We start from the raw sequence: 121896 nt of genomic DNA, 5'->3' as shown, positions 1-121896 counted from the left end.
TGTTTGTACCGTTAGCTAACTACTGTAAAGTGCTTTGAATAAAAGCGCTATATAAAAAACAATAATAATTAACTTTTTTTGCTCTACAAATAAAAGCACACAACTCAAATTTTCATATCAGTAGTCTTACCTTTCTAATGTGATGGATGTGCCCCCTCTCCCCTGCTGCAGCATCCCCCAAGCTGAGGCTGGGAAGGAGGGCGGGGTCTCTCCCCGGCAGCCGCAGCCCTGGAGCTGGGGAAAGTTGCCTCTTTCTCTGGCCGCTGCAGCCCTGCACATTCCAAATTCCTCCCTCCCTCTCTTCTCACCCCACTGCCCCCTCCCACCTACCCCCTTCTTCCTCCCAAGGCCACCACCTCACCTTACATGAGCGTCTTCTCCAGGGTCCAGGCACCTAATTAATGGAGCCACGCCTGCACGGCTCCACTAATTAGGTGGGTGGCCCTTCATTCTCTTGTGTGCGGCCACCTAGGTGCACACCTTAGAGGGAACTATCCGCGGACCACCTGAATGGAGCTAGTGGACCACTAGTGTCCACGGACCACAGTTTGAGAACCTCTGGTTTAGCCTATCTGGCATGTAAATATCTTGCATTGCTGGCTACAAAAGTGCCCTGCAAACACCTGTTCCCACTTTCAGGTGACATTGTAAATAAGAAGTGGGCAGCATTATCTCCTGTAAATGTAAATAAACCTGTTTGTCTTAGTGATTGGCTGAACAAGTAGTAGGACTGAGTGGACCTATAGGCTCTACAGCAGTGGTCCCCAACCTTTTTGTGGCCAGTAGCGCATTCGTGTTTTCAGAAGAGTGTGGCGGGCGCCAACAATTTTTCAAGGCTTATTTTGTATTTGTACATTAAATAATACGAAAAACATCATATTTAATATTACATAATATATGAATCCAGAGAGAAGCCAGAAAGAAGCCACGAGGACAGAGAACACCAGTGCCCGGCTTCTCTCCCCTGCTGGGCACTAGGCGGGCCCTGCGCCTGCCGGGGACAGAGAACACCAGCGCCTGCAGCCCCGGAGTTCTCTGTCCCCGGCAGGCGCGGGGCCACGGCTTCTCTCCGGCTTAAGCCGCGGCCCTGCGCCTGCCTGGGACCGAGAACACTGGCGCCCGCAGCCTGCAGCCCCAGAGTTCTCTGTCCCCGTCAGGCGCAGGGCCGCGGCTTCTCTCCCCTGCTGGGCACTAGGCGGGCGCACATAAATGCCCGGTGGGCGCCATGGCCCGCGTTGGGGACCACTGCTCTACAGTTTACATTGTTTTGTTTTTGAGTGCAGTTATGTAACAACAACAAAAAATCTACATTTGAAAGTTGCAATTCCATGATACAGAGATTGCACTACAGTACTTGCATGAGGTGAATTGAAAAATACTATTTATTTTGTTTCTTTTTTACAGTGCAAATATTTGTAATCAAAATAATAATCTAAAGTGAGAACTGTCCACTTTGTATTGTTGTAATTGAAATCAATATATTTGAAAATATAGAAAAATATCCAAAAATATTTATAATACATTTCAATTTGTATTCTATTATTTTTTAATAGTGCAATTAATTTTTTTAATCAAGTTAATTAGTTTTGAGTTAATCGCTTGAGTTAACTGCGATTAATTGACACCCTTAGTTCCTAGTCTTAAAATTCCTTATCAGCATCACTCTGGAAGAAATCTAGATGGCTTTATTGTGCTTGGAGGAAGGGAGCAGCTAACTTTCACAACTATCCTGCTGCCCAAAATCTTGAAGTTGAGCACAGGAGATTGATTGGATGCACAGTGGGAAGGGATGAACCTTTTCAGGGGAGATGAGCAGTCTTTTCAGTCTAGGATTGGTCCCGCTGAACTTTTATTGCTATACTCTCTATACTAACCAACTAGGGGTCTAAAAAGAAAAAAAAAGACCTTAATCAAGGTTCAAACTGAGCTAGGGTGACCAGATGTCCAGATTTTATAGGGACAGTCCCGATTTTTGGGTCTTTTTCTTATATAGGCTCCCATTACTCCCCCCCCCATCCCTGTCCCGATTTTTCACACTTGCTGTCTGGTCACTCTAAACTGAGCTGCTATATACCATTACTTTTCACTGGAATAAGGTACTGTCACTATGCTCTAGGTATTATATTTCTTGCAATAACTCCCTGTCTCTTGCACTGTTCGGATTCCCCTGGGCTTCCTGCCTTTTCTACTCTCTTACTGAACCAATGCCTCAGCATGATGTTACGTGGCATATTTTTCTCCAGGAGGTGCCAATTGTCATGTGAGACATAATACAGCTGACTTGATTACTTATCTAATTACAACGAGGTAAGCTGCTGTGCCAAAGTGCAGATCTGGTGGTTGCAATTGCAGGAGTGAATAAATCTTACAAAAGGAGAGAAATGGGGAAAAGAAACTGCAGTAATTACAGCATGACAGGAAGAGCTGATAATTCCCCTGGGGGAGGAGAGAAGAAAGTGAGGGTCTACACACTGAGGCATCACAGTGATGTAGTGGCAGTCTTTCCCTTGAAGACATGGCCTTGTCAGTCTACATGTAGAAACAATAGATAGCAGACTTTGTCTACCATAAGGAATTTTAGAGAGAAGAAAAACCCCATCATTGTGCTACCACTGAATTTAGCTGGCAGCCTGAGTCTGGTTTTACAACACTCAATTCAATCTGTAGAGGAGCAGGTTTACTTAAATTCATATTAGAAATAGATCTTCCCCCTGTCCACAAGAGCTTTGTTTACCATTGGGCTCCTTTGGAAGCCAATGGTAGCACCGGTGCTGTCTTCTCCCTCACCCACCTAAAACTGCCTAGTTTGGAGGAAGCCTGAAAGCTCTTGTGACAGCGTTAAGCTCTAATCCTGCCAACGCTCTGTGGGTGCTTGAGGGTGTCAACAAGGGTGTGGACCAAGGGGATCCAGTCGATATAGTGTACTTAGATTTTCAGAAAGTCTTTGACAAGGTCCCTCACCAAAGGCTCTTACGCAAAGTAAGCTGCCATGGGATAAGAGGGAAGGTGCTCTCATGGATTGGTAACTGGTTAAAAGATAGGAAACAAAGGGTAGGTATAAATGGTCAGTTTTCAGAATGGAGAGAGGTAAATAGTGGTGTCCCCCAGGGGTCTGTTCTGGGACCAGTCCTATTCAATATATTCATAAATGATCTGGAAAAAGGGGTAAACAGTGAGGTGGCAAAATTTGCAGATGCTACAAAATTACTAAAGATAGTTAAGACCCAGGCAGACCATGAAGAGCTACAAAAGGATCTCTCAAAACTGGGTGACTGGGCAACAAAAAGGCAGATGAAATTTAATGTTGAATTAGAAAGCATAATCCCAGCTGTACATATAAAATGATGGGGTCTAAATTAGCTGTTACCACTCAAGAAAGAGATCTTGGAGTCAGTGTGGATAGTTCTCTGAAAACATCCATTCAATATGCAGCGGCAGTCAAAAAAGCAAACAGAAAGCTGGGAATAATTAAGAAAGGGATCGATAATAGGACAGAAAATATCATGTTGCCTCTATATAAATCCATGGTACACCCACATCTTGAATACTGTGTGCAGATGTGGTCGCTCCATCTCAAAAAAGATATATTGGAATTGGAAAAAGTTCAGAAAAGGGCAGCAAAAATGATTAGGGGTATGGAACGGCTTCCATATGAGGAGAGATTAATAAGACTGTGACTTTTCAGCTTGGAAAAGAGAAGACTAAGGGGAGATATGATTGAGGTCTACAAAATCATGACCAGTGTAGAGAAAGTAGATAAGGAAGTGTTGTTTATTACTTCTCATAACACAAGAACTAGGGGGTCACCAAATGAAATTAATAAGCAGCAGGTTTAAAACAAATAAAACGAAGTATTTCTTCACACAATGCACAACCTGTGGAACTCCTTGCTAGAGAATGTTGTGAAGGCCAAGACCATAATAGGGTCCAAAAAAGAACTAGATAAATTCATGGAGGATAGGTCCATCAATGGTTATTAGCCAGGATGGGCAGGAATGGTGTCCCTAGCCTCTGTTTGCCAAAAGTTGGGAATGAGCGACGGGATGGATCACTTGATGATTACCTGTTCTGTTCATTCCCTCTGGGGCACCTGGAATTGGCCACTGTCGGAAGACAGGATACTGGGCTAGATGGACCTTTGGTCTGACCCAGTAGGGCCATGTGTATGTTCTTATGCTTAACTTTGGGAGCACAAGCCCCGTGGTCATAAAGCTCAGTTCAGGTGTGTTTCCAGGATGCCACCCCTGCAGCCCTCGCCTTGGCGCCGGGGGAGGTTTTCTCTGCAATCCGGAAAGCTCGCACAGCTTTTGCAGAAGGTGGGTGCTGGGTAACACCTGGCTCGGAGCGAGCAACTCCACTGCAGGACCCGGGTCCGTCCAGCCTATGAGCCGCAAGGGAGCTTGCCCCTCCCAGGAGAAGGAACCAGCAGAAAATGCCCCTCTTGGAGACGGGCTGCAGTAGGCTGCGTTTTGTCCGTAGGGTTCAACGCGTGGGTCCCCTACAGCCTTGGGACAGGCAACGCGAAGCAATTACAGGCTCCGGCCGCCGCTCCCTGCCCCGGAGCTTGCACGCAGGGGGCCGGGCCAGCCCCGCGCGGGGGCGCTGGAGGAGGAGGAGCCGGGCCGGAGCAGGGAAGTATCGCGGTGCTGCCGCCGCCAGTCGCTCTCCGAGCGCGGAGGGAGGGAGCCGGGCTCCCGAGCGGTGCGCGGGGCGATGGGGTCGCGGGCCCGCCCCACTCCTCCCTGGGCAGCCGGCAGCTGGTGAAGCCCGCAGGGCGCAGACCCGGAGCCCGGGACATGGCAACCGAGCCCCCGCGCCGAGCGCTGCCTCCGGGGCGTCCGGACAGCGGGCAGCGCCGCGCTGGGGACGGGGAGGAGGCCGAGCCGCTGCGGGGCTCCGCGCTCGAACCGTCCAGCCCCTCAGTCGCGGTAGGCGGGGGCAGGCAGGGGCTGCTGAACGGCTGCGTCCCGCTCTCCCACCAAGTGGCCGGGCACATGTACGGCAAGGATAAAGGGGGTGAGTGCGGCCGAGGGCAGCGAGCAGGGCGTGGAGCCCGCCCCTACCTAGTCGGGGAGCTGACCCTGGGGTGAGGGGAACACACCGGGCCCTGGCTGGCTTCCTTCTTCTCCTTGGAAGGTGGGGTCTGGTTTCCTCTCCTGCGCCATCCCCTGGTGTGCTTTGAACCTGGGTCCGGTGCCCGTCCCTCCCTCGCCCCATTACGTTTAATCCTCCTTTTAATTTCCTTTGGGAGTGGATGCGCTGATCTTTACTTTGCTATGATTTGAGCCTCCCCGTATGGTGTCTTTGTGTTCCCCTTTTGCTTGTTGGGCTGTGTGAACCCTATGTGGGGTATGGATCTGTTTCCTAGCCATATATAGGGATTCCTACTAAGGAAGAAGTTGTGTGAAAGGGGTGAAACCTGCATTACCACCCAAGGGGCCAATCTACCCAAGGGGCCAACAAATGTCAGTTTCTCAGTAGAGATTGTTTTTAACTAGAAGTTGTACAAAATTACAGGAGTGATTGCATTGGGATTCTCTAGAGCTTGAGGCTTGAGTGTTGGAGATTGTTTCCCAGTGCAGGTTTCACTGGGACAGCTGAGTAAGAGTTATAAGGAAAACATCAGAGTGAGGTGTAGCTGAATATAATGATGGTATTCATTATGAACGACTAAAGAGAGGTTTTGTTACCATGTAAAAAGTATCTTTGTCATTTGGAAAAATCTGTGGGGGGAGGAGGAGAAGCACCCATACTCTGAGTAAAAGAGGAAACAGTCAAATCTCAACAACCAAGGCTTTAATCACATTCATCACCCTACTTTAAACAAGTGTCTTTAAACAAGTCACCCTTTTGGTGATATGTTGGGAAAAGTTCTGGGCTAGGCAATACAACTGAGGTAATATTAACAGACCCAGCTCAGTAGGTACAAAAGGGTCTGTGGGAAATGTCAGTTGTACATGATTATATAAATGGAAATACAAGTGACTGCAGAGCCTTCCAGATATTAATTCTTTTAGCTATTAACTGAGAGGAAATTCCCATTTTTTTGCCTGGATGTGCATTTTAATGGATCCCTAATGTTCTGATATCCTCTTTTTAATTCTCCTCCTCCTTCTGGTTTCTGAGATACTTTTGGTGAATACTTTCCTCCCACAGTATGTGTAGTACTACAGCACTGAAGTTTTAGGTTGCTGGTTAGAAAAAGATATTAGTTGAACCAAAAAAAAAAAAAGTTTCAGTTAACTGTCTCATAAACTAGATATTAATCTATTCAGGGAAATTGCTAGTTCAACTGAAGATGTTTTGACTGTCCACTTAAAAGTAGGTTTCATTTAAATAAAATCTGTTTCTCTGCATTGAGCCTCTCTGTAATACAGTTAAATACCTTATCCATCATAGAAAGGTTTAGTTTGCTGGTGTGTTTTTGCAGGGTCCCTCCCCCAAAATATGCAAGCATATAAAAACAGTAGCTACTAGAGAAAAATTTGATAACTATTAAAAAGTTTTTTCCCCTCATATCTACATATACAAGCAGCCCACAAATTTGTTTGATTAATAAACATACATCTGGACCACAAATCTTACCCATTAGACACACTAATACAGAAAGTCCATGTCTAATATCTTGACCACGGTCTTTCTAAATAACATTGCATAAGCAACTGCAACATTATGTGGTATGGTTATACTCCAGTTTAAAATACTCATAATTTCTTCTTGTGCTCTGAATACCTGTCCTTCCTCTTTCAGAGGAAACACTTAGCCCAAGTCCACAAAAGTATTGAGGAACCTAGCTTTTATTAGTGTCAAGTATTAATAATGTCCATCCTTGTAAAGAACACAGAGAATATTTTATAACTGTTTTCTGACTTGTGTGTGTATGTTTAAAGGGTAAATTAGGGGCGTGATCTTTTTTTATTGAACACTTTCTGTATGATAGATGGGAGTGGTTGGCAAGTCTTATCTGGTAGTGGGCACAAAGTTATGAACAAACTGTAATGGCATTATGACTGTAAATATAAAATTTAATTTATATATTAATTTTGCAGCTTCTCAGCGTGAGTCTTTCTTTTCCATGGATGCAGTGAGCATTAGACTCACAAGGTCAATATATCTAAAATTGTCCCTACTAAAAATGTTTTATATGGTAAGAAAAAGTATGTTCCACGATCCAGCACATATGATGATTGTTTTCTGTAACATCTGGCAATAAAAACATGTGGCATTTGTTTGAGTGTAAGGGGATGAGTGATTACTTGATATCAGAGGGAACTGGTAGTGATCTACCAGTCAGGATGAAAATGTAGTCCTCAAGCTTCCTTGTTGGAGTCCAGGGAGATTGCAGTTTGAAGAATGTTTGTAAACATCTGTTTGTCTTCCTTATGCGTGGCAGATTGATGGGACTAATCTGTTGACAAGTTTCAAAGTGGGAAAAGAATTTGTCACCCTATTTCCAGAAGTGATAGTGGGCCATGTTCTTGGCTCATATTTGTAAAGTACTTTTGAGATTCTTTCAAAGGATCATGTCTTTGTTTTTCTACTTAAGAAATAAGCAAAAGGGGGTGTCTTCTAAAATAAATGTTCAGACTATTTATGTGAAAAATTGGTTTATTTATAATCCCATCAAGGGTATGTATTGGATGTAAAGTGAGAATATTTGTGCAATAACCAAATAAAGTAACTTTCTTGTTTTGGTCATCTGAGCATGCGTAAAGGTGCACACACACAGAGAAAGTTCCATTGTGTTTTCTATTGGTGGAAGTCAGCTGTTTGACTGCCAACCTGCTTTACTAATTGTTTATAAATGCATTGAGATGTAGATCTTTATTGTGCATGAAACTAAACTAAACCAAACCAAACCCACTGTGATGTTCCCCTCTGGTGTTATCTGGGCTGGTGATCTGCTAGGTCATTTCAATCCTTGACTCGGGGAGCCAACTTTACCCTCCTCTGCTGTGTGAACCCCCATTCCTGGGCTATTCACGCACAGCCTCTGGCATGTAATTTGCTCCTTGGATTGTGCAACCGAATGACACTAGCCAACATCTCTGGTCCCAGACACAACCCTAGGAACCTCCGTCTTGCAGTGTCCAGTTATGCCCGCTGGACAGTGCAAGCTTATATGAGTTTGTCAATTTAACAAAGAAATTGATATGTACCAGGCTTGTTATCCCAAGGGGAGTCTCAGACATGCTTCAAACCAAACGCATTGCTTCAGGTAGAATAAACAAACATATTTATTAACTACAAAGCTAAATTTTAAGTGATTATAAGTCAAAGCATAACAAGTCAGATTTGGTCACATGAAATAAAAGCAAAACACATTCTAAGCTGATCTTAACACTTTCCGTGCCCTTACAAACTTAGATGCTTCTCACCATAGGCTGGCTGATTGCTCTTCAAATCACCAATTTTAGTAGCCATAAGAATTCTACCATCCCCTGAGATGTCAGGGGCCACCCAGCTTTGTTTGTTTGTTTACCATGTCTCATAAAATTTGAAAGGCTAAACGTCAGAGTCAGAACTTATTCTAGGTACACTTTTTTAAACCAACAGCATATTGGTATGTCTGATAACTGCCACTCTATATTTTCTTCTGTTTTGTATAGAAGAATTTATCTGAAAAGTTAGGAATGAATAAATCCTAGAAAGAAACTTGTCAGCCCAAAGTGGAATTTTTCTTTTTGATCAGAATGACACTCTTCAGTTTCTGTTCTCTATTAACAAAAATTTAGTAGTGGAGAGGTAAAAATTTCCTTAAAGGCACAATGTTGTCCTGCCCTGTCCTTGTGATGAGGACAGTTTAATGCAGGCAGTGCAAGCTCTTGGTGAGCTGTAGTCACTTTGAATCTCTCCCTTTTTTCCCCATCTTCTGCCCAACCCGTATCTCTTGACTATGTGCCAAAACAATTAATTTAAGTAAATATAAGACGACTGAGCTGAGAGATTCAGTTAATTTCTTACACTGTTACTTTGCAACATTGCTATCAGCTAAGCCATAAGGCTGATCTTAGCAAAATAACGCATATGCAGGAAAAAGTGACTAAGCCTTTTAAAACCTACATTGCCTATTAATTTTTGTTATGGGCATTTGTTGGCTCTTGTTATAGTTAAGTTAAATAGCATGGAAACGTTTTCAAGCATAACCCCTATCCTCCATTTGTGTGTTCATAACTTGCTGAAACCTGAACGTACTCTCCACTAACTGAAAATAGAATTATTTTTGTCTGGCTTAACTCTTAGCAGGAATTGACTAGCTTTGAAAAATAACATATTATCAGTAACCCTATAAAAAGGAGAGTAGCTTTGTTCTTGTTTATATGCTATTCTATTCTATATAGGTTTTTACACCATGCTGTTCACCATTGTATCTGAGTGTGGTGTTCTTTCGCTCATCCTCTCCTCAGAGGGAGAAGTGAGTGGATGTTATGTTTTGCTAGCTGTTTTGTTAAATATACCTCTTGCTATGTTCATGTTAGAGAAGCGAGGTCAAAGAAATGCACCTTGACCTTAGAATGGAAAGTGGTGAGGTTTATGATAGTTCTTAGTTCCTGGGGGAGTTCATGCCACAGTCTTGGTCCACCCCTCGAGAAGGTTGTCTCTTACGCTGATGAGATTTACTTTTGTTGTTCAAGAGTTCCATTGCGCTAAAGGAGTGAATGCTGCTCGTAGAAGCAATGTTATTTAATGAACAAGTAGGTTTCTGACCAGGCCACAGCTGAACCGACCAAGTATGAGTCTTAAACAACACACACTGAGGTGAGAGTCCAGCGAAAACTCAAAGATTCGGGCAGCTTTCTTAGACTGATCTGTTGCCTGTGACACCATATGGGTGAAAAGTCTTCTGAAAGCCAGCAAAATTATCCCATGCAATACAATGATAAACTTCTTCCGAGACGTTCTGACCAATCGCAGGTTTTTCATTTTCCTTGGTGACTAGGTCAGCAGGGTATGCACTCTCAACAATTGCCTATCACAGGATTCAGTCCTAGCACCGATCTCGTTTAATATGTATACCAGTGACCTTCCCCAAACATCATAATGGAAATCTGTCTTTGCTCTGACTACACAGGCACAGGATTTACCTATTGTAGAACAAGTCCTAACCAAGGACCTTAAAAGCATTGAAGAATATTTCTTATATTGGCAGCTAAAACCAAAACCCATTAAGAGTGTCGTGTCAGTGTTTAATCTAAACAGTCAAGAGGCTAGGATGAAATTGCATGTGGACTTCTGTGGCCAGCAGATAAGACATGATCCCACCCTGAATTATCTTGGAGTGACATTTGACTGAATTATCACATACCACCAGTACCTGAAAAATACCCACGACAAAGTAAAGGTGCATGTAAATCTCATTTAGAAACTCAGGAATGATCGGGGAAGTGGATGCAAAAACTCTATGGGCCTCTTCACTAGCCCTTGTCTGCTCTACTGCAGAATACTGCTCGTCTGTCCGGATTGATGGCTCTCTCACATCACTTGTCAACACTCAACATCACCATGTGGATCACTATGGACACAGTATAATCAATTCCATAACCATGGCTTCCTGTACTGGTACACATCAACCCAACCCAAATTTGTCACAACATGGGAATCCTTCTGGAGTCCCATCATGATTGAGGGAACAAGGATCTTCCACTATATGAAGACTTAAATAACATACTGAGATTTCCAGTTCAATCCCAATTCAAGCCACTGGATTCCCCAGTTGGATCCTAGATGAGATGTTTGTTCGGGAGATTGGTGTCCTTCCACCTTGCTCATCATTAATCTTTGACAGCAAAATGCTGAGTCTTCAAGCTCTTGCACTCCAACTTTTGGCTTGGAGTGCAAGAGTTTGAAGACTCAGCATTTTGCTGTCAAAGATTAATGATGAGCAAGGTGGAAGGACACCAATCTCCCGAACAAACATCTCCTCTAGGATCCAACTGGGGAAACCAGTGGCTTTTCACTCCATGGAAAATATGGTCCACTTTGAACTGCATATGTATATCATGTGGCAGATGTCTACTTCCTCTGTACATGGAGACTGAGCCATGATCCTACTTGTGACTGTGGAAACGGACGTCAGACTATGGCACGTTTGAACCAGTGTCCCACATGATCTTATCCTGGTACTATCTCTGCCATCTACTCCACATCACCTGAGGCAATCAATTGGATTGCCAACCTAAACTTTGATATTTATGTTTTTAAGCCATATGAAAGAAGAGGAGGTGCAAAATTGTTGGCCAGTCTCTTTCCTGGAGCTTTAAACAGTCTTTTAGGTATCCTGGGCCCAGGATATGGAGCGCTTTGAAGATAAGGACCAAGACCTTAAACTTGATCCATAATTCTATGAGAAGGTAGTGTAGAGAGCATAGGACAGGTATGTAGCCTGTGTTGCTGAGGGGAGACACTGCATTGTTTTGTACTAGTTGGAGTTTGCTAAGTGCTGAAGGTTTTATACCCAGCTATATTGCATTGCTGTAGTCCAGCTGAGTGATGACTAAGGCGTGAATAAGTGAGGCCAGGTCTTCGTCTGCCAGGATGGGATGGAGACTCCTAGCCAACCTGAAATGGTAGAAAGTATTACTCGTGGCTGTTGTGATGTGAGAGCGGGGCATCAGTAATGAATCTAAGGGTACTCCTAGATGGAATTGAGCAATTTTGGATGTGAACCTTGAATCGCTGGAGACTGCACCCAGGCTGTGAACTCCTCAAAATACTTTCCTCTTCCCCACCAGAATCACTTCTGTTTTGCTTGGGTTCAGCTTTAGCTAGTTGATCTCATCCAGGCACCCGGGCCTGGTGGTGGTGGCATGGTCATATGTGGTGAAGGATAGGTAGAGCTGTGTGTCATCTGCATATCACTAGCATGTGAGTCCACGTTATCTGACCAGCTTGCCTAGTTTGTGGTTGCATGTAGATGTTGAAAAGGATCCTTGTGGAACTGCATAATTGAGGGGTGGAGATGGAATTTCCCATCACTATTGTTTGGGTATATCCATCCAGGCGTTACTCAAACCATTAAACAATATTACCTCATCCACCTTGTCTCTCAAACCAGTATACTGCATTAACACTGGACTCCTTCCTCCTCTCTCAGATGAGACCACAGTATCTCATGATCAACAGGGTCAAATGCCGCTCAGAGGTCAGGAGGATAAGAATGGATGTCTGTATTCTATCCATTGACAGCAGGAGAACATCCGTCAGTGTCACTAAAGCAGTTTTAGGCCGAGTCTACACTACAAACTTATACTGGTATATAAATATTCCTCAGTGGTATGAAAATTAACCATCCTAGAGCAACATAGTTTTACTGACCTAATTCCGCCGTGTAGACAATGCTATATCGATGGGAGAGCTGCTTCTTCCTTTTGAGGTGGATTAACTACACCGATGGGAGAAGCCCGTAGTTTTGTGTCCTGACTTACAACCCAGTTGTGCTGGGTCTAGAATGTTGGCTTGTAGTTGGCCTTTGGTTAGCTTGCTCAGGAATGACAGGTTTGACAGTGGGTGATAGTTGGCTAGGACTGAAGTATCTAGGGTGGGTTTCTTTATTGTTCGTTGGACAATTACATGTTTGAAAGAAAAAGGGAAGCTTCCTTTTTTGAATGGGGCACAGGCTATTTTGGTCAGGAGTAGTGCTTGTTATTTATTTCTCTCTTTCATAAGCCAAGAAAGGCCTGGGTTGGATTTATGTCTTGGGTTGGGTCTTCTTTAAGGTGTCTGGAACCACTTGATGAGTGAATACATTGAACTCAGGGAATGCAAGTGGGCTGTTGGTTGGGGGATGCAGGCATAGTGGATCCATGTTGTTTGAGAAGGCATCCTGAATGTGCATGATCTTTTCAGTAAAATAGGATGATAGCTCTTTGATGCAGTTGTAGACACTCAGGCCATGTCTACACTACCAGCTAAATCGGCACCATTGCGATCAATGCAGCAATGTCGATTTAGCAGGTCTGGTGAAGACACGCTAAGTCAGTGGCAGAGTGCTCTCCCATTGACGTCTGTACTCCACCTTCCTGAGAGGTGGAAGCTATGTCGATGGGAGAGCGTCTCCTGTCAACAGTGCGGTGTAGACACCGCTGTAAGTCAACTTAAGTTATGTCAACTTCAGTTACTAGCGTGACTTAGAGTGTTAGTATAGACCAGCCCACAGAATTAAATGATTTATCACTTTGGATAGCTTCTTGGGGTGGGATTTGGCAACCTCAATGGAGGCTGATAGGAAGGTTCTCTTGGCCTGTAATACAGGCTCAGCATAGGCTTTGAGGAATTTTTGTTTCACTCTGTCTGAATCAGCCTTTGTTTTCTGCCCTCTGCACTTAAGTTTCTGCTCATCTCTCTCCATCCAACAGAGGGTGTCAGAAAACCAAGGAGATCTGTATGGGCAATGGGAAGGAAGGAGCCATTTTTTGGAGTAGCATGAAAATGGCTGAGGCCCGTATAAAATGGTAATGATTCACCAGGTCCTCGACTTCTTGTCCTGTGGGTAGGGTACTGTTATCCTTTAGCAGGTTTTGGAATTTGTTTGGAACACAAAATTCAAGAGAGAGACGTACACTGCTGATGTAGGGTTTTTTTTTTTTTTTTTTTTTTTTTTTTTTTTTTACACCAGTATTTTAACTAACTTGTCAAGCCACAGTCCTGTAATGCTCCTTGGCAAAATATAACCAAAAAACCCCCTAAATTGCTAAAAATAGGTAGAAATTACGGAAAAATTTAAGGCTTTTGAGAGGAAAATATTTGATTTATAAAGTTTTAGAGGGAGCTGGGATAAACAATTATATTTGTGAATATGTCATTCCAGCATGATGCATCAATATGTATTGCTGTAACAAATCTCTTTGATCTAAAGTGTGCTCTTGTTTTCTTGTGTTCGTGACAAAGTAGGTGTTTGGGATTTAGCTCAGAAATCATAGGGTCAGAAATTTGAGAACTGTTAACTTGTTAAAGACCTATTCAGATAATGGAAAAAATGAAGTTCGATTTCTTTTGATTAGTAAAGGTGAGAGGGTTAATATAGAACTTATCAGATTGTCTGTTTTCAACATTATGCCTATTGCAGGATTTGTATCTTTTAGCGTGGCTGCCAGTTGCATAACAATAATTAGTACAAAATGTTGATGTCTTATTTGTCATAAAACAAAAATCCATTTATAAATTTGAAAACTATTTTGATTAGCAAATATATAACAATTCATTCTTATTAGTCCTATATGGTTATCAAAATGTCCCATAATTGAATGTAATTTCTGCTTTGGTTTTTTTTAAAGCTGTTTAGCTGATATGCTTACAAGTATCAGGGTATGGCAAAATATATTGTACAAGCTAGAATGCCTTTAGTGAAAACTTGATAGATAGTGGAACAAACATGTTCTTGAAACTCTCATTACAGTGAGCAAATACTTCTTGTACTGCCATAAAGGGCCCAATCTGGTCGCATTCCACATGGTCGCACAATAATCATTGTCTTCCGATTTTCCTGTGCAGAACAGCTATGGGATCAGTAGATTCCTGTAAAAGTGACAGGAACAATAAAACTATTTGGTTTCAGAAATATTTTGTCTACAAAAGGACCAGTACTCCTGGCATACTATTAAAATAGTCACTTTGTAAAGAATCATTTTTTTATGATTAATGCCCGAACACTACATAGTGTATTAGTTAAAGTTTCTACACACACAATATACCTAACAAAACTTCATAAGAAAGGAAATGGAAAAAAAATAAGACATTACTACCCTCAGCACATCAGCACTAGTGCAATTTAGTGCAGTACAACCTCAACTTTTCCCTCGTCTTCCAGACCCTTTTTCTCAAGCTTCTTCTCACTGGACCTTTCTTCTGACCAGACCTTTCTGCGTCTTTCCTTCCAGCACAGTACTATAAAATCACTTGCACTGGGAGTTGTGGAAGGAAAGAGGCAGAAAGGTCTTCCATCCCTACTTGTGTAGAGTTAAGATTTCAGTTTTTTTCCTATAAAAATAATTTTGTAACTTAACATACTTTCTACAAGAACTCTTCTCCTCTCCTTTTCCCTAATCCCTGCTAAGGGCTTGATGTTTGGGGCTATGTTTGCTAGTTTCCGCTGTTCTTTGTAAAGAACAGTAGGAGTAGTTTACACTGAGCAGTTGGGCTACCTCTTGTTTAATATTTACTAGCTTTAAATGATTGCATTCTTTAGAATTAAACTATAAATGAACTGTTTGTTTTTCTAGGTATACTGCAGCATCCAGATGGCACAGTCTTGAAGCAATTGCAGCCACCGCCTCGGGGTCCCAGAGAACAAGAGTTCTACAACAAGGTAAGAGTTCTTCAGTAAGGAAGTGGCCTGTCTTCTTGAAGGGGGAATGTTGTCTGATTCACTTAACGTTCCCTACCGATCACTGCCTGAAAAAGTTACAGTGCAGTGTCCAGGTTAAAGTGGTAAGTAATGCACCATCCATGTACAATGTAGAGACTTAGATTCAAATCCTGCTTTCCCAGTGTTGCAGGTTTGAGTGATGTTGCATTGGCAGAGTTGTCAGGACATTTGTGTGTTGCCTGGATCTTGCTGTTAGTAGAGTTTCTGCTCTTTGAGTCCCAGATGCACTGTCCAGATAGGGCTTTGGGATCATGTACCTGTTCCATGGGCAACCATTCCACATATAACACTTGAAAAACAAACAAACAAAAAAACCTACCACCACAAACACTTATTTTCTCTCATTGCAAAACCACTATGTGTACTTCAGCTTCTTATTCCATCCCAGTTTCTATATAATGTCTCAAAATCCTATGTTTAGAAATGTAGTGTATATGGCCCATCCCTCCAGTTTTGGTTCATTGTTGAGAGAATAATTCCATTCTCCACTGTATTAACAAACAAACAAACAAAACTTCCCTTCTAACTGGGTGAAATTCCCAGTCTATTCTGAATGGACTATGATGAAATTTATATACAGTCCAAATTTATTGCTTTCTTGGGTTTGCTTTATTGGCACCTCAGATAAGTGTAACAAACATAGGCCGATGTTTAAGTCTCCTGGCCAAGGTTTTGCTATGTCTAGGGCTTTCCCTGGAGGACTTCCTTTTTACCTTCTTCTCTCTACCTCAGTTAGTTGCTCCAACATGCATAGGTTGGAGCAAATTGGACAAGAGAACATGGAAATCTTCATATGGGATCAAACCAGTAGTCCATCTAGTCCAGTATCCTGTTTTTCAAAGTGGCCAATACCATAAATTTCAGGAGAAGGTTCAAGAAACCCTGTAGTGCACACCTTGCTATTAACCTTTTCCATGTTGAAATAAACCATTTATTCCTAGTGTGACAGGTTGGACCCCCCTTTCTGGGGTACCACCTGATGTGCTGGGGTCCCACTGAGCCCACCTGTCCCACCACCTGGATTTCGCGCCCCCCCTCTCCCCCCGTGCTGCTATGTCAGGCTCTCGAGCCCCTGTCCAGCACACACAGAGGTAGCAACACACCCAGCTGCGGAATCACACAGAGTCTGCGATTAGCTCTCTGTGGGAGGGCTGAGCTAGGGGAATGCCCAGCTCTCCTGAGCACACACCCTCTGGAGCGTAAACCCAAAATTATATTGTCTTGCGCTGTATAGAGAGAGCTGTACAGCATAAGCTCATAAAAATTGCCCCCTCCCTGAATGTGGAGGGATATATGCACAGCTTTTTGCCCCCAAGATATGGGTTTTGAAATAAAACTGCGTTTTGAAATAAAAAATAAGTTTATTGACTACAAAAGATAAATTTTAAGTGATTATAAGGGATAGCAAACAGAACAAAGCAGATTACTGAGCAAATAAAACAAAACACGCAACCTAAGCTTAATTTACTAAAGAAACACGTTACAAATAGTAATTTCTCACCCTAAATGTTGTTTTAGGCAGGTTACAGAGTTTCTGCAGCTTAGAGTTTCAGTTATTTCTCTTCACAGGCTAGACCCCTGTCTCAGCCTGGACTCAGCCCTTGCTTTTCCCCAGCTTAGTTCCTTTGTTTCTTCAGGTGCTTTCAGCAGTCTTCCTTCTTGGGCAGGGAGGCAATAGAGAAGAGCCTTGATTGACTCACTTCCTAGCCTTAAGTAGGATTTACGTAAGGCGGGAATCCTTTGTTTCCAGTGGGAAAATACCAGCAGTGTCCAAGGTGGTACTCCATACCAGCTGACATCCTCACATGACCCTGCAGTGTCAAAGCAACAACCCAGGAATCTTCTCAGGAAGGTGGGCGATTTAGTATCTTCAAATTCTATTGTCCTTCTTAAATGGCCCATTCAGGCTGATTGCCTACTGTCTGGTGGGCATTCCCCCAAGTACACGCACAGTTGTACAGTAACTCCTCACTTAATGTTGTAGTTATGTTCCTGAAAAATGCGACTTTAAGTGAAACGATGTTAAGCTAATCCAATTTCCCCATACGAATTAATGTAAATGGGGGGGGGGGGGGTTAGGTTCCAGGGAAGCTTCCCCTACTCTGCAAGCACCAGTGGCAGGGGGCTCAACCGTCACCCTGCCCACCCCATCCCTTCCCCCAAGCCCCCACCCTTGATCCGCCTCTTCTCCCTACCCCACCTCCTCCCCCTTTACTTCCCACGCTGCATCCTGGCTTCTCCTCCTCTCTTTCCCCCCCCCTTCTAAATGCTGCAAGCCAGCTGATTGCTGCTGGCAGGAGGGAGGCGCGCCAAGTCCTCGCTCCTCCCCCTTCCCTCCTGCCCGGGGCAATCAGCTGGCTTGTGGCATTTAACTCTTTCTATGTTTTGGACTTTAAAGTTAAAGATTTTTCTAAACTAGTGAGGTCTCCAGAATATTTTCTGTTTTGGGATTGTGTGTGTTGATACAAAATTGACTGCAATAAACAACACACTGCAAGTGAAAACAATATTTACATATTAGTGTAACTTGATAATTGACATTATGAGACTATGTTAAACAAAATCACAACTCCTCTTGAGTTACAAGAGGCTCAGCAGGAGCCATCTAAACCTAAATGTAAATATTTCCCTCAAGTTTCACAAAGGCTATGAAGGACGTAATCCAGGCTAAGTAGTAATTCCCCAGCAAGAATAGGAGGCTGAATCCAGGTGTCTTGAAGAATGATAAAATACCAAAGGATAATCTCTGCTGGGCAAGTTCCTAGACCCTGATATGAGATGTGCCATCACCACCCAAACCCTCAATTCTTCCTTGAAAATCCAGGGGATGGAAACATTCAGATATCTGAGGAAAAACTTTAAAGTATTAATTTCCATCATGCAGGATTTGTTTGTCTGTCTATTTTCATAAACCCACATGAAAGAAGCTTGAGGACAAAACTAAGGACAAAAAGAGATCCTGAGTAGCATCACTTCTTTGTGATGCCACCATGGATGGAGTTGTTCTTTCAGGGCATTCCATGGCTACTAGTGTGGTTTTAATTAAGAACCCCAGGAAGAGGATTCACCTGCTTAACAAATCCTGGTATTGACCAAGATTTGGGGGAGCAAGCTATTTGGGAGAAACCCTGGAAGAAGCACTAATTGAAAAGGAAAAGCATGTGTTACTAGTCTCCAACTACTCAAGCTAAAAGTAGAGAGTGGATGGTGTTCTAGATAGAATACATTCTTTTGTTTGTGTGGGCAGAGTCACTATAAGAGAGAGCAAGAATAGAGCAAGAACAGATAATGGAGAGGGAGGAAGTAGGGGAGGCATGTCCAGATACAGTGACTTGAATGCCACCTTCATCTTAATTTGTCCATTAATATACCACCTGGTGTGTTCTGTTCCCTGTTTCTCCAAATCAAATTGTCTGGCTTTCCTGAAATCGAAGGACTTCATTTCTGTTGGCAGTTGTCTGAAAATGACCGATAATATAGCAGCTGTTCAGTGTTTTCCCCAGGAATTGAAATGGGGGTGGTGGTGTTCGAATTTACAGGGGGCGGGGTCATGGCTGATGAGGGGTGCGACCGTCAGGTGGGCTGTATGGCACCATAGTAAAAACTGAAAAATGTTTCATGACCATTTTATTAGATTTAACTCATGTTTTAAAATCATCACAAATTAAAGTTGGCTACTCAAGCCTTCTATGAAGCACTACATCTACATCCTTCTTGGTTTCTTGTTATAATTTTGCACAACTCTGTTAATGAACTTCTTGAATGCAATGCGTTCATCTTTGATGGCTTCTCTTGTGTCCATTCCTTCAATTGATATGCTCAATAGTTCATTCACATTATCAGGCAGAAGGTGACTTCTTTCGGAACACAAAATTCTATTCAATGATGAAAAAGAACGCTCAACTGTAGCTGTTGTGATTTGGAGTAGCAAGAGTTGAATTCCTACTACTTTCATCCCAGGAAACATAGCACAAAGATCGGGTTGAGCCACTAGTGATGATTAAAAAAAAGAAGTTGAAGTCAAATCTTCATTCATTCATTCATCCTATGATATTCCACTCTGTGTTCAAATTCTCTATTCTATCCTGAGCACATGGCAGCCCCATTGCTGGTAGTGCCTCACTCCACTCACCTGTCGGTGTTTTATAGGACAGGGATCTGTAAAAGCTACGTAGAGGTTGAGTAGAATCTAGAAGTTGCTGTTGTAGATTTTTAAGAATCAAGTCTGTGTACTTTTTCAGTTGTCTTAACAAACACTTCTTGTCCTCTTCACTTATGAAGGCATTTATATTGAATCTTTTAGTCAACTTCTGGACTGAAGTCTTTGCTTCTTCCAGTACTTTTTAAATGGATAGTTCTCTGATTGATTCAAATGTAGCTTCTATTGCTGGACAAAGATCTACTACTGTTGTAGCAGATGCCTGGATGGCATTGTTTAATGACCCAAGTGGTTTCAACAGTAGACTTACAAGAGAGAGAATGGCAATAGTCTTCTCTGAACGTAGTAGCAAAAGTAATCCACCAGCCTCACTACTTAGATCCATCCCATCTTGGTAGATGCTTTCCAAAGCCAGTAATAATGGCTGGAGTAATTTTAAGACAACAGCCAAGGATCGCTTATGAGAGAGCCAGCGGGTTTTCCCAGGTTGGACTAATTTGAACTTCAGTCCCAGTATATCTTCTATATTTTCCAAGATATTCAGTCTTTTTGGACTCTTGCTGAAAAAAGAATATAATGAAGACATTAAATTTATAGCTTTTTTTAATGTCTTTTGAAGAGTCTGGAGATGGCCTCTGCAGTGTGTGTATAGGAGAGATTAGAGTTACACTTTTCTCCGAGCAAAGCTTGTACTCCACCATGTCTTCCAGAAAAGTTTGCAGCTCCATCAAACGCACAAGCAGCCATCTGGGGTCCAATTGACAAGCATTTAACTCTTCTAAGATGTGGGTTGTCACAGATGCAGCCGATGTGTCTTCTATAACTTGAACATCTAGAAATGCATCTACTGGCCTGCCACTGACATAAAGATAACGTACATAATGACTTGATGCCCATTTGCACTGGTACATTCATCAGCCATGTATGCAAATTTTTTGAATCTGGTGAGAGAGTTCTTCACTTTTTTTCAACTTTTGAGTCTTTCACTGTTGCATCACATGCTTCTAGCCAGTCAGTTGAGTTTCTTGCAGAAAGATAGTGAGCATTTGCCAGTCTTGTTCGGAAACAGTGTTCAACTTCAGGATGAATAAGTGAAAATGCACTTAATATTGGCCTCCAGTTTGTAGTGTGTGGTATCTCTTGCTTAAATAGAAAGTATGATGCCACAGCCATGTTTGTTCGCATGAACTGTGTTGTGTCTCCAGCATTCTTAACAGCCTCATTAAGTACTTCTAAAATTGGCTGTGAAAGTGGGCTTATAAGGTTTTCTGCATGTTGATGCACTCCAGAGGCATGATGTTTTGCAGCCTTTTCACATAGTTTGTCAACATTGGCTTTGCTGATTGGTCTGACAAACCAAGCTCCTCCACTTTTACTAATTATAGCATTGGAAATCTTTCCTTCTTCGTAAGCTTTTTTGCAAGAGGTGCACCAGTAGCCAGCTTTTGTAACTTCAGTAAATGGGAACACTTTGACAAACATTGGGAACTGCCTTTAGGTTTTGGAGACACTGTTTCTTCAGTAGGTAGCTGTATTTGTGCTTTGGGATGGTTGGATGTAGATACACCACTTGAACTTTCAAATGACATGTTCTTGATGTGTTCTTCACCTTGGTTTTTGAGGTCTTTGAGTGGAAAAATTGTTGCATTGTGTTTTCTCTTTCACTTTGACCTGCAACGTATAAAAGAGAGATGAATAAATTAAATGTTTTGTTAGGATAATGCACATTTAACATAAGGATAATGCAAATTACACCAAAACACATAACAGTTCTAGATTTCTAAAACAAATATAATTTTTTTTAAAAAATATTTAATTTAAATTGACTTTTTTGAAAAGTAAGCCATCATGGGATAAGAGGGAAAGTTCTCTCATCAATCAGTAACTGGTTAAAAGATGGGGAAACAAAGGGTAGGAATAAATTATCAGTTTTCAGAATGGAGAGAGATAAATAGTGGTATCCCTGAGCGGTCGGTACTGGGACCATTACTGTTCAACATATTCATAAATGATCTGGAAAAATGGGTAAACAGTGAGGTGGCAAAATTTGCAGATGATACAAAACTATTCAAGATAGTTAAGTCCAAAGCAGACTGCGAAGAGTTACAAAGGGATGTCACAAAACTGGGTGACTGGGCAACAAAATGGCAGATGAAATTCAATGTTGATAAATGCAAAGTAATGCACATTGGAAAACATAATCTCAACTATACATACAAAATGATGGGGTCTAAATTAGCTGTTAATGCTCAAGAAAGAGATGTTGGAGTCGTGGATGGTTCTCTGAAAATATCCACTTAATGTGCAGCGGCAGTCAAAAAAGCAAACAGAATGTTGAGAATCATTAAGAAAGGAATAGATAATAAGACAGAAGATATCATATTGTCTCTATAAATCCATGGTACGTGCACACCTTGAATACTGTGTGCAGATCTGGTCACCCCATCCCAAAAAAGATATATTGGAATTGGAAAAGGTACAGAGATGGGCAACTAAAATTATTAGGGGTATGAAGCAAGAGGAGAGATTAAAATGACTGGAAATTTTCAGCTTAGAAAAGAGACTAAGAGGGGATATGATAGAGGTCTATAAAATCTTGACTGGTGTGAAGAAATTTAATAAGGAAATGTTATTTAATCGTTCACAAAACACAAGAACTAGCAGTCACCTAATGAAATTAATAGGCAACAGGTTTAAAAAGGGGAAAAAAAAAAAAAAAAAAAAGGAAGTACTTCTTCACACAACATAAAGTCAACCCGTGGAACTCTTTGCCAGGGGATGCTGTGAAGACCAAAACTATAACAGGATTAAAAAAAAAACTAGATAAATTCCTGGAGAATAGGTCCATTAGTGGCTATTAGCCAGGATGGGGAGGGATGCAACACCATGCTCTGAGTGTCCCTAGCCTGTTTGTCAGAAGCTGGGAATGGGCAACGGGATGGATCACTTGATGATTACCTGTTCTGTTCATTCCCTCTGAAGCACCTGGCCTTGACCACTATTGGAAGACAGGATACTGGGCTATATAGACCATTGGTCTGACCCAGTATGGCCATTCTAATGTAAAAATTAATTATAATAATAAAAATGTTTAGTACAGAAACTCCCCAACATAATGACCTCTCAAGATAGCAACGATGTGAGTTAACCTTGGCAAATAATGCATTTTAAAAATCTTGGCCTACTAGGAAACGTATTTATATAAGTTTCCGTTCCCAGTAACAAATCTAGCATTCAGGAGCAAAGTCACTAAAATGTAGTCCAACAAACAAATGTTTATTTAACGTGCCCCTCACTTTTCCCTCTACCGCACCCCACTCCCCAATGTTGTCATTGGTCAGTGGAGACTCAGAGTTTAGAGGCTCTTTCACATGAGTTCACCTCCTAGGTGGGGGGCAAGAAGGCATCTTGCTCGTTCCTCCAGCTGCTCACTGTTTGTTCTGGCCACTGTTGTTCGTTGTCACACAGTTCACTCCATCGCTCTGTTGCCAATGGCCCTGTGCCGTCACCTTCTGCTGCCACCTGCCACTGTGACCTTTACGAGTTGGTCTCTTGAGGTTCCACCCAGCTCTCAGTGATTTCAGCTGAGCTCTCAGTGGGGGAACCTCGCTGCTAGTGCAGACTGGGCTGTCTCTTCCACAGAAACACTGTCCCACAGCAGGTCTAAGCACTTAGACCTGATTATCAGTGTTTCAGCTGTAGTGGTTACTTAAACAAAACAAAAGACTATCTATGGAGCCTAATCAGCTCTGTCTTTAAACAGTGGAGAGGGGCAGGTCAAATAGTACTTGTGACTTAGGCAGACCATCAAGCAAAACACCTGTCCCCACCCTCTCTCCATGCCCTTAATCAGCACAGGCTAAGTACAGTTCTTCTACCCTTTACTCATACAATAAGAATAACAACATTTCATTACCCCCCACATTCAAGTGATTTGTAACCCAACCCCAGCCAAAATCTATCACTTGGGCAACACAGCTCTATTTGCTGGATATCTAGGTAGATTAGGTGTGAATGTAAATACAATCGGGTCCTGAAGCCTTTTCCCCTAGCTCATCACTAGCTGTCAGGGAGAGCTCATTTAGACTTTGCTTATAAATCATAATTTGAAATTATTAGGTTGGCCAACATCACCGAAATTAATGCACTGACATTGTCATAAAAAGCAACAGCTGTATAAGGAAGCTAGTCTATGTTCATATTTTTCAAATCTATTATACTTTTTCAGATACACGTATTTTATCATATACTGTATATTCTTTTAAAGTGTGGAAATTTAAAATGAAATTGAGACATTAATACAAACAATCACTAAATTGGCAACACTGCATGTAATTAGTTCACAAAACTGGGAGGGGGGATGTTGGGGAAATTCAGGGGGGGGTGTAAGGAAATCCCTGCAACTGTTGTCTGTTTCAGTAGGACAGCAGAAGCTCCCTGCCCCTGGGTGGTAATGGCTAATCTCCATTGAGCAAAGAGCCAAGTGCCACTGATACAGAGTAATCACAAAATAGGAGTCTTACAGTAAACAGCAAGGCAGACTTGCTTAGTGGGACAATATTGGATCAATTAAAGTGGAACCTGCACCAAACAACAAATTTAATAGCAATAATGGCCCAGAAGAGGAAACCACAGTTGAATCTCTTCAGAAGCAGATGATAAATCCAAAGTGCCAAGATAATTTTCAGGAATCCGTGAAAATGTAAGACCTCTTTAGTCATCTTTATTCAACTTCTGCCTAAACATGGATAACTAGGTTGATTTTTTTTCTTTGATTGTTTTCCTGGAAGACCTAAATTTGGCCAGCAAGAGAGACCTTATCAGTCCAACAATCCTCTAGTTAACAAAGTAAAACTTGGCTTGCTTGATTATTTGTCTTCTATGAGATTATTTCATTGGGTAAATCATATTTTACTTCACTCTCTACAAGAACGTGTGTCAATCTACAAATAGTGATTATCTCTGTTACTAGGGAGGGGAAAAAATAAACTGTAACAGGAAACTGCAAGACAAATACTGAAACTGTCCCCTATAAAAGGCAATTTACTAACAGATTATCAGTAATTTTAGTTAATGGCTTACTAGACTGTGACGTTGTGCAGTCTATATGGTTTTATAAAAACTTGATAATAAGCCAATATAATGTAACTGGGATAGTTTTAGAGAAAATATGGTAATAAGTGACTATAACGTAACTGGGATATGCTTCATGCAAAAGGTCTCTTGTAAGGTATCATTACAAAGCTTATAATCTACTGAGTATGATCATCTGATTTGTATAAATGTACCACTCTTGTATCTAAAACTAGAAATACAAAATGTAACTCTGAGGGCCTATTGTAATTATGTAAAGTGTGGGCCATTAATGATGGTTTGAAATCTTGATGACTCCCATTAACCAGAACCATTGTCTGCAGATGGTTGTGTTTGCCTGTTAATCTTCCTGTATGTGTGTGTGCTGGCAAGTGGGCAATGAAGTCTTGCAGTGACATGTGATCATGTCACCTGAACTGGAATCCATCTTTAACCTGGTGCTTTTCCAGTGAGGGGGGTGGAAACCCAGAGGGACAAAGGGTTCCCGCCTTATGCAAAAGATATATAAAGGGGTGGAAGAGAACAGAGAGAGAGAGGAGCCATCATGAAGAATCCCCTAGCTACCACCTGAGCTGGAACAAGAGCTGTACCAGGGGAAAGAATTGTGCCCAGGCCTGGAAGGTGTCCAGTCTGAGAAAAAACTTACCGAAGCATCTCTGAGGGTGAGATTATCTGTATTCAGTTTGATTAGGCATAGATTTGCGCATTTTATTTTATTTTGCTTGGTGACTTACTTTGTTCTGTCTGTTACTACTTGGAACCACTTAAATCCTACTGTCTGTATTTAATAAAATCACTTTTTATTTAGTAATTTACTCAGAGTATGTATTAATACCTGGGGGAGCAAACAACTGTGCATATCTCTCTATCAGTGTTATAGAGGGCGAACAATTTATGAGTTTGCCCTGCATAAACTTTATGCAGGGTAAAACGGATTTATTTGGGTTTAGACCCCATTGGGAGTTGGGCATCTGAGTGCTAAAGACAAGCACACCTCTGTGAGCTGTTTTCAGGTAAACTTGCAGCTTTGGGACAAGTGATTCAGACCCTGGGTCTTCGTTGGAGCAGACGGGAGTGTCTGGCTCAGCAAGACAGGGTGCTGGAGTCCTGAGCTGGCAGGGAAAATAGGAGCAGAGGTAGTCTTTTGCATATCGGGTGGCAGCTCCCAAGGGGGTTTCTGTGATCCAACCTGTCACATAGACATTGCTTAAATTGATAGCTTTAAAGAATGCGTATACCAATTTTAAAATAGTAGTGTTAACTTTGTCGTGTGCTGTTAATATGTGGCTAGTATCTGCTGTAAAAACTGCAGAGAACCTCTTCCTCTTTCAAATAAATTATTTTCCCTCAGGCTCTTGTCCCCATTTTCAGACACATACTCTGGAGGCTGCATACAGAAGTGGCCCATATCTTACTGCATATGGGTGCAGAACTATCCAGAAAGTGGTACCACTTTATTTCTAATGGCTCTACTTAGTTAAAAAGCTGAGGATTCTCTTGCAGTTCATTGGTTGCAACTCATTTCAGCAGACTTCCAAATCATGAGCAGGGAGAAGAGAAAACATGTCCTTAGTGGGGTTTTCCTTTTTGAGAATTTCTTACACTGCAACAGATTGTGACAACTCACTTGCGCATTGCAGCCTAATGGAAACGTGTAGTTGGAGCCAGTGGGAAACTACAGAGAAATTGCAAGACAAGAGGGAGATTAGTTTTTTTTGGGGTGTGTGATTATAACTCTAATATGGCAGCTTTTCTGTCTTTCCCACTTGTGATATTTTTTTCTTTTGTTTCTGGGAAAACCGCTTTCTCCTGCTGCCAGCTAATGTTAATCTTGTAGCTCAAATAGTAGCAGTCAGTACTGCAGGTTTATGCTTCAAACCCTGTTGATTGATGATGTGGCTGGGAGGAAGCTATTTGTTTCTCATACTAGAAGTTGGCTTTTACATTTTTCTTTAAAATTAAAACTCATAAACTAAGACAGTGCTTACATGCTATCCCATTTAAAAACATTAGTTAGGCTGCCAAGTCAAGCACTTGTGCACTAGGAAATAAGATTTATAGTTTATCATGCAACCTTAGGGTTAGGTTGAATGTAGCCGCATTAGGTCGATTTTTATAATGAATGTATCTACACAAGCAACCCTGTTCCGTCGACATAAAGGGCTCTTAAAATCGACTTCTGTACTCCTCCCCAGCGAGGGAGTAGCGCTAAAATCGACCTTCCTGGGTCGAATTTGGGGTAGTGCGGACGCAAATTGACTTTATTGGCCTCTGGGAGCTATCCCAGAGTGCTCCAATATGACCGCTCTGGTCAGCACTTTCAACTCGGATGCACTAGCCAGGTACGCAGGAACTTTTGAATTTCATTTCCTGTTTGGTCAGTATGGCAAGCTCATCAGCACAGCTGACCATGCAGTCCCCCCAGAATTGCAAATGAGCTCCAGCATGGAGCGATCGGGAGACACTGGATCTGATTGCTGTATGGGGAGAAGAATCTGTGCAGGCAGAACTCTAATCAAAAAGAAGAAATGCTAATATATATGCCAAAATCGCACAGGGCATGATGGACAGAGGCTACAACAGGGGGACACAGCAGTGCTGCGTGAAAGTCAAGGAGCTCAGGCAAGCCTACCAAAAGACAAAGGAGGCAAACGGTCGCTCCGGGTCAGAGCCCCAGACATGCCACTTCTGTGATCAGTTGCATGGCATTCTAGGGGGGGACCCTACCACTACCCAACCACTGTCCGTGGACACCTGCAAGGGGGGAGTCTCACGCAACACGGAGGAGGATTTTGTGGATGAGGAGGAGGAGAATGTGCAGCAGGCAAGTGGTGAATCCGTTCTCCCCGGCACCCAGGACTTTTTCATCACTCTGGAGCCAATACCCTCCCAAGGCAGGATCCCCGACCCTGAAGGCAGAGAAGGTCCCTCTGGTGAGTGCACGTTTGTAACTACAGTACAGGGTTTAAAAGAAATAGTGTTTAATGTTTGATTTGCCCTGAAGACTTGGGATGCATTCGCGGCCAGTACAGCTACTGGAAAAGTCTGTTAACGTGTCTGGGTTGGAGCGGGAATCCTCCAGGGACATCTCCATGAAGCTCTGCTGGAGGTACTCTGAAAGCCTTTGCACAACGTTTCTGGGGAAGGCTGCCTTATTTCATCCTCCATGGTAGGACACTTTACCACGCCAAGCCAATAGCAAGTAGTCTGAAATCATTGCAGCACAAAGCATGGCAGCGAATGGTCCTGGGTTTTGGTCGCATTCAAGCAACATTCGGTCTATATCTTTTTCTGTGTTAGCCTCAGGAGAGTAATATCATTCATGGTCACCTGGTTGAAATAGGGAATTTTTTGTAAGGAAACAGTAAAAGGACCCCGTTCATGCTGGGCTGTTTGCGCTTGGCTAAAAGGGATCATCCCTGAGAATAGCCACGCGGAGGGGTGGGGGGAGGTGTGTGCTGCACATCCACCCGAAAACCGCAGCCCCTCCTTTTAAATGGCAAACCCAACCAGCATTGCTTGATATGGGAAAGGAGGGAGCTGCAGTTTGAAAACATTCCCACATGTTATGAAGGCGTTAGAAGCCAAACCCGCTTACCATGGCTGCCTGGAAACCGAATTCTGTTGCCCAACCGTGTGTGATGTCACCATACCGGCAGGCGCTCAATATAAAAGGCAAAATGCGACCTTGCACCTAAAGCACATGTGCTGTCTGCTGTGAATTGCTTGATTCACTGTGTAAGAGTCTCATGTTTCTGAGAACGAAAGGATCATCTTAAATTGTACTCTCCCTTTTTATCCCCCTGCAGGTGCAAATGTTTCTATGCTCCCCCTACAATCTCCATCCCTGAGGTTATCACAGATTAGAAGGCGAAAAAAACACACTCGCAGTTACATGTTTTCTGAGCTCATGCAGTCCTCCCGCACTGTTAGGGCACAGCTGAATGTATGGAGGCATTCAGTGGCAGAGTCCAGGAAAGCATTAAGTGAACACGATGAGAAGAGGCAGGCAATGCTGAGGCTAATGGGGGAGCAAACGGACATGCTCGGGCGTCTGGTGGAGCTGCAGGAAAGCCAACAAGAGCACAGACCGCCGCTGCATCCACTGTACAACTGCCTGCCCTCCTCCCCAAGTTCCATATCCTCCTCACCCAGATGCCCAAGAACGCGGGGGGAGGCTCCAGGCACCCAGCCACTCCACTCCAGAGGATGGCCCAAGCAACAGAAGGCTGTCATTCAAACAGTTTTTTGATTTGTAGTGTGGCTACAATAAGCAATGTGACCTTGTCCTTCCCTCCTCCCCCACCCCCACCCTACCCCACCTGGGCTACCTTATCAGTTATCAGTTTTTAAAATTAATAAAGAAAGAATGCATGGTTTCGAAACAATAGTGACTTTATTTCCTTTGCCAGCTGTGATCGAAGGGGGGAGGGTGGTTGGCTTACAGGGAATTAAAATCAACAAAGGAGGTGGGTTTGCATCAAGGAGAAACACACACAACTGTCACACCATAGCCTGGCCAGTCGTGAAACTGGTTTTCAAAGTCTCTCTGATGCCTAGCGTGCCTACCTGTGCTCTTCTAATCACCCTAGTGTCTGGCTGTTCAAAATTGGCAGCCAGGTGATTTGCCTCAACCTCCCACCCTGCCATAAACGTCTCCCCCTTACTCTCACAGATATTATGGAACACACAGCAAGCAGTAATAACAATGGGAATATTGGTTGTGCTGAGGTCTAACCTAGTCAGCAAACAGCGCCAGCGAGCTTTTAAACGTCCAAAGGCACATTCTACCACCATTCTGCAATTGCTCAGCCTATAGTTGAACTGCTCCTTACTACTGTCCAGGCTGCCTGTGTAAGGCTTCATGAGCCATGGGAGCAAGGGGTAGGCTGGGTCTCCAAGGATAACTATTGGCATTTCAACATCCCTAATGGTAATTTCCTGGTCTGGGAAATAAGTCCCTTCTTGCAGCTGCTCAAACAGCCCTGAGTTTCTAAAGATGCAAGCGTCATGCACCTTTCCCGGTCATCCCACGTTGATGTCAGTGAAACGTCCCTTGTGATCCACCAGTGCTTGCAGCACCATTGAGAAGTACCCCTTGTGGTTTATGTACTGGTTGGCAAGGTGGTCCAGTGCCAAGATAGGGATATGCATTCCATCTATTGCCCCACCACAGTTAGGAAAACCCATTGCAGCAAAGCCATCCACTATGACATGCACATTTCCCAGAGTCACTATCCTTGATAGCAGAACATCAGTGATTGCATTGGGTACTTGAGTCACGCCAAATTGATTCCCGACTGACCGGTAGCAGTCAGGCATTGCAAGTTTCCACAGGGCTATCGCTACTCGCTTCTCAACTGTCAGGGCAGCTCTCATCTTGGTATTCCTGCGCTTCAGGGCAGGGGAAAGCAACTCAGAGTTCCAGGAAAGTGGCCTTACACATGCGAAAGTTTTGCAGCCACTGGGAATCGTCACATACCCGCAACACTATGCGGTCCCACCAGTCTGTGCTTGTTTGCCAGGCCCAGAATTGGCGTTCCACTGTATCAACCAGCCCCACTGCCACCATGATGTCCCAATTCCCATATCCCGTGCTTTCAGGAACGTCTGTGTCCATGTCCTCATCACAATCGTCTTAGCCAGGTTCTGCACATACTGCAGTATAATGCGCGAGGTGTTTACAATGCTCGCAACAGCAGCAGTGAGTTGAGTGGGCTCCATGCTTGCTGTACTATGGCGTCTGCACGGGTAACCCAGGAAAAAAGGCGCGAAATGATTGTTTGCAGTTGCTTTCACGGAGGGAGGAAGGGTACATGATGACATGTACCCAAAACCACCCGCGCCAATGTTTTTGCCCCATCAGGCATTGGGAGCTTAGTCCAGAATTCCAATGGGCAGTGGAGACTGCGGGAACTGGGATAGCTTCCCACAGTGCATCGCTCCGTGAGTCAATGCTAGCCACGGTCGTGAGGACATACTCCACCGACTTAATGCGCTTAGTGGAGACCTTCACAATCGACTGTATAAAATTGATTTCTAAAAATCAACTGCTATAAAATTGACCTAATTTTGTTGTGTAGACATACCATTAAAGATGTAACTTGGTGTTTTTTCCCCAGAGGACACTTGTTTCATTCACTATACAGGCTGGCTGCACAAGAAAGCAGAATTGACTGTTGTCCAGGCAACCCTAATATGCCATTCTTTTCTTTAGAGTGCTTATATTTGAAATTAAATAACATTCATTTAATGTATTTTTTGTGTGCAATATATATATATATTAGTAGAGGTGCAACAGATACATTTTTCACCTGAAGCCTGATCCTGAATTCCTTGTGCTCCCATCTGTTCTATGGAGCCATTGTGACTTCGAGCGTATGGGCAACATTGGATAAGGATCATGGACACTGGACCGGGGGGCCATGGCCCCGTCACTTTTACCGGCTGTAAGAACAAGTGATGGGGAAGGGAGGGAGTGGAGAGGAGCGAGGGGGGGTAGGGCTTTGGGGGAAGGGATGGTGTGGGGGCAGAACCTCAGGGGAAGGGGTGGCACGGGGGCGGAGCCTCGGGAAGGAGTGGCATGGGGGCACAGTTCAGGTGTTGGTGGGGGGGGGGGGCCCTCCACACTTTTAGGGAGCTTCTGCCACTCCTGCTTGCAGTCCTAAGTGATCATCTTCCCTCTCTCTCCCCTACCCCTCCACCCTAGTAAAGCAGCAGCTTGCTTCAGAGGATTTTTTGCTTTGCTTCTTCCAATTATAATCAGGATTCCAGTGACTTGAGGCAGCTCAAAAGAATTCTGATGGTTCACCCGCCCCCTCAATTGCTAAAAGTCAGCCAGCCATTTGAAGGAGGTGTCTGGGTTGGAAGATTTCTGATAGAACTGTAACAACTAAAAGGCTCACCCTTTTTCAGGCTATGTAGGGCAAAGCATGATAAGGCAGCCTGTGTTCCGTAAACTATTTTTTGCTGGTTACAGAAAATGAAGTAGATCAGGGAGGCAAAGCATCTTTTGCTGCAGGTTGAATTACAGTATTTAATAAACCCAGTTAATCATTTTTACAGTGTTAGTTCAGATAACTATGCTTCCCTAAAAAAGAAATGAACAGGAGCTCTGTCACTCCATCACTGTACTAATGTACTTTTGCCCCTCTGCAATGTTATATAGAAGAAACAGTTTCAAATAATAGAATTCAAAGAATTTTCTTATCCCTTAGGATTTTATCTGGGGCATCTTGTGTCTTGCATAAGGTGTTTTTTTTTTTTTTTTTTTTTTTTTTTTTGCGGGGTGTGTGGGTGTCTTTTCTGCTGATATGTGGTTTGGTACCCTGAAGTATAATCTGTGCAGCATGTTTTTGTGACACATTGAGATTTACCTATTCATGATCATGAATGTGGTGCTGTAGCCCAAAATGGGATGGAGAGTGAGGTCAAAATGGGAGAACTGGCACAAACGAATAAGCTGCAGTAACTTGAAAATACAAAATGGTTTTGGGTTTTTTTTTTTTGACCTTTTTTGGCTGCAGAACTTAAAGGTGTCCATGTAGTTCCTCTAACAGAGGCTGTTCATCATCACTCATTAGTTTCTTCTGCACTCCACACAGTCATATGTGAACATAATTTCTTTCATATAGTCGTCCGCTGAAGTGGAAGATTCCTACAAATCCCAAACCTAATGAAGAATAAAACACAAACCTCCAAAAGGAAAAACAATTAAATTAGATGAAAAGGAAGATTACATTGAATCTCCCTGTATTAAACATACCTTAAAAAGACATGTCAACTTAAAACAAATTTCTAACAGAAGTTGTTTATTTACTATAATTAAATAGTTAAAAGTAACTAAGATTATAAATGTAATTAGAATATTTATTCTGTGTTCAGATTGATTACTTTGCATTTGTATGCTGAGAGTTTCATTGTTTCTTCTGAATATTTTGTTTTCCTTTTTGTGTGGGTCTTTCACGCAGTAACGGGATAGAAAAAGACTTAAAAAGGAAATGTTACTTGCAACACCTTAAAAATTTAACATGGGGAAACAAGGGCATGTATTTCCTTAAACTATTTTTTTGTAAATGACTATATTTCAAGTTGGCAATATCTGTATAAGGTCCCTTCTCTCTTACTCTATCCCAAAAGCAGTGGCTAGAAAACTAGCAGATCTCTGGCAACATCCATATCACCGAACATAAAATGTTTATTTTGAGAGAAGCTCTAACAGAACACATATTAAAGAAAATGATCTATCAACCTCCACTCCAGGCAAAAGACTGAGTAAACTGATGATCTTTCAGGGCACAATGCAAAGTTAGAGGTTGGGGAAAGCCAACTTCATTTGCATATTTTCAGTAGAGGGTGTCTTGCAACCAGTTCTTCAACCTCATTGCTTTATGAGGTTTTGCATGGATAATCCTGAAGGCAGCATTTGCACCTACAGGTGGAAAAAGGAGTGTATTTTGTATCTATCATCTACTGAGGCAGTATGTAAAGCTACTACTTAAGACTTTTCTAAATAGTCTATAAACTGACATTAAAAAGTATTGTCTAAAATACTTGAAAACAAAATCTCATCCATACTCTAAAGAGTGTGTCATTTCAGCCTGTTGTTTTCAGAATTCAGTCATATGTCCAGGTCATCTTCTTGATCTGTGTATAACCAGAGCTGCTCGTAAGGGATATGAATGTGATTGGTTAAGTAAGAAAGCTATAATTGAATTTGGGCTATTTGATTCTTAACGCTCATGACCTTCTTTTCTTGTCTGGCTTGTTAGAGGTAGCCCTTTGCAGAATTTCAATTGTCTAGTCTTCATGTTCAATGCTGTGTTTAGAGAGAGACCATATTTTGCCAGTTTCAAAGGAGCCTCAAGTTGGGCCCTTCCCCCCCCCCCCTTTTTTTTTTTGCATGCTCAAACATGCGTCCCAACACCTGCATGCTACTGTGTGTGTGCAGTGGTGTTAGTGCTTGAAAAGTATGTGCAGAAGTAGCCTCGCATGGACGCCACTTCTTGAAAATTTGGCCCATGGTCCTTTATTCTCCATAAACAGTACAAAATATTTGTTTGAAAACATGGTAAATGAATTTTAAAACAGTCCACTCATGCTGTTGGTGCCATCACATTTTGCTGATGACATGGCATATGCCATTGTAAACAATTTAACTTTCTCCACTTACTGTATAGAATTGCCTGAACTATCTAGTTAGAACCAATAGACCAAACAGCAGTTCATTGAAAATACAATCAGAAAACCCTATACACCACAACATAACAGAAGAAACTGATTTTTCAGTTAGTTTGCTAGATAACTTAAAATGGCATAAGTGAGAAAAAGTAGCAGATAAAATAGTTTTCTAAAGGGGAAAATAGATATATACAAGCTGTTTTTAATCAAACTATTTACATTATTATTAATAATGTGGGCCCAACAGTGTGCAATGCCCATATATCCATGATATAGTTGTACAAACATGCTCAAATTACAACCCAGATCACTGCTAATTTATTCCCTCAGTACAGTAGGCTTTGTTTAATCTTGCAAGGTCTGGAGTTTTATTTTGGCAATAGCACACTGGAGCTCAGGCTAAAATACAGATTTTGATGGACAATTTTCTGTGCTGTATTAACTTGGATTATAATAATGAGTATAGCTATAGTAAGACAATTACACTGTACTTAATTTTTCTGCATCATTTTACAATGTAAACATAAGAATACATGATCCATAGTTAGAATAAGGTGTTAGTACTAAACACTAATATGCCATAGTTCAGTTAAGGCAGCACTTCATTTCCTGTTGTTGCTTTATTTATCATATGCTCTCGGTAGACTGTTAATAGATTATTGAGAAAAGTGTGGGTTGACTTAATACCACCCCTCCCCCGAATCTGATTTCAGTATTGAAAACATGAGGCTTCAATGGTTTGTTTATTAAATATGTAAAACATTAAAATACTTCTAGGTCTGATCTATGCTTCCTGTAGTATAATGAACTATTTTGTTTAATGCGGGAGCTCTATTCTGTACTGAGCTTCTTACTGACACATGTTTTGGTGATTACATATTTAGTATGACTTGCTTTTTAACTCCTGTAACTTCAATAAGTAGCTGAATTTTGGAAGCAATTTGCTAATAATTAGATGTAAAATCTTTGTTTACAAACATAGGTCTGTTAGATGACATGGCAAAACAAATAGTTTACTAACTTGATCAGCTTGAGTGTAACTAAATCCAGTTACCTCAATTTTGTTTTTTCCTGTCTTGCATCAGACTTTGACCAAAGTCTTGGTACCATTTTTCTTTCTTTATTCCTTCCAATGCTTTCCAACAGGATAGCACAGTTTTCTTCCTCGCCTGCAGAAGATGCCCCCAGCATGGCTATGTTGGTAAAAGCCCTATTGTAGCTGCAGTTATATCGTCAAAAGTGTTTATATTGGTATAGCTTATGCCGGTAAAGTTAAACTGGCAAAACCCTCTTAGGATATACTAGTCCTAATGCAAAACACACATTGTGGTCCACCTGAAATGCTTTGACATAGCTACATCTAACGCTAAAATGACTCTGGTGTAACAAGTTCTATATATATTAGAATGTTTAAACAATTGCTACTAACATATGTATAACTTCTCATATCAGTAAAATTATCTAAATTGTATGGTGCACAAAAATAAATAGGCAAGACAACTTTAAAATTAATTTCAAAATAAACACATGTAAATATTTGAGAGAAACTCTCATCTTAAAGTAATATTATTGTAGTACCTTCTCTGTGTGAGTTGCCGCCTCTATTAAAAGCTTGTCTCCCTTTCTGTCTATTTGAAGTATAGTTTTAAATTTTGTTAGTGTCTTCTCCACTGCCCCCACCCATCCACTCAAGCCTTTGAATTTGGCCGTGTGTGTGTATATATATAAAAATGAACTGCTGTGAAAGTTTACTCTGAGCAGTGTAAGTATGGAAAGGGGTCAATTTTTATGAATTTATTGAGGTACCAGTTGGCTTTAAAAGGTGAAATCTGACAAATTAAATTTGCTAATTAAGTGTTCTGGCTAATATTAGAATGGACTCTGGCGGGGCGAAGACTCATGGGCGCAGCGCCTCCTGCTGGTCGTCTCAGGAATTGGCTCTTTCAGCCTCTGGAGTGCTCTCTGCCGGCTGATGCCTCACCTGCCGTTGGCCCCTGTGTCCCTCCTGGACCCTGGTGCCCTTCTATGTCAGGGTGCTGCCTCTGGCAGTAATCCACTCACTCTGGGTCTCGCCTCCCAGGGGAACCTCCAACCCCCTATCCCCACCTTGCCTCAGTGGCTACTGTCAGTCATCATCTAGCCCCCGCTCCTTGGGGCAGACTGCAGTCTATAAACCACTCATCATCAGGAAGGGGGGTTGGACCAGCTGCCTCTGCCTATTCCTGGGCCGCCCCAGTACCCTTTTGTGGGCCCTTAACTTGGCCTGGGGCTTTGCTAGGCTGGAGCTCCCCAGTTCCCTCTGCCCTTCCCCAGCACTGCTCCACCCTAGGTACCCTCCTCAGCTCCCAGGCAGCCTGGTCCTTCTCTCCCTAGAGTCAGAGAGACTGTCTTTTAGCCTCTTGCCCTCAGCCCTCTTATAGGGCCAGCTGTGGCCTGATTGGGACGTGGCCTCACCTGTGGCGGCTGCTTCCCCCAATCAGCCTGGCTTTTCCCCGCTGCAGCCCTCTCCCAGGGCTGTTTTATGCCCTTCAGGGCAGGACGGGGTGACCACCATGCTACAGACTCTAATAGGATAAACCCTTTTTATTGAGTCCAGAGAGTGTTAATTTACTGACTTAATGCGAGGTTCTTTTTAGGTCAATTTTTAATTTAAATAGTATTTCTCAAATCAGGACTTTTGGTTACTCTTAACCAATGAACAATTCTTTAATTCACCCAGAGCCATGTCAATATACAATCTCCGTGGTGAACTGTTGGTTGTACATACATCAAGTGTAGCCATGTGTTTTAGGTAGTACTGCGCACACCAATACAGTCTTGCAAGCAGTTGTCAAAGACTAAGGTTAAGGCTCAGCATTTACACTAAGGAACAATGCAAATCACCAAGATTTATTATTATTCTTTAGTACCTAGCACAGTGGTTCTCAAACTTTTGTACTGGTGACCCCTTTCACACAGCAAGCCTCTGAGTGTGACCCCCCCTCTAATAAATTAAAAACACTTTTTAAAATATATTTAACACCATTATAAATGCTGAAGGCAAGCGGGGTTTGGGGTGGAGGCTGACAGCTCACGACCCCCAGTTTGAGAACCCCTGACCTAGCACATATGTCACTTTTCCAGTATTTCTCCAAGGAGTAAGGATGTACTTGTCTTTAAGGCATTTTTAAGAGTGTGGTCCCTGCTTTTGTCATTGATTGGTCCAAAAGGAACAAGTTTAGGATTTCAAAAGCAATTGCTTAAAGCTATGGTTCAAATTTCTCTTAGGCCAGTTTGCTTGGACTTATAAAGGAGGGCATACATATAGCATTAGTTAAAATCTGGTCACTCGAGGCCTCACTAGAGACTGCAGACTTAGCAAGATAACCTTCAGTTGTTTGTATTTCTCCTTCTATTCTTTAATATCCTTGAAATGAAGTCTCACCATTTCTTATCCTAATAACCCTGGGATGTGGGGAGAGTTCTTTCCACATAGCTGGTCTGGGTACCCATCACGCTGAGGATTCTGCAGCTTCCTTGTGGGTTTGGTCAGCTTGAGGGGTCTTATATGGCAATCTCAGTTTTTTTTATATATATGATTTCAGGGCTCATTGGAGAGGGCTACCCTATGACTTCTCTTGAACATGTGCCAACTGAACGTATACTTTCTCTGTTTCTCAGCTGTTTCCATTGGTATACAGTATATGGTATTTGTGTATAACAGATTTAGTCAATCTTTTTCTTATCAGTGGGTTTTTTTTGGTGAGAAAAAGGTTTTATCAGTGTGCAAATAATGAGAGGTTTTTGCCTAGTTTATTAATGATAATCTCATTTAGTCATTTTAATTTCTATTTTTGGGGAATAGAACTTTCAGTTTGGCTGATCTGTGGGTCCCTAAACAAGGTGTCTCATATGAGATGAACCATTTTCTTCTTGTCTTGACTTCCTAGGTGGATCCTATTTTGGGATGAACAGAAGTGGATATATATTTTTAGCGCAGGAGAAATTAATCATTCAAGGGTTATCTATTCTCTATACTCTTTACAGCAGAAAGTTCTCATAAAGGGATTCTGCCCGTCCCAGGGGATAACTTACTTTTACTGGTTTTTGTTTAAATTGCTGTGGATAATGTAAAGGACTTCTAATGTGTTTCATGTAAGCCAGGTTATACTCCCAGTTAGTATGTCACAAATGAAACTGGGAACTGGTGTGAGGAAAAGATGAGTGGCGGGGAGAAGGATTTAGTGTATTTTTTAAATTGGGGGGAGGCAGAAGGGAAGGGAAAGAATAGCTCAGGAGAAGATGTGTCCTTTTATCTCCCTTAGATTGTATGCTCTTTGGGACAGGGACTGTATGTAGAGTTTTTTCCTTCTGTTTGGAAAGTGCTTAGCATGTTTTGGGTACTACTGCAATCTAAGTAGTAGATACTAATAATTTAACATATTAGATGAGTTAAAAGTAGCTTCAGTATTATACTTGCCTCTAATACCTTGCTCCATGCTAATATGTAATATACTAACTTACAGATAGTTTGAGAGTGTTTGGCCAGAATGCAGACGTGCTTGAAGGACCTGGACAAGAGATTCACTTTGTAAGCTGTGTGTCAGATGGGTTTTTTTTTTTTTAAGATGTGTCCTAAGTAAAAATCTGTGGTATGTCTGACAATATACTTGCCCCATGCTAACGTTTATGGTCTTATAATCACATTTTCTTGTGTCTTTGCTCAAAAAACTTTTCTCTCCCCTTTGCTGTGTGCTTGGCTGGCTCCAGGGTTTTGGCTGCCTCAAGCGGTTCCCCCCCCCGCCCCCCCCCCCCCCCCCCAAAAGAAGCTGCGATCGCGATCTGTGGCGGCAATTCGGCGGAAGGTCCTTCGCTCCGAGCGGGAGTGAGGGACCATCCGCCGAATTGCCGCCGAATAGCTGGACCTGCCGCCCCTCTCCGGAGTGGCCGCCCCAAGCACCTGCTTGCCAAGCTGGTGCCTGGAGCCGGCCCTGGCTGTGTGAATTATTTTGTTTAATCTTTCTCTTATAGTGATCTTAGTTGTTACTTGTAACAATAGTAATTTTTTTTTTTTTTTTTTTTTTTTTAAAGAGCACACTTATGGCTGAACTCTTTTTAAAGTGGGCTGTCTCTTTTTAATGCAATTTGTCCATAACATGGACTGGATTCTCTGAAAATTATTTGCAGTGTTGAATCTGGAGACCAGAAGATCAGCCTGAAAGTGGTGGTATTGAGGGATCTTTAAAAGACAATAAGTTTGAATCAAGGGTGATGAAGGGAAGGGGACTCATTGTTCCAACATGCTGGTTGGGGGAAGGAAAAAAGAATAAATAATACCAAACTGGATTGGCAAGTGATATAGCACTGCCCAAAAGTTAGTTTAGAACTGGACATGTAAACCAATTGTGGGTTGGGTTGTTGTTGTTGTTGGTTTTTTTTTTTTTTTTTTTAAGGGGGAGGGGTACAGGTTATGGCTAACAAACAACAAATTCTTGCTCCTGTTTGGAATACACACACTCTGGAGATGATGTGATCCCAGACAGACAGTTTGAGAGTGTCTGGCCAGAATACAGACATGCTTGAAGGACCCTGACAAGAGACCCACTTTTTAAGCTGTTGGTCAGATTATTATTATTTTTTTTATATGTTTTAAGTAAAAATCTGTGGTTTGTTGCAAAACTTATTAATCTGCTAAGTAGTACCAATAGTAGTCTGAGGTATGATGTGTATAATATAATGGATTTCTTCAAGAAAATGTAGTCTGTTGTTTGTTTGTTTAAAAAGACGGCTTGTGGGAGTTGGGCAGGAGGGTGGGGTTTAAGCTGTACTGGATGTTCTCGAAGGAAGGAAAATGACAGCTGCTTCCTTAGATCTTAAGATCAGAAGTTAAATAGAGAGAGAGCTTTCGTACAGAATCAGAATTGAAGATGCTGTGATGACTGCATAGGCTGTTGTGGGCCAGGGAAGGGATAAGGGCCTGAAGAAGTTTACTTTGGTTACAAAGTATTTGCTGTGAGAAGATACTGCCTCTAATTCCAGTGATACTGGAAAGCAGGACTCTGAAACAAGCTACTTAGTTTGTGCTGAGTAGGATGGTTTGTACCAGTGTTGAGATAGTATTTTTATTTTGTGTTAACTCATTGTCTCCTTTTTAATCTTGCACCAGTCAAGAAACTCAAACCAGCCAAAGATTGGACTGGACTCTGATCTGATTGTGTTTCTACTTATAAGATAAAGACCATTCATAAAGACTATAAAGGGATATGAGTGTTGCGAGGCTTTTCCTCTGCAATCTTACAACCCCCATTGCGTGGGAAGCAAGAGGTGGAGAATAGTAAGGTAAACTATAACCAGACCAATTTGATGGGTAGTGTTTTACAACTAGTTGGTGTATATCTTGCCTGACTGTCACTTTCACTTCTAGCTCCCAGAGAAGATCCTTTTCTCAGTATTGCCATTCTTGGGTTCCTGGTAACTTCGTGTTAATGTTTGGATGTGTTGAAGAGTTTTAGTGTAAGGCATATTAAACAACCCTACATGGATCAGTGTTTGGCATGCCTCTTGGAACCTCAGGCTATTGCTAAATGCTATTTACTCGTTCCCTGAAGCTGCAAGTCCTTTGAAGTGTTGCTTAATTTTCATTATGCAAAACTTAAACAAATCTGAAATGTAACTTGGGGTATGTATATACTAGCAGAGTTACAGTGCCGCTCAGAGAGCGCTGAAGGGAAACTGCTGTTGTGTGTTCATACTGTCAGCTGCCTGCGCAATAGTGTTTTCACACTTGCGGCACTTGTAGCGGTATTCAGAGCGGTGCACTCTGGGCAGCTATCCCACAGTGCATCTCTTCCTCTTCTGCCGCTAAGAATTGTGGGAAGGCGGAGGAGGTTGCGGGGGATCGTGGGTCCTGTCCCAATGTCCAGTGATGCAATCCCTGTGCTTCCGTCCGCATTTGGCGCCATCTTTCAACGGTTTGTGTACTGCGCACTCTTGCCTCTTTGATCTGCAGGAATGGATCCTGAACTGTGGACTAGTATGCTGCTCGCTCTGACCAACACGTCACGAGTGGCAGTGGGGTTATTCCTTAAACTACAAAGGCAAGAGGAGTGCAACATTGATCTCGCCATGTGTAGTAGCTCCACCACGAGATTGCTTGTGGCATTCACAGAGGCGCTGATCACAGTGGAACATTGCTTTTGGGCTCGGGAAACAAGCACTGAGTGATGGGATCACATAGTCATGCATGTCTGGGATGATGAGCAGTGGCTGCAGAACTTTCGGATGAGGAAAGCCACATTCGTGGGACTGTGTGATGAGCTCGCCCCAAGCTCTGTGGTGTGAGGACACGACAATGAGAGCTGCCCTGCTGTTGGAGAAAAGCATGGCGATTGCACTGTGGAAGCTGGCTACTCCAGACTGCTACCGATTGGTCGCTAACCAGTTCGGAGTGGGAAAGTCGACCGTTGGACTCATGTTGATGGAAGTGTGCAGGGCCATTAATTGCATCCTGCTCCGAAAGACCATGAGTCTGGACAACGTGTGATATTGTGGATGGCTTTGTACAAATGGGCTTTTCCCTAACTGCGGAGGGGCAATATATGGCACGCACGTTCCAATTCTGGCACCAGACTACCTAGTCACTGAGTACATTAATCAGAAGGGGTATTTCTCAATGGTTCTTCAGGCGCTTGTGGATCACCGTGGGCATTTCACGGACATTAATGCAGGCTGGTCTGGAAAGGTGCATGATGCACGCATCTTTTGGAATGCTAGCTTGTTCGGGAAGCTGCAAGCAGGGTCTTTCTTTCTGGACCAGAAGATCACCGTAGGGGAAGTTGAAATGCCCATTGTGATCCTGGGAGACCCTGCCTACCCCTTAACGCCATGGCTTATGAAGCCATACACTGGGCATCTTGACAGCAGCAAGGAGCGGTTCAACGACAGGCTGAGCAATTGCAGAATGACTGTTGTGTGCTTTTGGCCATTAAAATGCCTGCTGGCGCTGCCTATATGGGAGGCTGGACCTGGCTGATGACAATATTCCTAAAGCTGAAATAAAGTGAAAGCTTCACTCAGGGCTGGAACGCTGAGGCTCAGCGTCTGGAATGCTGAGTTTGAACAGCCAGAGACCAGGGCTATTAGAGGGGCGCAGTGCGGGGCCATAAGGATCAGGGATGCCTTGAGGCAGCAATTTGAAGCTGAAAGCCACTAATATTTGTTGCTATGCTCAGGAGTGCAGTGCTTGTAATGCTAGGAGATGATTGTGATTGGTGCAGACGATGCACTATGAAGGTGTAAGAAAATTGCCTGTTGCTTTGCAGGCCTCTGTTTGCTTTCAATTAATGGAATAAAGATTGCTTTCAAACCAAAACAATTGTTTTATTAAAAAACAACAACCGTAAGAGAGAGACAGACAAAAAACCATATCAGCACTGAGGGGAACGGGGGAAGGAGGATCCCAGAAGGAGGTAGGGTCCCGGGACGGCTAAAGATTCGTGGATGTCCAGGTATCATATCCAACCTTCTCCTTTTGGAGTACAGTGCAGTGGGTACTGTACTTCAGCAGGGCTAAACTGCAGAGAGATGGGTGTTGAGTGCAGTGGGTACTGGTAGTCCACAGGGCTTGACTGTGATGGGGCAGGAGTGGAATGCAGCGGGTACAGACTGGAGCCAGGAGATTGACGGTGTCTGGGAGGGCGCATGGGAAAGAGTTTTGCGACAGCAGCTGCAGGGGAGGGTGGCACGGAGCTGCTCAGTTTGCAGTGCTAGTAGCGCCTGGGGCGTGTCCCCTTGGCGCTCCATAACATTTAAGAGCTGCTCCGTGGTTTAGTTCTGGTGCACTGTGTTCTCCTTTTGGTCCCTCTTCTCGCTGTCCCGCCACTCCTTCAAATTCATGTTTCTCGGCCGCGGAGTGCATCATGACCTCATACAGAAAGTCCTCTTTAGTTCTTCATGGCCGCTTTCTAATTCTGCGCAGCCGTTCAGCCAGCGATAACAGAGGGAGGCTGAGCTTCCAAAGTCATATCTGTGAAGCCAAAATGCAACATTTTACAGAAGCAGTATTGTTTGCAACACACAGACCACTGATTTAAAACACAGCCACAATTCACATACCTGTTACTAAGCACACATGAGCCACAAGACCCCGAAAATGGTGAGTAACTTCAGGGGCAGGGGAAATCAGTGTTCTAGGACGATACTGTATACTGGGCATGTGGCTCTTGGGGAGAGCCAGCACTGTAGCGGGGCCTTATAATCATTCCTGTCCCCACATTTTCCGCAGGCTGTGTTCATTATGGAAGATACCTTGCTGCTGAGGATGAGTAGGGAATCAAGGAAGGGTCTTCTCCAAGACTGCGGCTTCCGCCCTGGCCCTTCTGTGGCTTGCCTGTGTGCAGCAATGGTCCCCCCTTTCCCCCTGCCCTCTCCAGGGACGGCAGAGTGGCGTGGGAAAGTTACCCTTAATGGGGTAATAAACAAAGCAGCTCTGCCAAAGAACCTGCAGCAGCGGATTGCCCATTATCTCCATGAGAGTTTCCTGGAGATCTGAGGCAGATTCCCGTGAAGTGAGGGAGTCAATGAACACCCTGTTCCGTCGCTCAGACTGGGCATGTGGTGGTACGTCCATCACACAGACACAAGCCTGCGTTCTGCAACCCTCCTGCCCCCAACAACTCGCTTCAGTGATTCCCAAAGCCACTTACCAGGGGTCTCCTTTCCTGTTTATGCTTTGCCAAGAACTGACAGCTGTGACTGGCTAACCTCTTCCGGGGTAGAGAAGAGCTCCTGGCTGCATGCATCTCTGACCTCTGAGTTGTTCTCTGCCTCTGGGTCCCCCTCCTCCTCCACATCGTCGCCCAAGATTTCCTCCTCCTGGCTCGGTCCACTCTCGACTGGCACGTGAGGCACTGAAGTATCCACAGTGGCCTTCGCAGTGGGAGTGGGGTCGCCACCGAGTATCGCATCGAGCTCTTCGTAGAACCGGCAGCTCATGGGCACAGCACCGAAGCGACGGTTTGCCTCCCACGCCTTGTGGTAGGCGTTCTGCAGCTCCTTCACTTTGACCCTGCACTGCAGTGTGTCCCGGTAATGGCCCCTTTCTGTCATGCATCTTGAAATCTTTCCATAGGTATAATAATTCCTACGGCTGGAGCGCAGCTGGGACTGGACAGCTTCCTCTCCCCAAATGCTGATGAGGTCCAGCAGCTCGGCATTGCTCCAAGTGGGGGATCGCCTGGTGTATGGAGCAGGCATGGTCACCTGGAAAGATGCACTGAGATCACTGCACGCATCACAGAACAAACAGGAAGAGGTCTTTCAAAATTTCAAAGAAATTTACGGGGTGGGGATGACGGTTGGTCACCTGAGGGCAGGGCAGTAGCGTTCAAACCAATGACCAGAGAGGCGAGAACAGTATTGTGGGACACCTTCCAGGGGCCAGTCACAGCACTGTAATTGACCAGGGTATCTACACTGGCACCGTGGTGCTGAACCCCCAGCGCAGAAAGCTGTACGCCTCTCGTTGGGGTGGGTTTTTTTTTTTTTTTTTTTTACAGCGCAGCAACTGCGCACTAATCGGTTTGGTAGTGTGTACACCTCGGGAGTTACAACACAGAAAACTGCTTTACTGCGCAGAAACTTGACAGTGTAGACAAAGCCTTGGTATTTTGTTGGTTAGAAAATTGACTGAAATGTCTTTATATAAAATCATGTTCTTCCTGTCTGATATCAAACTGAAACTTCTATCTAGTTTAATAGGCACCACCAAAGCAATACATTTTTAAGAAAAATGAGTTTGGAAGTATTAGAGACTTTCTGAAATCCACTTCCATAAGATGTTTTACAAAGTAAACTATGGAAATGTCAAATAGCAGCTGTTGAATTTAGTAGAAAAACTATTGCTTTATTGCAACTTATAGTATAGCTGTCTTTGTCAGAAGAGTAATTTTATAATATTTACAAGGCCCTGTTTTGCCCAGCAAAAAGATTTTACACAATTGTGGGAGTGGGGAATATCCTGAGAAATTTAGGTGCAATTTCCCTTTAGTCTCAGACACCGGTATCTTTTGCTAGAGTCTGACGGTTTACGTACAACTATATTTTTGATATTTAAAATAATTGTTTCATAATTCTTTATAAATATTCATGAACTCAAAGTTTTGTAATTGTTAACCTCCTCAGTAGTTGAATGACTATTCTGACATTTGTTTACTGAAGTGTGTTGAGAAATATTAGAATAGTTGGCTAAAGGGAAAACTTGTCTGACTTTTGACTTGTAACATGAATATATTTCCACATTATCTTGTGACAGTCACATGATACTACTTAAGAAGTTGTGAAGTGAAACAGTTAAAAGTTAGGAAATTTTAGATTTACAGTTGCTGTTACAACCTTAATTCTCCCCCACCCCACTCGTTTGTATTTAAATCTCATGCACTGCATGAGGCCGTGGTGCTGTGGGAAATATAAAGCATGATCATATAACTAAAGGCTTTATCATAATGCATTTCCACAAAGAGGCAGAATTAAAGCTGCATATGCAGTCATAAATCTGGCATTTCCTAGCTTTTAAATGCTTGACTTTACAACCTAATGTTCTTTAAAAAAAAACTATTATTTACAACTATAACAACATCCCATCATGCATTATCGGAAGTGTCTGAACCCTGAACCTTCAGCACTGTAGGACAGATTTCAACCACTTAATTTATAGGACAAGCTACAATAGCTGGCAGCAGAGAAGTTTGAGGAGAGTGGTCTTGGTGAGCCTGGTCTTATTCTTTCTCCTTGTCTCATTCCCTGCACATTTATCTTTGTTCTCAGTATTGCTAAAAAGTACTTTAAAAACCATATCAATTGCACTGCACATGTTCATAATGCAATTTCAAAACATTTGAGATTCTGTCAAATGACTAGTTTCACCAAAACCATTTTCCTCTGTTTAGAAGGAAAAACTAGTTTTTCCTTCTAAAATTCAATGTTTTCTCTGCCCCAAGTCACTTAGATGCATTAAGCTGTTTATAAAAATTCTTGCAATTTTTAATAGGAACTAGTATTCCCTGCCTCACCCACACCCTCTCTTAGTCAAAAACGGATGAGTTGTTTGGGCTCAAACTCCCTCCCTGCCATTTCTCTCCAAAAAGGTATTTTGGGGCAGAGACCAAACATCCAATTTATAGTTTTAAACCTGGACTACCATTAGCACAAAAGGAAGCTATCGAATCTATCTGAAAAATATAGCTCATGGTATGTGGCATCCATACCTACGCCAGTATGAACTGGCATAAGTTTGTTGTGCAATTTTTGATTGATTATATGAAGATTTTACAAAAATATGTGTGTTTGACTTTGTGCTACTAATGGGCATATTTTCGAAATTTGCATACATGTGTTACACAGAATGGTGATAACTTGAAAAAATTAAAAATGATTAATAAAATCCAATTTTTAAAGCAATGTGACATTACCTAGGGTACAGTCTGGACTGAACAGCTGTGTCCCCTCAATTCTCCAATCTGGGGTGTCTTTTTTACACTGCTTTACTGTGAGAGCACCACTCCTGGTCTGCTCATACACAGCCTCCAGCATGTAAATTACTTCCAGCTATACTGTATGAATGCTATGGCCAGGCGCTCTTAAATTACACTGCAGAGGAACACCAGCAAATTCCCAGTCCCAGACTTTCCCCCAGAAATGTGTACTTGTACTGCCCAGCCCCCTCTAGGACAACACAAGCTCATATAAAGTCCATCATTTTATTAATAGAAAATGATATGCACAAATCCTGTTATCTCTAATGGAGTTTCCCAAACACTTCAATCCAAGCATAATGGTTTAGATAAAACAATAAAACAAGTTTATTAACTACAGAAAGAGAGATTTTTTTTTTAAGGGACTACAAGTAATGAGGCATAATTGGTTACATGTAAATAAAAGGTAAAACGCAGCTAATATCTAACTTAAGCTAGAGTAAATTCAAAGCAAAGGTATTTCTCACCATATGTTCTACAGTCTTACTGGTTGAATTCCTTTCTGCCAGGATCTCTTCCCTAGTCCAATGATGATTCCTTTGTCCATCAAGTGTTTTGAATGCCGTGAGTAGAGATGAAGGGAGAGAGATTTTTGGGGGGGTCTGTTTCCCTTTCTTATAGCTCTCTTTTTTTCCCCTTGCAAATCCTCTCCAGCTGAGCTTCAGGAGACTGAAAGTCTGTTTTGACAGGAACCTCCAGCTGTTTCTTTGCCAAGATGTAAAATTCTCACTCACCCTTTTTTTCTGCCAAAGACTGGCCACTTGACCAGGGTGATAATCCATTTGATCTTGTTGACACCTGGCTGAGGGGTCTGCTTGCTTTTTGTTTCTGAGGAACTGGTTTGTGGCTGTTTTTGCAAACTTGGAACATGTCTCTCTAATATTGTACAGTAGAATCTTTATGTGGCATGTTGCCACACACATTTTACCAAGATAGTAATGATCAGCCTGTTATGAGTTTTCAAATGATACCTCACAAGGCATGCTTTGTACAACATTTATCATAGTCTTGTAAAAGGAGTGAACGTAAGGTGCAGACTGTCACCGTGAATGAGTGATATACTTGCTGAAGATTGTGTGTTTGGAATAAGCAGTAACCTTTGGGTTCCAGGCAAGGCTTATTGATGGTCCATGTTTCCAACTTTTGTAGTTATTGTGCACACAGCATGTATTGCTTAATGTCGCATGCTGTTATATGAGCCCAAGGGGAGACAGACCTGTCCTCGCTTACAGACAGCCCCCAAACCTGAAGCAAATACTCACCAGCAATCACACAATGAAAACACTAACCAGGAACCTATCCTTGCAACAAAGCCCGATGCCAACTCTGTCCACATATCTATTCAAGTGACATCATCATAGGACCTAATCACATCAGCCACGCCATCAGGGGCTCGTTCACCTGCACATCTACCAATGTGATATATGCCATCATGTGCTAGCAATGCCCCTCTGCCATGTACATTGGCCAAACTGGACAGACTCTACACAAAAGAATAAATGGACACATCTGACATCAGGAATCATAACATTCAAAAACCAGTAGGAGAACACTTCAACCTCTCTGGTCACTCAGGAACAGACTTAAAGGTGGCAATTTTGCAACAGAAAAGCTTCAGAAACAGACTCCAAGGAGAAACTGCTGAACTTGAATTAATATGTAAACTAGATACCATCAATTTAGGCTTCAATATAGACTGGGAATGGCTGAGCCATTACACACATTGAATCTATTTCCCCATGTTAAGTATCCTCACACCTTCTTGTCAAACTGTCTGAAATGGTTTCAGAGTAGCAGCCGTGTTAGTCTGTATCAGCAAAAAGAACAGGAGTACTTGTGGCACTAACAAAGTGCTTGTGGCATAGAGACTAACAAATGTATTTGAGCATAAGCTTTCATGGGCTACAGCCCACTTCATCGGATGCATGCAGTGGAAAATACAGTAGGAAGATAGATATAGATATAGATATAGATATATATACATACACACAGAGAACATGAAACAATGGGTGTTACCGTACACACTATAAGGAGAATGATCAGTTAAGGTGAGCTATTATCAGCAGGAGAGAAAAAGAACTGTTTGTAGTGGTAATGAAAATGGCCCATTTCCAGCAATTGACAAGAAGATGTGAGGAACTGTACGGGGGGGAAATAAGCATGGGGAAATAGTTTTACTTTGTGTAATGGCCCAACCACTCCCAGTCTTTATTCAAGCCTAATTTAATGGTGTCCAATTTGCAAATTAATTCCAATTCAGCAGTCTTTCATTGGAGTCTGTTTTTGAAGTTTTTTTATTGTAATATTGTGACTTTTAGGTCTGTAATCGAGTGGCCAGGGAGATTGAAGTGTTCTCCAACTGGTTTTTGAATGTTCTAGTTCTTGACGTCTGATTTGTGTCCATTTATTCTTTTGCGTAGAGACTGTCCGGTTTGGCCAATGTACATGGCAGAGGGGCATTGCTGGCACATGATGGCATATATCACATTGGTAGATGTGCAGGTGAACGAGCCTCTGATAGTGTGGCTGATGTGATTAGGTCCTATGATGGTATCCCCTGAATAGATATGTGGACAGAGTTGGCAACGGGCTCTGTTGCAAGGATAGGTTCCTGGGTTAGTGTTTTTGGTGTGTGGTTGCTGGCGAGTATTTGCTTCAGGTTTGGGGGCTGTCTGTAAGCAAGGACTGGCCTGTCTCCCAAGATCTGTGAGAGTGATGGATCATCTTTCAGGATAGGTTGTAGATCCTTGATGATGCGCTGGAGAGGTTTTAGTTGGGGGCTGAAGGTGATGGCTAGTGGTGTTCTGTTACTTTCTTTGTTGGGCCTGTCCTGTAGTAGGTGACTTCTGGGTACTCTTCTGGCTCTGTCAATCTGTTTCTTCACTTCAGCAGGTGGGTATTGTAGTTGTAAGACTGCTTGATAGAGCTCTTGTAGGCATTTGTTTCTGTCTGAGGGGTTGGAGCAAATGCGATTGTATTGTAGAGCTTGGCTGTAGACAATAGATCAAGTGGATGTGGTCTGGATGAAAGCTGGAGGCATGTAGGTAAGTATAGTGGTCAGTAGGTTTCCAGTATAGGGTGGTGTTTATGTGGCCATCGTTCACTAGTACTGTAGTGTCCAGGAAGTGGATCTCTTGTGTGGACTGGTCCAGGCTGAGGTTGATGGTGGGGTGGAAATTGTTGAAATCATGATGGAATTCCTCAAGGGCTTCTTTTCCATGGGTCCAGATGATGAAGATGTCATCAATGTAGCGCAAGTAGAGTAGGGACGTTAGAGAACGAGAGCTGAGGAAGCGTTGACAGAGCCAGAAGAGTATATCTCCTTACTATATGTTCCATTCTATGCATCCGATGAAGTGGGCTGTACCCACGGAAGCTTACGCTCAAATAAATTTGTTAGTCTCTAAGGTGCCACAAGTACTCCTGTTCAAGTTACCATTGTTGTAGGTATCGTAACTGAATTTGTTGACTCCTGTACTTGTGAAATTTAGTTGCATGTCCTTGGCTGTCTTAAAACAAAGTAGACAATGCAATTTCACATTAATATGCAAGATCCCCTATTCAGTTCATATTCAGCATTCTGGACTTTGTGTCTGATTGCATGCACTCCAGTAAGCACACTGTAATCAAAGGAGAAGATGTCCATTAGCTGCTGATTATTACTACTGGGCTTTTTATTATGAACAGGCATTGCTCTCTTTTATGCATGAGAATGAGCAATGCTTCCTGAACAATTTTTTGCAGTTACTGCTTAATTGGGTGGCTTTCCCAGATCTTCCTCCATTATGAACCAAATACATGTTCTTAATTGACACAGTTCTCTCCTCTACCTGCCAAAAAAAAGTTAATCATGAAAGCTGATACTGAGATCTGTATTTAAAGAAAAACAAGTGATCTGGATATCTTAAGTGAAATTAGTCTAGGTTTAAGAAATCTCTATTGCTTTTGGGATCAAGACAACTTTGTAGGAGGCTGATTAACATAATGCTTTTAATTCCATTACATTGGTGTTGAAGCAGTAACTCATCCTTTAGCATGACAGTAAGATATTTTTTCCATTTTAAAACACAGCTGTTATACATCTGCTCTTCTTCACAGGATAGTAGACTATTTAAGAAACCTTTATTCTTAGAGTGATTAAGCCCTGTTTTTTATTTGATCTTGAAGTTGGGATATCCTAGTGCATTAGTGTTCTAAATCTACAGAAGTGTCCCAAGTCCATGGACACTAATATTACTATCATAAAAGTAAGTCAAACTATATGATTCTGATCTTAAAAATTGTAGAAATGGCATTTTTTAACTCAACATGCTGTTCCTGTGTCTGTTCAGAATCATATCTGCTTATTTTATTGGCTAAAATAAATCTTTATTAGTACCATAAAACCAAAGCAGAACAGGTAACTGAACTTTTTTTCCCCCCCCCCCCCCCTCTTCTGGTTCATGTGTCAACAGAATTGTCGACTTAGTTTGATTTGTAGAATATTTACCATCAATGTGAGCTAAGAGAACCCAGATCCAGGTTGACAATGAGGAAAGCAGTCTCGTTACATGTAAACTGAACAGATTTGTTTTGGAAGTCACTAAGGCAACAAACATGAAACCTCCCAATGCTGTTATGTAGGAGTTTTGTTTTTCAGAGTAGAACCCCATTTAAAGACTTGTTCGCATGGTGTGGCAAAGCGCATATGTTAACATTAAAAAGTACCTAGTTTGAGGTCTACTCTGGGCAGTTAAAGTGCAACACGTTAGGGTGCTTTACAAATTACACCCCTCTGGCACACATTGCTGCACAGTGTAGACAAGCCCTTTGTCTTCATTAGTGATTTCACTCGTAAATTAGGGGTTTTCTTGTTAATGTGCTCAATCATTAACATCCTCATCAGCACCCTCAGTGACACCATACCGTGAGGCAGCCATCATGCCTCGAGAGGTAGAGCAAACCACGAGTGAGCTTGTCTTGCTTTTTTACCAACTCGGTATCTGCAAGGAGAATATGCAGCTGGAGTTGCATAAGGAGTTCACCAGGTGATCAGAACAACACTATGGAACACCTTGGGTGCTGGCAGGAGGCCTAGGAAGGCTGAAAAGCAAAGAGAGAAGCACTTCCGAGCTGAAAGGGAAATGCTGGTGGAGTATTTTCTTTATGATCAGGAGATAAGGAAGTGAGACATGGCATTTCAGAGGGATGTGATTGAGATGTTTGAGGATCATGAGCCATTCAGCTCAAAGCTGTCCTGTCCAAATTATCTGTTTACCCATGTCCAATCCCATAATTTTGTCTCCATTGTACCATGACCTCCAACCTATGGACAACTCTCGTTGTGGGCGAAGCCAGGCAGCAGTTATCTGCTGCACTCTGTTCCAGTTTGAATATGGATGAAGTGAACACATCCTGATGTGCAGTTCCTTTCATATATAACATGGCACAATATTTTCAGTTTATTTTGATGTCCGATGTTTGGAGTGTGTTGCACTGTTACCCTCTTGCATGCCACTGTTGCTGTTTTGCACTTGTTTCTTTCATTTTGTACATTCTTTCAACTTTGTCATGGGATCTGGATGCCTAAATATGCTGATCTTTAATAAAGCTTTGCTTAGTCACATACTGAGTTCTGGTGGATAAATAAATCAAACAGAAATAACAGGTCCACCAGGTTTATTTCATACAAAAATATTGCAAGACCACACTTCATTTCACTCCCCTGGCCCACATTCTGGCATCAGCACCAGTATACTTCCCACACAGCTCAAATGGGGGTGCACAAGGCATCCCATGTGGCTGTTGTTGTAATGGAATCTGTGCTAGAATCAAGAGGTGCACTAGGTGGCTGTCTGTAAGCAGACTCCAAATCATGGGTGTCCTCAATCCATTCTGCCCCCAGATATTCCCCCTTGGATTGTGAAACACGTGTGTCTGTGCCATGTTTGGCATTGTATATACTACAGTCCAAATGAGTCTGTAAATAGCGCCATCTTCCTTGCTGTCAAAAGCACATTCTGCCACCATCCTTTACCTGCTTGGTTTGTAATTGTACTCTCTCTTGCCAGGGCAGTGGAAATCATAAGTCTTCATCACCTAGGGCATCAGAGGGTAGGCAGGGTTGGCTGAAATGCGAATGGACATGGACATCCCACTGATCACTGTCACTAGGTCAGAATCCAGTATCAGCTTACCTACACTGAAACAGACCAGACCTCCAGAACACCCTCATCTTGTGTACTCTACCATGTGTATCCTATGTAGGTGTCCATGACTCTGACACAGTAGTCCTGCATAATGACGATGTAGTAGCCCTTCCTGTTAATGTACTTGCTTAAGTTGGCAGGCATATAATAAGTATAGGCGTGCCATCAATAGCACCTGCACAGTTTGGGAATGCCATCTGTTCAAACCCCACAGTTATTTCTGAATAACCTCCATACGTTGCTGTAGAGCAATAATTGCTTTCAGATTTCTGTGACCACTGTGTCAAATATGGATTTGCCAATCCCAAAATTATTACAATAGATCGGTATGGAGTTGCCGGGTTCCATAGTTCAATAGCAACGTGCTTCTGGACCATTATTGCTTCTCTTGTCTGAGTGTTTTGGTCCTTCAGGCCCCAGGCGAATTCTTCCCCCCCACCCCCCCATCTCCAGGGATCTTGCTGTCTTCATACAAAAGTTCTGGGCCTACTGCTGATTGTATATTTCTATCACAATATATAGTCCCACCACTCTGTGCTCTGGTCCTGGGAGTGGGGTGATGGTGTGTTTGCTGTGAACGAGAACATCAGCTGGGTCCAGGCCTCCATATCTGCGTGGTACTGATCTCTTCTTGGTGTGCTTTTAACAGTAAGCACCACCGCTGCCTTCTGTGGGGAAACCGACTCTTTAAGTCTGTTAGTGGCAGCTTTTGTAGAGGCACGCCAAAGAAACATTGCCTTCATAAAAAATAGTAATTGTTGGTCCTAGCTGTTGGAATGAGCAGGTTGCATATCTTAGAGCACAAGCAGGTAAAAGCACAACAGCTTGTGTCCTGGCAGGCAATGGATTTCCTGGGCCTAGATCATTTCTGCCCACAATTCCCAGAGGGGACAGACACTTTTTCCACAGCGCCCTGTGAACACACATGTAAAGTGGTGCATTGAGCTGTGGTGATACGGATAATGGGATATACACCCAGAAATCCCTCTCAACTGTATACAGTGCCAGTGCAGACATTGGGCATGATAGCAGCTATGTGGAACTTGACTGCTCTTCTGCAGTGTGATTGTGCTCTGTCAAATTAGGCTAAATCAAGATGACTAACTTGTGAGTGCTCAACTCAAGGTTAGACTGAAGGTAAGACGAAGCCTAAGACAAAAATGCTTAGACCAGCTTTAACATTCTGCTGCTGCTTGATGCTCCAATGTACTTGAATTGATATAAATAGTCACAATTGAGGTTTGTCTTGATGTTTGTGGAATTGTAACTAGACTTTTTTGTTCACCTTTGTCCTAAGGCCATTGTGGTATCATTTAGTTCAGTTTACCATGTAACATCTTCAGTTTCGAGGAGGAGATTCAATTATAAGAAGGAAATCTCCTGCCGTGGCTATATGGGTTAGTTTTGCAACATAAATGGGGCCCTGTTTGTTTGGGAGTTGTATTTAAGTTTTGGATTTAAGAAGCTTTGTAAACAGTTTGGAAATGCAGTTAAAACATTGCAGTATGGTCTGTTGCAGAATGCAAATGTGTTAGTATTTCTAGGTAACTACTACACTGTGCCTGGGGGGTCTTCCAGCACAGTTGCTACAGTGTGGATAGGAATTGACCCACATCTGCAATGGCTTTGGGGCCTTGCTGTCTACAAGTGTTTAGACTTGATGTTTAACAGTGGTCTGTATCCTTTATCAGTGTGGACATGCATTTTTTGGGGGGGTCTAAAACCCATGCTAGTAAAAGTGTGCTCTAAGTTATCTGCTGTGCTTGCCTGCAGCTACGTTCTCTGACAAAAAAATTCCATTCCACGCTAGCCAGGGAAATGTTTTTTAGAACCCTGCTAGCAACAACACCATTTAAAAGTGGTTGTAGTTATAGGACCATCTCTAAATTCCAGTTTACGTGAATGAGAAATTAATACTGCAGAAATGTAATAAAGAGCAGCTACTATTCCCAAACAATTTTTTCCAACCGTTTCTTGCCAAATTCAAGAAAAAAACAAAAGCGGAGGAAAATAGATGTATCTGAATAGCGTGTTATGGCTGTGTAATTATTCAAAAGATGTACAGAGGTTTTTTGGGGGGGGGGGGGGGGGAAGTGAGGAAAAAAGAATCCAAACTGAATCTGTATTCTAAGCTTGATACAATTTAAAATGGCTAAAATCTATATTAATCCTTCAAAATCCAGGATTTAGGATAGAAGAATGAACTCAGTCTGTACTATACTGGCTTTTTAATACCAACAATTACAGCTTAAATTTTGATAAGAAAAGATTAACTTTTTTTTTTTGTTCAAGTTAGCTAATACAGTATTCCATGGATAGTAAAAATCAATGTATGTTCTGCATGTTGGAAGATTACAAATATCTTGAATTTCTCATATATACTTTATCATTTCTTGTAGGTTTTTACATGTAAAGTAGTTGTAATCATTCTAGAATACAGGTAGCAGTTGGCTCTTCAAAATATAAAATGCATAATTTAAAGTTATATTTCCCCTCTTTTGTTTCAGGTTTATGCTGCTGACTGTTGTGACAGTGTTCTTCTAGAGCTGCGGAAATACTTGCCAAAATATTTTGGCAGCTGGTCACCACCTACTGCACCTAATGGTATTGTTTTAATTTTATGCTAGCTGCCCAAACTGGATGTGAAATTTTCTGGGAAATTAGTTTGGCAATACCAACCTTTTTTGTAGCATAATCCTATTCCCTATAACATCACATACAGTATAACAGTCATTTAAATAGGCACCCTGTTTAAGAAGAAGTTTTAATGTAGGAAAAATGTTTTGTCCTACAGATATTCCTGAGTCTGAGTGAGACCAAGATCTGACACCTTAAAACTTTATTTGTATTACGCTGTAAATATGTTACACTTTTTTCTCTGATCTTTCTGGTGGGTAACTGGAAACAAAGATACAAATTTCTGCTTTATATTTAAGAAATGAACTAGTGTCCCCACTTTCTTATCTATTATCCATATGGGAAGATAGAACCTCTGGATAGGGTGACCAGATATCCTGATTTTATAGGGACAGTCCAGATTTTGGGGGCTTTTTCTTATATAGGAACCTATTACCTCCCATCCTCTGTCCCAATGTTTACACTTGCTATCTGGTCACCCTACCTCTGGAACAGGACACTATAAAGCCCATCTAAATCTTTGGCCACCTTTTAATTAGTAGTTGAACTCTTTTTGTATAACTCTATTACGTGTTGCTTATGCTCCCTGTGGATAACTTGTTTTCCATTAACAAGTCTGAATTATTCTATGTAAAGAAATTCTACTATAATTCCTTTAGTGCCTGGTACCTCCTTGGTTCACATTAATGCCTTCTTGCGTTTGTATTTGGCAGTATCTCAAAGAGCTTTTTTATAGTACCTATCCTTCTTATCCTTCCTTCTTTGGTATGGAGTCAGCCCCTCTGGGGCTATCCAGGGTCCTGCTGCAGCACATGGCTTGTCTCCTCAGTCATGGAGCCCCCTGCTCCTCTTCTTCAGCATGTCCGTCTCTTTTCTTCACTCCTGCTGAAATGTTCCTGTGAGTCCCTCAAGTTTATATGTCTTGTTATCAACACCTGGTTCTCTTTTCCTGCTGCCAATAAATTTCCACTCTCTAAACACCAGCCCCTTTGTTGAGGGACTGGAGAATGTAGGTTCTCCTAGGCTTGTTAGCCCATTGTCCTCGGGTGTTTCCACCTGAATAGCTGATTGTAAAGGTCTAACAACTGAGTATTGTTCCTGCTCTGGCTGAAATGTGAGAGAGCCCTGTCAGCCCCAGGTAGAATCCATACACACACAGAGATATTCAATAATGCAGAAATTTTCATAAGAACTTGATAATATCACCCAGAATTTATAAACTGTACAGAGAGCATGCCAAAATCGTCACTACCTCTGGGAATGTTCTATTGGGAAAGGAGTGGGGGTTGGAGAGAAGATTGATCTAGACCAGGGGTCGGCAACCTATGGCACACGTGCCGATTTTTAATGGCACGCTGCTGCCTGCCGGGTCCCGGCCGCCGACCCTGCTCAGCCCACTGCCGAACCTAGGCCGGCAGTGGACTGGGCGGGGCCAGCAGCCGGGACCCCGGCAGGCAGCAGCGTGCCACTAAAAATCCTGCCTGGCCCAGCCTGCTCTTCTCCGTCCCCTGCCCACCGCTCTCTCCTGCGGGGGCAGGGGGCAGAAGCTTGGTCCTGCTGGCTGCTGCTGCAGGGCAGCCTCCACCGGCAGCCAAGCTTCCTCCTCCCCCGCCTCTTCTCCCAGCGTGCTGGGTTCCTGCCCCTCCTCCTCTACCTCCCTGCGGCCGAATAGCTGATGGCCTGCAGAGGGAGGGGGAGAAGCGGAGCTGGAACCGCAGCCGCAGTGTGCTCGCTGCTCCGGAGAAGAAGCGGGGACGGGGCCTTGGGGAAGGAGTGTGGAATCAGGGCATATCCCCTCCAGCCCCCTGCCATGAGCCCTGCACCCCCGCACGATCCCAGCCCTGGCTCCGGCACCCCCCACACATACCCAGCTCCCCCACACTCCATGCCCTGACTCCTGCACCCTCTTCACACACACCCATCCCCCTGCCCTGACTCCACCCCCACACATATCCAGCCCCCCCACACCCAATGCCCTGACTGTTGCACCCCCCACATCCCCACCCCCACCCTGAGCACCAACCCCCCCCCCACATTCCTACCTGCACCCCTCACACCAAATGGGAGCTGCCCAGGTAAGCGCTCCACACCCAAACTTCCTGCCCCAACTCTGAGCCCCCTCCCTCATTCTAGCTCCTGGCCAGACCCTACACCCCAACCCCCAGCCTGCTCCTTCACCCTCAGCCCTGTGCTCAGTGCACTCCCACCCTCAGCTCAGTGTAGAGAGAGAAGAGGAGAATGGACTAAAACCAGGGAGAAGGTAGGTACCCACTCTATGTGGCAGGGCCGGGACCCCAGACCGGCAGCGGGCTGAGCGGGGCCAGCAGCTGGGACCCTGTCTGTTAGGAGCCGGCGGATGGAACCCCAGACTGGCAGTGGGCTGAGCGGCAGTGGGCTGAGCTGCTCAGCCCACTGCCGGTCTGGGGTCCCGGCCGCCGGTCCTGCTCAGCCCACGGCCGGTCTGGGGTTCTGGCTGCCGGCCCCTTGCCAGCCAGGGTCCCAGCCTCAGGCCCCGCTCAGCCCGTTGCTGGCCTAGGTGAATGGAACCCCAGGCCGGCCGTGGGCTGAGCGGGCCGGCAGCGTAAGATCAGCATTTTAATTTAATTTTAAATGAAGCTTCTTAAACATTTTGAAAACCTTGTTTACTTTACATACTACAGAGTTATAGGCTATGGACAAGTTGTCTACTCCCAATCCCTACCCCCAATAAATTGCTGTAAAATTGGAGAAAGACAAATTGATTTGAGCTTAGATTTCATGGAGTAAGGGTAATTGAAGATTATTAGTAATATACAAAAACATGATTCTGAAGGCATGCATAAGCCAAAATATCCATTTTAAATTTTCTGCTGAAACTTTTAGGGATCTGACCATTGCTGCCTGGCTATTTCTCCTGTTTACTTTTCAGTACTTCATTACTATTCAGTGTATTTTACTTTTGGGATCTGATTTTCTTCACCTGGACTAAGAACAGGGCAGATCAATATGAATTATTTTCAAATTTTTCCTCCTTTGTTGCTGATAGCAACTTAGGTTCCCCCCGGTTCATTCATTTATTTCAAAATGTGTCTTTGTAAGTTATGAAAACAAATCAGATGCCTCAAATAATTATTCCACTACTTCTTCCAGCAAAGACTGAATGCTTAAGCAAGTTCATACTGATGCAGGGGTGGGTAAATTACGGCCTGCGGACCGGATCTGGCCCGTGGGATTGCCACCCCCATGGTGCCGCGGGCCCCGCGCCGCTTCCGGAAGCGGCCGGCATCACGCCCCTGCGGTCCCGGGTAGGGGTGGGGGGCAGAAGGCTCTGTGCGCTGCCCTTACCTTCAGGTACTGCCCCTCGCAGCTCCCATTGGCCGGGAACGGGGAACCGTAGCCAATGGGAGCTTCGGGGGAGGTACCCGCAGGTGAGGGCAGAGCGCGGAGCCCTCTGCCCCCCCCCCCCCTGGGGCCGCTGGGAGATGGTGCCAGCCGCTTCTGGGAGCGGCGTGGGGCCTGGGCAGGCAGACAGGCAGGGAATCTGCCCTAGCCCTGCTGCGTGCCGCTGCCACCCTGGAGCTGCTCCAGGTAAGTGGCGCCAGGCCGGAGCCTGCACCCTGAACCCCTCCTGCACCCCAAGCCCCTGCCCTGAGCCCCTTTGTACACTCCGCACACCACCTGCGCCCCAACCCCTTGCCCTGAGCCCCTTCCTGTATACCACACCCCCTCCCACACCCTGAACTTCCTCCCGCACCTCAACCCCCTGCCCTAGCCCTACATTCATGGCCCTGCATGCAATTTCCCCACCCAGATGTGGCCCTCGGGCCAAAAAGTTTGCCCACTCCTGTTATAGACACAATGAAAATAGAGCCATAGTCAGGAAAATGGGAACCAGTAATAATACCCAATTCTTAACTTCCTGATCAGAAGTCTCTTTCCTCCAGATCTTTCAGTTACATGAACAGTACTTATAAGTGCTGGGGAATAGGTCTTATTTAGGATTCTATGTTTCATATCATGGTATAACTGTGAGTAGAACACTTTATCTCCAAAGTACATGTATATCAATTTGAAACTTATTTAACCCTCAGACTATAAAGGGGACTTAAAATATTGTCAGGATAATAATGAACGCTTTTGAAGTGCAGTTGTGCTCAGGAAAATGTATCAAAAGTGCACTCTCACTCAAGAGATCTGATCTCTTTGTGCAGAGACTTTCATCAACCTGATTTACTGACAGCTTTTATTACTTTTAACTTCTATTAGCACTACAAAATCAGCCCTGCTAGAGGAGAGCAAGCTGGTTATATTCTGGCTCATTCATCAAGAGGAATTGTTAACTACATTCCAGCTGCTGAACTTTTACTACTTCTCCTCTTTACTCTTAACTGATTTCAACTGTGGAAGTGTTCTGTAGCTTTTCTATAGCTTACTTTATGCTTTGGGGGTTTTATATATTTTCATATTTCTCTAGGCCCAATTAAACACCCAAACACAAAGTAATGTAATCGTCAAATAGGTTATATTTGAAAAAAGCAAAACTGTTAGGAGGGAGAAGTGTTAAGTGTGAGATTTGGGAATGGTTTACGGAAGGCCACAGTTGGTAGAAATGGATGTGTGAAGAATATTGGAATTATCTGTTAATTTTGTGAATGTGAGGTAGATACAGAAGTGTCCATGTGTTTGTGGACTTGCTGGTTGTTTTGTGGTTAGCTCTCTGGAACATGGAGGGTTAGTTCCAGCTGGAGCTCTCCCCAGGTATCCAGGACCCTGGCAACGACTCTAATTCAGTTGCCTGCTACTCATATGGAGATGGTTGGAAGATTAGTTCCTACCTTCTCTGGAGAAATGCATGAACTAGTTTGTCCTTATTCAGGAGCCCTGCTCAAAATCTCAGGAGCCCTTTGTGTGGGAACTTCTTAATAAAGGAACTTTGAAATGGGTAAAAGAGAGCCTATGACTGTCATAGAAGCAGAAGTTGCAGGGATGCAGCCTGTCTTGCTCAGCCCCAGTTGCTGTGTGTATCTGCATCAAGTAGGACCTACTTAAGCTGGCAAGGAAAGACTTAATTTAGAGAAGATAATATGCATTTGGGCTACTGTTACTTTAATCTTCTTATCTCTGCTTGTGATGTTCCTATGGATAAATAAATCATACACCGCTGCCTCGATATAACGTGAGCCGATATAACACGAATTCGGATATAACGAGGTAAAGCAGTGCTCCGGGGGGGCGCGGCTGCGCACTCCGGTGGATCAAAGCAAGTTCAATATAACGCGGTTTCACCTATAACGTGGTAAGATTTTTTGGCTCCCGAGGACAGTGTTATATCGAGGTAGAGGTGTACTTGGTTTTGAACAAGCTGTTTCCTGTCACTGCGCTTACCAGCTGGTCACAGCTCCTGGAGAGAGCCTAAAGCAGGCTTCTCATTTGTACCTGTGGAGGTAATAAGATTGGTACATGGGAGGATGCTGTAACTTGCTGATCCAGGCAAAAGAGGAGTGAATTTCAGGATTCCACCTTGAGAGAAGTGCAGGTATAGGCCTGTCACTTGAAGGAAGTGAGAGAGAGGCCAAAGATAAAGTTCATCCTGGAACTGTAACAGGACGTTTCTCCTTTTATTCATTGAGTGCAGATAGTGGGCTCAAACCTTTCCCTACACAGAACATGTAGTCCCTGCTTCAGTTCAGACAGTTGCTACCGTAGAGATATCTGCTGTGATACACAGATGAAAGCATACGCTCAAAGTAGTGGAGATGTCTAGAAGATATTATTATTGAAAGACTTTGCTGTAGAAGTGTGTTTCAAGATGAGATTTGAAGGAAGAGAAGAAGGTGGTTTGGATTGGTGTGGAAAACAGAAGAAAGATGAAGAAAAATGGAGTAATGAGAGTAAAATGGCAAGAGGCTAAATGAGAGCAGAAATGTAGATTGCACAAAGTTGTGCAGGATCTTGAAGGAGATGGTGAGAAATTTGAACTTGATGCAGAAGTAGTATTAGGACTTACAAAATTCTTCTTTTTAAAAAGGAAATCTTTAAACAAACCCTTGTATTCTTGACACTCTTGTGCATTTTGGCATGGCTGCTTGTAAAGGGGTCATGTAAAATGAATGAAATGATGGTCTGTAAAGGTGGGGAATTTTTTTTTCTCATGATCACATATGGCTTACAAGTTCATAATTGGCTAAACAGGGGATCTGTGTCCAGCATATGAGAGAGAATACAAATCTGATGACTGCTGGGAGAAAAGAATAAATAGGAAGAAAACAAAGAAAGAAGAAGTGGGACCGCTGAAAACTGTAGATGGAGTGGAGATTAAGGATAATCTAGGCATGGCACAATATCTAAACGAATATTTTGCATTGGTCTTTAATGAGGCTAATGAAGGATTTAGGAATAGTGGCAGCGTGACGGATGGGAATAAAGGAGGGGGGGTTGACATTACCGTATCCGAGGTAGAAGCCAAACTCGAACAGTTTAACGGGACTAAATCGGGCGGACCAGATGATCTTCATCCGAGAATATTAAAGGAACTGGCGCGAGAAATTGCAAGCCCGTTAGCGATAATTTTTAATGAATCTGTAAACTCGGGGGTGGTACCGTTGGACTGGAGAATAGCTAATGTGGTTCCTATTTTCAAGAAGGGGAAAAAAAGTGACCCGGGTAACTACAGGCCTGTTAGTTTAACATCTGTAATATGCAAGGTCTTAGAAAGTAGTTAAGGACCTTGAGGTCAATGGCAATTGGGACAAATTACAACACGGTTTTACGAAAGGTAGATCGTGCCAAACCAACCTGATCTCCTTCTTTGAGAAAGTAACAGATTTTTTAGATAAAGGAAATGCGGTGGATCTAATATACCTCGATTTCAGTAAAGCGTTTGATATGGTACCGCATGAGGAATTACTGGTTAAATTGGAAAAGATGGGGATCGATATGAAAATCCAGAGGTGGATAAAGAACTGGTTAAAGGGGAGACTGCAGCGGGTCTTACTGAAAGGTGAACTGTCAGGTTGGAGGGAGGTTACCAGTGGAGTTCCTCAAGGTTCGGTTTTGGGTCCGATTTTATTTAATCTATTTATTACTGACCTCGGAACCAAATGTAGGAGTGGGCTGATAAAGTTTGCAGATGACACAAAGTTGGGAGGTATTGCCAATTCGGAGAAGGATCGGGATATCCTGCAGGGAGATTTGGATGACCTTGTAAACTGGAGTAATAGCAATAGGATGAAATTTAATAGTGAGAAGTGTAAGGTTATGCATTTAGGGATGACTTAACAAGAATTTTAGTTATAAGCTGGGGACGCATCAGTTGGAAGTAACGGAGGAGGAGAAGGACCTCGGAGTCCTGGTTGATCGCAGGATGACTATGAGTCAGCAATGTGACGTGGCTGTGAAAAAAGCTAATGCGGTCTTGGGATGCATTAGGCGAGGTATTTCTAGTAGGGATAAGGAGGTGCTGGTTCCGTTATACAAGGCACTGGTGAGACCTCATTTGGAGTACTGTGTGCAGTTCTGGTCTCCCATGTTTAAAAAGGATGAACTCAAACTGGAACGGGTACAGAGAAGGGCCACTAGGATGATCCGAGGAATGGAAAACCTGTCGTATGAAAGGAGACTCGAGGAGCTCGGTTTGTTTACCCTAACCAAAAGAAGGCTGAGGGGGGATATGATTGCTCTCTTTAAATATATCAGAGGGATAAATACCAGGGAGGGAGAGGAATTATTTCAGCTCAGTACTAATGTGGACACGAGAACAAATGGATATAAACTGGCCGTCGGGAAGTTTAGGCTTGAAATTAGACGAAGGTTTCTAACCATCAGAGGGGTGAAGTTTTGGAACAGCCTTCCGAGGGAAACAGTGGGGGCGAAAGACCTCTCTGGCTTTAAGATTAAGCTTGATAAGTTTATGGAGGGGATGGTTTGATGGGATAACATGATTTTAGTCAATAGGTCAATAAAGTGCCGTCGCTGGTAATTAGTAACAATGGTCAATGATGAGATATAAAAAGTTACTACAGAGAACATTTTCCGGAGGGTCTGGATGGAGAATCTTGCCCGCATGCTCGGGGTTCAGCTGATCGCCATATTTGGGGTCGGGAAAGAATTTTCCTCCAGGGTAGATTGGCAGAGGCCCTGGAGGTTTTTCGCCTTCCTCCGCAGCATGGGGCAGGGGTCGCTGGCTGGAGGATTCTCTGCAACTTGAAGTCTTTAAATCATGATTTGGGGACTTCAACAGCTGAGTCAAGGGAGAGAATTATTCCAGGAGTGGGTGGGTCAGCTTTTGTGGCCTGCATCATGCGGGAGGTCAGACTAGATGATCATAATGGTCCCTTCTGACCTTAAAGTCTATGAGTCTATGAGTCATTTATCCACAGGGTGCTAATTGTGGCCCTAAAGTGTTTTAATTTCAGCAGTAGATATGCTGAAAACCTGTACAATGGGTGTTATGTTGTCTGAAAGTTAGATTTGTGACTAGTGCTAACATTTCTGCACTCTTTTCCTCCACCCCTTTTCTGTATAGCCTGGTCATCTCCCCATCTTGCATGGAGTACTGCCATGCATTAAGGCTAAGCAAGTGTGTGGAATGGGGAGCATAGTCATTTGGGAGCCAAGGGGTGGGAAATAAGCTGATAAAATGGACCCTTATCTCTTGCAGGCTCTTTCTGCTTCAGGGAAGGAATTGTAATAGTTTGAGTTGCATTTCCTTTTCCGTACTCCTCCTGGGGTGACACAGCAAATACACTCCTCCATACTCAAACTGACCCTAAAGGCTTTCTAACCTACAATATAGTACTGGTACCTGTGAAAAGTGGAGACATGATCGCACATAAGCATGTCTGAAAATGCCAACAGAGAGCATTTCTTCTTGGATAGACATACAGACTTGATATAACATCTTGAATGTGTTTCTATCCAAAAGACTTATGCGATTGTAAACAGTTTGGAAGTTTCTGTTATGTTTCAGTTAAAGATTTTATTGCACACACTGGGCCAAAATGCTTTGTTGCTGAGTACAGATGGAAACTTCTGTCTTGAACTAGGATAGTGAAACTGGATGAGAGAAGTGGGTGGAGAATTTTTACCTTGCTATGGTAAGGATATGAGATGTGCCTTTTTCCCCTAAAACCACAATTCCCATTGATTTTTAATTCCACTTGTCTCATGTTTAAAAATAATACTTACCGGTAATTTGATCATTGGTACTTATTTTAAATTTATTAAAGACTCGTGTGAATCAAACTCCTGAATTCCTTTTCAGCAATAAATTGGAATCTGATTCAGTACCGGATAGGCTGTTGTAATTAGTGTGTTTTCCTGAGGCAGGAAGATTGGTGGCTACCTTTTGAGACTTAATTGCAACAGAATTTGTAGGTGTACCGTGCTAGTGAGTGTTTTTTTTTTTTTTTTAATTCACTGGTACAGATTTGTCCTCCCTATTCTAACACTTAAACTTAACATCTAAATTGTGCTTTGGTTTTTTTTTTCCACACTGATTCAGGCATAACTTGTATAATAAAGTGCTTTGTGTTATCCTATTGTTAACCGAATTGTCTTTTTAACAGATCTATACCTAAAACTGGAAGATGTGACCCGTAAATTTAATAAGCCGTGTATAATGGATGTGAAAATAGGCCAGAAAAGTTATGATCCATATGCTTCAGCTGAGAAGATTCAACAACAGGTCAGCAAGTACCCACTAATGGAAGAAATTGGGTTCTTGGTGCTAGGCATGAGGGTAAGACCTAATCTTTTGTTGTATTCAAATTCAGTTTATGCCCTGGTCTATTGCCAAGAGTTAACAAGATTTAACTAATAGTTTTCTAGTAAATAACACACTTCTGTCCCTCCTATGTCACTAAAATGTTATCTGAGTAAATTCACAAATATTGATATGTCACATAAAATATATTTAAAAACACAGCTCATGTTTAAATTTTTTTTTAACTGTGCAACGTCCCTTCCAAGATCCTAACCATAAATTGAACATATAAATAAGTATGATACAGAAATGTGTCAAGTTAGAAATTGGGTCTTTTAAAACTGAATTTAGTTTTGTCCCAAAGAATTTATTTTCACTTGTCATCATCTAAGCTTTGGGGATTATCAAAGCAAATTTTCCTTTTTTTTTTTTTTTTTTTTTTTTTTTTTTAAATTATAAAGAATATATTAGTTATTTTGTATAGTAATAATCCCACATTTTAATGTGTTGGTTTGTATTATTTTGGTATATTAAAAATATTTACAAATAGAATGATTTTATGGGACATCTTGTCAGCAATACATATTAAGGCAGCTTTTGGCTTTGCTTTCAAGAGAAGGGCTCCAATCCTGCAGATACCTACATTTGCTTAACTCTGCTTACGTGAGTAATCCAATTAATATTGGATGGGGTTTACTCATGTACAGTTAAGCACATGCCTAAGTATTTGCAAGGATCAGGGCCTAAGATATTAAATAGAAATAGATGTTATATTTTTCTGAGATGAAAAGAAATTTGATGTTTGAAGTTTCAAAGAAATTTGTGGTATATGGAGACAGATGCACACATACATTTACAGTCTATTCTGTTTTTTTTTTTAAAGTTTTGTTTTATAGTTACGCTACTTTCTGACTTCAATGTTTACCACTAACAGTGCACAAAGTTAAGTTTTTTTGGCATCATTGGACTTTAGTTCATGAAGATATTGACCACATAATGCGAAGAGACACATGTTGTGCATTTCTCCAGTAAAGGCAGTGCTCAACAACATCATGATTGACCTTTTCTTGCACTCAGCCTGTCCAGCATAATCTTCATGATTGTTTCAAATACAAAATTTCTTTTCCCCGTCTCTTCCATGATGTCTTTTTTTTCCTGTTTCTAGATGTAATATTTCTTTATATTGCTAAAGCAGTTTCCAACCACTTTTGCACTAATTATTGAGCAGTGGCAGAGATTGATAAAGTAAAATAATTGACAAGGATTTTGCTTACGAATATTTTTGCTTGTTTTTGCCAATATGGGGTCATTTTGAATAGCTAGATGCTTCTTTCCTGCATTATCATCTTTTGGTGTTGATATAGATTTCGCTTGAGAGTCGGACAGGATTTTATGTTTCAGTGAACTGACACTTGGTGTAAAATCAAAGAATTACTCTCCGGGGTGGGGAGTGGGGAGGAATATAGACCATGTTGCAGCTCCTTCATTAATTATGTTGGGGACCAAAAAGCACTTTGAGACTTTGTCAAGGCTGCGTCCCCACTCTGAACTTTAGGGTACAGATGTGGTGGCCTGCATGAAAACTTCTAAGCTTAACTACCAGCTTAGATCTGGTCCGCTGCCACCACTCTCGATGCTAATTCCCTTCCCTGGGTAGCCTTGAGAGACTCTTCACCAATTCCCTGGTGAATACAGATCCAAACCCCTTGGATCTTAAAACAAGGAGAAATTAACCATCCCCCCTCCTCCCTTCCACCAACTCCTGGTGGATCAAGATCCAACCCCCTTGGATCTAAAAACAAGGAAAATCAATCAGGTTCTTAAAAAGAAGGCTTTTAATTAAAGAAAAAGGTAAAAATCATCTCTGTAAAATCAGGATGGAAAATAACTTTACAGGGTAATCAAACTTAAAGAGCCCAGAGGACCCCCCTCTAGTCTTAGGTTCAAAGTTACAGCAAACAGAGGTAAACACCCTAGTAAAAGGTACATTTACAAGTTAAGAAAACAAAGATAAAAACTAACATGCCTTGCTTGGCTGTTTACTTACAAGTTTGAAATATGAGAGACTTGTTCAGAAAGATGTGGAGAGCCTGGATTGATGTCTGGTCCCTCTTAGTCCCAAGAGCGAACAACCCCCAAAACAAAGAGCACAAACAAAAGCCTCCCCCCCCCCCCAAGATTTGAAAGTATCTTGTCCCCTTATTGGTCCTTTGGGTCAGGTGTCAGCCAGGTTACCTGAGCTTCTTAACCCTTTACAGGTAAAAGGATTTTGGAGTCTCTGGCCAGGAGGGATTGTATAGTACTGTACACAGGAGAGCTGTTACCCTTCCCTTTATAGTTATGACAGACTTGTTCTTGGATAACCTATTCATGAGCTGTACAGGCTCCTCATCTGAAATTTTGATTTAGTTAGTTTCTGGTGTGTGCATATGCTTATGCTTTAATGGGCTGAGGGAAACAACATATCTAAAGGAGAGCAGGTAAAATGCAAATACAAAAAAATTGGCTAGTTTCTTGAGCACCACACTGAGTGTGTTCTCCATCAGAAGCAGACTTTTCAAACATCAACTTCTCAAGCATTTGTACGCTTGTATCTAAATAGACATTCAAGGTAATGCACATTTGAGACCTGACAGGGGCAGGCAGAGAATATTACAGACCTTTAGAACATCTGAACTGAACTATTGCATCTTTTTTTCTTGTCCTTGTCTGTCTTACTTTTTACTTGTATTATTACTAACCCTGGAAAATGTACTTGTAACAATCTTGCATAACTTCCCTTTAAACTGAAGTGTTAAGCTGCTTATGCTGGATCATTAAGCAAATAAAGATTTTGCTCTCAAATCTATAAACCAGATCATGATGTTTGAGTGCATTAAAAACTAAGCTTTATAGCCTTGAGGGCAATAGAGAGCTCCTTTTCATTAGAAGAACTATCCCATGGACTACTTAGATTATCTCTAATCTTCTGTAAACAGTAATTTTGTACATCGATTGACACGTTTCATAGAAGCCTGTCAGCCAGATTATCCTTTTCAGAAAGACTTTATTTTGTTATCGATTTACTACACACTTCAATTTGGTAAGCATTTTCTGTCTGTATTTATAGTAGATGAAGAGTGTTACTAATGTTTCCTTCATTTTCTTTTCTCATTGTGATGTCCTGTTACTATTTTAAGAGAGAGATCTTTGGAATAGTTTTTCTGGGATCTGTTGGGGAAAAATAATATTTGATCTGAGATTTCTGCTGTCTCAGCTAATACTGTGCTGGTATAGAATGTAAAAATGAAAATTAAGATAAATGTTTGTTCTGGAGTCTTAATAAAGTCACAGTATGTAAATAGATAATGGGGTTTTATATATGGGTATTTAATTGAATGGGGGCAGCAAATGTAGCTGTTAAGCCAAAAAAATGAAAAAGTTAAGTTGAATTTAGTCACAAGTTCAGAAGTGAATGCATTTAATTTGTGCACGAAGTGTCCTCCCAGGAGAGCTTCATGGTGCCTGCAGCCATGGTTAGAACAAAGACCATCTGCATTCCTAGTATTGTGCCTCAGAATTCTAAGGCACAAATGTGCTGGGGTTAATTTGAAGAGGGCTGATTTTCTTATCCACACGAAACACCAGAAGCTTACATAGTTAGTCCATGAAGATGTAGACCTGACCTGGCAGCAGGTAAAGGTGACTTTTGATACAAGTGCAATGGTAACAAGAGCTGCTTCGTCTGGGATGGAGGCCCACACTGCTTCTTGGCTGCAGGCATCAGGGTTCCACCAAGAAGTCTAAAGAGAGAGCGAGGGACCTTGAGGACCTGCCTTAAGCCTGAGACCTTTGGTATGGGGAGCTTGTGCAGGACTCACTGCAGAAGGCAACGGAGATAGAGGCTGCTTTGTTCTCTTGAGCCTGTGTATCTCTCTTTAGGTCCCTCTGTTCAGGGAGAGCAAGGAGAGGTTGTGCTTTGTAAGGTGGGTTTCATGTTGAGAACTGGCCTCAAAGCAGCCCTGTATCATCTGCCCAGAGCTGTCTGCTTAAGCAGCATCAAAAGCCAAAGGGTCCAAAGCCCTTCATCGGCAAGCATCAAAAATTGAAGGGCTTCTGAAGGTTTTCAGGTTGCTTAAGTATCTTAACTGAATCTTTTCATACCTTTAACGTGTTTGTGCTTCATTAAAGTTTAACCTTAATGCTGAAATTCCTGGGTGTGTAACAATTGTTTTGAAAATAATTCCCACATCTCTAATGTTTTTTACCCTAAACTACTGGTATGTGCTCTCAACCGTAACTCCTTTTTAAGGTACTGTTTGGGTTTTTTTGTTTAGGAATTATAACATGGACACATAGTACTTATGTAAAATTGTATAAGAGAATGTGGGAGGAGAATAAAACGACTAATCAGAAACAATTGGATTCCAGTCCCAGAAGGAAGGATGGAGATTATAGCTCTACTGGAATGTGGCTGACTTTAATTTATTGTTGTCTTTATATAACCTCTCTTCTCTGACCTATAAAACACTATATTTTATGTGTTTTTTTATAGTTCACTGACAATGTAAACGCAACGCTTATTTTTAAATTATTTTGTAATTGTGTCAACTAGTGTTTACATTCTCTGTCATTAATTGTGGTGGTCTTGTTCACATGGAAAATTCATTCAGCTTCGTAGCTACAATTATCTTCTCAGCTGGACACCATGCTGTCCTATCTAGTGCCATTGCGGTATCCATTGTGGTATCTGGATTTTGTACATCTTGTACAAAAGCGGCAGGGTGAAATAGTATTTCTGTTGTTTTGTACGTATAGAGAGTTTGCTTCTTGAAGTACACATTTTTTGTATAATGCTCAGCTAATAATGGATTGACAAGACTTTCCCCTATACCCAAATCTCTTCTGTTGGTTAACTTTTTCCTGTGTTCCTGTTTTATTTTTGGTAATCTGATTTTAATTGAATACTTCCGTATGCAGTCATCTGTTATACAATATGCAAGCTGTCATGTGCAAGGGATGTTGCCCTCTGATGGAGAAGATGATAAACTAAGGGCATTATAATAAAGAAAGTAGGCATTTCCTTGTTCTTCAGTCTCTCCTCTTGATACAGTTTATTATTAGAGATGATGATCTATAATAATAAAAATTGTTGACTAATTCAGTAGACTGCAGAGAATTGCTTTCAAGGATCATGTATTTAGTTTCATCAGTTGCCAACAGTGTTAAATATTTCTTAGCTTTCATGTGCTTGAAAGGGTAGTATGTAGTAAGATCTAGAGAAATTGTATTTGCATGATTGTGAACCATTCAACCTTTCATGCCATACAGAATTTGTTTTGCAGAGTGAAACATTCTGAGAGCCATGAGGTAGAGGATGGGAAGTAGGGAATCCATAGTGGAACTTTCTCTTACAGAGTGGTCTGCACAAAAAGAGAGCTGGAGAGGCACTTCTTTAGAGCAGGGGTTCCCAAACTGTGGACCGCGGTGCAAAGGTGGGCCAGGACACAGTTCCAGGTAGTCCACCGGTGCAACTGCATTGTCCAGTCAAACTCTTGATACTCCATGTGACTTGTGTAATCTAAGTAAAAGCTATATAAATGTAATGATTTGAGCTGTATATGTTGGACGAAGTATAGAAAAAAAACTTTTATTTTTTAAATAAGCTGCAGTATGTTTAATTATTGCAAGTACAATGGTGCATTTCACTGCAAGGTAACCTAGGAACGTGTACGCAGTCCACCATTTACAACTGTAAAAAATGGCAAAACAATATTTCAGTCTGACATGGATTTATTAATTTTTGAAAATGAGAAGGGTGCACTGTTGGAGAAGATAACAAAAGTCCTGGACCAACTACAGCTACACAAAATGAGCCAGCCGAATGAATAAATAAAGTGGTAAGAAAATATGATGACAAATACTTGAAGTTTGGATTCTCCTTTAGCGGATCGGATGAGTACCCATTGCCTCACTGTTGTGTTAACTTACTTTATATTTTTAGTTACAATATTTGATTCTTTTCTGATTAGTAGAGAGTAGAGTTGGGTCTTTACTTCCACAGCACAGAAATTCAGATTTTACACTAAAAAACATTGAAACACAATATAGTGTTCAAAGTTGGACAACTATTTTGTTTTAAAATAAAAAAATAACACAATGTATTTTTTAACAATTTTGTTAACGTTGTGTTGCTTATTCAGTTTTATACATTATACATTTATACAGTGTTTTTTCCCTGTGTGAACATGACATTTTGCTCTCAACATTTTTTTTTTTTTTCCAACTGTAGTTTTACTAAAATTGTTTGGTTTCAAAGATCTTGAAGCTTTTCTTTGAGTGCATATTGCTAGGGATTTCTATCATTACAATTGTTTACATTAAAATGAAAAGGAAACATATACATTGTTTATTTACAGTTTATATGTATGTAATTAAAATAATTTTCCTCAAGAAGTGTTAATAGTGGGCCGCAGTGCCTATTGCAGCTGCACAGCTGGGCCTCAGGGAAAAAAGTTTGGGAACCCCTGCCTTAGAGTATGTTATATAGCAGAGGTTTTCAAAGTGTAGTCTGCAGTTCACTTGCTGGTACCCTGTGAGAGATCAGACTGCCCTCATGTTACTAGGTCTCCGTGTTTCCAGCAGAGAGAACAGACGGGTGAACAAATAACATAAAAAGTAAAAGTAGAAATTGTGATTAACCATTGTTCAAAAAGCACTAACCACTTACAATAGCATAAGGGCAGCTAAAAATACATAAAATATTTACCTATTATTACTCTTTCCATCTAAGACATTGCTCTAGTTGAAACATAGTTGTTATGAATTGGAGGATGGGTGGAGAGAGTCCATGAGACAATCTCTCTGTTTTATTATGGTTTGTCCTAAAACATGCTTGTGAAAAGCAGCAAGTACTTTGTAAAGTAAACCTATTGTTCTATCGGAATATTTCTGGCGGTGTTTTCAATATACTAAACACGGGTGCATTTTATTTCAATGAATAGGCATTCCACTAAATGTGCACACATGTCTGAGGTATGTGAAGAATAGATTTGGAATGTGCATTCACTTCAGCGAACCTAAAGATTGTGCTCCAGATAGATTCATAGTCTCATATTGAACATTGATAAAATTGTGTGTAGTTCAACGTGTCATTAGTTTTTTTGTTTTTAAAAAAGGAAATTGATTGCAAAACAACCAACTTTAAAGCAAAGAGAATTTAACACATAAGTTGAGAAATGTAAAATATGGTGTGGGAAACAAAATTTGACACCCATATCTGCGGTATAAGAAATAGATTTTAACAGCATATACAACAGTACAAAATACTGCATAAATGCAGGGAGAGTGGGGGTGTAACAAAGCAGGCCACATACAGATTGCAAAGACATATTAACACACCAACAGTCTCTTTTATTTGCCCCAAACTTAAGCAAAACAAACAAAAACAGTTCTTCAGCTCACCCTGGTCTATAACTCTCAAGGGATTTTCCCCTTTACTTCTCAGGCTGTCACTGACTCCCTTCCCAGGGGACTCTGGCAGTCCTGCTTCCTAGCTCTGAGTCACTGGATCTCCCTCACTCTAAGCCCAGGTTCCTTCTAAAGCTCAGCTGGTGTTAGCGGACCTGTCCCAGGTACACTGGCTTTGCTCCCTCTTAAAGAACCAGTGTCACCCGGTGACAGGGGAAGTGTTTGATTTTAGGATCTATAACTTTGAATTTCTTGACTTCAGTGGAATAAAATTTTCATCCATAATATTGCACTCAAAACATTTTTTTTTTTAAAATGGAGATATCCTGTCTCCTAGAACTGGAAGGTACCTTGAAAGGTCATCGAGTCCAGCCCCCTGCCTTCACTAGCAGGACCAAGTACTGATTTTGCCCCAGATCCCTAAGTGGCCCCCTCAAGGATTGAACTCATAACCCTGGGTTTAGCAGGCCAATACTCAAACCACTGAGCTCCCCCTCCCACGTAGTCCTTAGTGCTAATGAAATTGTCTTTAAAGCATAGGGCAGTAAATTAATCTTCACAAGTGTAATCTCTCCTCTGTTAATAGAAGTTAATACAGTTAGCACACAGTGTAAAGCAGGCACATATCATTAGAGCTATTTTCATGGCTTTTCTTTCCAGCATATGGAAAGTTTCCATGACCCAGATATCCTTGTTAATTATCTTGACTGACTTCAACTGAAACCATTTCTTTTATTGTTGAAAGCTCTCTCCAGAGGTGATTGTAGACCTCATTGCATGTAATACACTGTAGCAAGATCTGGGAGGCAATGAAGGGAGACTAGTAATGGAGTTGTTGAAAAATCTTGCACTCACTTTTCATACTCTTTTGATATTGTAAATGTGGTGAAAACCGTAACAAGTCACATTATCCTACATACTCATGAGTCTAAATTTCTGAGACTAAAACTCAGAGAAACTTACTGGAAGTCAAATCCAAGATAATTGATTTTGGCAAGTGACAAGCCAAGACTTTGATTTTCTGCAAAACTGTTTAGTTAGTTACCTTGTCCTCCCATCTCCCATGAGGCAAAGAGACTGCCCACCACTGCTCCCCTATTTATTGAAAGGTTATGGTGCAGCACAAATGTCTTAACTGCTCTTGGAAGCTTAGCTACTCTGTGGAATAATGCTTTGGACTGCAGATCTTTTGTATTTCAGAAAACATTTCGAGAGAGTTTATAATTTGAATCGTTTTTCATAGGAATCCTCAATTATATTCTGCTTTCTCACTGAACTAATTTAAATCAGTTCTGAATCCATAACTTGGTACTGAAGTGTTCTTTGTTACTTACTCAAGGAATGAGTTAAAACTGTATATTCAAACTGTATGTCTTCACTTAATTAATTGTATGCTTACTCAGAGCTGTTCTCCTAAACCAGTGTGCACATAAACCAGATCTGTTGTTTATAAACCAGAGAACAAACTGTACACTTTGTATCTTTGTGACTTTCTCACTCAGCAGCAGTGAGATTTTGTACCTTCATCCTGTCAGTGCAAAAGAGAGAACATATGTCAACATTTCTAAGTGAATTAACAGTCCTTGTCAATAACAATACAATACCAGCCATTACTAGAGATTAAGGGTATTAGAATGAGAGAATAAAAAAGAGTTCCTAGAGGTTTTTCAAATCCTTAATCCCCTCCCTCTCCTCTATCAACCATAGATTATGATTTTCAACAGTTTGTATATTTCACTGTCTTGCCCTGAAAATCAGTACTGGATTAGTATAAGTAATATAATGTAATATTTGCCTTGATTTCTGTAAATCAGTCTTACAACTTAATATCTGAAGTTGGAGTTGCAAATTTTCAACCCAGTCATTTTATTAATGTATTAAACATTTTAAAAGGAGAATATTGGATCCACCTTTTCTTTTGAATTTGAGGTTTACATTAAATCAAATATGTAATGTTAACTAAAACTGTACTTAAAAAGAGATCTCTGTCACATGACGATCTGTTTGAATTAAACAGAAATAAGATAACACATTGACACGCCTGGAAACAAGAACAAAGTCCTGGTTGAGTTCATATGAGGAGGGTTTTCTTTGAAAGTTAATAATTATTTGAATTTCTTTGCCATCTTCTCTTGTAGAATCCACATTATTAACATCTGTTTAAAAAGAGACTGATGTGCTGGGCCCCAATTCTGCATCTGGGTCTGCCCATGTGGAAACCCATTAACTTGGGGCTCCTCATTGGTGCACAGATCTGCCCACAAAGAACCAGATGCATGGTCTTTGTTTGGGGTCTAGTGGGATCAGATACATGCAGCGATTCTTGGTCACATGCATAGGGCAAAAATGACAGCTAACTTTGAAGGAAATTTTTTTATTTTAGGTGATTTTGGCAGGGACCTTGAGATTTTACCTTCCCCTGGGATGTTGAATGGAGATCGAGTGGGCATACTCCTTGCAGTCAGTGAACTATAGTTGCAAAGGGGAGGGTAGATAGAGATCTTTCCTGTCTAATCACTTTTTGCATTATGAAGAAGGGTACAGGTGTGGCTTGTCATATGCTTGGCTAATGTATTTGACAGAAATGAGCTAGTGCTGTTGGTTGCAACACTTGGGTTGAAGCAGTTTGGTCCAGAGGCAAATTCATTTGGGGAAGGGAGTCTTGTTGTTAACAGCATCTGAGTGGGAAGAAAACCATGGTCGAACAAGAAGTCAGGTTGTTTTAATTAATTGTGCTGGGTATGGAGAAGGAGTTGGTTACAGAGAGGAATGCAGCTGTAACTATGCAACTACACCTCTACCCCGATATAACACGAATTCGGATATAACACGGTAAAGCAGCGCTCCGGGGGGGCGGGGCTGCACACTCCAGCGGATCAAAGCAAGTTCAATATAACGCAGTTTCACCTATAATGCGGTAAGAGTTTTTGGCTCCTGAGAACAGCGTTATATCGGGGTAGAGGTGTATTACTGTTGTTTGGCACAAGGTAATGATTGAGTAAGGTTAGGTAAGGGGTATAATGGAGTATTCCTATCAGATCCTGGGTTTCAACTCCACTGATTATCAGAAAAGGAATTGTTGTATTTGAGATGTCAGACTTGTTTAGAACACTCCAATAGGTCATTTCTATTGAATCCAGAAAAGATGTTTTTGAATAGAATTGAGTACCATCTTTATGGTTAACTGTCCTTAGATATTGGAAACAAAATTCCTAACTATAATTTATATATATTTATTTCAATTAGACAGTCTTTAAATGTAGTTTAAAAATATATATATACTGGAGGAATTGCAGCTAAATCCATTTGTAACTTGGGTAGCCTCACAGTATTTATATTAATGCACAGGAAGATTGAGAAATATATTCGTAACCATAACACTCTGGTACATTAAGATGCTAAAATATCCATTCACCGGACCTGACGGTTCTCTTCTTTTCTTTTGAACTGTAGGAATACTGTGTAAATCAATACTCTAAATAGTTACCAGGTAACTCTTTCTGACTAGTGTTGGACAGTAACTGTGTGGTAACACCCTTGTCCGTTAGAACCCCTGGAAATGGTTGCCTCAAAACAGGTTGTCATAGGCATAGTGGAATACAAAGTTTGCACCCAACTCCAGTGAGAGAGATTTTTTTTGTAATGATTTTGCAATACATATACATAGACCATCTACATAACTGTTACCCAAAGCACCCCTGTATTCACACCCTACATACTGTTGTAATAATATTTGTACAACATATGCATTGTGAGGTATCACTCGAAAACGACTAACTTGTTGGTCAATAATATCATGGTGAAATATATGTAGCAACATATGTAAAATTATGTAACCCCCCCCCATATGATGTCATTAGCACATGTTCAAAACCAGACAGCCCTGTCTAGGCAAAAGTTGTTAAACTCATCTATCCTAAACAAAGGAATGCGTGTTTACCCCCAATTTACGTATAAGTGGTAAACAGGATCATCAAGACAGCCCGGGGAGGAGATGGCAGGGAACAGAACAATTCACATTCCAGCAAACACAACCGCAGGGGGGAAAAAGACCATGGCACCTTCTTCACCATCAGACTCCATGTTGCCTTCCTCACTGCTTGAATAAAAGTTGCTTTGAGGGGTAACCTTCAGAATAATCTATTTCAAAGGTTTGCTGGACTATAAAAGAAAGGAGCAGAAAACCCAAAGTTATCTCTTTCCCCTAAGAAGACAAAGGCACCAGCACCTCTGGAAGAGATCCTGACTGAAGAGAGTGCCAGTCACCATCTTGCTGGAAGACTGTAGGTGAGAGAGGCCAGCTTGAACAAAGTGTTGAATCAAAACTTGATAGATTAAATTTTAGACTTTTAAATACGTGTTTTCACTATTATTTGCTGGTAATAATTTCTAACTTTCTCTCCTCTACTTGAACTAACTTAAAGTTCTATCTTCTTTTGTTAATAAACTTGTTTTACTGTTAATCTAAACCAACAGTACTGTATTTGTACAAGGGTGAATGTTAACTCCAGTTAATGTGGCAAACTGGTGTATGTTGTCTCCTTAAAGGAGCAAATGGATCTTCTTATTCCTCTGTACATTGCAGGAGAGGGCTGGACATATCAGAGCACACAGGCCTGGGGAAGTTCAGTACTGGAGTGTGTTGGGGTCATCTTGCTGCTTATAACCAAGGGCGGTGGAATCCAGTGTGGGGCTGGTATGGTGTGGTGGTGGCAGGCTGCTAGACTAGGGCTGCAGTTCTACACAGATATTCAGGGTAGGATGGTTGTGAGCGGGCCAGATTGGGAGCTACAATAACAAAGCATTGTGAGGCACCAGTGTTACAGGGCAGGTGGTGACACAACCCATCACTGTTGCGAATTGCACCCTAGAATGTGACAATAACTTGGTGCTTTTTCTTCCAAAGAACACATCTTACCATTGTTGTGAAACAACAGCAGCTCTCCTTAATTTTTCAGCTGTCCATTTTGGAGTCTTGTCATTAAAATAGTAAAACAAACAAAATTATTAGCAAGTACACAACCTCCTGGGATGAATAATTTGTGAGTTAGAGATGGAATGACTCTCAGAATGTCAATGGTATATGTATGTTTTGGAGGTGACTTATAGGATCCACTGGGAGGTAATCTCTTGTTTCATGGACCAGTTAATGTGCTGAAGAATATATAACTATTAAAACCCAAAAATGATAAAGGGAAAGGACACTGTGTAAAGAAGAGACATTGGGTGCCCAAAGAAAAATATAATGGGTCTCATTAAAGCAAAATGCTGAGGTCATTTGGCATTTGCTGGAGTAAGGGCTGAAGAAAGAGTCATGATAACTTTAAAACAAAACTTCTTCAAAATATTTTAATGCTTTGCCATTAGGGGTAATTGCATTCAGACTAATTAAGGAGATGGAGTTTAATGCACTAGCCTTTAGTCAAATAGGGTGTTCGTGTTACTGGTGCAGTGTGGTGTTACATGCGGAAGGTACGGGTTCTACTCTCCCTAATTACCAGGACCAAGGCTTTTTATGAAAACTGTGTTTGGTTTTTGTGCCTCTTCTGAAGCTGCTGCTTGGCAGGGAGTTTCAAAATCTGTCTTGGAACAGAGAAGACACTTCTAATTTGCTATTAGAAGTAGCACAGCAGCCGCCACTGAATGGAACAATGTGAACTGAGGTGATGCAGTTTTTAATGGTAGATGACCCCTATGCAGATTGCCACTTCTGAGCCAAGAACAGAAGCACACACTGAGGGGACTGCATTGTGATGGAAACATAGGATGACCAGCAGTGGGCACAGCACTTTCACATGAAGACACATTCATGGAGCTTTGTGGGGACCTTGCCCTGGCACTTGCCTCACCAAGCAATCAGATGAGAGAACAAGTAAAGGTTCAAAAGTGTGTTGCCACCACCCTAGGGAAACTGGCAACCCCAGAGTGCTATATAGATCTGTTGGTGATCACTTTTGCGTTAGGAAATCTACAGTTGGTGCAGTAGTAACGGAGGTTTGCAAGGCAACTAATGCTGTGCTGGCCCCATATTCAAATAATGGTGGGGTTTGAATAGAGGGGCTTCCCAAACTGGGTAGGTGCAATTGATGGGATACACGTACCATTTCAAGCAAGCCAATATATTAACAAGAAAGGGTATTACTTCGTCGTTCTGCAGGCCCTTGTGGACCTCATGGAATATTGATGAACACCTACGCTGCATGCACTGACAGGGTGTGCATGATGCCAGGATGTTCCGTAAGTCTGGCCTGTTTCAACATGGGCTAAGCTGCCATGTCATCTTGCTACCAGCACAGTCATCAAGGGTTGTCTATGCCAACATGATTTTAGGCAACGCGGCATATCCATTGCTGCCCTGGTGCTTGCAGCCTTAACCTGATGTGTGCCAGCACTACAAGAGGCACTTCAGCGACATGCTGAGCAAATGCAGAATAGTGGTTGAATGTGTCTTTGGCTGACTAGTGGCGAGAACTCTCTAGAACGCACCCACACTAGCATCGACTTCCTGTACACCACAGTCCGCTTCAGCAATAGAACCCTACAGATAAGTATATACCAGTAACCATGCCAAACACTCCAAGAGATCTGTTAACTACAGCCGGGCACTCAGATACCACAGAATATGCTTAGGGAAGAAAGTCCGGGATACACACCTTAACACGCTTAGTCACGTTCACCAAACGAGGACATTCCACCAGAGAAATAGGTCATGTCATGGAATGGACTACTCAAATACCCTGAGAGAACCTACCTCAATACAGGGCGAGGGAGTCTTCAAACTACACATCCCTAGTTGTCACCTACCACACCACACTGGAACCCATGCAGGAGATCATTAAACAGTTACAGAAATTGGTCCAATAAAAGGTACTACCAGCCCACCTTGTGTCTCTCAAGGCATGATGGTGCTGCTGACTGACTCGTTTGGACTGTAGCATCTTTAATGCTATATGTGTGATTAGAGCATGTTGTATGCCCAACAATATACTTGAGTATGAGGGGAAAATACTTTTGTATGGACAGGGTTGCTGACAATTGTGAATTGAGGTGTATTTAGAGATAACCAACAAATGAGTGCCACAGGATCTGCTATACCAAAAGCCATAAGGGATATCATTTGTGATTGCATATTCAAGCTGCATGGGGAGAACACACGTGCTGAATAATGAGATTGCATGGCACATTTGAATTGTATGGTGCATTGAGGCTGTTGCCTTGTATTCAGATTTAATGTTTATGCATACATTAAAGAATACAAATCAATGTATAAATCATTAGTGTTGTATCTGGTTTCTTTCTGGTGCACTGGAGCAGATAGAGAGTGACAAGGGTTGTGTGTGTGTGTGTGAGTCAAATGGACTAAAATCAGAACAGTAATAAACCAGCTGCTGCAGTACTGGTTTGGTATCTTACCATGCAGGTGTTTGGGATGTTAGATTATGAAAATTTATGTTTTAGTTGAGATGTGGCCACAAACTTCCTAACTTTTATATTAAAGCATTTTCATTAAATAAGCTACTGCATTCGTCAGCTGTAAGTGCTGGTTAGATTTTTGTCTCTGCTTGTCCACCATTTTGAACAGTGTGATTTGGGAATTGAGAATGCGGTGGGGGAGAGAAGGAATTAGGAGGCGAGCATAATTGTGTTACATCCTCCCTCAATTGAAGCCAAAGCTAGAATTATAGGCTAAGAAACCACTCTATTATTTCATAGAATTCTTTATAATAAAAAAGATAGCAGCCTCCGTCTTACTGACCTGATATGCTAAGTCCTCCCCTGCTTTTTATGTTTGGGAAACCTCCACCACTTAGCGCTCTTCCTGGGATACATGAAGGAACATGTCCTGTGATTCAGAGCTTCTGGGCTCTGAGCCTTCACCCATCCCAGCTGTACAGATGATTCTGTGGTGAAATGGGCCTTCGTGCTCACATGGGTGCTTGGAATATGGTCCAGTTCTTTGTAAAGCAGATGGGTGTAGGGATATCACTGTTTTCTTCTTATTCCTGGTCTTCCAGTTGCTCACCTTGAATCGGCCCCTTTTTCTTGTTGCCCTGCTGTCTGATCTGCTTGATCCCATGTTCTTCTCACAGCTTCTTAGATACACCTTAGTTTGATTTTCCTCTTTGTACTGTTCAAGTCATGGGTTTTACTCACTTCAGTTTAAAGCTGCATCAAGATTCTGGTGTGTTCATACGGCCAGGTGGCTGCATGCTGATGTGCAGCCTTATCAGGGGCCATTGTACTGTTGTTTGAAACATGGGTTGGGGAAACCTGGAGCAACAGCAATCGATTGGATCATGGACACTGAGCAGAGGGATATGAACGTGGACAGGCACAGGCAGATCGCAAGGTAGTACACAGGAATGGATGCCCAGTGGGATTATAGGAAGGGATTGGAGGACTATGATACCTCAATTTATTGTGTATGCCCATGACTGCACCTATTAACTGCATTAACCTTGTACCAACACACGATAACAACTACCTCGTCTGCCTTACAGTTCAGAACATGGTTGCTGCCTTGCCATGTGGCACTGATAGCAGTGTGGATGTGTGAATGTATACAGCATTTGGAGGAAAACGGGGGGTGAGCATGAGGTTAGCATGCAGTGAAGACAAGGCCAGTGTATTAAGTAGGCAATTTTCGCTACAAGTTTGTTTAGATCTCTTAGCACTGTTTGGAGAGAATGCGAGAGCATTGTTCCTTGGGACAGAGCATAGGTGCCAGGCATGAGGTTTCTGCCAGAGACAACTCCCTATTTGACATGTTGTTAAACATCCCTGCTTCTGAAAGCAAGGCTTTGTGTAAATGTTGTAAAAAAAACAAAACAATTGTACGTAGATCTGGTTGACCAGCAAGTTTTGTCCTGGTATAACTAACTGTCAGGGTTGCAATTTAAAAAAAAAAAAAACAAACTGAAATAGTTACACCGGTGCAAACTCTACTGTGGTTCAGTTATGTGGTACAGCATATTCCCCTACCCGTATGTACAGCTTATTCTCCTTCTTGTATGGGAATAACTATACAATATTAAGCACCATTATACTGCTATAACTGCATCCATACTAAAAGGCTTGTACTGCTTTTGCTAAAACATACAGCTTTGTAGTGCAGACAGTGCCTAAAAAAAAAATTCAATTGACACCAATTTCAGTTCCAAATGAAAAACTCACCTGTCAGGCCTTGAAAATCTGCTACCGTTTGGCAGAGGGAACCACATTACTCCTTATCTTAGTAAACTTGTTGAAATAGTTCATACTTTAAAAATTATGAAACTTTAAAATTAGGCTTGATTTTTATAAGCTTGTTGAGTTTAATTGTTTTACACCAGAGTGTATTACTGTGGGAATAACTTACTGCAAGTAGTTAAACCTGTAGTAGAATGCTATTTTCTGGTTTGCCAAATAAATCCATATTAGACAGCGCTATAAAGTGTTTGCTTACAAGATAGCAATAAGTTGTTGATAATGATAGTTGCGGGCATTTCATCACTACCAAAGTCGGTGTTCTTAAAAAGTACAATTGGATCAGATTGGTAATTGGCATAGTAGAGCACAAGAGGGCAGTGTTGACCTCTTAAAATCTGGTAGTATGATTCACTGGGACAAATGTATCAAAGTTTTCTTAGTATGTTTATTACATGACTCATAGCTATACAGGAATATCAGCTGCTCTGGATGAATTCAGTATTCCCTTTGTTTTTTGCAGGTTTACCATATTCATTCCGACAGTTATGAGACACAAAACCAGCACTATGGAAGAAGCTTAACAAAAGAAACAATAAAAGACGGTAAGTGAATTAAAGTGTATGTGGATGGATGTGCACATGCACATAGTACTGAGTGAATAGGAAATTTCAGACTCTAAATATTTTCTATTTTCTTGTGGACCCCTGTGCACTGGATAACCTGCTGGATCTACAACAGGCTTGGGTGGCATTTGAATTAATCAGTGGTAGTCCAAGTAAACTTAGGCATTTGGCCTAAATAGCTCTGCAGATTACAGTAAATGTCCCAGAACATTTGTTTCTTGTGAATAAGGAGGTAATTTGTGGTAGAATACAAGTAAATTGTTCTGTGCCGATATGACTTAGGCCTGGTCCACACTAACCCCCCACTTCGAACTAAGATACGCAACTTCAGCTACGTTAATAACGTAGCTGAAGTCGAAGTACCTTAGTTCGAACTTACCGCGGGTCCAGACGCGGCAGGCAGGCTCCCCCGTCGACTCCGCGTACTCCTCTCGCGGAGCAGGAGTACTGGCGTCAACGGCGAGCACTTCCGGGATCGATCCCAGAAGTTCGATTGCTTACCGCCGGACCCGGAGGTAAGTATAGACGTACCCTTAGTAGAATAAATTCACAAGAGTGTTAAATACACAACATCAGATGATAAAAAATTACCTTTGAAAGATCATATAACAGAGCATGCATTATGTCCTTTTATGATAAGGCTGCTGTAAATGTATGTTTACTTACGTCAGTTTTCCTCAATTTAAGCCCACCCTTACCTTCTGAACATGCATCTTAAAATGAAGCTGTATCAACTTCCTAAATAACTGCAGCAGAATGGGTGGTGCAGTGGCCTTTGTATGTTTCAGAATAAAATTATTTCTCTCTAAAACCAGCCTGTTCAAAGCTGGGCCAGGTCAGTACACAACAAAGGTTGCCACCATATGGCTGTTTTATGATCTTTGTGATGTTTATTTCAAACCAATTCCTAATTGAAACATGTCCATTTAACAAAAATTCCTCCACATCTGCACTAACTTGTCACCTTGTTGACTGTCTTAGTAAAGAAACCAAGGACTACTTGAGCATGGAGACCAAACTGCTCGCTCTTCCTGGGAGCATTGGTCTCCCCACAAAAAGATTGATGCACATTGGTAGTGTGACATGGTTGACAACTTATTTGGCTGGTTTCCTTGCTGCACGTGTTCTGTGAAAAAATTTGTCAATTTTCAATACTTTCAGTTTTATACTTATGAGTGCTATGTATACTGCTAGATATGCAATATAGTTCTAATTTATTTGAATTTTAAGTGTGTATAGAAAGGAACATATTGTATGTATCTTGATTTTGAGCCACTGAAATCAGTGAGAACAGATTTGGACCCAAAAGCTTACCACTGTAATAGAAGGAAAAAAATCCTTTTTAATGTTGATTTTAAAAGCAATACATATACTATAACGTTACTTATCCTGAAAGTTTGTTTTCTTTTTTCAGGAATGTCCAGGTTTTTTCATAATGGGTACTGCTTGAGAAAAGATGCTGTTGCTGCCAGTATTCAAAAGATTGAAAAAATCTTGCAGTGGTTTGAGAGCCAGGAGCAGCTTAACTTCTATGCAAGTTCATTACTGTTTGTTTATGAAGGTTCATGTCAGCTGACAGCCACAAGGTTGGGTGATGGCACTTTAGCAGAGAAGAGAGTAGTGCCTAAAGGACTGTTACAAGATGGAGACTTACTGGAGTATAATAATAATATTCATGTAATAAATTCTACAGAGAATGGAAAAATAGAGGCCTCTGTAGGTAAAAGCTTGCCTAAAATTTATGCATTTCACAAAAAGGCATATTCAAAGAGGCACCACAGTCAGATCTCACTAAAAACCGAAAACCTGGAGCAAGACAATGTATGGAAAAGCAGCACTTGCATTTCCCAAGAACATCTAAATGGAAATGTTATACCCCAACTGGAAAAGGTTTTCTGCCATATGCCCAAAGAGATGAAGGAAAATGCAGATGTAGAAGTCAAAATGATAGATTTTGCTCATGTGTTTCCTAGTAACACAAAGGACAAGGGCTACATTTATGGTCTGAAGAATTTAATTACTGTACTTCAAAATATTTTGGATAACTAAATTCTTTGTTATGGATTTTAGTGGGGGCCAATGATAACGAAAAGCAACAACATAAAGAATTTCTGCTCTTGTAATGCTGTATAACTGGGTTTGTATTGTTCTACTACATTTTATTTGTCTTTGTACTTTTGGTAGAAGGGTTTAACTTTTTATACTCTTACTCAGGAAAATTAATTGGTAGTTGATTAGTAAAGTATGAAAGGATACAATTTTTAGGAAGTTCAAGAAGTGGTGATAGTGGATATCTGAATTAATGTAATGAAACATGCTTTGCCCAAATCAAAGGAAAAGTGCTATCTCAGAGTTAATGATTGAGGTAGCTCCCCATAACTGCTTTAGGTTAGATGATGTCTGTCCACCTAGCCTTGACACTGAGCCATATCTAAATTAACAGGTTGTTGGAAGATAGGCAGAAAACTAGAAAGCCTAGGCTGATGTCCTCAGTATTGCCCTCCGTGATTACTACATTGTTAAAACTGGAGTAACCCTACTTTGAGAGAAATCCTATTTACATGCTGAATTCTAATTTAGCAACCAGCATATCAAGTGGTGCTTCTTAAAGAAATGGCATGATATTGCTGCATTCTAAAAACTGGTAGGAGCTTCCCCTTTCTCATGGGTAGCCCTTAATGTAAGTTCATAGTCGACAGGCTACAATGTAATTAATGTGTAAGTGCTATTGAAATGCTGGACTAAAGAATCATAAATGAAAATGACTTTAATTGTATATTTGCGTGAGAAGTCTTTATGTTTTAAAAGGAAAAAGAAAAATCTAGAAATCTCATCTTGTATTTGATGTAAAATTCCTAAGCCTGTTCAGGTTGTCTTTCTGCCATTGTGATTAAATGGAGAACTGGAGAACTTCCATCATATTCCTTTCTTCTAAAAATGACATCATAGCAAAAAAAAGCAAAACAAAACGTGGCATTTTTAAAAGGAACATTTATTACATATTGTGATTTCCTCTGCCTGTTGGTTTTATTTATTTATTATTTTTTATTAAATGTTCAGAGTTCCTCTGTAGGGCAGTGCCTAATAGAAGCCATGAGTGGGACATGCAGAGGAGCCCTTGTAACTGTAAGACCAAATTTAACCCGTGTGTAATCTGGTACGGTTTCATTCACTTCACTAGAGTTGTACCTTACTTACACCAGGGCTAAATTTGATCCTTATTACTGACACACAAGCAAGCTATGTAATTTGAAAGCAAATTTGTTTTTGTGTACAGGCAAAATAAAGATTCATATGCATTAGTTTTGTGATGGAACGTCCAAGTATATTTTGCGTGCCCCTTTAGGTGCTGTTTATGCTGCTGTCCTAAATTGCATACATAGTCAGCAGTGTGAGATGCTTAGAATGTTGTGGTACATGGTGTGAAAGATGCTTTATGCTGAAGTTAAACCCCCAAAATAAAATGGCTAGAATGAACTCTGCTCTTGGAATTACATATTTATTAATTCTGAATATGGATTTAATGTGGCCTTGCTTCTCAATATAGTGTTATGCACTGTGCACTCATTTGTACAAATCCCTTTGCAAATTTTGTTAGAAACAGTTTTGTATTTTGGAAAGAGATAATTGCCTTTTCAATCTAACTAGTTTTTATATCAGGCTGTCTCAACATTTAGATGCTGAGATACTTATTTAATTAGAAGCAAAATAAAAGTACAACACAATAGGTTGTAAACTAAATTGTTTGATTTTTTTAAAAAAGTTAATATTTGATAATACCTTAGTGTTAAAACAAGCAATTTGCAAGGCAAGATGTATTCAAAGCATGGAAAAAATAATTGTTCAAAAATAGGAACATAGTCATTTTAATGGAAATTTTATGCAAAGTGTAGTGAAGGCTAAAGGAAAATAATAAAGGATATTTTATGTTTTGGTGGCATTTCCTTTACAAGCTTAAATTTAGACTCTATGATGCTCACCAGAAGTTAGGTGTATTGATTTAAGTCATATTCCTGGGAAAGTTTCATTTTGTTGCAGTTGTGCTCTTGTTTCTGTGTGTTACTGTTTTGTTCTATCCTACAAGTAGTTAACACTATTCTAGCCTGTTTATGGCAATTAGAGTAGTTTAGCTTGTTAATGACAATTTTCCCAATTATATTCAAAATGCTTTATAGAAAAAGCAGTAGAAAATCCACTTTATAGTTGCATTTGAGTTCTCACCTGTAATTCATCTCTGTTGCCTATTACTACATTTGTGCGAGGGAAATCAAACTTTTTTGATTCCATGGAGCCTGTTGTTGGAAAATGATCTGTCTTCTCCCAGTCAGAAATGTGTGTGCACTCCTGTCTGTACTGTAATATATATGTCTTAAGTATTTGAATGCCCTTTTAGTGTTGATTATGGCTGTGTTGATTATGGCAGGCAATGCACCTGGAATATTAAATTGTCAGATTATTTTGAATAAAATAATCTAAATAATTATATCCTTTTTTAACAGAAATTACAGATATATTTTCTATTAATTAAAACTGCAACTCAGAAGATAGAACTAGTATTTTTAATCTGAAATTAGGTATAGCTGAATGCTTGTTGTGGAAGTGCTTCAACATAGTATCTCCAGTGAGTTTAAGCCTGCAAAATTACTACATTCAGACTATTTTTGCACTTTTTAGGTTAATATATTAGTGTCTTGTACAGTTCAAATCAACATTTTCAGTTTTAGTTGGAAATGTAGTTAGATCACTGAAACTAGTACCTTGACTTTCATTGGTAAACCGATTACAAAAATCAACAGTAAACAAAAGGAAGACACACTGACCAGTATGCATGTGTTTTAGCATTGATTCTTTTGGGCCTAATTTTTCATATGGTCTGTGTCCCCTCTTTACAATCCCCATATTATACATGTATGAAATGTACAATATAGAGAACAGTTACTCAGTAGTCTTCACTTAAATATTAGTGAAACTTATGGGTATTTCTGCTAAATAAAAACAAATAATAACTGACTGGAGTAATAACTGATCACTATTATCTATTGATTAAATCTGACTAAATGAGTGTTTTGATTTAAGCAATAAGCATGAAAGACATTTGATCTAACAAAAAAAATCAGTTGTCAAAAGGGAAAATTCATGAAAATGTTGCTTTAAATGTATTTTTGTGACTATAGTCTAAAGACTTTCTAGCTATGTAATTGTGGGAATTGTGTACAGGTTTACCTAATAGGAATTTAAATTGTATACATTTTTATAACAAAGCATTTACATTCTTGATATTTTTGCATATTGGTGGAATTTGTTGCATAGATTCAAATGAAGTTGGAAATTATTATGCCATTATGAATTGTTGAATAATTTATTCAACTAGTTTTACAAGTTAAAACTATAAAATCTTCACTATGAACAGTGTTTAACATGGAGCTTGTAATATTCTCAAACTGTTAATTTTTTCCCTAGTGTGCAGTTGGACTGTATTTTTGCTTCTACATAACACTACATTTCCGTGTGGGGTTTATAGACTGTTGAGTAGGAAAGATTACTTGATTTGGATTAACAGAGTAATCAAGTTATTGGCATAAATCAATATGCCTAGGGTGCCAATCACGCATTTATTGTGTACAGAGAACTCCTATAGACTTCAGTGGGAGTTCTGGATAAGAAAGTACGCAAGATCAGGCCCTTAGTCCATGACAACAAAAAAGAATGAACTACATAAGGATGTGAACATTTGTTACTTGCAACCTAAAAACTTTTGAACACCCTTGAAACTATTTTACATTCTGTTTAAACTGGAAGTAATATGAAGTCTAGGAAGAGGAAGAAAGGGTAGAACCACTAACATGTCTGGTAGGGGCTAACAATTTTAGGTTTATCGGCTTTTTTAAGACTTGGACTACTTTAATAGCCTTCTATATAAACCTGTCCACATCTGCTATTTAAAACTATTATTTGCTTATTTAATTGTGTTTACTTTTTTGCAATAATCTTCCCTGCTGAGTGCCTTCAGCTCCTGCTTTGATACCTTTAGTGACCTCACATATGTAGCATCTAAAGCATCATATGGAATGCTTAAAAGAGGATTTTGATATTACATTTTTTTTTAAAAAGTCCCATATCTATATAACTAAGGTACACCTACTGGAGAACGTTGCCCAAATGCTTTAAATAATGTGGAAAATGCAATTGTACATTAACACTTGTCACCATCAAAAAAGTAATGTAGTCTGAAATGTAATCTGGTTGGAAACTAGTTATCTTAGGTTTTATGAAACTGGCTGTGTCTGTGTTTAAAAGAGAACCTTTCAAAGCATGGTGCATGAAAACAAGACTGTTGTTTTAATGTAATCAATATTCAGTGCTGGGCTTGGGGTGGTTAAAGTAGTACAGCTGAAAGCAGTAAAGGATCATTGTATACAATGAGTGGGACATCTGCTCAATCCTGCAATGCAAGTAACTATTACAGATAATGTCCAAAGACTTTAAGCTTTCATGTATCTCATTCCTATGGTACTTGCTCATGCTGTCCATTGAATTACAAACATATTGTAGTAAGTCTTACTGTGAAGTTCATTCAATTACATATCCACAGGCTAAATACTGCACATTTGCCATTGTACATAAATTGTTAATTAAAGCACCAGTGAACATTACAACTTCCAAATTGCAAATGTTTGTCATAATTGACACAGTAAAAAAAAAAAAAAAATCCATTCTAGGAAAAGTGAATTTCAGGAAATATTTTGCCATAATTTTATTTCATAAAGATGGGCCCCACATATTTGGAGTTAATTCTTGTTGGAAATCATTTTGATTATATGAAATCCAACAGAAATAAGGAGATTATGCAGAAGAGTGGTAACCAGGAACAAATGTACTTTTAAAACACCTTGTTTTTAAATTGTATAAACATTGGGACTTGAAACTAATCTGCTCAATGAAATATTAATAAATCTGCTATGAAGTAACGCTTTCCAAGTGTGATTGTATATTGCACCTGAATATAAGTGAAACTAGAGTGAACAAAGGCACTTTATTACTCTGGGATCTGTACTGGAAGATATTTGAAAGCATGTGAAAGGCACCTAAAGCTGTGTTATTAACTGGTGACTTTAAAAACTACAATGCTAAATTTATTGTACTTGATGAATGTACCTAGTCTGGTTTCAGTTTCTTTGGTTCAAATGTCTAAATTATGTCACTCTATCTCCTTTAATTTGTATATGTTTGACAGTAGTTCATACTTTGTTTTTTGCCATTACTGGACTGCAGGGGGTATTGTGGATGTATAACATGTCCATTATTTTATAGACCAATAGAATATGCTATATACCAACTTTTTGTAATTTAATTATGAGTGATATTTAGGTAATTCTAATAGCTGTATATTTCGCAAACTATTAAAATGTTCAGCAAGTGATTTTGTATGTGTAATTGCTTCCTTTATTAATATGCACTATTGCCAACAAACAAAAATCCATGTATCTATATTCTTTTCCCCACTGTTTGCACTGTTTTATCTCCCAGTTCAATCTCATTCTGTTCACCGCTACATACCAGATAATATCAACAAGCAGGAGGTCAGATACTCCCTTGGATTTAGCACCATTGGTGGGAAAGTGTATATATAAACTATATATATAATTTAAATGAGGCAACAGTTTTAAGATGAATGTGCAGATCAGAAAGATGAGGACAGGAAAGTGATGCACTCTATGGTTTTAAACCTCTTCAAATTATCTGAAAGGGACGATACAATTGTTAGCTTTTCTTGTGAATTTTGTGATCAAGGAAGGAATTTACTATCTACCTGGAAAATTGTTAGTTTGCAGATGCAAGGGCTAAATGAAATGAATCTGCTGACAGGCATTATGGTTATAATTATATTGGAACAGTTGGTGCCATTTAAAGGCATTTCCAGGCTAAGATATATTTACAGAAAGCATATGCCAATTATTTTGGAATATAGTACACAGCAGTTGTAAGTGTTGTATCATAGCTCATTCAAAATGTGGTGGGTGATTATTCTCAGGCTAAGTTGGCAATGCAGTGGGCTTTGCATAAAATAGTGGGGTGTGGTTTACGTAGTCATCAGGCTTGGGGCAAGAGATTACATTACAGTCTTTGCTAAAGGTTGTAACCCTTTGAGATATATTAAAGGGTAGATACAGCTCTACAGAGAATGGAAAAACAGTCTTCTGTAGGTAAAAGCCACAGAAGAATGGCCCTACTGGGTCAGACTAATGGTCTACCTAGCCCAGTATCATGTCTCTAAAAGGCCAGTGCCAGATGCTTCTAGCAGCTGGATGTTTAGGCACACCTGGAGCATGGGGTTGCATCCCTGACCATCTTGGCTAATAGTCATTGATGGGCCTATTTTCCAGGAACTAGATACTTTTTTGAACAAAGTTACTTTTGGCCTTCACAAAATCCCAGGGCAACAAGTTCCACAGGATAACTGCATTGTGTGAAGAAGTACTTCCTTTTGTTTGTTTTAAATCTGCTCCCTATTAATTTAATTAGGTGACCCCTAGTTCTTGTGTTATGCGAAGGTGTAAACACCTCCCAATTCACTTTCTCCATACCATTCATTATTTTATAGACCGCTATCATGTCGCCCCTTACTAGTCACTTTTCTAAGCTGAACAGTCCTAGTTTTTTTTTAATCTCTCCTCATATGGAAGATGTTCCATACCCTTAATCATTTTGTACGTTTTCCATTTCTAATATAATTTTTTTGAGATGTGGCAACCAGAACAGCATGCAGTATTCAAGGTGTTGATGTATCATGGATTTATATAGTGACATTGATAGTTACTGTTGTATTATCTATCTCTTTGCTAAGGGTTCCTATCATTGTTAGCTTTTTTGACTGCCCCCGCACATTGACTGAATGTTTTCAGAGAACTATCCACGATGACTCCAAGAGCTCTTTTTTGAGTGGTAACAGCTAATTTAGACCCCATCATTTTGTATGTATAGTTGGAATTATGTTTTCCAATGTGCATTACTTTGCACTTAACATTGAATTTCGTCTGCCATTTTCTTGCCCAGTCACCTAGTTTAGTGAGATTCTTTTGTAGTTCTTCGCAGCTTTGGACTTAACTATCTTGAATGATATTTTATCGTCTGCAAATGTTGCAACCTCATTGTTTACCACTTTTTCCAGATCATTTTTTGAATATGTTGAACAGCATAGGCTCCAGTACATATCCTTGGGGGAACCCGGCTATTCACCTCTCCCCATTGTGAAAACTGATAATTTATTCGTACCCTTTGTTTCTTATTTTTTCCAAAGGTTTTCTGAAAGTCCAAGTACACTATATGCACTGGATCACCCATCTCCACATGTTTGTTGATTCTCTCAAAGGCATGATTTCTCTTTACAAAAGCCATGTTGAGTCTTCTCCAACACATCATGTTTAGCTATGTATCTGATATTTTTGTTCTATAGTTTCAACCAATTTACTTGGTACTGAAATTAGGCCTGTAATTGCCAGGATTGCCTCTGGATCTTTTTTTTAAATCGGTGTTACATTTGCTGTCCTCCAGTTATCTGGTACAGAGGCTAATTTAAGTGATAGGTCACATACCACAGTTAGTAGTTCTGCAATTTCACATCTGAATTCCTTCAGACATTTTGGGTGACTACCATCTGGTCTTGGTGACTTATTACTATTTAATTTATCAATTTGTTCCAAAACCTTCTCTATTGACACCTCAGTCTGAGACAGTTCCTCAGATTTGGGGTCTAAAAAAGAATGACTAGGATCTCCCCCACATCCTCTGAAGTGAAGACCAATGCAAAGAATTTATAGCATCTCGACCGTCCAGTGGCCCCACTGACTATTTGGCAGGCTTCCTGCTTCTGATGTACTTATTTATTTTTTTTACTGTTAGTTTTTTGTCCTTAGCTAGTAGTTCTTCAAATTCTTTTTTGGGCTGCCTTATTATACTTTTTACACTTGACTTGCCTGATTTTATGCTCTCTCATATTTTCCCCTCTAATATTTGACTTCCAGTTTTCCTTTTTACCTCTAACTGCTCCTTTTCCTTTGCTATAGTGGAATATTTTTGGCCCTCCTACTGTTTTTTTTTTCTTTCTTTTAATTTGGGGTATACATTTAGTTTGCTCCTCTATTATGGTGTTTCTAAATAGTCTCCATACAAGTTGCAGGCATTTCATACTTCTGACTGATCCTTTTAACTTCCATTTAACTGACTTCCTCATTTTTCTGTAGCTAGTCTAAATTTATGCATTTCATGTAAAGAAATACTTGAAGAGGCACACTGGTTCTTCTGACGGATTCTCATGGTATGGTTTACAAAGCATCCTGCATTCCACAGTTAGTTCCATCTCTTGCACTGTGTAACAATCACACAGAAACTGACACTGCTTTTAAGTTGTATTCTGGATCGTTCTCTTCTGCCCTGGATGCATGCATGCATGCATGCAAAAAAAAGGTATCCTTTTAAAAATGTTTTCTAAACAATAACTGTTCAGCAATCTGGATTTTTGTGTGTGTGTGTGTGTGGATTTGCCCTGACCTTCCCCTTCCTTGCAGAAGAGAGGTGTAAATATGGGGCAGGTATGGAACATCTGTAAGGTGGTATGTGTTTATAAGTACATTTTGTAGTTACTTATGCTAATTTTTTGTATTGGAAAAGAGCTATGTGTTAAGCTTATTTTTGTATTTTTTCTCTGAATAGTTCTAATAAAAATAATCTACAGACAACAGATTTCACAAGTTTCCTCCTTCCATTGTGATATATTGAAGTGAAGGGTAAATCACACTATATGCAGAAACAAGACCAATTAAAACTAGCAACATTTTACTCAATTGCTACCAGTAAGATTTTGCTTCCCATTACTACCACTTTCCAGTAACATTTAGCGCAGTTTGGGATTGCAGTTGACCTGTCTGACTTTTAATGCTATATAGTGTTAATGATGTCTCAGTTGATTTCACTAGCAGTTTTGTCAGTTCCTTACAAACAAAAAAACAACCATATTCTCCCCCACCCTCCCAAAAGTAATTTCCACTTGACAGAAAAATCTAGTAGTACCATCTAGTAGTAGTTGATCATATCAGCCAATGCTCTTGTGCAAGGAAGAGTGTAGTCATGATTCCTAAAGAGCTGTGAGAATGTATCCAAGTAACAAACGTTCTTCTATTGTAAGCAACCAGAAATGGAAGTAGCATGTGAGAGCTGTGAGCTTTGTTTTGAAATGATCACAAAGCAAAATAGATATGTCCTTTCAGATTGTATTTTCTACAAACTTGAAAAAATTAGCCTGATTTCCTCTGAATTACTTCATGTTGAAACTGTTTAATTTTCTCTTTAAGCATAACACCCTAAGGCTCCCTTTGTGCAACACATTTTTTAAATGATTTTTCATTAAAATCCCCTTTTTTCTCCTGAAGATTCTGCATTTCTCTTTAAATTCTTAGTTTATTTCATTAGTTTATTTTTTCACCATTTCTCTTCTATAGCTTTACTTCTCTTTTTTATGCAGTGTATTTCCTCTTTCTTCCCCCCACTTATCGAGCTCTGACAATATGCTTACAGTTGGACAGGCCATAAAGGAATATAGACCCCCGGTTGTAAGGAACTTACTAAAGCCCTGATCCTGCAAAGGGGTCCACGTGTGGCCCCTTACATCCATGCTGCATCCCACTGATTTCAGCAGGACTTCCCTGTGTCGGTATCAGGTATGGTGCAACCTGCTAAAGTAAATTGAACTGTTGATAAGCCTGGGTCACTTTACTGTTGAGGACCTAAGTCTCTTCTTCCTCTTTGCTTCTCAATCCCCTTGCTACTTTTATCTCCTTCCATTTCTCTTGTCTCCCATTCCCAAATTCATGCTTCTGCTTACCCTACAAAATACTTTTCAGCTCAACCGCTTTCTTTGAATCAAGTTTTGTATGCAATTATAGTCAGTGTTTTTATTACATATTTATTTTCCTTCTGTGGTTTCTATATCTAATCTTCCATTTGAGTCAAAAATAAAATATTTCTAACTGCCAGTTCCTCATGGCATCTGATGCTCAAGCAATGTTCTTTCACAGAGCATCACCACCAGCAGCAGCAATAAAGATTCTGGAATCGAAATCAGCTGACAATTTTGTTGATGATATATAAGGAGGAATTGGGTGCAGTCCATTTTCCCACAGCTGTATTAGCTTTGAAATGTGGATAGTAGTAAAAACTTGATTTTGTTAGCAAATTCAGCAGATATAATTGGGCAGACAGATGGGAAGTGATCAAATAGATGCTGTGACAAAGTACCAGTTTTATAGAGTCACTTTTTCTAAAACCATCCTTCAAAATTATGACTTTAGCTAGAATTTCCTGGATTTAGAATAACTTGACTTCTTGGAAAAAGCAACAGAGGGTCCTGTGGCACCTTTAAGACTAACAGAAGTATTGGGAGCATAAGCTTTCGTGGGTAAGAACCTCACTTCTTCAGATGCAAGAAGAAGTGAGGTTCTTACCCACGAAAGCTTGCATCTGAAGAAGTGAGGTTCTTACCCACGAAAGCTTATGCTCCCAATACTTCTGTTAGTCTTAAAGGTGCCACAGGACCCTCTGTTGCTTTTTACAGATTCAGACTAACACGGCTACCCCTCTGATACTTGACTTCTTGGATTACATAGTTCTCAAAACAGAGAAGTGTATATTCTCCACAATCCTGCGGTCACTACCTTTTTTCACATACAAAAAAACCACCTCCACATCCCTACTAGCCTTAAACATCTCCACTAGATCCTCTTTCATTTTACGATCCAATTCAAAATTTCCCTTGTGTTGAAAACCTTTAAATTGCTCTGCTCCAGCCTACCTCATAGACTTTGTAACTCTCTGCACCCTTGTCCATCATGTTGCCAAGTACTTTTCTTCCTTTGTTTAGTTTCACCAATGCTTATTGAAAAACCTTCTTCGCAGTTTCTGCCACCAGGAACATCCTTCCTGTGTATCTATACCTCATGGACTCTCCATCTCACTTCAAATCTCATCTGAAAACCTCTTGCCTGTACCTTTTAATTTCTCTTTCCTTCTGTTATTGACTTTGATTGGACATTTTAATTTATTACCACACCGTGTCTTTACACCATTGCTTCTAATCATACATTTTGTTGTATTATTTCAATCTAAAGCATTTTGGGACAGTATGTATGAAAAGTTATGCAAAACAAAGCTGAATTGTTTACCAGAGACATTTCCTGGAAATTTGCTGCTTTTCTTTATCCATTAACACATTCTGAAACCACATAATCCATAAAAGTACATTGCTGTATGTCATATTTTTTCATACCATGTTGTGCTTTGGTATGGTAGCAACCCTTGTACATAAAGATCATATGTTATGATGACATTCCTGTAATAGGAACAGAAAGCTAGAAGGCATTTCATCTTGACCTGTGGACTCTCTAGCTTCTGTTTGTTATAAAACTGATTAAACTTCACTTTTAACTGTATTACCATTTAATTTTTTTTTAAATTGTAGCTGGAAAATAAATGCTAGGATTGCATATCACAATTTCTGCGGTCAGTGAAATGGTTTAATTTTTGTGCTCTGTATAAGTCAATGACAAAGAACAATATGGACATCAAAGCAACGGTTATGGTCTGTCTCTGTCAGTAGATGTATTTTTATGGGGATATATTCATCTTTGTAAATTGGAAAACCATATCACATTATGGATAAATCTGTACAGTTTGCACAAGTGCTTCTGTTTGCCCTTTTGTGTTACTAGACCAATTGCATCAGCAGAGGCCCAAACATCTGTTCCATGAATGCACAGACATGCTTAAAGCTAATTAAGATTTATTTAACATGATTTTTTGATATAGTTCCCATAGATTCACAGAAGTTTTTGTTTAAATGTCTGAAGGCTCTCATTGGACTTGATTAAGATATCTCTGAAAATTCCTAGATTTGGTAAAAACAAATGAGGTCAGTTGCAATAATAGAGTTCCTAAATTTGGCCAAAACACCAAAAGTTTGATTTCTTTATAATACATTCAGAGAGCATACAAAATATCCTGACCCTCTTGACACCATTTTGCCCTATATGGACAGCCATAAGGAGAATCAACATTTGCTGTTGCTCAGCTTTTGTTGTTCATATGCTTAAGGCAAGAACAATGAAAAATCTGATTTGAAATGTAGTTTTCTTTTCAAAGAGAGATTCTTGGCCAAATGTCCTGTGATGTGTCCAATACAGCCATAATATTTCAGCCAGTTCTCAGTTATCATTCATCTCTGAACATTCCCCAAATTGATAGGATAAGACATAGAGCATCTGTAAGTAAGCTTTTTTACTTAGTACGCGTATTTAGAACCTGCTAGTGGTACCATGTAACCCAGTACAACCTGTTGCTGGTCAGCTGCTCGGCAACTAAATTGGTAACCTTGCCACACACTGAGCGGGGCTGGGGGGGTGGGGAGGGGGAGGAAATGCTAGATACTCCTTTGTGGATATTGTTTTTCATTCCAAGGGGTAACTCCATCTGGCACTGCTGCCATGCAGCTGGTTTCTTGAATAAAGGCTAGGGGAGAAAATCCTGAAACAAATCCACTGTGGAGTAAATGTCAAGCAGTAGCATTGCAACTCAGCTCTGCTCTCCAGCATCTTCTGCAGCAGTACTGGCTTCCAAAAGACTTGGGCTTGGTCTACACTTACCCCCCAAGTCGAAGTAAGGTACGCAAATTCAGCTACGTGAATAACGTAGCTGAATTCGACATACCTTACTTCGAACTTACCGCGGTTCAGACGCGGTCCACACGCGGCAGGCAGGCTCCCCCGTCGACTTCGCGGTACTCCTCTCGTCTAGCTGGAGTACCGCAGTCGACGGGGATCACTTCCTGGTTCGATTTATCGCGTCCACACCAGACGCGATAAATCGAACTCGGAACTTCGATCCGCAGCCGTCGAACTACCCGGTAAGTGTAGACTAGCCCTTGGTCTCCAAGTCTTTGGGCCCAGTCAGTACTGCCAAAAGGGGGGGCTTTAGTCCTAAGGCAAGCCTCTGCCTCTTTATTGTTTTTATGGCTAGGGGTACATACCAAAGGTTCGGTTACGATGGTCGCCTCTTCAAACTTGCCTGTTGGAATGTGAGGACAATATGCACTGGTTTGTCAAACAATCTAGAGGAGGCCAGTGATCCTAGAAAGACTGCCATCATTGAGCTGGACATCAGTGTAGACACGGTCTCTGAGACCAGGCTAGCTGACACAGGCTCTCTATGCAGCACGTTACACTTCTGGCAAGGAAAAAGCAAAGAAGACTGTCGTGAACATGGGTGGGTTTTGCAGTCAATAACTCATTAGCACCCATGGTTGAATGTCCTGTTGCAACATCAAAATGTATCCTATCACTAAGAATATTGACCACAGGTGGCTTGCTTGCTGGATGGAAGGAGGAGTACCACAAAACATAAAGGATGCCAACATCATGTTTTATAAAAATAGAGGAGATCAGAGTGATTGCAACAATGATGGAAGGATTTTTCTCCTTAGTATTGAGGGCAAGACATCCACGTACATCAGCCTCAAAAGACTGCAAGTTCTTACTGAACCTTTTGGCCTGGTGAGAAGGAAGGGCTTTTTCCAATTGCTAGAGAATTGGTTGCCCCCACAATCTCCCTCAATCTGATTCTATCCTTCCACGATGGCATGAAGGCTACAGTCCACTATAATGGTGATCTATATGACCGCTTTGACATCTGCAATGGTGTGAAAGAGGGATGTGTTTTGGCACACTCTTTGGTATATTCTTCTGTCTGCTGCTTCATCATTCTTTTTTATTTAGCACCGACGGCATACATCTCCATACAAGATTAGATGGAAAATGTTTCAACATTGCGCATCTAAAAGCAAACTCAAACACCTGCTGATAAGAAGAGAATTTTTCTCTGACAATGCAGTGCTTGTTGCACACAGTGAAGAGGCGCTCCAGCAACTTTGTAATAACTTTGAGCTAGCTTGTGATGAATTTGGACTAATCGTCAGTCTAAAGAAGACAATGTTTATGGCACAAGGTTTGTTTACTGTACACGTTTTAATAGGTAGCAATGCACTAGAAGTTGTGCATAAGTTCTGCTATCTAGAATCAACTGAGTTGGATAACTTATTTCCAGATGGCAAGCTTAATTCTCACATTGGAAAGGCAGCCACCACATTCAGACAACTGGCAAAGTGCATGTGGGATAATAGGAAATTAACAGTGAACACCAAGAGATGGATTTACCAGATGTGCATTCTGAGCATGCTGCTGTATGGTGGCAAGACCTGCACTACCTAGACCAGGCATGAGACTGCTTAACACTTTCCACACTCCGTCTTCACCATATTCTAATATCGAGTGGGAAACCAAAGTTCCTTACACTAAAGTATTTGAGAAAGCACATTTGCCAAGTCTAATCACAACTCTCAAACACAGATATCTCTGTTGGTGTGGTCATCTGGATCAGATGGATGCATTGCAAAGGATTTTTTGAATGGAGAACATGTGGATGCACCAAGGCCGCAGGGCTGACCTAGGTTCACATTCAAGGACATTTGCAAGAGGGACAAGCCACAACGGAGGGCTGTGCTGCACCAGGAAGTCAAAAAGGCTAACGAGAAGTGGTTGAGAGAGAGGAAAGTGAAGAGAGGAAAGGGCAGCAGGCCCCAAGTGGAAATAGTGCACCGGCTTGATCCTCTGGCCTTGCACTCTGTCTGTATTATCTGTGGCAAGAACTGTTGCTTGAGAATTCGACTTTTTAGACACCCATGATCCTGCAGCATGATACATAGCAACTGAGTTGCATTGGTGCTTACACTATCATCTTTTGAAATGGATGGCTGCCATATGTAAAGACCAAAACAATCAATTACACCTTTGATAGGAAAACTGGAGGAATGTGGAAGATCATGAGTATGTCTGGATTTAAGCTGCCTGGATCACCTCGTCAGTATATGGTTGGTCAGCCCAAGCTTGGAGAGATTGTTATAGGTGTCCTTGACTCACACAGCCAATAGTAGTCTTCCCTCTTTATTTCAGTTATTATGGTGCCCAACTTGATTTTAAAGTGATAATCTTACTCTGACTTCGTATATGTAGATCTTGGCTGTGTTAATCCTATGAAGAACCAACATGTAGTCCCTATCTTGGTGGAATCACACAAATTCCCTGTGTAGCTATCGTGATAAGTGAAACACTGATATTACATCAACAGGTGTAGTACCAATATTCATAGACTCATAGACTCATAGACTTTAAGGTCAGAAGGGACCAATATGGTCATCTAGTCTGACCTCCCGCATGATGCAGGCCACAAAAGCTGACCCACCCACAACAGAATCTTCCAGCCTGCGACCCCTGCCCTATGCTGCGGAGGAAGGCGAAAAACCTCCAGGGCCTCTGCCAATCTACCCTGGAGGAAAATTCCTTCCCGACCCCAAATATGGCGATCAGCAGTACCCCGAGCATACAGGCAAGATTCTACAGCCGGACCCTCATTTTACCCGCGATTGCACGTTAATGCCTAATTGACTGTAATCATGTTATCCCTTCAAACCATTCCCTCCATAAACTTATCAAGCCTAATCTTGAAGCCAGAAAGGTCTTTCGCCCCCACCGTTTCCCTCGGAAGGCTGTTCCAAAATTTCACCCCTCTGACGGTTAGAAACCTTCTTCTAATTTCAAGCCTAAACTTCCCCACGGCCAGTTTATATCCATTCGTTCTCGTGTCCACATTACTACTGAGCTGAAATAATTCCTCTCCCTCCTTGGTATTAATCCCTTTGATATATTTAAAGAGAGCAATCATATCCCCCCTCAGCCTTCTTTTGGTTAGGCTAAACAAACTGAGCTCCTCGAGTCTCCTTTCATAGGAAAGGTTTTCCATTCCTCGGATCATCCTAGTGGCCCTTCTCTGTACCCGTTCCAGTTTGAGTTCATCCTTTTTAAACATAGGAGACCAGAACTGCACACAGTATTCCAAATGAGGTCTCACCAGCGCCTTGTATAACGGAAGCAGCACCTCCCTGTCCCTACTAGAAATACCTCGCCTAACGCATCCCAAAATCGCATTAGCTTTTTTCACAGCCACGTCACATTGCCGACTCATAGTCATCCTGCGATCAACCAGGACTCCGAGGTCCTTCTCCTCCTCCGTCACTTCCAACCTATGCGTCCCTAACTTATAACTAAAATTCTTATTAGTCATCCCTAAATGCATCACCTTACACTTCTCACTATTAAATCTCATCCTATTATTTTTACTCCAATTTACAAGGTCATCCAAGTCTCTCTGCAGAATATCCCGATCCTTCTCCGAATTGGCAATACCTCCCAACTTTGTGTCATCCGCAAACTTTATCAGCCCACTCCTACATTCGGTTCCGAGGTCAGTAACGAATAGATTAAATAAAATCGGACCCAAAACCGAACCTTGAGGAACCCCACTGGTGACCTCCGTCCAACCCGACAGTTCACCTTTCAGTACTACCCGCTGCAGTCTCCCCTTTAACCAGTTTTTTATCCACCTCTGGAATTTAATATCGATCCCCATCTTTTCCAATTTAACCAATAATTCCTCGTGCGGCACAGTATCAAACGCTTTACTAAAATCGAGGTAAATTAGATCCACCGCATTTCCTTTATCTAGAAGGTCTGTTACTTTCTCAAAGAAGGAGATCAAGTTGGTTTGGCACGATCTGCCTTTCGTAAACCCATGTTGTAATTTGTCCCAATTGCCATTCACCTCAAGGTCCTTAACTACTTTTTCCTTCAAAATTTTTTCCAAGACCTTGCATACTACAGAAGTTAAACTAACAGGTCTGTAGTTACCCGGGTCACTTTTTTTCCCCTTCTTAAAAATAGGAACCACATTAGCTATTTTCCAGTCCATCGGTACCACCCCCGAGTTTACAGATTTATTAAAAATTATCGCCAAGGGGCTTGCAATTTCTCGCGCCAGCTCCTTCAATATTCTAGGATGGAGATCATCCGGTCCGCCCGATTTAGTCCCATTTAGCTGGTCAAGTTTGGCTTCCACCTCTGATACTGTAATGTCAATCGCCCCTCCTTTATTCCCCTGTGTCCCGCTCCCTCTATTCCTAAGCCCTTCATTAGCCTTATTAAACACCGACACAAAATATTCATTTAGATATTGTGCCATGCCTAGATTATCCTTAATCTCCACTCCATTTACATGCTTCAGCGGTCCCACTTCCTCTTTCTTTGTTTTCTTCCTATTTATATGGCTATAAAACCTCTTACTATTGGATTTAATTCCCCTCGCGAGGTCCAACTCTACACGGCTTTTGGCCTTTCTCACCGCATCCCTACATGCTCTGACCTCAATAAGGTAGGTTTCCTTGCCGATCTGCCCCCTCTTCCATTCTTTGTACGCTTTCTGTTTTTTCTTAATCGCCCCTTTGAGACGCCCACTCATCCAGCTAGGTCTAATTCTCCTGCCTACTAACCGTTTCCCCTTTCTCGGGATCCAGGCCTCGGACAGCTCGTGCAACTTCAGCTTGAAATAATCCCAGGCCTCATCTGCCTTTAGCTCTCTAAGTATGTTAGCCCAATCCATTTCCCTAAGTAGTTGCCTTAATTTATTAAAGTTGGCCTTTTTGAAATCGTAAACCTTAGTCACAGTTTTATTTCTGTTAATCCTTCCATTTAGTTTAAACCGAATCAGCTCATGGTCACTCGAGCCAAGGTTGTCCCCTACTATCATTTCCTCAACTAGGTCCTCACTACTCACCAGCACCAAATCTAAAATGGCATCCCCCCTCGTCGGTTCAGCTACTACTTGCTGAAGGAATTCATCTGCTAGCACGTCTAGGAACATCTGAGCCCTATTATTGTTACTAGCATTTGTTCCCCAATCTATGTCCGGGAAGTTAAAGTCCCCCATGATCACACAGCTCTTATTAGTTTTTACTTCCTTAAAAACATTAAATAGTTCTCTGTCCGCATCCAGGCTAGATCCCGGCGGTCTATAACACACCCCAAGCAGTATCTCAGGGGAGGCTCTAGTAGTTCTTTTACCCAGTGTAATCATTGCCCAGACAGTCTCTGTCTTATCCATTCCATCACTTATTATTTCTTTACATTTTAGTTCATTATTCACATACAGTGCCACACCCCCACCTTTACCTTTTTTCCGGTCATTCCTAAACAGCACATACCCTTCCATACCTGTACTCCAGTCATGACTACCGTTCCACCATGTTTCGGTTATTCCTACGATATCAGGTTTCATTTCTTGGACCAGGAGCTCCAGTTCCTCCAGTTTGTTACCTAGGCTTCTCGCATTGGTGTATAAACATCTTACCGTATGCTGTCTATCCTTTCTCCCATTAGTTATGCACTTTGGTACGGACCCCCTAGTGTCCATCCGCCCCCTCCTTCTAATGTCCAATTCCCTACCCCTATCTATATCTGTGCTTATCTCTTTTCCCTCATTTTCAGTGTTGGAATCTGGCGTGGAGATTAACTGGACATCTCCCAACCTTCTCCCCCAAGTTCCTAGTTTAAAGCCCTTTTGATGAGATGAGCCAGCCTCCCTCCCAGAAGTCTATTTCCTTCCCTACTCAGGTGAAGTCCATCCCGCGAGAACAGCTGTCTGTCCCCGAACGCCTCCCAGTGTCCATACATCCCAAAGCCCTCTTCTTAATGTGCACTGTGTGTTCATAGGGCACCAAAAACATCACATGTTTTTATAGTTAGTCACCTTATCTACTGGTAGACAGGTAAAGGCTAGAACTCATGGTGTTGGGGGACAGTGGTAGGGACGATGTGCTTTGCCTGCGTTTCAGCTGGATCCCTTGCTGTGTGTGTGTATGCGGTATGTATATATGTCATGAACAAGGCTCAGCAGGGCCTTGGAGCATACACAAAAAAGGGCTACGTATTGATCAAGTTCTACTGAGCATGGTGATTTTTTTGCAGTTTATCAAATATACAAGGTTGTTTCAGATGGGATTTGAAGAGCACAGAAGATGTATGGACTATCATTGGAATAGAGCTTCAGGGATGAGGAATGCATGGAGGGCTTGAGATTTGTAACATTCTCTTTCTCTCTCAATCACTGAAGGAAAAGCAGTCTTGGCAAAATAAAGTAAGAGTTGCGATTGCCAAACAGATCAATTTGCCTCTGAAATTGTTGCAAAGTTATCATCCTCTGACATTTTGAAAACTTCCTGGGGAAGGACATAAAAGTAGGTACTTAAGTGAAATGAAGTGACCTTTGAAGCTGTCGAACACCAATGAAGAAGTAATGAGGGATGTGAAACCTAGTTCTTTTTAGGGCCTATAGCCTCATGTTTAATGGGCTTTTTAAAATTAACTGTTTCATAACCTCTTTGCTGTTGTAACCATTTAATCCCCATTGCCTCCTACTCTTGTCAGCACCTGCCACGCTTTGCCTAATAAGCTTCCAGGAGCCAGTTCCTGTCTCTTCTTTTCTTTTTTTCAAATTCTGCGCCCCCCTCCCCCCGTATAGTTTTGTAGATTAATGGGATCGATCCTAGTGCTGTGTAGAAATATTCATAAAAGGGCGAGGGCACTCTGCAATGTTTCTCTGTCAGTTTCCTCTCTGTTCTTTTACTGGAAGGGAGGGAGGAGGACTGTTTGCTTCTCCTCCCTGTGAAATAAATTAGACATCTGGCTCAGACCCTGCACATCCTCTGAGATCCAGCAGGACACATGGAAGCCCTATGTCTCTGCATTGGCTCTGGGTCTCCTGCAGCTCTGTCCCAACGCCTTGGCAAAGACTTCCCATCTGTTGTCTGCCTTAGACCCTTCTTTCTCTTATGTGAATTTCCCAGCACAGAAAATGCTCTGCTGGAAAGTGAGCGCAGTCATAGGCTCTTGTCTTTGTGCTTGGTACAGGGGTGAGTGATGTGCCTACCCCAGAGCCTTGCCCTCTCCCATTGTATGGATCCTCAGACTCTTTTTGAGATCCAAGGGGGGAGAGATGCATTTATGCAACCTGTTGGTCTCCTTTTCTGCTTGGGAAGGGAGAGATGCATGCCCTGAGGGGCCGTTCTGCACAGGGATCCGATATGCAGAGTCTGGCCCAATTACTGGGTGTTCTCTTGTTGTTGCTGTTGACCCCTGTTGTAGGTAAAATTAGAGGATGCAGCCCTGTGTTTGAGACTAAAGTTTTGGAAGGGAACACTCTACCTGAACAGTGACAAGAAATGATGAATAATAGCTTAATGTGCCTGCCCAAAGGCTTGTATGGCAAGAGGAGAACGGAAGAGAAATAAGAACTACTGGAAATTCCCTTGATATTAGGATTTTTACTGACCGTCATAACTTTGAAGCGTGCCAAAATCTTTTGAAGTTGCCTGATACTTTATAGTATGAAAGTAGCTGCAGTACATTTCAGAAAGAGTGGTCAGCACGACAACCCAGTGAGAAACGTTTCAGACAAATGAATCACGGTGTCGGTTTAAATTTTAAACTTTTTGCCAGCAGGAAATTAAAGTGCTTTGCAGTGCCACTTACAGACCTCAATTATGTTAGCTTTGGTCTAAATGAAAAGAGTTGCTCTGAGGCTATAAAAATCAATGTGCTTGAAGAAAAGAGAGAGAATAAAAGTCAGAGGAGAACTTCTCAGAAGAGGGGGAGCCAAGTGGTAGGGAAGCATGCATTTTTTCTTAAAGAAATGTACTGTGAAAAATAGAAGAGGTTTAATGAAAGATAAGTGAGTTTAGTACTCAGGAAAGATACCAGGTTGGTGGCCCATTAATTGATGTCCTTTATTTATCTGCCAACAATTACAGTATGGGAGTTGCAGTGCAAACTCTCTTTACACCACCTTCCCAATATCTTTAAACTCTAACCTCAGGTCTTTTCATAGGAAGAGGTTGTACATATACCCCATAATTGTGAACAATGGGAAATTAAATAAGCTGAGATTTTCTTCTTGAGTGTGCACATCACTCTCACTGCTTACTGAACCATTGTATCTAAGAGATTCTGCCATGTGATCCAAAAAAATGGACACATCAAACATGTTTTTGATTAATATCAGGGACGTAATCTCTTCCTTTTCTAGAGGTGCATCTGGATGACAATGGGGAACTATCTCCAGGGGGCCTGTCTGGACAGGACTCCTCTCTCTATTGCTTCTCTAATCTATTTCAATATCACGTTCATAGTTGCAAGACTGTCAACAAGCTCCACTGCAGTCAAAGAATCACAAACCACGCTTAGATCACATAAGTTGTTTTGAGAGCTTGAGAAATCCTCACAAAGCTTATATCTTTTGCTGGGGTTGATAATTCCCACCTAACAGAATTAAAATCTTCCTTTCTGTTTAAAGAAACCCTGCAATTAACTCACCCTGTCTGTTTACAGCATAGGAAATTAATCAGTTTCCTCTAATACAAACGTTGCCAGGTTTAACCACAGTTATTGAGATGATATTGAATGGGGTTAGTCCCTGTCTACACTTGCAGGTGAACCATGTTCAGCATTTGTTCTGCTGTCCCGGTTGCTGACACCAGTTAAGAGCAGATTATTTTTCTTGTGCAGACAACCCTTGTGTTTGTATATGGGCACAGTTAATGACAAAACCACATTCTTTAATGTAACCAGTCACAAACAATCCTACAAGAGAATGGCCACCTACTTATGTAAGTACGCTTCTTAAAAGGCTTTGGGGAAAAGGTCAAATGTCACAGCACCAAATGGACTCGCATGCAGAAAGCCCCAGCTTCTTCTGTACATACCTCTAATATAAGGCGTTGCTAACTGCGAAGACAAAAACCGGGGTAAGTAACAGCTTCCCCATTTTGCGGCTGGGGATTGATGCAGAGTCTAAGGTATAGTTTATAATTATCAATCAAGAAATAATACGTAAATCTTTAAATTATGCACCCACCTTCTCTAGGCTGCACAGTAAAGAAGCATCTGAGCATAAAGCTATTTTCCAAAAAAACCAGGCTATTCCTAAACTTAACAGGTCTCAAATCCACAGAGCCTTCCAAACATCCCGTCTGCTGAACTTGTTCCCTGCCGTGAGCCTGATTCTCAGTAGTGCTGAGCGCTCACAACTCCATTTGAAGTCCGTGAGAGCTGTTAGGTGCTCAGTGCTTCTGAAAATCAGGCTCTGAGTGTTTCAAGATTACTCCAGGATATCACAACCAAGCAAAAGGAAAATCTTGATGTCCAAAATAAAAACAACAAACCAACCCCATATATTCACTTCTCCTCACCCCCACACTCTGACTGGCAGTGACTTGTGTTGTCTTTCACATATATTTCTACTCTTTTATCTAGGAATTTAGTAGAAGTATTAACACCAGAAAAAATATGTGGCTAGCAGGTCACACAGGTTTCCATCCCTCACACTATGCTGTTCAAGCATGAAGTTTCTGAAATTTGCATTCAACTATTTGTTCAGTATTTATTTTTCCGTATTTGGGTCTGGATGTTGATGGCCCATGTACTGGTAATTTTGCAGCCTTTATTATTGTTTGGATTTTGTACATACTGTTGCCCTTCTTGACCTGAGTCAAAGTTTGGGGCCCTGGAGATGTTCCAGCTGGAAGTAGCAATTAATGGAGTCTGCATCAAAGAAAATAACAATCTCATTTATTTAAAAGTGTTCATTCCCTTTGGGGTACCTGGCATTTGCCACTGTCGGAAGACAGGATACTGGGCTAGATGGACCTTTGGTCTGACCCAGTATGGGCATTCTTATGTTCTTGTTTTTTGCCTCTGCCTCCCTCTCTGTTCTGTGGTGTCCCTTCTCTGACCCCCCGCCTTTGTGTCACCCCCCTCCAATAGTCAGCAAAAGCCCCTCCAGCTACCCAGTCTGAAACTCCTGGGTGGGTTCATATAGCCCTTTTTGTTTTAGGTGGGGGTGTTATGGTTAACTCATCCTTACAGTTGTGTTAACTGAAGGGTGCGTTCACACCCATCAATGTCAATGAGGTTTTAACTCGCCCCATAACAAGTTTTAACCCAGCTCATAACAACATTCTTCATTTTTCAGAGTAAATTTTGGGTTTATCAGACTGATTTCTGTGTTCACTCTTGGATATTTAGACATAGTTGCCGTTGCCAATAACTGTAGCTTGGTTAGGACAGTCCCAGCATTCCAAAACTGATCAACCACCTGCCTGCTACTTCTCTTGGTAACAGCTAGCTCTAAACCAGGGGTCGGCAACCTTTCAGAAGTGGTGTGCCGAGTCTTCATTTATTCACTCTAATTTAAGGTTTCGCGTGCCAGTAATACATTTTAACGTTTTTAGAAGGTCTCTTTCTATAAGTCTATAATATATAACTAAACTATTGTTGTATGTAAAGTAAATAAGATTTTTAAAATGTTTAAGAAGCTTCATTTAAAATTAAATTAAAATGCAGAGCCCCCTGGACCGGTGGCCAGGACCCGGGCAGTGTGAGTGCCACTGAAAATCAGCTCACGTGCCACCTTTGTCCCATGTGCCTTAGGTTGCCTACCCCTGCTCTAAACCCACTGTTACAGCCCTGTCTCAGCAGTTTTAAGAAAAGCTGGAGGGCTGCTGCTGAGAGAGATGCAGCTGGTAGGGAGCAGGGGAGGGGATCAGTGAGGTGTTTTTAGAGAGATGTCTGCATGGGTAAGACATCAGTCCCTGGGGACTAGGGAGAAAGCATATGAAAGTGGGGAGGGATGAAGTAGCCATGTGGGGGAGTTGACCATTGGCAGCTTGGCCTCCATTTTCTTCTCCTCAAACCCCTTTATTATTTTTAAACAAAATTAATCATGGTCAGCCTGATCAATACTAAGCTTGGGCTTTTTGTGTTATGTCAGGTTCAGCTGTTAGGTAGAGATGGTTGATTTTTCTTTTTTGCTATGATCAAGGTATACTGAGCTCTGCATGCACATATTCTCCATAGAAGCTCTTGAAAATTTCTGTACATTTGAATTTCAATTATCAAAAGGTCTCAGGCATCCATTGAGTCGTTCAGATAATCAAGGCTTTCAGATAATCAAGGCTTAATTGGGGGACAGGTGGAGGACCCAAGATACTACAGTTATAGGTACATTTAAAATGGAGAAATAGTCAGTCTTTAGACGGGTCCACAACACTGCCTTTATCTCCTGGAGCACAGTTAATACTTCAATAAACATCTGGGGACGTAACTGATCTTCAGATAAATTAAGGTTTTGGTTAAATGAGGCTTTGTGTATTGCATATTATAATATGACATCTGGTTTGTCTGTGGTGCTGGGTTTTATAAACACTGTAATAGAGTAAAATTTTCAAAGGAAAAATAAGTTATAAAAACTGGTAAATTTCAGTAATTAATAACCTTTAATTGTAAAGAGTAACAACTTTGTGTGAAAGACTTGAGCTCTTCAGATTCATTCCCCATCACTGTAGTTAAAGAAAGCAGATGGCTCTAAGTATCATTATTAGGATTTGTATAAAAGGTGCTTGAGCTTCTGAACCTTTCTGTCCCTGATTTATTTTGAAAGGTGCTTGAACATCTAAACCTTTCTGTCCTTGTACTTTTTAAAAGGTGCTTGAACTTCTGAACCTTTCTGCATCTGAAAAAGGCTGCTGATTGTCTTTGTAACTATGGCGTGCAAGAGCTAAGAGGGTGTTATTCAAAGGTCCTTGGATCAATGTTTGTGTGCACCGTTAAAACTGGTTGAAAGTGCTGTTCGAGTGATTTTGCTGCAGCATGGACACTAAAAGGGAACTGCAGCCTTAAAAATATAGTGGAACATTAACACAATACCACTAGATGGTGCCATTACAGAGAGTATTCAGAGTTCTGCTCATACAAGCCTCTGTGGTTAGAGCTAGAGAATTCTTTCTTGTTATGAGGATGTTCCTGCTTGGAAGCTGTTGCCTGCACTAGAAAACTTAACTGTCCAAGTTTCGCTCGTAGAATTGTTTTCTAAGGGCTGGTCTACACTGGGGGGGGGGGGGGGGTCGATCTAAGATACGCAAGAGACTGGGAATGGTTGGGTCATTACACTAATTGAATTTTTTTCCCCCCATGTTAAGTTCTCCTCACACCTTCTATGGGTCATCTCGATTATCACTTCAAAGTTTTTTCTTCTGCTGCTATTGATAGCTCATCTCAATTGATTGGCCTCTTACAATTGGTATGCGTACTTCCACCTTTTCATGTTCTCTGTATGTATAAATATCTTCTGTCTGTGTGTTCCACTCTATGCATCTGAAGAAGTGAGCTGTAGCCCACAAAAGCTTATGCTGAAATAAATTTGTTAGTCTCTAAGGCTAGGTCTACACTACCCGCCTGAATCGGCGGGTAGAAATCGACCTCTCGGGGATCGAATTATCGCGTCTCATCGGGACGCGACAATCGATCCCCGAATCGACGCTCTTACTCCACCAGCAGAGGTGGGAGTAAGCGCCGTCGACGGGAAGCCGCGGAGGTCAATTTTGCCACCGTCCTTACAGCGGGGTAAGTCGGCTGCGATACGTCGAATTCAGCTACGCTATTCGCGTAGCTGAATTTGCATATCTTAAATCGACCCCCCCCTGTAGTGAAGACGTAGCCTAAGGTGCCACAAGTACTCCTGTTCTTTTAACTTCAGCTACGTGAATAGCGTAGCTGAAGTCGAAGTATCTTAGATCGATTTACCTCGGGTCCTCACGGCGTGGGATCGACAGCCGCGGCTCCCCTGTCGACTCCGCTACCGCCTCTCGCTCTGGTGGAGTTCCAGAGTCGACAGGGAGCGCGTTCAGGGATCGATTTATCGCGTCTAGATGAGACGCAATAAATCGATCCCCGATGGATTGATTACTACCCACCGATCCGGCGGGTAGTGAAGACGTATCCTAAGGTAGCAGCTGAGCAATTGCGTACAGTAAAAGAGTTATACAACATCCTCCTAAAACATTGCAGATAGTGCATTAAACCTGGCCAAGATTGGCTTACTAGTGTTCATCCCTTGGCATTATAACTGTGTATCAGAAGTACCATAATAATATAAATGTATAGGGTTACTTCAAAGGCACAGAGAAGTAATAGAGCTCCTGCATCATTGGGACTGTTGTAATTAGTGTTAGGATTAATTATTCAGTGTTAATAAGCAGTAGTATTCCCCAATGGAATTTGTTGCACATGCTCATTGGTGTCCATTTATTGAGAAATATTGACCTATTTTCAAGGTTTTTTTTTAAATGTGTTTTTAAGGATATTAGTTACTTTTTCCCTTAGTTGTAAAGCTGTAATAGCTGAATAGTTGAAAATTAATAAATTTATAACTTTGTATAAAGTGTAAACATCTTTTCTTCAACAGAATTCCTGTTTATGGCCAGCCCTCTAATTTTGTAGTGTAGTTACCCTCATACAGATAAATCATTTATTGTTCAGAGTAGGAAAATAGTGTTTGTCTGGCATTAAAATTCCCATGAAAATTCATCCCAAAGCAAACCAACATGTCTTCAGGAAATACCACTCCAGGAAAACAGCACTGTCCCAGCCAATCAGCATTTCAGCACTGTATTGTCATTCATTGAAGTTACTGCCTTCAGCTTTGACGTTTCAATAGGAGAATGCAGGTGCACAGGCACTATATTAAAATAGCCACAAAATATCCACCAGCAATTTTGTTTCTTTTCTGCACGCATCATAACATATATGAAAACTATCAGGTTGCAGAACAACAACTAGGCAAGGCAGCCCAAATGAATGCCACTTCAATCACAACGGCCTGAGCCTATCCATGCATGTCTCAAGAGCTTGAGCACACAGATGAGCCTTACAGCAAGTCCTGCAGTCAATAAACTCAGGGTATGTCTATACTTACCTCCGGGTCCGGCGGTAAGCAATCGATCTTCTGGAATCGATTTATCGCGTCTTGTCTAGACGCGATAAATCGATCCGGGATCGATCCCGGAAGTGCTCGCCGTCGACGCCGGTACTCCTGCTCTGCGAGAGGAGTACGCGCAGTCGACGGGGGAGCCTGCCTGCCTGCCGCGTCTGGACCCGCGGTAAGTTCGAGCTAAGGTACTTCGACTTCAGCTACGTTATTCACGTAGCTGAAGTTGCGTATCTTAGTTCAAAGTGTGGGGGTTAGTGTGGACCAGCCCTCAGGCTAACTTGGAAAGTGAATTCCAGAGTTGGGAGCATTTCAGCTGTCATGATGGTGCATAGGGAGAGAAAAGGTCTCTAGAATAGCCATAGTCAAACCACATATCTTGGCTGTAACACAAGGGACCTTCAGGCCACATCCTGTATGTTGAGCTAAGACAAAGTTAGCATACATGTGTTTGGGATCTTTCACCAGATGGTGATGAGCTAAAGCCTAAGGTCCATATATGGCTGCTGCCTTTAACATGGAGGATGTATTAAAGCAGGTTGGCATAGGGGCTCTCCTAAGTTCATGCCCCTTTAAACTTAATAGGTACACCACAACTTGGAACTTGGAAAGAACCAAAATAACCAGTTAGGACAGAAATAACAAATGTGATACCTAGCCACAAAAAGGCCATGGTAACGAATGGACGTATATGATGATAAGTTGAGATCCCTGGCATACTAACCTATAGGAAAAAGACACTCCAACATTAGTAAGGTGAGGAAATACAAATAAGGGAAACGGGGAAAAAAACCCTACTAAAAGTGGCATCCCAGCCTAGAGGCAGTCAGAGAGAGAGAGAGAGATGTAATCCTTGGGAGGTGCCAGAATGATGGCCACTGGTGGTGATGGGGAAGGTGATGGTGATGAGGAAGATGATGGCTTATATCAGGTTGTTCTACAGAAGATGGTGTGAGTATACGGGTGTGCAGATATACATTCTGTAGTATCTCTGTATTACTAAGTTGGGGTTTTTGTGACTGTGCTTAATGTATTAATAAACTATATTTGTAAATATAAAAGAGTTCCTATAGTGTGAGTGTTGCAACTGTGTACATCGGGGTTCCCAACTACATAATAATACTGGGCCTGATCTTGGGGCAAGAACCTGTCAACCCTCAAAGTGATAACTGGGGATTCTTAAGTAATCAATATAATTAATACATAATGTAAAGATCGGGCAACATCTGAAATAAATGGATTGATTTCTGCTTTGTTTTTGAAGTGGCTGCACACATTATGGAATGCTGGGTTGAGAATCTTAGCTCTATTCTGCTTTGTTTGAAAGAGTCTGGCAGAAACAGTAGTCATGTGGCAGAGCTCTCAATACCTGTCACTCTGCAGGCATTGATAGAAATTCAGTACACTTGGATTGCATTAGCACCACTCAGTTAATTCTGGCTGAATTTTGGTTTTAGCTGCTCTGGGTTCAGGTGAAAGTGGTCCTGCAAAGAACTATTAGCATTTTTTGCTCCCCCCCCCCTTTTTTTTTTTTTTTTTTGCTCTGAAGAGGTGCACAAGAGAGGAGTTCCTTTGTTATGGAGCTTAGGAGATGCTTGTTCTGTGGAGCTCGTGATTTCTGAGGGAACCGGGACCATGCTGTTACAGAGTTTGGGTCTCTGCTAAGTCGTCTTGTGCGATTTTCTGCTGCATCATCAAGGTTTTTCCAAAGATTGTTTTTGTTTGGAACTAGCTCACACATAAGCATTCTCATGACAGCGTCTGAAGTGAAATATTTCATCCATCACTAGTTCACATTATTATTTATTTTTCAGCTTTCGACAAATACACTTTTCTGTTGGCTTTTGTGGTAGAGATGGAAGAAACACCGGGGGGGAATAATGCTGATAGTTTTGTTGGTTTTGATTTAAACATTTTGCCCACCCATGAGGTTTCTTTTTAAAATCTATATAAAGATTTTGTAAGTTAATGGGGGTCTGGAAAATATTAGGCACTAGACCTACAATTAAAAAACAAGGGCTTGAACTCTTTCAGCCACCTAAACTATTGACTGCAGTTGTGTGAACATTTCCAGAGAATTTAATCCTTTGGTGCACGTGAGTAATTTGTTTTCATCCTTAGTGAAGAGATTTAAACCTCACTTTAAATTAAAACAAAACAAAACAAAAAAACAGAAGAGCAGCAAAAGAAAACGCCTCAGTGTAACTTTAACTACAGAGCTACTTCATGTTCTTTCATCCTAGATTTGTGGGGAAGGTAGTGGCCTGGCACTCTGGAGATCTGGGTTCTGTTCCTTGCTGTCACGTATGGCCTAACGCACCTTTTATATATCACGTAAGGCCATATTTTAAAGTGCTCAGGAGCTCACAATTGTGGCCAGATTTTTTCAAAAGAGTACTGAGCTCAACACCCAAAGAATGGAGCACTTTAGAAAAATCTCTGTGCTTATTTCCCCACGTGGCTAGTGGGGTTAATAATACTGCCCTATCTCACAGGGCACCTTGCAAAGACAAGTATAATAGGAAAGCCTGTAAAAAATAAACAAAAGCTCACTCCTGCTGAGCTTGCCTACATGCCCTTGCCCCATTATTGCCCTGCATACACTACTCCTCATCAACACAGCAAAGGGGAATGAGGCAGGAACATTGTCAAGCTGCTACTGTCCCTGCTGTGCAGACAGGGGTGGGGAGTGGATGGAGCCTTGGCTCCACACGCAGCGTGCTGGCTGGTGGTGCAGTTGGAGAAGCAAGTAATCTGCTCTAGGAGAAGGGCTTGCAGAGTTTGCTTCCCCCAGGCAGCAAGGGAGAAACAAAGATCAAAATGTGACTCTGACTCAAATTCGTCCCTTGCTCTGCTCTAGAGGCAGCATAGCTATATGCTGCCTCTTATTCAGGGTAGACTGCAAGAAGCCAATTCAGCCCTGAATGAATAAATAAAAGCTTTAAAGGAGACAAGTAGCAGTAAAGGTGGAAATCGTGATGAATAAAGATCAGGTCTACAGTGCTGCTGAGCATGTGTTCCTATGAACTATTCTTCATTGAGAAAACTTAATGGATGTGTTTACTGTTCTGTTATTGTTTGTAGTATGCCTTCCAATCTAGCCCCAGGAATAGAGATTCTGTTTTAAGGGAAGTCTATTAAGGTTTTTAAGTAAGCTCTGGTAGTGTAGCACTGCTTTACTATTCTGGCTTGAAGTCTAAATTGAGCTTTTAAAGGGGTAATGTGTTGGATGGAAAGGGATATGAAATAGGTTATTTGATTATTTCACCCAAAGTAGAAGTAATTTTATAGTCACTTCGGTTGATTTCCTGTGCAGCATTCACAAATATATCACTTGCTTCTTGTAACAGGTATGCTGCTTCCTGAGTAGTCCCTCAAGGCCAGAGTTCCCTTTGCAGCAGCTTCCCATGGTCCTAAGGTACTGTAAATACTACTACAGCAAATACAGACTTCTCTTCTCCAATACTGCACAGCTGTATTTTTTGAGCCAAAAGTCCTGGGCTCCATCCTGAACTCCCACGTGTGAGAGGAGATGATCACGGTCACTGCATATTGCATGCACAGCATACTGATTCTGTACAATATGCCAGTGGGTCAGAACTACACTTGGCCCATGATTTCTTACTGAAGAAATCTTTTCCCATGCCTGTCATTGTTTGGACTTTGTGAGTATTGCATGATTTATAGTAACACACTAAATAAAGAAAAAAAAAATGTAAAAATGTACAAGATAGCTGAGTTGCTAAGCAGCAGTCAAAGTAGATTATATCATCAGAATGTGTCTTTGATATGATAGTTATGATAGATTCAAGGTTCACTTATATCAAGGGCTGTATATGCCATTAATGCTGTAGTCTTCAAAATGTTGTACAGTTTTAGAGCTGATACACAATATATCAGCACTACATAGCCACTGTGTTTCAGATGGTGAATTTTTGTTAATGTGTCAGTAGTCATGCTATATTTAGAGAGATACTCTTTGAGAGAATAAAATAATAATAATAAAAAAGGTAGCCACAGTATGTATGCACCACTTCCACCTGCTGGATGGAATGTCAGACCTTCTGAAGTGTGTGGGTGAGAGAGATTGTTATGAAATTCAATGTTAATAAATGCAAAATAATGCACATTGGAAATATAATATAATCCCAACCATACATATAAAATGATGGGGTCTAAATTAGCTGTTACCACTCAAAGAGATCTTTGAGTCATTGTGGATAGTTCTCCGAAAACATCCACTCAATGTGCAGCAGCAGTCAAAAAAGCAAACATAATGTTGGGAGTCATTAAGAAAGGGATAGGTAATAAGACAGAAAATATCACATTGCCTCTATATAAATCCATGGTATGCCCACATCTTGAATACTGTGTGCAGATGTGGTTGCCCCATCTCAAAAAAGATATATTAGAATTGGAAAAAGTTCAAAAATGGGCAACAAAAATGATTAGGGGTATGGAATGGCTTCCATATGAGGAGAGATTAATAAGACTGGGACTTTTCAGCTTGGAAAAGAGACAACTAAGGGGGGATATGATTGAGGTCTATAAAATCATGACTGGTTTGGAGAAAGTAAATAAGGAAGTGTTATTTACTCCTCACAAGAACTAGGGGTCACCAAATGAAATTAATAGGCAGCAGGTTTAAAACAAACAAACAGGAAGTATTTCTTCACACAACGCATAGTCAGTCTGTGGAACTCTTTGCCAGAGGATGTTGTGAAGGCCAAGACTATAACAGGGTTCAAAAAAGAACTAGATAAGTTCATGGAGGATAGGTCCACCAATGGCTATTAGCCAGGATGGGCAGGGATGGTGTCCCTAGCCTCTGTTTCCCAGAAGCTGTGAATGGGCGACAGGGGATGGATCACTTGATGATTACGTGTTCTGTTCATTCCCTCTGGGGCACCTGGCATTGGCCACTGTCGGAAGACAGGATACTGGGCTAGATGGACTCATAGACTCATAGACTTTAAGGTCAGAAGGGACCAATATGGTCATCTAGTCTGACCTCCCGCATGATGCAGGCCACAAAAGCTGACCCACCCACAACAGAATCTTCCAGCCTGCGACCCCTGCCCTATGCTGCGGAGGAAGGCGAAAAACCTCCAGGGCCTCTGCCAATCTACCCTGGAGGAAAATTCCTTCCCGACCCCAAATATGGCGATCAGCAGAACCCCGAGCATACAGGCAAGATTCTACAGCCGGACCCTCATTTTACCCGCGATGGCACGTTAATGCCTAATTGACTAAAATCACGTTATCCCATCAAACCATTCCCTCCATAAACTTATCAAGCCTAATCTTGAAGCCAGAGAGGTCCTTCGCCCCCACCGTTTCCCTCGGAAGGCTGTTCCAAAATTTCACCCCTCTGACGGTTAGAAACCTTCGTCTAATTTCAAGCCTAAACTTCCCCACGGCCAGTTTATATCCATTTGTTCTCGTGTCCACATTACTACTAAGCTGAAATAATTCCTCTCCCTCCTTGGTATTAATCCCTTTGATATATTTAAAGAGAGCAATCATATCCCCCCTCAGCCTTCTTTTGCTTAGGCTAAACAAACCGAGCTCCTCGAGTCTCCTTTCATAGGAAAGGTTTTCCATTCCTCGGATCATCCTAGTGGCCCTTCTCTGTACCCGTTCCAGTTTGAGTTCATCCTTTTTAAACATAGGAGACCAGAACTGCACACAGTACTCCAAATGAGGTCTCACCAGCGCCTTGTATAACGGAAGCAGCACCTCCCTGTCCCTACTAGAAATACCTCGCCTAACGCATCCCAAGATCGCATTAGCTTTTTTCACAGCCACGTCACATTGCCGACTCATAGTCATCCTGCGATCAACCAGGACTCCGAGGTCCTTCTCCTTCTCTGTCACTTCCAACCTATGCGTCCCTAATTTATAACTAAAATTCTTGTTAGTCATCCCTAAATGCATCACCTTACACTTCTCACTATTAAATCTCATCCTATTATTGTTACTCCAATTTACAAGGTCATCCAAGTCTCCCTGCAGAATATCCCGATCCTTCTCCGAATTGGCAATACCTCCCAACTTTGTGTCATCCGCAAACTTTATCAGCCCACTCCTACATTCGGTTCCGAGGTCAGTAACGAATAGATTAAATAAAATCGGACCCAAAACCGAACCTTGAGGAACCCCACTGGTGACCTCCCTCCAACCTGACAGTTCACCTTTCAGTACTACCCGCTGCAGTCTCCCCTTTAACCAGTTCTTTATCCACCTCTGGATTTTCGTATCGATCCCCATCTTTTCTAATTTAACCAGTAATTCCTCGTGCGGCACAGTATCAAACGCTTTACTAAAATCTAGGTAAATTAGATCCACCGCATTTCCTTTATCTAGAAGGTCTGTTACTTTCTCAAAGAAGGAGATCAAGTTGGTTTGGCACGATCTTCCTTTCGTAAACCCATGTTGTAATTTGTCCCAATTGCCATTCACCTCAAGGTCCTTAACTACTTTTTCCTTCAAAATTTTTTCCAAGACCTTGCATACTACAGAAGTTAAACTAACAGGCCTGTAGTTACCCGGGTCACTTTTTATCCCCTTCTTGAAAATAGGAACCACATTAGCTATTTTCCAGTCCATCGGTACCACCCCCGAGTTTACAGATTTATTAAAAATTATCGCCAAGGGGCTTGCAATTTCTCGTGCCAGCTCCTTCAATATTCTAGGATGAAGATCATCCGGTCCGCCCGATTTAGTCCCATTTAGCTGGTCAAGTTTGGCTTCCACCTCTGATACTTTAATGTCAATTGCCCCTCCTTTATTCCCCTCTGTCCCGCTCCCTCTATTCCTAAGCCCTTCTTTAGCCTTATTAAAGACCGATGCAAAATATTCATTTAGATATTGTGCCATGCTTAGATTGTCCTTAATCTCCACTCCATCTGCAAGCTTCAGTGGCCCCACTTCCTCTTTCTTTGTTTTCTTCCTATTTATATGGCTATAAAACCTCTTACTATTGGATTTAATTCCCCTCGCGAGGTCCAACTCTACACGGCTTTTGGCCTTTCTCACCGCATCCCTACATGCTCTGACCTCAATAAGGTAGGTTTCTTTGCCGATCTCTCCTCTCTTCCATTCTTTGTACGCTTTCTGTTTTTTCTTAATCGCCCCTTTGAGACGCCCGCTCATCCAGCTGGGTCTAATTCTCCTGCCTACTGACCGTTTCCCCTTTCTCGGGATACAGGCCTCGGACAGCTCGTGCAACTTCAGCTTTAAATAATCCCAGGCCTCATCTGCCTTTAGCTCTCTAAGCATGTTAGCCCAATCCACTTCCCTAAGTAGTTGCCTTAATTTATTAAAGTTGGCCTTTTTGAAATCGTAAACCTTAGTCACAGTTTTATTTCTGTTAATCCTTCCATTTAGTTTAAACCGAATTAGCTCATGGTCACTCGAGCCAAGGTTGTCCCCTACAACCATTTCCTCAACGAGGTCCTCACTACTCACCAGCACCAAATCTAAAATGGCATCCCCCCTCGTCGGTTCAGCTACTACTTGATGAAGGAATTCATCTGTTAGCACGTCTAGAAACATCTGAGCCCTATTATTGTTACTAGCATTTGTTCCCCAATCTATGTCTGGGAAGTTAAAGTCCCCCATGATCACACAGCTCTTATTAGTTTTTACTTCCTTAAAAACATTAAATAGTTCTCTGTCCGCATCCAGGCTAGATCCCGGCGGTCTATAGCACACCCCAAGCAGTATCTCAGGGGAGGCTCTAGTAGTTCTTTTACCCAGTGTAATTATTGCCCAGACAGACTCAGTCTTATCCATTCCATCACTTATTATTTCTTTACATTTTAGCTCATTATTGACATACAATGCCACACCCCCACCTTTACCTTTTTTCCGGTCATTCCTAAACAGCACATACCCTTCCATACCTGTACTCCAGTCATGACTACCATTCCACCACGTTTCGGTTATTCCTACGATATCAGGTTTCATTTCTTGGACCAGGAGCTCCAATTCCTCCATTTTGTTACCTAGGCTTCTCGCATTTGTGTATAAACATCTTACCGTATGCTGTCTATCCTTTCTCCCATTAGTTATGCACTTTGGTACGGACCCTGTAGTGTCCATCCGCCCCCTCCTTCTTATGTCCAATTCCCTACCCCTACCTATATCTGTGCTTATCTCCTCGCCCTCTTTTTCAGTGTTGGAATCTGGCGTGGAGATCAACTGGACATCTCCCAACCGTCTCCCCCAAGTTCCTAGTTTAAAGCCCTTTTGATGAGATGAGCCAGCCTCCCCCCCAGAAGTCTATTTCCTTCCCTACTCAGGTGAAGTCCATCCCGCGAGAACAGCTGTCTGTCCCCGAAAGCCTCCCAGTGGCCATACATCCCAAAGCCCTCCTTATAGCACCACTCCCTTAGCCAGCTATTTATCCTCACAATCCTGTCTGCCCTTTGCTGTCCTTCTCTAGGAACAGGCAGAATCCCACTGAAGATAATCTGAGCCTCGACTTCCTTAAGCGTCTTCCCCAGCCTGGCATAATCTCCCTTGATTCTCTCTAGCGAGAACCTAGCCGTGTCATTCGTTCCTACGTGAAGGACGATCAAGGGGTTCTTACCTGCTCCTTTTAGGATCCTTTTCAACCGCAGGTCCACATCCTGTATCTTAGCGCCCGGCAGACAGCACACCCTTCTGTTTTCTGGGTCCGCCCTGGTCACAGGCCTGTCTAACCTCCTCAGTAAGGAGTCCCCAATCACATAAACCTGCCTTTGCCTGGGGGCAGCGCAATCTACCAATCTATCCCCTGTTCCCTGCGGCCGTAACTCCTGTCTGTCTCTATTTTCCCTTATAGTCCCCCTATTGCCATCCTGTATCCTCCCGGGGCCGAGTGTTGATGCTACTTCCATCAACTCCTCCCCCCTGTGTATTGGACTAGCTGCCCTTCTTTTCTTCCTCTGCCTCCCACCATCAGTTACCACCTGCTGCGTCCCCTCCTCGTTAGCCAAACACCCAAACCTGTTCCTGAGTTCTATTTCCCCCTCACTAGCCCTCCTTTTCCTTGGCCTGCTTCTCACGGTCACATGCTTCCACTGCTCTTGTTCTCCCCCCGACATTCCCCCCTCACAGACCATAGCCCCCGCTTCCATCTGCACCCCCGAGCATGCCCCTTCAGCCACCCCTTGCCTGTGCTCCATTAGCTGCTCAAACCCCCTTCTAAACTCTACCAGGGTCTCTACCTGCATCTCCAACCCCCGAACCTTTTCCTCTAACAGGGCAATTAGGCGGCATTTCATACAGACATACCTCTGATCAGGTGCACCTGCTAGGACCATATACATACCGCAGCTGCTACATGCTTTCATCTGCATTGTGTCCCCTGCTGCTTGGCTCATGGCTGCTGTGGTCTCTGCCTGCAGCCTCTGAGGGAACAAAGCACACCGGCCACCGCGCCCTCCTGCCTCCCCTTCCACCTCCCCCTGTAAACTCCCACTTAAACTCCCCTGTTAGCAGCCCTGTTGGCCGGCTCCTGGGGGCCGCTGCTCGCTGACCTTTGGTCTGACCCAGTATGGCCATTCTTATGTTTTGATTGGTTGAAGGCCAACAGAAAATTGGGCAAGGTTATAGAGGCGGAGTTAAGAATGCCACACCAAATCTCACTCTGGATTTTGTAAGTTTTATTCAGCATCTGAATATTCCATTAGTGTCACTTTTGTTTCTGCATGCAGTTCCATTAGATAACTTCTACTGATACTATGAGCAATGGTAGTACTCATCAAACTAAGTAATAATCTTGGACTTGGGCATGAAGTCTCCTCCCAGTAATCTATCAATTGGGGGAAAATGTTTCATCTGTCTCAGATTGCAGATGAAGACAGAGGGGAGGAAATGTGTGAACCTCCTTCAGTTTTCTTGGGCCTTAGTTAATAAGAACTCAGCTAAACACTTTACCTTGGTTGCCCAGCTGTTGTCCTCAGGTTCCCCAAAGCTTAAGATGGATCACAGACTCAACACAAAATAAATGGATACCTCTGAGTGGTGTGAGAGGGAACACCCATTGCTGTTGAGGGGCAGCTGAGCCTGAAGCAGCACTCAGTTAAATGTGGAGTGTATTATTGATGATTGTTCTCCAGGCCTGCGGCAGACAGGACAAGAAGTAAATGGCTTAATCTGCAGTAGGGAGATTTAGGTTGATATTAGGAAAAACTTTCTAACTATAAGGTCAGTTAAACATTGGAACAGGTGACCAGGGGAGGTTATGGAATCCCTGTCATGGGAGGTTTTTAAGAACGGGATAGACAAACTCCTGTCAGGGATGGTCTAAGTAGACTTGGTCCTGCCTCAGCGCATGGGGATGGACTAAATGACCTTTAAGTATCAGGGGGTAGCCGTGTTAGTCTGTATCTACAAAAACAACAAGGAGTCTGGTGGCACCTTAAAGACTAACAGATTTATTTGGGCATAAGCTTTCGTGGGTAAGTGAGGTTTTTACCCACGAAAGCTTATGCCCAAATAAATCTGTTAGTCTTTAAGGTGCCACCAGACTCCTTGTTGTTTTTGTAAATGACCTTTGGAGATCCCATGGCCAGTGGGTGGAGCCCCACTCTGGGGAGGCTAGCCCCCAGCTCCTTTCCTTCCGGCCACATCCTCCCCACGGCCGGAGCCATGAGACCCCTCCCCCGCTGCTTGGAGGAGCCCCAGGCTGGCTGAAGCCCTGAGACCCCTGCCCCCCACCTGCCTGGAGGAGCCTCGGGCCAGCCCCTGGAGCAGCCCCCCTTTCCCTCACCCGGAGGAGCCCCCCGGGCTGGCCAAAGCCCTGAGTGGAGGAGCCCCAGCCAGACTGGCCGAAGCCCTGAGCCTCTCCCCATCCTGGATGATCCTGGGGCTGGCCACAGCCATGCCTCCTCTCCCCGGACTCAACCCGCCCACTGCCAGGGGAAAAGCGTCTGTAGAAGATGCTTTTTGATATGCCCCATGCAGGTTCCGGGGTGGCTGAGGCGGTATGTGCTTCCTCAGCCACCCCCGAACCTGCATGGGGCA

At 41.8% G+C, this 121896-nt stretch overlaps 1 protein-coding gene across 1 annotated transcript; it reads left to right on the top strand.

The window, feature by feature from the left end:
• The first annotated feature begins 4948 nt into the window (after positions 1 to 4948).
• On the top strand, positions 4949 to 85519 carry IPMK (inositol polyphosphate multikinase). Its single transcript, XM_065407803.1, has 6 exons — positions 4949 to 5016; positions 15219 to 15304; positions 55002 to 55098; positions 64677 to 64849; positions 81972 to 82053; positions 83489 to 85519. Exons 1-6 carry the CDS (start codon positions 4995 to 4997, stop codon positions 84121 to 84123), a joined length of 1095 nt encoding a protein of 364 aa, XP_065263875.1. The 5' UTR covers positions 4949 to 4994; the 3' UTR covers positions 84124 to 85519.
• Positions 85520 to 121896: the final 36377 nt, after the last annotated feature.

This window comes from Emys orbicularis, chromosome 7 (assembly GCF_028017835.1).
Source record: "Emys orbicularis isolate rEmyOrb1 chromosome 7, rEmyOrb1.hap1, whole genome shotgun sequence".
Lineage (NCBI taxonomy): Eukaryota > Metazoa > Chordata > Testudines > Emydidae > Emys > Emys orbicularis.
This window is presented reverse-complemented; position numbering and strand designations above follow the sequence as displayed.

Excerpts from the sequence above, each read along its gene's own strand:
- IPMK (XM_065407803.1), top strand. The coding sequence starts at position 4,995 with ATGTACGGCAAGGATAAAGGGG. Across the intron at positions 55,099-64,676 it reads ACCACCTACTGCACCTAATG|ATCTATACCTAAAACTGGAA; the intron begins GTATTGTTTTAA and ends TCTTTTTAACAG. Across the intron at positions 82,054-83,488 it reads AAAAGAAACAATAAAAGACG|GAATGTCCAGGTTTTTTCAT; the intron begins GTAAGTGAATTA and ends TTCTTTTTTCAG.